Source organism: Canis lupus, chromosome 6 (assembly GCF_011100685.1).
Source record: "Canis lupus familiaris isolate Mischka breed German Shepherd chromosome 6, alternate assembly UU_Cfam_GSD_1.0, whole genome shotgun sequence".
Classification (NCBI taxonomy): domain Eukaryota; kingdom Metazoa; phylum Chordata; class Mammalia; order Carnivora; family Canidae; genus Canis; species Canis lupus.
In genome coordinates, this window is record NC_049227.1 from 6744351 (window position 1) to 6866246 (window position 121896).

Consider the following 121896-nt stretch of genomic DNA (forward strand, 5'->3'; position numbering starts at 1 on the left):
TTTTGTAAATCATGAATCTGATATGGCACTCGTTTTGGAACATATAAAGAACTCTTACAACTCAGCAATAAAAAGGCAAGTGACCCAATTACAATATGGTCAAAGGATCTAAGTAGACATTTCTTCAAAGAAGATATACAAATGGCTAATGAGCACATGAAAAGATGCTTGACTTCAGTTGTCAGGGAAATGCAAATCAAAACCACAATGAGATGTTATTTCGCACTCACTAGGATGCCTGTATTAAAAAAGATGAAAAAAAAAAAGAATAAGTGTTAGCGAGGATGTGGAAAAATCAGCACACACATACGTGGCGGATGGTTCAGTCTCTGTGGAAAACAGTAGGCTGGTTCCTCCAAAATTTATACATGGAGTTATCATATGACACAGCAATTTCATTCATAGGTGTATACCCCAAAGAAGTGAAAACAGGTGTTCAAATAAAAATATACATGAATTCTTGTAGTAGTATTATTATTTATAATAGTCAAGAAGTAGAAACAAATCAAATGTTGACCAGCTAATGAATGGATGAACCAAAAGTGGTGTGTCCATACAATGGGATACTATTCAACCAGAAAAAGGGACAAAGTCCTGATACATGCTATGACGTGGATGGATGAACATTATGTTTAGCAGAAGAAGCCAGACATGAAAAGACAAATGTTGTTTGATTGCCTTTACACGAAATCTCCAGAATACACAAGTCCATAAAAATAGAAAGTAGACTGGTGGTTGTCAGAGCCTAAGGGGAGGGGGAAATGGGAATGTTTGCAAATGGCTCTTTTTGGGGTGACCAGAATATTGTCAAATTAGAGAGGATAATGGTTGGACGACTTTTGTGATGATGCTAAAAAAACCCAAACCATGAACTGCATACTTTATTTTTTTTTAAGATTTTATTTATTTATTCATGAGAGACAGTGAGGCAGAGACATAGGTCCCAATGCGGGACTTGATCCCAGGACCCTGGGATCATGATCTGAGCCAAAGGCAGACGCTCAACCACTAAGCCACCCAGGCATCCCTGAACTGCATACTTTAAAAGAGTGAAATTCATGGTATGTGAATCATGTCTCATTTTTTCAACAAAGGAGAAATATATGGAGAGATCCTTTTGTAAAAATTGTGAACTCCCTTGGCCGAGGGGGAGAAGGGACTGGGATTGCGGTGAGGGGTGAGGATTGACTGAATGGTTGACATTTTCAAGAAGTGAGTGAGTGAAATAAAATAAAAGCAGTCTGGCTGTGGCTGAAGAGAGGTTTGGGACTGAAGGAGTGTTCTGGTAGGAAGCAGAGGCTGGGCCGCGTGCAGAGGAAGGAGAGAAGCCTAGGTGGAGTACACAGAGGATGGCTGATGACCAGCATGAGGCCAGGGCCAATCGCACAGACCACAGCCGGCCAAGGGGCATAGCCTTCCAATCCCGAGGACCTGGGGAGGGGACGGGATGGACAAAGATCCAGAAGAGGTAGGGGTGAGGAGAAAGTGGGTCCTATTTCATGCCTTATGGCCTTTACTGTCTCTGTAGGGGTTGGAGGCCAGGTCTCTGGGCCCGGAGAGTGGAGTAGGGGTGCTTGGAAGGGAAGGGGGGTTCTGAACATCAGGGCGAGGTTAGGAAGGGCCTCCTCATGGAATCGATAAAGGAACCAGTGACGCATGAAAGGCTGCTGAGTAATTCTGAGGTTGGAAATGCACCTTGGTGATTTTCACATCCGTTCCATGGAGCCTGAGTGAGGCTCTTTGTGTGCTGGGGACACTGTACTATTGATGGCTGGTAGCTATCGGCTGTGGCCATGTAGGGGTTGGCCTGCCTGGGTGTCTGCTTTACCACACCCCCCTCCACCTGTCACCAAGAGGGCCCTTTGCCCTTGCAAAGGAACATGGTTGATGGTACCCAGGCAAGTGACCCCTGGGCTGGGGAGTCGCTTTATCTCTGGGTTGGGGACTGAATGGTTAGGGCCATGAGAAGAGGTAGCTGACACTGCTGTGGTCTTCAACCTTCCTATCCAATCCCATCCAATTTCCCAGCAACTGGTTGTTGTCCACTGTGGCCCCTAGGGCTCTCCAGACACCCAAGGATGCCATCCCCTGTGGCTTTCACAAACAGCATAGAGGGAGGTAGTCCCTCATGGTGGAGAAGCAGGGCACCGGGCATGACTTCATCCATGTGCCCACAGCCCTTCTCTCGGCTGGTGACTGTCCTCAAATCTGGAGCCCACAGACCTGCCTGGGGTCTGTGCCAGCACAAACCATGGCCCCCACTTGCTTTTTGGGTGCTGTCCCCAAGCCTGCCCTCAGCAGCACCTGCCCTGCCCCTTTTAGCAGTCCTTGCACCCACCCTCCCACCCCATGAGCTCACAGTCTTAGTCACAGACAAAAAAGGGTTTTTTCCATGAAGGGTCCTTGGACCAGATTTCCTTGACATGGTAGACCAGTGCAGACCTCATTTCCAAGCACCTATTCTACATTTTCTGACTTGTCCATAAAGGTTTCATAATGAGATCTATGTATTCTTTCAACAAACTGGGGCTCGTGTCTGTCAGACGGTGCTGAGGAACAGGGAACCCAAGTCGGGGGAAATATTGTCACTGCCCTTAAGCAGCTCTCACTCCTGGGGCAGTTGGGCCAGACCACAGGATTACTGCAGTGAGGTGGGGACCCAGGCCTGGGCATTGTGGAGGTAGCGCTGTCAGGGAGGTCAGGAAAGGAGGAGGTGAGAGTTAAAGTTTTTTTCTCTCCCCTTTTAGGGTTTCTGCATGTATTTTAAACTATCTTATATGTGTGATTTTGTATAAAGAAAACAATTTCTAAAAACATGAGGAATATTTGGATAATGAAGAGTGAAGTTTCTGTGATTTTATTTGATGGTTTGGGGGCTAGAAAAATTCACTCTTATGCTGAGCGGCTCCTTTTCCAGGCTTGCTGGGACCACCGATGGTAGCTGGGGACAAATGTGTCTTCACTCCCAGTTCTGCCACTGGAGGCTTGGGAGATTTGGGGGCTTCCACGTGAAAGTCCTATCTTAAACTAAGCTTTGAAAAAGGAGTGGGAGTGCAGTCTGGTTAGAGCAAGCGCAGAGGTGTGTGGCTGGAGGGGGCCAGGCCTTTTGTGCTAAATCAGGGAGTTTGAACTTTATCTCAAAGGTTACCGGAGCTACAGGAACTTTAAGCCAGGGCGGGACAGAACTAGCAGGTGGAGGAGGGATGGTGGAACCCAGACTGGACCGGGGACCGGGGAGGCTGGCTGGGAAGGTGAAAGAGGTTGGCATCAGATTCAAGCATGGTAGAGATGAAGAGTTAGGGACGATGCTAAGGACATCAGCCCTGGAGTCACGGGATGAGGCTGAGTGGGAGGAAGAAGAACAGGAAAGGAGAAAAGGTCTGGCTCAGGAGACTGGGCAGGGGACAGGAGCAGCAGCAATTGAGGGAAATGACCATCTCACCTCTGCCAGGGTGTTGAGGCACATTCTCTCTCTGTGGGGGGGGTCTCCTGAGCTGGAGTGGGGTCCTCCTAATACAGACCACACTGGACAAGTCTGAATGCGTTAGCAAAGCCTAGTCCTCAAGTTCAGGCAATGATGCCAGAGTATCCTACTTACCTACCTCACAGTTTACTCCAAAAGGTTCTTAGAAACCAACAAGAGGTTTCCCATCCGGAATTAGGATTCAGATTCAGGTAGCGCATGAGGAACACCCATTGCTGAGTGAACACCCCTCCTGGCACAGGCCCTATAGGGCGCTACAGAGATATTTGGTGACTTGGGGTTAAGTTTGGGGTTCCTTCTGAGGTCACGTGGCCCCTTTTCCAGAATCCCTCTTTTCTAAACCAGCCATTTGTCTGCAGTCTCCCGGGCTCCTCTTGTTTCCTGGGATTTCTCCAAAAGCAGCCCAAAGCCACACTCAACCCCAAACCCAATCTCTTCTTGGATGTGGATCTTCTGGGTGTGAACGCTTCTGGGCGGTTCCACCTTGATGTGAGTAGTGATGGGAAGGTCAGTGGGAGGGAGCTGGTAAGGGAGCAGGATGAGGAGGTGGAGATCTGGCTGGAGTCCCTCCCCACTTCCAGCTGTGCTTTTGGTTTGAAGGGAATCAAGAATATCATGTTTATAAGAAAGATAAAACAGTTTTTGGTTTATTACAATATTGGTATCATATTGTATTATCTGCTGACATTTCTTTTTCTAGAATGTTTGCCTCCAAGGCCAAAATCATGAATGCATGTGTACAAATATGCATGTGCATGTGCACACCTATGCGCACGCACACACACACACACACACACACACACACACACGGGCATTTTTTTTTTTTTTTTTTTGCTTAAGCGACGCTTTGGGTTAAGTCAGACTGCTCCTATCGTTACATCATTATGACTGAATTGACCAAAAAGATTAGAGAGGTCAAGGTCAGCTTCTTAACCAGGTGAGGAAGGAAGAGAGAACAGTCTCTCCCTGCAGCCAGCCCGGCCCGTGGGTGTGAGAGAATGAGTGTGGCTAGATGCCCCCACCCCGGAAGGAGAGCCTCAGGGCTCCCACTGGTGATGGGAGGGTCTGGGTCTCTCAGCTGGACACACACACAGCCTTCCGGGGTCTGATCTGCCCACATGCTCCTCAAACCTCCTGCTGCTTTGTGCCTAGAGCAGCTCCTGGACATCAAGTGGCTGCCCGCTGCTGCAGCCCCTCCCACCTTGGTGCTTAGCATTGACTGTGTGGGCTGCCCTTTCCTCCTTAAGGCCAGAACCAGACTACTGTACACGGAAGCTGCCGGATACCCAAGCGCAGGTCCCTTGCTGTCACCTAGGTGGGCCACAGTTTCTCTGGGCCTCCCTGGCTTGCTCTGGGAAGCATACAGTGGGTTATGTCGCCACCTATTGCTGGGTGGGTTTGCTCAGCAAAAGCCAGCCAGGGCCTTCTGGCTTGGTAGAGGGGAAAGAACTCGAATCCTCTTTTTGAGGACAGCACCTGGACTTGGGTGGGTAGAGACTGAGGTGAGAGGTTCTAGACCACCTAGTGGAAGTTCACCCAGTCCTAGCTCAGCTCTAGCCACACATCCTGGGGCAAGTTCTTCCTCCCCTGGGCCTTAGCCACCTTCCCTCCAATGAGAATCTAAAAGGCATGGGTGCTGGCAGGTCAGCACAGGGAGGGTTGAAGTAAGGAAAGCAGGGCCTCCCAGAGCTGGGGCTGAGTAGGAGGCTGTATGGAGGCCAGAGGCCTTGTTCCAACCAGTTCCACAGCAGCACTGAGGCAGGAAAGGCAGCGGTTACACCCAGGCTCTGATGGGGAAGTGTTGGCAGCTCTCGGTTAGTTCCTTTTTTGCAGGGGTAGGGGGGTGGGGGGGAGGGAAGAGAGAATCTCAGGCAGGCTCCCTGCCCAGCGTGAAGCCCAATGGGGCTCCATCCCACAACCCCAGGACCATGACTTGAGGTGAAATCAAGAGTCAGACACTCAGCTGACTGAACCACCCAAACGCCCCTCTTGGTTAGTTTCTTGACCTCCCTGAGCCATTTTCTTCCTCCCTTGGTAAGTTCACCTCAGAGTCACCCCAAGAATGAGGGTCCTGGCCAGCCCCAGAGACAGCAGCTGTCATTACTGGGACCCCACACTGCCCAGGAAGCCGTGGGGAGGCTGACTCCATCACACCTCCTGATGTACACATCTTGTGAGAATGCAAGACAAAGACATACATGAAGGTCAACACGGCTGTCTATGCGAGAGGACACGGGGACGAGAGAGAGGAACAAAACATGGGGGGGGGGTCGTGCACAGATTGGTGGTGACGTGCCATGACTAGCTCTGTTCTCCACACCTCCATGCCTCCAAACCCATGTCAGTTGAAGGCTGGCTTACTGAGAGCAAACCACGTGATGTGGCTAGAGGGGGCCAGTGCCACCTGGAAGTCACCTTAGCTGCCATGTGCTGCCCACTGAGGAGCCCTTTCAGAAGTTGTTTTGGAGATTGGCAATATCCAAGCTGGTTTCCTTGTTCATCAGGGGCCATATGTCCCCTTGGCAGAAAGAGAGGATGCTGCTGTCCCACTCAGACACACAAGGTAGGTTCGGAGCAGCCGGCTGGTCTTCCTTCAAAGTCCCACCCAGTGCCACAGGCTGCCGCTGTCTCACAGTCCCAGCCCAATGCAGATGAAATGCAGCCAGTTCCCTCAGGGCTTGAGGACACTAATAACACGTGGATATGTTGTAAACTGTACAGAAGCCTCAATCTCCCAGGGTGTGCTGGCCAGAAGGGCCGCTGCTACGTGTGAAGCACACTCTTCCCGTTCTTTATTTACACACATGAATGTATTCAGACTCCATGTGTTATCCTCCAGGTTCTATCTTGGTCCTCAAAGTCACCAAGTGTCCCCGTGGGAGCGGCACTGTGATCTCTCTTACACTCCCCTTTGAAGGACTCACAGTTGCTTCCAATTTTGCCACATCCTCAACAGTGGCAGACGTGCTTTTAGCCCACAAGTACAAGTGGTTTTGAAGGACAGAGTCCTACAAGGGGGACTGCTGGGTTAAACTTTTAATACTTTCAAACGGTCTTCCCAAAAGTCTTCAAGGCAGAGTGACTATCCTCACACACCCACCTCAGGCCACCCCCCTGCTAAAGCTTTCAACAAGTCTCCTCCAAGGGAAAGCTGGGGAAAGATGGCAAGCCCGGAGTGGGGAGTGATGGGGCACCCCACACATGGGTATGCGGGCATTGTTGGGGCGCAGCCAGGCTGGGGACAGGAGAGAAGCAGTGAGAGCAAAGGCTGAGGAGGTCAGTGAAGGCTGAGGAGTCGAGACAACCCAGAGGCACTTATGAAGGCATGGCTGTGTGGCCACACCAGAGGCGAGGATGAAAGGGCAGCTGGGTGGATGCCCTTGCCAGCTGCAGAGACAGGCCGTGGCAGAGGGGCTGGGTGGGGTGCGTACATGGGGTAGGGCAGTGGTTTTGGTCTAGGCCCTCCTGGACCTGGAGGAACTAAGGAATGTCAGACCCCAGGTGATCCCAGGTCCAGATCCTGAGGCCTGGAGCAGACCTGGGAACCATCAGTAAGGTGTTTGTGGCCTCTAGAGAAAAACATGCTTCTAAGGCTACCACTCCGGTACTCTGGATTAAAGGAAACATGGCGGTGGGGTAGGGGGTGGTCAGGAGTCACCCAGGGGGACTGCTCAGCACATGGGACCCTGTAGCACCACCCTGCCCTTCCTCCGCAGGCACAGAGGCAGCACCCAGCCTGCCCCGTGAGGATTTGGTTTCTGCTCTCTGAGCTGATCCTGTCAGGAAGTTGAGGCACCAGAAGGTGTGGCACAGGCCAGGTGCCTCTTGGGTCAGGGAACATGCCCAGCCCTCTAGCCCTCTAGCCTTGTGGTCTGGTGGGGTCACTTCTGAGTGGGTGTTGATCACAGGAACTAATCTGAAATGCTCTGGGTGGTTTTTTTTTGTTTTTGTTTTTGTTTTTTTGTTTGTTAAAGATTTTATTTATTTATTCATGAGAAACAGAGAGAGAGAAATAGGCAGAGGGAGAAGCAGGCTCCATGCAGGGATCCTGACGTGGGGCTCAATTCTGGGACTCCAGGATCATGCCCTGAAACGAAGGCAGGCACCCAACTGCTGAGCCACCCAGGGATCTCCGCTCTGGGCGTTTTTGAAGGGGGAGGGGGAAGACGGTGGTAATGAGAAGGGTGAAACCAAAGGACTGCTTAAGGAAAGTCCTTGGGAGGAAATCAAGAGCTTCCAGCTAGGAAATTCAGGGAAGAGATAAAGAGGGCAAAGACCACTGGATTCGACTGCCATGAGGTTGGGGCGAGATGGCAAGATGGCAAGGAAGGCAGCATGCTGGGGAAAAACTGGGGGCCACAGTGGAGAGAGCCAGTGTCGACAATACCCTTGAAGAAAGGTGGCCAGGAACGCAGGCAAGGGTCAGGGAGGGTGAAGAGGGAGGACACAGGGTCCATAAAAGGATCCTATGGCCATGTGGATGCTGCAGGAAGGCCTGAAAAAGCTGTGGAGTAAAGACGGTAAGGGTCAGGGGTCGGGAGCAGAACCCAGGAGAGGGCACTTTCGGCCTCAGCCTGCAGGGGAGACACTGGCCTGTCTGCTGGGAGTCAGGATCCAGCCCTGGGGGAGCCAAGTGCTAGAGGATTGGTAGCTCCAAGATTTGTCCTGGATTCATCCCATAGCAGCAGCTCCCCACAGAAGGGAGGATACAAGGGAGCCCCAACCCCAATGCTCAGGCATTTCCTTATTGGGTACATTGGAAAGAACTGCTCTGGCTCTAGAAAAGAAACCCCAGTTCTGGCTCCTGCTGATCCAACTGGTCTTTTTTTTTTTTTTTTTTTTTCCAACTGGTCTTAATGAATGGCTGTCCCTCTACCCCACCTACTGACTTTACAAGTTTAGTTGAATTCACACAATTAATTTATACTGGATCTTGCAAGGACAGGAAAAGGTTTTATTTATTTACAACAGAAACATGTGTAACATAATTCTCTCTCTAAAACAGAAAACCCTATAAAATAAACAAAGTAATCTCTATTTGTATTTACCCAGGGACATTAACAGCCGGAAAGGGGGCTGGGACTGGGAGAAAAGCCAAGGACTAATTCCATTTAAAAAAAGAAAAAAAAAAAAACTGCCTTTAAAAAAATAGCATTTTTCTACTTGTCAGTAGCTACACTTTCCCCTACTCTGTGTATGAAAACGTGAAACAGAAAACAGCACCTGTGAAAACACATTTCAGCAGCGTCAGTCAGAGATGAGGCAACGGCCCAGGGCTGTGGAATTCCAGCTCCAACTTCCAGGCGTGTCCCCACAATAGCATGCACTGGGGAGTTCTTTCCAGAAAGCCCCCTAGCCCCACTGACAGAGAACTCCAGCAGCCTGGCCGCTCTTGTCTGTAGTTTAGCTGAAGAATCTAGGATCAAACACAGCAGTTAGAAACATACCAGGACACAGCTGCCCAATGTAGAGCAATCATAATCTGGATGTTCCATATGTGCCTGCAGCCACAGGTTAGAGCACCAGAGCCAGCCCTGGGTCTGCAATGATGACCCTAGGAGAGTTTGGGGGACAGATCCCATGGTTGTGCAGCCCCTACTGGGTGGGTTCTGGGTTAACATGGTGGCCCTGAAACTTCAAATCAATAATACAGGACAGTCTCAGAAGATCAGAACAGAAAGGATTCTAAGATCATCCAGCTCAACTTCATTTTTCAGAGGAGGCCTCAAAAGACTAATTTTTGAATGCAGGTAGAGCTTTACTTATTGGATTTCTCAACTGTTCCCCAAGGAGTGACACTTCCTTAGCCATTTACAGATGGGAAAAAAGCCGATAGAGAAGCAGCTGCTTTTTAACCAGCGACCACAAACACCTGTCGTACACACTGGGGTGGCACAACCCACTCGGAATGCAACCAAACCAGGAGCCGGGACAAACCTTTCACGGGCAGCTCCATGGTACACCTGGCATCACACTGCCAGACAGACAACACACACACTGATGTGGAGAAATGGTGTGGTAGTTTATCCAGCACCAGGGGACTACAGTTCAATCCTTGAGTACCACCACACCTCCACTCTGTGCTCCTTCGTTTCCTCATCTTTACAATGTGCACAACAATACCTCCCAAAACTGCTGCAAGGTGAGTGTGAAGGTCATCTGAAGGAGGGCACCTGATGGATGCTACAGTAACAACCTACTGATGGTTCTGCAGTCTCTGCCTGCCTAGCACCCCTCCTCCCTGATTCCCTGGAGCCAAACACTGGTCCTAGAGCCGCAAAATGCTGGTACACGAAGGGCTGGGAGGCTGGTGGGCATTCCCAGCAATGGAGAATGCAGATGATGTGCGAGTACAAACATTTCATTCCCTTCAGGCAGAACAGCAGTTTCTGAGAGGAGGAGAAACTTGCCTGTGCCATTCCTCTCAATGCCCAGGCTCCGCCCCCCTGCACCCCCCCCCCCCCAGCAGCAGCAGGAGGTGGGTACAGTCCAGGGCGGGAGGAGGAAGGTTAATAAGGCTTCCTCCTCAAGCTGTGTATGTTGTTTCTCATTTAAATCTACAGAATGCTTTTTGTCGCTATAAATACTATGGCACTCCAGTGGTTAAGCCTTTGTTGGCTGGCCTTTATTACAAAGTACAGAAAAATATGGTGCCAGTAAAATTCAACTTATAAATCTTAAAGTCACCACTCCGATGGAACTCATTTTTAGTGGGATAAATAAAACACAAAAATAGAAGTACTATAAAAAAATAAGCAGGCCATGGGGGTACAGAATGATACAGGTTTTTAACATGAGGTAACGCAAAGATCTCTCTGAGGGGCCAATTTAAGGAGATGGAACTCCATGAACAGGCAGGAGAAGGGCTTTCCAGGCTATAGAATACTGACACAAAGGCCAGGAGTCAGAAACATGATTAGAGCAAATGAGAAACCTCAGAAAGCCAGTGTGGCTTGGGTGGAGTGCACAAGGGGAGGAAAGGTAGACCACGACACTGGAGTGGCAGCAAGGTGCCAAGTCACTGGGGCCACAGAAGCATCAGGCAGGACTTTTAGGTTTTACTTTGAGCACATTGGGAAGCCATCAGAGGTTCTGAGCAGAGAAAACAACTTTTTAAGAAAAGAAAGGTTATTCTAGCTGTTTTGTGGGGAAGAGATGGTAGGGGCATAAGAACAGCCCTGAGGAGAAAGCAGTCCCTTCTCACCTGGGCTCTCAGCCTGCTCTGTCCAACACACCAAGGTGGCAGCTGCAAGGCAGTGCCAGGTTCCTGGTATGGGCCTTTGGAGACTGGCAGCTTCACTTTCTGTTGGGCAGCATCTCACATCCCATTTATTCCTCCATGAACCCAAGCTGCCATGCAAGTGCAACCATTCTAAGGCCATTGTACTGGACAGGCCACATGTGGGCTCCAGTCAACAGTCCATTCCTATGCCTGACTATAATGAGGCCCCCTGCCCATGGCCACCGATGTGGGAAGCATTTGCTGTACTCTCCTAGGCATCTAGACAAGGAGAGGATGGGGGAATGACCACACAGGACGCATGAGGGCAGAAACATCAAAAGCACTTTCCTGTCCAAACCCAAGCAAAGTCCTGGAGAAACAGCATGCTGGCAATAATATCTTAAGGATCTCTGATGCAATCACACTGAGAAATGTCCATTCCTGGGACCAAAGCCAATTTGATAATCCCTCTGATCACTTGCAACTTCTACCCAGCTCAGGGCCCAGCAGGCCTTGCAATGTTCAGGCCCAGAACCTACTGGTGAATCAAGACAGAGCTCAAACCCTAGAGTCAGTCAGGGGAGAGGGAAACTCATCGGAGCACCCATGGAGCATATCTAGTCATTCCACTACTAATGCTGTTAGTTATACAAACAAGCAAGAATCATTCTATCGTTAAAGTGAAGGAGTTAATTTACCCGGTATAGATGTGAGCCCTTTGTTCCAGGTATCAGAGGTGGCATTTTAAGTCCATAAACAGAAATTTTGGTACAAAATCTTATTTACTTTATTTAAAATAAAATCTTAGAAAACAAAAATCTACATCCAAGTGGAGCTCGAACCCACAACCCTGCAACCAAGAGTTGCACACTACTGACCAAGCCAGTCAGGCATTTAGTACAACTATTTAGATATTTGAATACAAAATAAAGATCTAGATCCCTACTTCAAGTTAAGGATGGAAATAAACTACCAATAGTTTTAAAACTCTAAACATAAAAAAGAACTCTAAAACTACTAGAAGGACACAGATGTTTCTTGTAAGTTGTGAGAAATGTAAATAAACAATAAGCAAATGAGGAGATACTTCCCAAGTAATCAAGGAAATACAAAATTCAAACACCAGAAAGGTTGGATGAGGCCCCTCCCACAGGTAACTGCACTCCCTGAGCTCTAGTCCACAGGAACAGGAGCACCTGTGGACCGGTGCCTGGAGCCTGGGTAAAGCTGGCCACCTTAGCCCACCTGGCTGGGGAGCCCTTCCTATCCACAAGTCCACAAGGTTGTGCTCAGGCTCATTGTACCCCTCTTCACGGGGGTCTCGGGCTCTCCGTTTGCTTTCTTCTCAAGTCCAGAAGTCCCCTGCACTCTTCCCTCTCAGGCATCAAGCTGCCTATTAACCTGGGAGGAGGAGTAAATTTAGTTCCCTTTTACTTCAAACTCTCCTCAGTTTCAAGGTCTTTCATTACACAATGTCCCGGAGATGAGCTTTCTCTGGGAAGGAACCATTCTTTGTGCACAAGAACCTCTACTGTTCTCCCAAAGCAGCCAATTAAAAATGCACAATATTTCTATCCCTGCCACATCAAAGATTCAATATTATAGAAACCATAACAGCAGGTCAAAGGGTAAAAAAAAAAAAAAAAAAAAAAAAAAGCTTATCTTTGTGACAGGAAGGCGTTTGATACCAGTTCCTCCTGATAAAAGCTTTTAATAAAAACATTTCCTTAACATGGTAAAAAGACTATCTCAACCAAAAGTCTGCATCACACTTAAGAGCTAAGAGTGGCTGGTCCAGCACAGCCATGAGAGACGTGGATGTGCAGCACTGTCACCCAGCACTAGCCTACATGCTTAGATGGGCTCTGGGTAAAATAAGAAATGTACCTGGTAGAAATATTTGGATACAATGATCATATATATACCTAGAATATCCAGGGAAGCAACTAACCAACTAATGTAACTTACTGACAGAATTATGAAAAAAACTAAAAAACTCACAAAGGTGTTTGGTTACACAGAAATAGCAATATTTATAGAAAGGACACTTGACTCTGTAAACATGTGAAAAGATGTTTAGGGACAGGCTAATACTAATAACAAGATTTCCTCTCAGATGTACCAAACTGGCAAAGATTAAACAGTATAAATGATAGAAAAGCTATGGGACATAAGCTCTCAAATGCTACCAGAGGGTCTGTAAATTGGTACAGCCACTTAGGAGATCAATTCAGCAATACCCAGTTCAGCTGAAGAAATACAGATCACAACTCAAGAACACATTTACTAAGTGTCACAGAAACTCAGGTGTGGGGGCCATAAGTACAGTACACCTCCTGTTACTATTAAGAATTTTACAATACTCTCCTAGGATGGAATGCAACTCACCATTTTTTTAAAAAATGAGATGGTAGTTGAGTGCTAACTTGGTGATCACCCAATGTATTTAAGTTTTATTTAACTCATCTCTATGCCCAATGTGGGGCTTGAACTCATGACGCCAAGATCAAGAGTCACATGCTGTTCCAACTGAGTTAGCCAGGCACTCCCCCAAAATGTACTTAAACACATTATTGTACAAAATATAGGATACTATTTGTAGGGATTCTATTTGCATATATACCCACAAATATTTACAAAAATATTCTCAAATATTCACAAAAAACCCTTTAGGAAGGATACATATAAAAACATCAACAGTGGTTATCTGTCAGTGGGGGGGTGAGCTTGGGGACTGGGAGCTTTTACTTCAACTCTCCTCCTTTTTTTTTTTTTTTAAACTGTAAGCATGTAGCATTTTAATAATTTAAATACTGACAAAAAGTTGTAGGGTAGGGTGGGTAGAGGAAACTGAACCTAGAATGCTGATAACTGTCAGGTGGATAATGCATACGTGGGCAGATCAGCACGCCATCTTTTCCTACCTTCAGGTTTGAAAACCTCCATAAGAAAAAGCTTAATAATAATCAAGTGAAAAAACAAAAACATGTTTCAAGGGATCCCTGGGTGGCGCAGTGGTTTGGCGCCTGCCTTTGGCCCAGGGCGCGATCCTGGAGACCCGGGATCGAGTCCCACGTCGGGCTCCCGGTGCATGGAGCCTGCTTCTCCCTTTGCCTGTGTCTCTGCCTCTCTCTCTCTCTCTCTGTGTGACTATCATAAATAAATAAAAATTAAAAAAAAAAACAACGTTTCAATCTAGTCCATGTTCTGTGAAATGACTTTAGACATAAATCCTATGATTAATGTTCCCTCAGGGAGTAGACATTCCCAGGAGCACTGATGGTAGAGACAATTGCCAAGATCAGACATTGGGATTTTAGGAGGTTCAGTTAGTTGAATTTTCAAATTGCAACCAATAAAAAGTAATACTTTAGTATAAATTAACAGGTATCAAAATGGAAAAGTTCACATTTTGCAAATCCAATTCCCTTAGGATCCTGAGGTGTAGACAGAGAAAAAGGTCATCAGGTCTCCACGGCTCAAGGAAAGAGAAGCCGAGACCTACAAAGACAAAAGCAGCCAGACTTAGGCAGAGAACACAGACCAAGTTCCAATAGGCAGTCTCCCACTGAATATATGAATACTGAACAAGTGGCTTCCGAGGAGAGCATACCCAGACCTGGGGAAAAGGCAGCCAATGTGAAATACAAACTCCAGCAAGGATATGATTGGTGTCCACAATAATTGCACATAATAGCGAGTAGTAATCAAAGAAGAGTGTGAAAGTGTAACAGAGAAGCCCAAGAAGTGATGTAATCCTGGAAGCCTGAGCCGGAGGCTGCAGAGCCCAGGATGTTGATGCTGGAGAGCGGAGTACAAAGCCCTGGGGCCGGGCAGGGTGAACAGCGTTCCCACGGAGTCAGATGCCAGCCCCGCCCTGTCTCCCAACCTTGTCCGTGGCACATCCCTCTAGGGCCACAACAGGGAACCAGAGTGAACAGTCAGCCTCAAGTGGCATCTGTGAGAAACGTTTGCAACAGTGGGTCTTTGAAAAATGGATGAAAGCTGTGGATCCCTCTTCAAAATCCCAGAAAATGCACAAACATTGTAAATAAAGGAGAAGATTCATAGACCCTCTCTACAGCCATTTTCTTAACTGGTTCTCTTTCTTGAAACACATTATTCAGGGATGCCTGGGTGGCTCAGCGGTTGAGTGTCTGCCTTTGGCTCAGGGTGTGATCCCAGATCCTGGGATCAAGTCCCACACCGGGCTCCCTGCATGGAGCCTGCTTCTCCCTCTGCCTGTGTCTGTCTCTCTCATGAATAAATACATAAAATCTTAAAAAAAAAACCCACATTATTCAGCCAATTGGAAGAAACTAGTCTGGCTATCTCAAGTAATTCCAGCTGAAGGAGAAGAATTTTAGAAGGAGCCCTAGCCCATTCATACTCTGCTATGTGATGTTCTGGCCTGTTTGATCCATCCCTCCTGCTCCTGTCACCCTATAGGCAGTGGTTCAAAGCAGACACTCAATGCTGGGCCCTCTTTTATCTGTCCCTCCCCAACTCGGCCCTGGTTCTCTGGCTCCACATTGATCCTATCATTGTCCAAGGTTGGCCTCCTCCAGTGGTCCTCTGGCTCAGCGACCTGCCCCTTCCCTTGGCTACATCCCTGTACTTCTTACTGCTGGCATGAGACAGGGGCCATTCAGTGGTGTTCCCTACCTGCTGGGAACCCTGTCAAGCTCTCTGAGTGGTCCCCCAAGCCTAGCTTTTCTAGGCTTAAACAGAACTAGAGAGCACCCCAGAGCCCTCCCCTCTGTGGGGGTGGCTAGGACCCAGAGCACAGCCCTGCTGTACTTCTCCAATGACAACTGTCAGAGCTTGTGACTGTCAGTTGAAGGCAGCAGGGCATATGGTCAAAGAGATAAAAAGTGCCACCCAACTGCCAGCTTCATTTCAAGACAAGATTTGTATTTAAAGATGCAATGGAAGCCCAGAGGTGTTAATGGACTTGGCTAGGGTCACAGCAAGGCAGGAAGATGGAGAAGCCACATTTTCCATTTCTTAACCCTGTTATGAATGGTAAAGGGCACTTCCATAATCATGGATTTTGAAAATTAGTAAAAGGAACCTAGTTGTCTCCTGAAATTTAATTAAGTAGCACTCAAAGATACCTTATCCACAAAAAACACAGAATCCACTGAAGTGAACCTTGGGAGGAGGCAGGTTTGGAGCCCATTACACCTGCCAAGACAGGATGTGAAGAGAAGTGAAGGGCCAAGAAGACTCTGCCAGGGGAAGTGCTTTCTCAGGAAGGGAATAATGAAAAGGTGCTAGCCTAAGTGGAGTTATTTATAGTTACACAACAAAGGGATGACTTCAATGATACCTCCTGAGCTGGGAGAAAAGGCATTTCACAGATATTCAAAAGATCAAGGGACTGTGTCTAACAGTTTGCTTGGAAAACGACATGGCCCTCATCTGACAACAAGAGAATGCCTGGCTGGCCCAGTTACCCTTGAGAAAATACAACTACATTTTGAGGGGAAAAAAAAGTAGAGATTCAGAGAAAGAAAATTTGAAGAACTAATAATATGTAAAATTACCAAAATACTTTTTTAAAAAAAGATTTTATTTATTTATTCCTGAGAGACACAGAGACACAGAGAGAGAGAGGCAAAGAGAGAGGCAGAGAGAGAAGCAGGCTCCATGCAGAGAGCCTGATGTGGGACTCCATCCTGGGACTCTGGGATCACGTCCTGGGCCAAAGGCAGATGCCAAACTGCTGAGCCACCCATGCGTCCCCCAAAATACCTTTAAACAAGTTATTGTTTGTTCAGGACTCAGAAGTGTCTTACTGGAGGCATGAAATACCTATCTACTCAAGAGTAGATTTGAGAATTTCTTCTTAATCTCTTTGGGAAGAGGGGGATCAAATAGATTCGTCATCTAGATCCAGTCACATACTGTGGGGAAAGGATGATTTGCTCCTAGGATTTTCCTGGCAACTCACCAACCTGGCCTGGACACAGGAAGACTATTTTGGAACAAGAGAACCCTTGACCCCTGAGGACACCTTCAGCTTCAGTGCTGGCACCAAGCTCTGTGGGGCCTGCTGCTTTAGTGCTCACTTCAGGCCAATTCTCTGAACCAGGACTAAATCCCAGAACTTCAGCTAATAAGAACATACTCTCTGTAGCATGGACTTTATTCCCACTGAAGCCTCCCAGGAGCTGCTCTGGCTTCCTGGAAAACATTTAAACTGTTTTCTTTTCTTCTTTCTTTCTTCCTTTCTTTCTTTGAGAGAGAGAGAGAGAGAGAGAGAGAGAGAGAGAGAGAGAGAAAACACACGCATGTACAAGTAGGGGCAGGAGCAGAGGGAGAGGGACAAGTAAACTTCACGCTATGTGTGGAGCCTGACTTGGGGCTCCATCTCCTGACTCCTAGACATCATGACCTGAGCTGAAATCAAGAGTTGGACACTTAACTGACTAAGCCACCTAGGTGCCCCAAGAAAACATTTAAAAAAAAAAAAAAGAAAAAAGCCTGTTAACTCTTTCCCTGAGGCTGCCCATGCAAAATGGCTCAATCATCTTAATTCTACAGCTCAAAGGCTTCAGCTTAAGTATGGAAAGCGGAGAAAAAGAAATTCCTAAACATCTAAGAGAGGGAGAAAAATCCAGGGGCACCCAGCGGTAACACTCCAAATGAAAAAAGCCGATGAATATACTTAAAGCTTCAGATATCATCTGAGGTTTAGATTTAGATTTCGGATCCAATGAAAATGGTCACAGTTGTTTATATGTAAGTACAAGGACCTCCATAGGGAAAGGGTCTTATTCTCTGAGCTTCATTCCTTCCCAAATCTGCGAAGTGGAAACGATAATTTCTCCCTCAGAAACACTGGGAAGATTAATTGGTTTGTGAGTATTATGAAGCACTACAGACATAGAATAATGCTCAGACCCTAGGAGAACTGTTGAAAAGCCTTTACCCTGAGCACTTCTGCTCACTCAGTTACAGACCTTGGCTTACTCTCTCAGGTCAAACATAAGCATAATATAAATTCCAAAAACCATACAGAAGCAGTGACGCACATAACTATATACATACTCAAAACAGCTGGAAGAACATATTTGAACTTATATAACATTTAATTAACATCCTTCACATAGAAAGGGATTCTTACAAATCAATAATAAAAAAGACCCAAGAGAAAAACAGGCAAAGGAGATCAACAGGCAGTTCCGCATAAAGAATATCGATGGCCGATAAAAACACAAAAAGCTGCTCAACTTCACTAGAAATTTGGGATATACAGATTAAGATGACATAGCACTTGTATCCACTATTTCAGGGGGGAAAATCCACCTGAGGAAAAATTGAAGCTGCAAAGCCCCTTCCAGTATTTAAGGATCCTAAAGCATTTGTTGGCTTCCACCCACTCAGCCTTAAGGAGAAGAAGGAGTGGGTACCCTGCCCAGGTGTAAGGACTGCCCAATTTTTCAACTGCTACCTTCTTAAATGTGAATAAGTAACCAAGAAAATACCAACTATTTGTGGAAAGTCTGCAACATGGAAAAGTGAAAAGTCAAATAGGCAGAAAAATAAACATTTCAGAGAACAAGAGAAAATGTACAAGAATGGTCCTTATCTCTTAGAGATACATAGGGAAATGGGAAATCCTGTGGATGAAATGATAGCATTACTGGGATCCATTTAAAATTAACCGTTGGGAGGAAATGTGTGGGTCAGAGATGGAAACGCTGGCTTTATGGTATAATTGTTAAAACTAACTGCTGAATACATGGGAGAATCCTATTCACTCTACTTGTCTGAGACTTTTCATAATAAAGTGATGGGGGGGGGAGTGGGATACTATGAAAAAAGGAAATTTGGAAAGATCTTCTGGTTTCAAATATTTGATTGCTGAAATGAATAAAGCCAACAAGGGAGAGTTGGAAAATGAGGTATGTTTTTCTGGAGGGTGAGAGAAGGTGGAGAGAAAATGTTAAAGAGACATAAAGGACATAGAGAATCCCTGCAGAAGGTCCAACACCCAATGAACAGGAGTCCCAGATCAAGAGGAGAGGGCAAAAAAGGGAGGAAAATGTAATTAAAGAAATCTGGGATTGCTCAGCTCTCAAGAAACTGAACCTCTAGAATTAAAGTACCTATATAAAGACTAAGCATCTGGGGGCACCTGGACACGCTGTGAAATTTTAGAGAAGGTAAAAACAAAGAAATATACTTTTGCCAACATCTGGAGTTGATGGTGAGGAGCTCTGAAAGGGGAGAGGGGTACTGTTAGAACAGCTGTTCGGGACAGGGCACCGGTAGGGGCGGGGAGCTGTGAGGGCTAGGTGTGGAAGGAGGCACAATCTGAGAGCAGAGATCTTTTAAGTGGGATCAGGCAGGCAACCTAATTAGGGGGTAAATCCTAATAGGGGGATAGTTTCTTTCTTTCTTTTTTTAAAGCTTTTATTTATTTATTAATGAGAGACACACAGAGAGAGGCAGAGACACAGGCAGAGGGAAAAGCAGGCTCCCTGCAGGGAGCCTGATGTGAGATTCGATCCCAGGACCCCAGGATCACCACCTGAGCCACCCAGGTGCCCTGGAGGGGATAATTTCTAATGAGGAAGGGAGCTTTTGACTAGGGGTAGCTCTAAGTGGGGAGGGGGTTGTTTTCATTCTAAAATATATATGCAACTATATGTAATCAAGTGTGAGTTGGACATTTATAAGGAAGTAAAAATTTTATCTCTTATATATCCAATTATTGGATGTTACTTGAGAATATCAGAACAAGGAAGTAAACCAAGAAAAGAGATCCAATAAATAATGGATTCAACCCAGGAGAAAAAAGAAATCCCAGAAGGGCAGTTATGCAGCAAGCCTATGGGATACTCTGTACAGACTGTTACATAAACGGGAGATTTCTAAGGGGGAGGTTCCTGAGAAGAAAGGAGAGTCACAGACTAAATGGTAGAACACAATTTCTGAAGAGGTAATGATAAAGGTTAATAGTTCAAGAAACAAAAACAAATGCAGTTTGAAATGGTAGAAAAAACAAAAGCTCTTAAAAAAAAGAAAGCACAGCATTGGCTTTTCAATTAGTAATATTCTCAGCATACAAGTGGATTATAGGAAATACTGTCTTTAGCTTATGAAATCAGAAACACCACTGTATTATTTTCATTACAATATTCTAACAAAGGGTAATAACAGTGACAGAACTATAAAGGAGCAAAAAAATGATATTGTATCATGTCACAACAGAAGTCGACCAATACAAGTCCAAAACTGACAAAAATCAAGAAATTGCAATGTAAACAGAACATTTAGCTCTTTGGGATGCAAAATATTTAGTTATGCAGAAGAATCCCCAAGAGAAACAGAAGTTAAAATCAGTTTCCTCTGGTAAATGCTTTTTTGTTTGTTTTTTAACTTGGTGGTTTGGGACAAAGGTCCGACTCTGCCTCTTTCACTTACTAGCTACACTACCTTGGCAAGTTAGCCTCATTTATGAATGGAGAGGACACCTATGTTATAGAGATGCTGAATTAATCCACATAAAACATGTAAGACGATGCCTGGCATGTAAAATACGTTTAATATTTTGATCAAAATTAAACTAAGAAAAAAATGAATAAATGGAAGCAACATTACCAAAAACAATCTGGAAGAAAAAGAAGACACATCAGAAGCCAACAACATTAAGATTATGCCTAGATAAGATGGCCATGAAGGGGAGTCCCCTCAGTCTATCCAACCTACCAGTTAACCTTGTAAACTAGGTTCTACCTCCTTTAGGAAGCCTTCCCCATCACTCCTGGTATGCACCAGGATCATCTTGGAACTCCCAGTTATGCGCTCCCCCAAGCTTCTCTTCTCTAGAACAGTTTTAGTCCCTTCTACCATTGCCCACAGGTCACCCTGTAGAGCATTTGGCATATGGTCCTCCTCCTCCGGCTAAATTCCCACCTAGCACTAGAATTCTCTTGACAGAAAGCACCCTCCCAGCAATTCCAGATGGGAGGCCTCATGCTCCTGCCTCCTTTCCATCCCTGCTTCTGCGTTTACCTCCAGGCTGTCTTTGCCTCTCCAATTCCTGCCACCTGCCAGACTTTGCCCTTCAAATGCTCCCTCCCCCTGCCCTCCTTTAGAGCCTGCTTAGCATGAGCTGGCTGGATCACATCTTGCCCCTCCTCTGATACCTACAGAGCACAGCCAACACTCCAAAGAAGACTGAAATGCTGGGGCAATACCTGATCCACGGCTCACCTCAGCTCTGGATTCCTTGTCTTTTCCCCACCCCTCACATCTGGGTCCAATGCTGCTGCTTCCCTCGCCTGTCTGCCTGCCAGAGCTTCTCTCTGATCAGGAGGCTCCCCCACATACCACTCCTCTTGTGTGCTCTAGGAGTCCACAGACCACCCCGGCCTCTCCAGGAGAGCATGCTCTGCAGACCAGAGCAGCAGGAGCGGGACTGGACTTCTCACATGCCACCAGCACCCACCATAGTGCTTGAGAACAGTCCATGTTCAAGAGGTCCTTGGAGCAGGAGTGAGGAATGAAAAAGGGCCGCCGGTGGCCTCTTCTTTGGCAGCTATGCCTCTCATTTGGTCCAATTTGAACCAACACCATTGCTCTGCAGCCAGGCCTCTCCCACTTCATTTCCCTCTGTGCTTTTTCTAAAGCTAAGCACAAGACTTCATAGGTCATTCCCACTAAAGTACTTTAAGGATGGCAACTACCAAAGGTAGAATGTAGCAGTTGGAAGGACCAGGAAGGTCACCTCATCACAGTCACCCACCTCAAAAAGGGCCTCTGGCGGCTCTGACTAGATAGACCCTAATGGAAACACCCCAGCTCCTAAGACTACTCATATTTCCTCAGAAGAGTGGAAAAGCCTGGCCCAGGAGCAGATGCTCACTACAAAGCATTCTTTAAAAAAAAAAAAAAAAAAATCAGTCAAAAGTAGTACCTTTTCTTTTTTTAGATTTTTTAAATTTATGAGAGAGAGAGAGAGAGAGAAAGAGAGAGAGACAGAGACACAGACAGGCAGAGGGAGAAGCAGGCTCCTTGCTGGGAGCCTGATGTGGGACTTGATCCCAGGTCTCCAGGATCAGGCCCTGGGCTGAAGGTGGCGCTAAACCGCTGAGCCACCTGGGGTGCCCAGTAGTACCTTTTCTGTGTGTGCTCTCCATATTGGAGGAACTTAATGACATGTAAGGTAAGACAATCAGTACATCTTTCATGTGAAGCCAAATTTTCTTTTCCTGTTAGAGGTCTGCTATACTGGTCCTGCCCTTTGGAAATGACAGGATAAAGTCACTTATTTTATGTCAACCATTTAAATAGCTGAAAATAGCTATAGTGCTCACTTTACATCTCTTTTCCAGACACAATAAAGTATGCAAGGGTTGCAGATGCTAGCATATTAGGACAGGAAGGGCACACTCAAACTCTAACTGAAGACCCAGAGACAGAATGAAGAAAAATGTTAGAACACCACTCCAAGTGGTGTTAGACACATACTAACAGTCTCCAGCCACGTTGGCAGTGGTTATAAAAGCTCTCTGGTGCCCTTGATGAAACCACTAGGACTGTGGATAGAGCTATGGGAGGTCTTAACCAAGTAGGTAGTTAGGAAACATTTAATAAAGTTTGAAGATAGCAAATACAAACACCGAATTACTGCCTTCACTGCACTGTGAACCACAGGGAAGACAGCTTCAAAACAGTTTATCAAACACTAGCTTGGGGTTTGCTGTGAACCTTTTAGGTCTTCCAATGTGCATGAGTCAAAAGATTGACTTCCAGCCTGACTTAGCTCATCCCAAGAATACGCCCATCCAGGAGTATGTGTGTTTGATATGCCCTCTGAAAATCCAAACTAAGGAAAAAGATGGTGCTGTGGAAGTCATAATGTGTTTGCTCCCTTGCACTGCTGAGTTGCTGGCAGAGCAGAAACCGCAAGAGATTCCTCATTTGATCTACTGGCTCTACTAGAGTGAGATGAAAGGTCCCACTCAGGAGAACAGTGAGTGTTGCAATAGCTAAATACCCTTGCTGGGCACCTTCCCTTCTGTCTGCCCATTCTCTTTATCCCCTTGATCTCTGGGACAAACAGCTTCTTACTTCACAGTCATTGCCCCCTCCCCTGCCCCCACTCTGTGGCGCTGGGAAGGGGTGCCCCTCATGGGCCTCTACATACTCCAAACAGACCAGAGTCCTGCTTTGGGATTTTTCAAACTGGAGCCCTGGCTCATGCAGGAAGAAGAGCTAGGTGTGGGGTAAGGAAGAGCTGGCTCTCAAATAGAAAGGCTGTGGAAGGGACTCCTGGGCATTCTTTATGGTGGGAGAACATGTGGCAGAGGGGAGACAAGGTCCTTGAGGCCTTCAGAACATTAGGTCTCCACCTGCCCAAGTACTGGCTGTTTGACCAGTCCAATTCTGTGAGCTCCCCAAATCCCTCCAGTGAATCTTTTCTAGCTGCTACTAGCTGAGGACAGGTTTCAGTCACTGGCAAGAATAGGCAACCTCACAGCCAATATGAGAGCCAGCCTGGAGGCTATGGTTTCAAAGAGGCTGGTCTAGCACTTCAGCTGTTTTACACTTGATCCAACCAACATTTACTGAGTGCCTGCCAATCATGTGCCGGGCATAGTTCCAGAGGCTATAAAATACAAAGACCAAAAAAGATATGGTCTCTGATCTCAAAAAATGTAGGAGAGCATGACAGAACACTAAAGACCCAGAGGCCAAAATATGTTATAATCTCAACAGTGGTGGGAAAGGGACAAGAATGGCCATTTTAGACCTAAACACCTGGGACTTAGGAATATCTGGGAAACTACCTAAAAACTCATCAGGTCCAGGGGCACCTGGGTGGCTCAGTCTGCTAAGTGTCTGCCTTGGGCTCAGGTCATGATTCCAGGTCTTGGAATCGAGTCCCACGTCAGGCTCCCCGCTCAGTGGGAAGTCTGCTTCTCCTTCTCCCTCTGCCCCTCCCCCTCAACTCACACATGTTCTTTCTCTCTCTCTCAATTAAACAAAATCTTTAAAAAACTCCCAAATAAAATCTTAAAAAAAACCCCAAACTCATCAGATCTAAAATGCCTCAGAGACAGAGAAAGCTGGGGGTGAGGGGGGTGGGGTAGAGACAACAAGAAGTAGCTGCCCTGATGGATTTTCCAAGGCCTGTTTCCAGGATGGACCCTGGAAGAACTGGGTCTTCGCTAAATGGCAGGACATGCCAGATGACTGTCAAAAATGTCTGGCAAAAAGCCGGCAAAGCTCCCTTCCTGTTGGACATGAACAACAGCCAAAGAGGAGAAGCCCTTTGGCTCATGTCTCAGTTCAGAAGACCTACAAATACTCCAATGTCCCCAAAAGACCTGAAGGCTGAGGTCACAGGGTCGGAATCCATGATAAAGGCAACACTGACTTCAGATACCGTCCGGTTGTTTTTGACAGGGCAGAGAACAGCAGTTTTTAGATCACTTGTGAAAATGGGATGAATAGGTCTTTTCACTGCCTTTCTCTCTTTTGTAGAGAGAGGTAGGTAGCAACAAAGGGGAGATTTATTACCATGAGCCCATTCGGCAGCTGTTTTCTTGTTGCTCCTTGTTTAACTTCTCTCAAGAGAGCAGAGTTAGCTACCCAGCTAAGCAGGTGTTTAAGGCAGGTGATTTTGTTTCCATTAATTTTCTTAAGTAATAGTAAACCAGACTAAAGACTCCGCTCATGAACTCCCACGGAAACCTTAACCCTGTGCCTGCTAGACCACAGGGTGTCTGCTGCAGTAGGAAGGTTAGGTTCTGATCCTGGGTAGTTCTAACTCCTTCTAGCCCCTCATACTAACAGTAAGCAGAACTTAAGAGTCCCTGACCATCCCTGCCTCTCGACATCTGGATTTTGTCTTCCTTAATGTGTTAGATGTAAAGTGCTACTGAAGCTTTTGGGAAAAACCAGATTAAGAAAAGCAATTCCGGGGATCCCTGGGTAGCTCAGTGGTTTAGCGCCTGCCTTCCGCCTAGGGCGTGATCCTGGAGTCCCAGGATCGAGTCCCACGTCAGGCTCCTTGCATGGAGCCTGCCTCTACCTCTGCCTGTGTCTCTGCCTCCCCCACCTTCTCTGTCTCTCATGAATAAATAAATGAAATCTTAAGAAAAAAGAAAAGAAAGGCAATTCCTGGGTGCCTGGCTGGCTCAGTCAGTTAAATGTGTGCCCTCGGCTCAGATCATGATTCCAGGGTCCTGGGATTAATAAGCCCTGAGCAGGAAGCCTGCTTCTCCCTCTGCCTGCCGCTCCCCATACTTGTGTTTTCTATGTCAAGTAGATAGATAAAAATCTTTAAAGAGAAAAGAAAAGGCATTCCTCTTCATTTCAAAGTCCAGATAAACTATCATATTAATGACTATACTCACAGTTCCATGTTCCAAGCTCCTATGAGGGCAAGGTTAACAAAACATAGAAAAAGTTTTTTAATTTTTAAGCTTAATACCTCCTAAACCTATAAATTTAACCTCCAGCTCCAGCTGGACTTTCCAATCTCCACGAGAAGGCCCATGGTATGTGTACTCCACACAGTCACTGTGCCATTATCTCCCACATGAACTTTCTATTCCTTCTATCTATGCTCAATTGTAGACAGCCAGTATTCACTGGTGGACTGAGAACCACCCTTCCATATATTGGACAAAATTCTGAAGCCTTTTTGCTTCAGCCTTTTGATTACCTTCAATTTTCTCCTACTGTAGAGCCGTTATCATTAGGAGTGAACATTCGGTGACACATTTCTTTTTCTTTATCTGTGTAGTCCCTGTAGTAACTGCAGAGAGAAACACACATTAGATAAGTCTATCTTTGTAGGAGGTGACATCTGGTGGCTGGAATACCACATTCAGGTCCAGAAATACAGAAAATCCAGTAGGTCTTGAACTGAATCCAGAGGGGATGGAAACCACGCTGGGGAGGTAGGAGAGCCACGTGAGGCTCCCAGAGGCCACTCAAGAAGCCCTTTGACAAAAAGCCCATAATGTGAAGAGTGCAGCTTTAAAAGTCTGGGAGCCACTGTGAGAGCTGCCAGGCTGAATCTTGTCAAGTGGCCTCATCATACTCCATGGCCTCTACTCTGAGATTTCTGTGCTAAAAAATGGTGAGATTCCAAAATTTCTATGTCTAATTTATGAGTACCCTGGGTAGGATACTTTTATTATTATTATTCTTGGTACCCTAGGTGGGACTGGAAAGGTACTTTTTAAATTTTTATTTTTTAAGATTATATTTATTTATTCATGAGAGACAGGGAGGGAGGGAGGAGGAAAGAGGGAGGGAGAGAGAGAGAGAGATGCAGAGACACAGGCAGAGTGAGAAGCAGGCTCCATGCAGGAAGCTCGATGTGGGACTCGATCCTCGGTCTCCAGGATCAGGCCCTGGGCTGAAGGCAGCACTAAACCGCTGAGCCACCTGGGCTGCCTGGAAAGGTACTTAAAAAAAAAAAGAGAGAGAGAGAGAGAGAGAGAGATTTTATTTACTTATTTGAGAGAGAGCAAGAGACAGCACACACATGTGTGCGCACAAGCAAGAGGAGAGGGAGAGGGAGCAGCAGAGAGATCCCTGCTGAGCAGGGAACCAGACATGGGGGCTAGATCCCAGGACCCTGTAATCAGATGCTTCACTGACTGAGCCACCCAGGTGTCCGACAAGATACTTTTAAAAATCAGAAAAACAGGGGCATCTGGCTGGCTCAGTTGATAGAACACGCAACTCTGATCTTGGGGTTGTTAAGTCTGAGCTCCATACTGGGTGTAAAAATTACTTAAAAATAAGATATTTTTAAAAATTTAAAAAATCGTTTCAGTTAAAAAAGAAAAACACAGAAGAAATTGCTGGACAGTTCTAAAAGGCCTAAAATGTGACAAATGGATCCGAATATAAGAGTTGCACATACCTCGGACTTTTTTTTTTTAACATCAAAAGCTTTAACTAGCAATCTAGTGTAAATGCTTAATGTCAACGAGAGCAATACAGAAGGACCAAAAAAAAAATCTAAAAAGTGGATTTTGAGGTATTGGAATTACACACTATTTATGTGTTTTTTAAAATATTTTATTTATTCATGAGAGACACACAGAGAGAGAGAGAGAGGCTGAGACGCAGGCAGAGGGAGAAGCAGGCTCCATGCAAGGACCCCGATGTGGGACTTGATCTCGGGTCCCCGGGATCACACCCTGGGCTGCAGGCGGTGCTAAACCGCTTCGCCACTGGAGCTGCCCCTATATGTTAATAATATATTCATTGTAGAAAACTTTGAAAATAATGTCCATAATCACAAAATGTTGTATTACTGAAACACTGGTATGTATGTTACGTGGGTAACAAGAATGTTACCCTATTGGCATGGGTCAGACTGGAAAGACCCCTCTCTTCAGTCTGTTAAGAACAGTGTTTTGTTTTTTTAGATTTATTTATTTATTCATGAGAGACAGAGAGAGAGAAGCAGAGACCTAGGCAGAGGGAGAAGCAGGCTCCTCGCAGGGATCCTGATGTGGGACTCGATCCTGGATCCTGTGATAACAACCTCAGCCAAAGGCAGGCATCCAACCACTGAGCCACCCAGGCATCCCAAGAACAGTGGTTTTCAACTGGTGACAAGTAGGGAGGAGTAGCTTAAGAACAAGACCCTTTTTACAAATTACATGGGCCCACCTATTTTAGGATGCTTACTTTGGGGATAGGCAGTGGGGAACAGGGAGATGGGAAATGATCCCGACTTAGTCTGGAGGTCTGCCCCACCTTCTCACTGGGAGCTGTTGGTTTAGCGCTTCATAAAGCCAGCTCTAGGGGGCGCTGCCTCCCAACACATGCTAGGCAACATTTCCAAACCATCCTTTTCCCAGATGGTCACTGGCCTCTTTTTTTGGTTTGCACTTCTGCAAACAGGTCTCACCTAGCCAGTTTCTTCAGTTCATTATTGATATCATGATTGAAGGGTTGTTCCTTCTGGGCTCGCACTAGAAAATCTCGGGCCTTCTCATACTCAGTCATGAAAAGACAGGCCTGCAAAGGACAGAGTTTTAAAAACATACTTGGTTAGGAAAGAGCATTTTTCTAGTGCCCAAGTTGAACATCACTGCTTTCTTTTCTTGGGTGCTTGTTCTCAAGTCCCTGGCCTCCAACACACCTGTCCACACCGGAAGAGGGCCTTAGCATTCTTCTGGTCAATGAGCAGAGCCTGTTCTCCATAGCGCAGAGCCGTGGTGGGTCTCTCCAGCCTCAGGTATGTAAAGGATAGGTTAAGGAGAACAAGAAGCTTAGCTGCTTCCACCAGGTGCTGCTCTTCAGGAGGAGCTGATCGTCGGTGAAGAAGCAACAAGGCCTGTGAAGAAGGAAGACAAATACTCAAGATGAAGTACATAATATTATTGAAAGCCCTAAGAATCCAGAAAAAAAATACTAGAGGTAAAAAACAAAAAACAAAAAACAAAACCAAAACCAAAACTGAGCTCAACAAGTTGCAGGACACAATTTCAATATATGAGAGTTAGTTGCATGTCTCTAATCTAGCAGTAAACAATCCAAAAATGAAGACTACAATTCCATTTACAATAGCATGAAAGGAAGCCACAATAAATTTAAATTGCAAGAATTGTATGTTAAAAACTACAAAATACTGAAGAAATTAAAGATGATCTAAATAAATGGAAATACATCCCCCCCCCAAAAAAAGAAATACATCCCATGTTCATAGATCAAAAGACTTAATATAGTTAAGAAGGCAATAGTCTCCAACTGATCTACAGATTCAAAGCAACCACTACCAAAATTTCAATAGCCTTTTTTGCAGAAATGGTCAAGCTGACCTGAAAACTTGCATGCAAAATCAAGGGATGCCAAATAGCCAAAATATTTAAGAAGAGAAAATGGAAGACTCACACTTTCAAATTTTAAAGCTTATTTACAAACCTATAGTAGCAAAGCCAGTGTGGTAACAGCATAAGGAAACACATAGGTCAATAGAACAGAACTGACAATGCAGATTGAAAATCCAAAACAAACCCATACTTCTGTAGTCAATGGATTTTCAAGAAGGGGACCAGCCCCATTCAACAGGAAAGAGTAGTATTTTCAATGAAAGGTGCTGGGACAACTGGATGTCAACCTGTGAAAGAGTGAGGTTGGATTCCCACTTCAAGCTACATAAAAAGTTAACAAAATGGATCATAGACCTAAATGTAGGAGCTAAACTGTATCACTCTTAAAACATTAGGTTTAAATCTTCATGACTTTGGATTTGATAATGGCTTCTTAGAAATTACATGAAAAGCACAAATCTCCAAAAGGAGATTAAACGGACTTCAAAAGTAAAAACTTTTGTGTTTTGAAGGATGCTATCTGAACACAAATAAAAAAATAAATTTATTATTAAAAAAATGAAGGATGTTATCAAGAAAATGAAAAAAAATGAAGAAAAGTCACTATAACCATCATTTACTGGTTTAAGCTGATAACATAATGGTTTACTACTGTCATTGTCCAAACCTACAGATAATTCTGTATTTTTTAATAAAAAGATATTCTACATTCTTGAAAAGAAAAAAAACATGAAAACACAACTCACAGAATGGGAGAAGATATTTGTAAATCATATTTTAAAAAAACCTAGTATACAGACAATATAAACGAACTTTTATAAGAATAAAAATACAGAAAACCCAATTAAAAATGGGCAAAGGATATGAATTGACATTTTTCCGAAGACACGCAAATAGCTAATCAACACATTAGTTATCAGGAAATGTAAATCAAACTTATGAGATATCGCTTCACACCCACGAGATATGGCTAGAATTTGAAAGATGGAAAATAAGTGTTGGTGAGGTTGTGGAGTAATTGGAACCATCCTACCATTGGTGGCAATGTGAAATGCTGCAGCAACTATGGAAAACGGTTTGGCAGTATTTCAAAAAATTAAACATGACAGTTACTACAGGACCTAGCACTTGTGCTCCTATGTACAAACCCAAGGAAAATGAAAACCTAGGTCTACACAAGAACTTGTACACCAATGTGAAAAGCAACATTAATCATAATAGCCAAAAAGAGGAAAAAATCCAAATGTCCAGTAACTGATGAATGAACAAAACATGGAAGGATCCACATGACATACTGCTCAATCTTAAAATGAAAAATTTGGTATATGCTACATGGATGAAACTTGAAAATGTTATGCTAAGTGAAAGAAGCCAATGACAAAAACAAATACTGTAGGACTCCATTTATATGAATACCCATGGTACACAGACAAATTCCTAGAGGCATGAAGTAGAATAAAGATTACCGGGGCTGAGCAGCCCAGGTGGCTCAGTGGTTTAGCACCGCCTTCAGCCCAGGGTGTGATCCTGGAGACCTGGGATCGAGTCCCACATCAGGCTCCCTGCATGGAGCCTGCTTCTCCCTCTGCCTGTGTCTCTGCGCCCCACTCCCACCATCTCATGAATTTTAAAAAATCTTAAAAAAAAAAAAAAAAAGATTACTGGGGCTGGAGGAAGGGGGAGAATGGGGAGTTTTGTTTAATGGCTAAACAATGTGTGGGATGAGGATAAAGTTCTAAAAAGGGTAGTGGTGATGCCTGTACAACACTGAATGCACTTAATGCCACTGGCCTGTATATCTGAAAATAATTAAAATGATAAATTTTAGGTGATGTTTTTACCAAAATTAAAAGATAAAAAATTTTAAGACAGAATGGAGTATTAATACACATTACAACATGAATGAACCTTGAGAATATTTTGCTAACTGAAAGAAGCCAGGCATGAAGCACGATACATTTGATGATTCTATTTTACATAAAATGTCCAGGAATAGGCAAATCCATAGACACAAAGTAACATAGGGGCTACCAGGGCATGCTGGGGGAATGGAGTGTAACTGCCAACACGTATAGGGTTTCTTTTTGAGGTGATGAAATGATCTGGAATTAGTGTCGATAGATGCACAACATTATGAATACACAAAAACCCACTCACTTGTACATTTTAAAAATGAATTTTATGGTATGTGAATTCTCTCAACAATAGCAAAGGAAAAAGACATGATGAAGACAAAGTGTGAGCAGCGGCAACGTGACTCACAGGGAGGATTCCTTTTGAAAGAACTGGAAAACACAGCAGGCAAGATGGTGCCATAGGTAGAAAGCCACCAGCCTCCCTTCACTTTCTCTTTCATCTCTAAGCCCTGGGGATTTGTCACATAGTTTCTGTCCATTGCCTTCACACCTTCTGAACTGCTTCAGGTCTCATATCCCCAACTTGAATCTATCCCCTAAGCTCTGGTCCCATTCTTAAACAGAATCATGGGACATTCTGCCACCTGGAAACTGTCTTCTACAGCCACCTTTATCTGGCTACTCTAATCAGTAAGCAAAACTGAAGCTGACTAGCCTCTTTCCCAGTTATTCTTGTTTAAAAAATTCTCAGATGACAAATCTTCAAGTAATGCTATTCTTTGGTTTTCGTTGTCACTTATAAAAAACTTCATCAGGGGCTCCTGGGTGGCTCAGGTGGTTAAGTGTCTGCCTTCAGGTTAGATCAAGCCCCAAGTCAGGCTCCCTACTCAGTGGGGAGCCTGCTTCTCCTTCTCCCTCTGCTCTCCCAACGCCCCGCTCATGTTCGCACTCTATCTCAAATAAAAATCTAAAAAAACAAAACAAAACAAAACAAAACAAAACCTTCATCGAGTCTAGTCATTCAGTTCTGAAAATAATTCCACCTGGATGGCTCAGCTGGTTGAGTGTGTAGCTCTCGATTATGTCTTAGATCACGATGTCAGGGTTGTCAGATGATGCCCTGAACTGGACTCTGTGCCGAGCATGGAGCCTGCTTAAGATTTTCACTCTTCCTCTACCCTCCACCCTCCTCCCATCCCCCCAAAATCACCACCAACTCCAGAACTTTTTGTTTTATCTTTATGAGTCCTACATTCTGAAACATTGCTGGATCTCCGTGACAGGTTTAGCTACAACATGCCTAGTGCAGTGCCTAACAAGGAATAAATGTGCATTAACGAAAGTCTGTCCCTTTAACATGTCCTGTATATGGTGGTGTACTGGTAAAGGTTTAACCACCAGCTCCTGGGGGAAAGGGAGCCTATTCCTGTGGTGTATTTTAACCCTGGCTGATTTCAAGCTACCAAAATAACATTAACCGGCTTGCAAAACTTCCTGAGAATTTTCCACTTGGCTCTCAGGAGCTCCTGCACACCACTACCTGCATGCTACTAACTGTTGGCTCTTCCCCAAATAACAATTTTATCACCTCACTCTCCTTTCCACCACTGGTTCCCTTCCATCCTCTTCATAAAGTCCAGATACATCCAAACACATTTTAAAGTCATCTTGAGTCTAATTACCTCACCTTTATCTTCCTGGTATCCTCCAAATATAACCTGTGTTTTAGACTAAGTATCCGCCAACTGCCCCCTGAACAGGCTCTGTTCTCTACCTTTGCTTATTCTTTTCTCCTGCCCAGAATTATGTTCTGCCTCTTTCTCTGCCATTTCATCCCTCTAGACTCAGCTGAAGGCCACTTCCTCTAAGAAGCCACTGCCAGATATTCTAGCCCACAAAAATCTTCCTCCTCTGAAAATCTACAGTACTAGATACTACAGGTATTTCTTAGTTGCTGGAATACATTTTATCTTTCTAACTACATTAAAATTTTTCGAGAGCAAGGACCTTGCCTTCTGCCTTGTGCAGAAGTCTTTCTGCACGTCCACACAAGGCTGAGCAAAAGGCTGGAAACAGTGGCACGCAAATCAATGCCAATCTGCTGCTTTAAAGAATGAGGACATTTCTAACATGAACGTAGCAAAACTTCTGGCTGAGCAAGATAGACTTCACACACGTCCTTTAGGCTCTCCTGCCCTTAGGATTAGAAAAGCAGACTCCAAAAAGAGCGAAGAATAAGAGGCTTGGTAGCAAACCCAGTATGTCAGAATGGATGGCAGAGTCGGGTCTGACGTGGCAGAAAAAGTGCTAATATATGAGGGGCTGGCCGGCAGCTCAGGGTCCTGGGAACTGACAGAACTAGCAATCAGGCTGGCACACAAGTGGCGTTGAATATGGGAGGAGGAACTCCAGTTCCCTCTCACTCCCTGGCCCTATGCATCGAGGTGGCCACGCCTCCCCACCACCTCTGGAATCAGTCTATTTTCTGGAGAAATGGAATCAAAGGAGCTCTGGATTCTGGGACAGCAGGTGATAGGAAGGAGGTAAACCGGCAATGGGCATTAAAGGACAGTTCCAACAACAGCTAGAGAAACCCTCTGTCCTGTCACCTTGCTCAGCTCCCAGGACGCTGGTAGATAGGCATTTATACAGGCAGACGATGGAGTGGGGTGGCTCCTGAGAAAACCACAGGACAGAGAGATGTGAGAGCCCAAAAGATCACACTGCAGTGTGGCCTACCAAGCGCTTGGGAGTTTCTCATCAGCTTCTGATGTCTCTCCCAAGTCCTAATGGGCAGCCAAAGATCCCAAGACATTGGGGGAAAGCCTCTGTGGGAAAGACAGCCTCCCATCTCAGACTGGCTGTCCTCCCATCTTCTACAGTAACAGGATTTTTTTTTGCTGGGCACGTATACAATCAGAACATAAGTATTTGCTAGCCTTCCTTGCAAATGGTTATAGCCAGAAGAACAGGTAATGGAAAACATACCACAGTACAAGGTTCACAGGTGCATACCCTTAGCCCTCTTCCCTCCAGCTGCTTGTAATTTAGAGTCTACCATCCTAAATCACAAGGCCCAGAACTCTCCTCTACAAATGGGAATACAGGGAAGTGGGAGAGTGCTAGGTATCTGAAAACATTGTGGATTCACAGCTACCAACCAGCTCTTGTCACCTCAAGCCTTTCACATGAGTAAGAAACAGTAACAGTGCCCTAGTGATAGCTAATGAGTCTAAGACCTACTACCAAAGAAAAAAATAAGACCTACCACCAAACCTGATGTAAGTGGACACAGTTTCCTACAGACAAGAAAAAAAACCCCAAGAATGGAGATATTTTTTAAACCTGAAAAGCAGAGAGAAACTTAATTATAACCAACAGTCTGAAAACGTCAGAGAAGGTGACATATGCGTGAAACAAGAACAAAAAGTTCTTGCTGGGGAAAGTTAAAGAAATGAACCACAAATTAGGAAACATGGCAAATAGGGATGCAAATAGGGTGCAGTCAGTTCAACACCCCACTCTTGGGGATGCCTGGGTGGCTCAGTGGTTGAGCATCTGCCTTTGGTTCAGGTTGTAGTCCTGGGATCCTGGGATGGAGTCCTGCATCCGGCTCCCTGTGGGGAGCCTGCTTCTGCCTTTCTTTGTGTCTCTCGTGAATAAATAAAATCTTTAAAACAACAACAACAGGGATCCCTGGGTGGCGCAGCGGTTTGGCGCCTGCCTTTGGCCCAGGGCGCGATCCTGGAGACCCGGGATCGAATCCCACGTCAGGCTCCCGGTGCATGGAGCCTGCTTCTCCCTCTGCCTGTGTCTCTGCCTCTCTCTCTCTCTCTCTCTCTGTGACTATCCTAAATAAATAAATAAAATATTTAAAAAAAAATAAAATAAAACAACAACAACAAAAACACCTGACTCTTGATTTCAGCTCAGGCTGTGATCCCAGGTTCATGAGATTGAGCCCTTCGTTAGGTCTGTGCTCAGCATGGAGTCTGCTTGAGACTCTTCCTCTCTCCCTCCAAAATGAATAAACAAATCTTGTGTCACCTGGGTGGCTCAGTTGGTTAAGCATCTGCCTTTGGCTCAGGTCATGATTCCAGAGTGCTGGGATCGAGCCCCACATTGGGCTCCCTGCTCAATGGGGAGTCTGCTACTCCCTCTCCCTCTGTCCCCCTCCCTCCACTTGTGCATGTGCACAGGCTCATACTCTTTAGTATTTTTTAAAAATAAAATAAATAGGGACACCTGGGTTGCTTAGTGGTTGAGCATCTATCTTCAGCTCAGGGTATGATCCTGATCAAATCTTGCATTGGGTTTCCAGTGGGGAGCCTGCTTCGCCCTCTGCCTATGTTTCTGCCTCTCTCTCCCTCTCTCTAAATAAAATCTTTAAAACAAATAAATCTTTAAGGAAAAAAAAAAGGGATAGATGGCAAAGAAAATCAAAGATAGCTCCCAGACAATGAAACAACAAGATAACACTGAAAGAAAAAAAAGGGAAAGTAGAAGCTCAATCCAGGAAGTCTAACAATTAACAGAGCCCCCCCCCCCCCACACACACACAAAAAGAAAACACAAACAAGGGCAAATTATCAAAGAAATAGCTCAAGAAAAATTTCCAAAATAGAGGACAAGTTTCCTGAATGAAAGGATACACCCAGGGCTCAAAACAACAAAATTTAGAACATACACCCATGACTGTAAAATTTAATAACACCAAAGGAAAAAAGATCCTTAATCTTTACAGAGAGAAAAGGTCACACAGAAACAGGAACCTAAATGATATCAGACCTTTTAAAAAAGATTTTACTTATTTATTCATGAAAAACATGGAGAGAGAGGCAGAGACACAGGCAGAGGGAGGAATAGGCTTCACACAGGGAGCCCGACGTGGGACTCGATCCCGGGTCTCCAGGATTATGCCCTGGGCTGAAGGCACCGCTAAACCGCTGAGCCACTGGGCTGCCTGATAGCAGACTTCTTGACAGCAATTATAAAAGCTGGAATCAAACAATAATCTTCTAAACCTGAGGAATGGTAACTGGATGCTAAAATTCCTAGAATTATATACTCAGTTATGCCAACTCCCAAGTGTGAGGTAAGTACAAGAATGTTTTTGGAAATGCAAGGATATACTTAATCAACACAAGGGGTAAGCAGAAAAAAGCAACAGTCCATAAACAGAATCACAGGAAAGCCCAGGACAAGTACTCTGAACCAGAGCACTGGAACGTAGAGCGAAAACGCTAGTGAGAACTAGAGATTCACCTTCTGAAAGAAAAAATAAAAGGTGTTAAAAAGAGCAACTAAAGCATGTCCAGTATCAACTCAAATGCCAGAAAAAGCTGCACACAGACTTAGAGGGACCAACTCTGGGGACAAGACCTGGGCAAGAGAACTAATGGTGAAAGGACTGAACTGATCTTTCTTCACTGGGAAGATTTTGCCCCTATGTGAGCAGGTTCTGTACCAAGAAACTTTACAACATTAGTAGCATCTGTGATTCGGGCCAACTGTGAGCCCAAGCCTGTACCTTGATTCTGTCAGCATTCCAAAGGACAACACACTCATGCACTCTGCCTGCCTGTCTTAAGCACACACATAGAAACCAAATTTGTGGCAGATACCATTAGCCACCTACCCAAAATCCATCTCTCTCCTTCTCTAGCATAGCCTCTATTTCATTCAAAGCAGCAGTATACAAATTAAATTGCATTTCCCACCTTCCTACACAGTTACTGGGGTCCACTGAATATGGGTTTGGCTAATGACATAGAAAAGGAAATCACTGGGTCAGGCGGTACTTCCGGAAAGCTCTTAACGTAAGTACACCAGATTCTCTTCCCCTCCCTTCTTCCTGCCTGTGTGACCATGTGATGCTACAGGTTGGAGGACCATCTGGGGATCAAAAACACAAGGATACATTTAAGGGTAGTGGAGCAGAAAGATGGAACGTGGATCCCTGATGGCTTCATGGAACTGACCTACTACCTTGGATTGCTTTCCCTCTCATTTGAAGAAAATTTATATTATGGTTTATTTTCATTAATTAATTACTACTTTAAAGTGAGCACACAAGCTTGTGAGCAGGGGAGATGCTGAGAGAGAGTGAATCCTAAGCAGGCTGCACACAGCCTGATGCAGGGCTCGATCTCATGACCTGAGCCAAAAATCAGGAGTGGGATGCTTAATCGACTGAGCCACCCCATGCCCATAAATCTGGTTTAAAGTACACTTTTTCAAGATTCTGTTGCTTGCAGCTGAATGCAAATCCTGAATGATTTAGTTCTCTTCACAAATGAGACAAAATTAGAATGCTCCTTAGGCTCTAAACTTGGTCCTGTTTGCCTCTAGAACCTAGGGCAGAGTTTGGGATACAGAAAATATTCATATTTGCTGAATGAGTTACAAAGCAAACAGTGAATTCCTGTCAGTACAACCTACGCTAGAAGTCAAACCACAATCCAAAGTCTGGTGGGAATGGAAACACCTCAGAGTTTAGAGAAATCTCTGCTATCAGAGAGACAGAAAATGAAGATGGCAAATGGGATGGAAAGTCAGTTGACAGAAGACCTAACTCTGGAACGAAAGCTTTTAAAGACTTTATACTGAAATACACATAATTACAAAAACAAGTCAACAGTTCAACAAACTTTCACAACCTGAACATACCCATGTAACCACATCCAGACACAAACACAGAACGTTACCGGGCTTCCCAAATCCCATGTCCCCTCTCCCGGTCGTTATCCCCTGGCATGAAGATTTTTTAATGAGTTTTTTCTTTTTTTTTTTTAATTTTTATTTTTATTTATGATAGTCACACAGAGAGAGAGAGAGGCAGAGACACAGGCAGAGGGAGAAGCAGGCTCCACGCACTGGGAGCCCGACGTGGGATTCGATCCCGGGTCTCCAGGATCGCGCCCTGGGCCAAAGGCAGGCGCCAAACCGCTGCGCCACCCAGGGATCCCTAATGAGTTTTTTCTTAATGACTGCATGTAAATAATAGGGACAAACAAGAACTTAAAAAAATGTTGTTAGGGTTTAAGTTTGTACTTCTAAAGCATCCTTACCCGTTTATATCTCACTTTGGCATCATAGAAACGATTTTGGCGGAAAAGGTAGTTGCCAAACTCCCGTTCAGTAGCTGCCACTTTTAGGACCTTCTGAAGTGGAAATTGATCTTGTTGCTCCTGAGGACCAAAGACAAGGACACCCAGCAAGGAAGCTGAAAGCCACACTACCATGATGCAAACGTTAATTACAAATGTGAATTTTTCTCTTTCAGATTTTTGTTTATTGCTGTGTGTGTGCATGTACTGGGCTTCGTGCTCCTGCAGAGGTCATCCCTGTGGCTCCCGGCAGAAGCTAAGGGAGACTGATATTACATGCTCTCGTTTTATGCACAAGAGCAAAAAGGTGGTCTACTCCTCTAGTCCTCCCAGAGATGCTCCCTCAAGAAACATGGTCACGTAGAATTCCAGAAACTGCTGGAACTTGCCAAGCATGGAAAATAGGTCTCACAACCACCACTTATCCAACAAGCATTTAATGGGTCTTTAGTCTGCCTGGGCACCCTACTGGTCTCCATGGCCACAAATGCTGGGTACACGTCAATCACCCACAGAACCTCTTTTCAAACACACATGTCCTAGCCTTGTCCCTGCCCAGAGATTCTCAATCAGGACACCATAGGTGGGCCCCAGGTATTTGTAACAATCTCTGTTTTGTGGAAAAGTGAGAAAAAGGTAAGGGCCCTCACTTGAGGAGGTGACAGTTTAGCTGGGGAGATGTCATAGCCAGATACAAATCTAGGTGGACCTCCAAGGGCACACATACAGACCAGACTGTGTGGGACAGCATGACTGTGAACATGTAAGGCTGCCGAAGAGATTACAAGCCCTAGTTCACGTGATGGGTTACGTGAAAGGCTACAATGAAAAGGTAACATTTAAGTTACGAAGGCAAAGGCCATGTGTCCCCATTTGCCTGGGACTTTCCTAGTCTACACCTGGTGTCCAGTTAAGAATCTTTTCTGTTCTCAAGTATTTTAGATTGGACAATAAAATCTATATTCATCTTAGTCAACCCCTACCAATGTTTGATTTGCTGGAAACCAAACAATGTTGAGAAGCAAATGGTCACGTCTTACACGAAGAACTAGGCAGAGGGTGACTAAAAGCTCACCTCTGTTGGTCTAGAACCCAAGGTCAGGGCTTGGCTTAGAACATCTGCCCACACAAGAAGCACAGCTAAGATGAACACGTACCAAGAAGTAGGAGAACTCCACCACCGCCGCCACCACACAGGAGCCTCAGGGTGGAATGTGGGGCAGAGGATCACCTTCAGGGTAGGGTAATTACCAAAACCACAAACCCATTCTCCCTATAAAATACGATGTCCGTACTCCAGAACTTACAGCTGAAAGGGCACAAAACTTGTCTGACTCAGCAGAGTCCAGGAAGTCAAGCAGCTCAATCTCGAATAGGACAGTGGTGTTTGGGGGGATCAAGGGAGGGCAGCCCAGCGTTCCATAGGCATAGGTTGGTTTGAACAGAAACCTGGCCAGCTCTCCTCTCCGCATGCTTAGAAGGCCCAACTCCATGCCCCAGAGGGTAATATCTGGAAGAAGGGACAAAGAACTTGAAATTTGCTGAGCATCCTGATCCAACATCATCAATTTCTTCCCCCTGGAAATTCAAATCCTTCCACATACGCCAAGCCTTCTGCATTATGGTCCCAACTCACTTTTCAGTTGGTTTCCCACTACACCATTCCCAAACTTCAACTTCTGTGGGCTCTGCAACAATCTGGCCTACCACTGTTCACGAAGCTCCTTCCTCCTGCGAGAAAGTTCCTCCGGCCTAGCTTTTATCCTGATTGAAATCTTACACAAACTTCAAGGCTTGTTTCAAATGCCCCATTCCTGAAGCCTTTCCTGATCTTCCCAGCTGGAATCAACTGGGCCTTCATTAAGCACTCCCAAAACACTACTTATGCCCCCAGGACCTCACTGGATTCTGTGAATGTGCTCAATCTCCTCCACCACACTAGCCCACTAGTTCTAATCATTTGAGGAGTACATCTTCTCTTTTCACCCTGCATGATAGATGCTAAACCCTCAATAAATGTTCAGTTAACAAATGAACACGCACCATAGTTCTCAGGATGCAAAGGTAACGTTGCCAGGTAAACCATCACCCGAGTGTCTAGACCTCAAGGGGAAACGTGGACAAGAAGGGCATGGTTTAGCAAAAACCCACCTCAGAAAAACCAACTCAAAGTCTTTCATGCCTTGAAGAATTCCCTCAAATATTTCCTTATTTTCCAGCTGCTCAGCTCAACTTACCCTCTCCAAGTTTCATCAGCCGGGGGGTTTTCCTAAAGCAATTAGAATCAAAAGGCTTATCCATGTGCTCCAGATATCCAGAATATTTCACTAGGACAGAAGAAACGGTACAAGAAAATAAACCAGGAATGTGCACACCTCCTTATCAACTGTTACCAAAAAACAACAAGAACAATAACAACAACAAAAAGGATGAAATTCAATGTGCTTTGCCTGCCACCCTGATAGAAAAAAACCTTTGCTCAACGTTTGGACGCCTGCCCTTTGGCTGATTCAAGAGCTTGGCTGGTGGGCCTCAGCGTCCCTTGTTCACGGTGGCCTCATGCAAAGGAGCGATGGGTTCCTTCGCTTTCCCTTAAAAACCCGAATTGTAACAAAATGAGCGAGTTTCACCCTTTTTGTTTTTATTATTATTATTTTTTAGACACAACCTTCCCCTCCCCACCTCCCAAGGTAAGGTACAGAAAACCGTTAAGGCCCAGCACTCCGCCACTGTCAGCTAGGAGGCAGGTGGTACCTAGCACGGAAGCGTCCGGGGTCACCAGCTCTCCAGCACCCTCTCGGATGACGTCCTTCAGCACGCCCCGGTCCCCCGAAATGTCCAGCATCCTCCGACTTAACCTCTCATACGGTGACTGGCAGGGAGAGACACAAGACCTCAGAGCGCCGGCTTGCACCCCGACTCCCGAGCCCCGCGCCCAAGACTCCACAGCGCGCAGCCTCTCACCTGGCCGGAAGCGTTGTCCCCTTGCAGGACCCTTGGGCTCCGCGTGCTCCCCCCCATCCCCAGGCGGCCGGGCCGCAGCGCGCACCCTCAACCCCCTCGCCTTCCCAGCAGTGGCCCAGCCACCCCTTTATAGCCGGCGCGCTCCCGCTCCCGCTCCCGCTCCCGCTCCGGCTCCCGCTCCCGCTCCCGCTCCGGCTCCCGAAGGCGGCTCAGCTCAGGGGCCCCGCGCTCAGCGTTCAGGGCCAACCGCCGCCAACCGCCTGCCCGGGGGCCTAAGGCAGCGCCCTGAGCACGCGGCGGGGACTCACGGCACGTGGCAGGGCACGTGACGGAGAGGCGCGGAGCATGATGGGGCACGTGACGAGGAGGCTGGGGCATGATGGGACTCGCGCCGGGAAGGCGGGGAGCGCGAGGGAGCTTGTGGGAGAGTCACGCAGGGCGTGATGGGGCGCGGCTTGGGGACCCACCATGTGAGATGGAGCACGCTGTGGGGACATACTGAGCGTGAGGAGGAGGCACATGAAGGGGACACCAAGTCCCCGCGGCGGCAAGTGTGTGTGTGTGTGACCGGCATGTGGAGGGGAAGCACAGACCCTGATGGGGCACGTGACACACTGAGGGACACACCGAGCGCGTTGGGGCGCGGAGCTTAGTGGGAGATTGGGCGGTGGCTCGCGGAGGCTGCTGGGCGAGCTGGAGCGCCTGGCGGCGGCTGCAGGATCCTAAGGAGGTAGGTGGGGGGGCTCGTGAGGCGCGATGGGGAACATGAAGGGTTCGCGTGTGGCAAGATGGGGCTCGTGAGGGGAACGCGGGGAATGAGAAGGGGCATGTGGCTGGGATGTGGAGGGGGCGCTGGATGGGGTGCTGGATGGGGTGCTGGGTGATCGCGGGCACCTGGCCGGGACGCGTGGGATGGCCTGGGGACTGGGGGCAGGGGCTGTGGCGGGAGCACGCTGGGGAGCACGCACTTCCAGAAACGGTCTGCTGCCAAAAGCATCAGGCCTCGCACAAGTGGGGTATGTTGTCCCTTTTCCATTTTTCCTCATCTTCCTTTTTGCGTCGGAGACGTTTAGGCACAGACAGGCCTTTAAAGCCAAAATGCCCAGTTCATGAGAAAATAAGACCACGTCCCTCACATTTCCCGTCACTAAATCTACGGATCTGGACGTTACCCCTGAGGACGTGCAAAGCACGGATGACCCCGACCGCGGCCCTGCGGCTGGTTCCCCGGATCCTTCGTTGCCTGCCTGCTCCAGGACTGAGAGGTCGCCCCCTCTTCCGCAGCAACCTTGCGTTGACTACTGGGTCAGTGCAGGTAGTTGACTTTCTGCAGTTTCGATGTGTCCTAGAAGGCCTCGCCGTAAACAAGTCCCCAGCCCCCCTTGTCCCACGTCTCACAGGTGGCTCCCTTTCCTACTCTTCACAGGAAAACTTTCCACAAGAGTTGTTTGGAAGGCTTTCTCAATGATTTTGTACCCAACTCCATTTTCTCTTCAACACCGCTTGTTCCTGCTCAGTGTCACCAACAGTGCTCTGAATGCCACAATCCACAAGACACCTCTGTCCTCAGATTACTGCAGTCTTGTCAGCGTCTGATGAAGCTGACCTCTCCTTAACATTTTTCTCTTTTGTATTTGTTTCCTACTGTTGTCATAATCAATTACCAGAAAATTAGCTGTTAAGAGCAACAGGTATATATGATCTCAGCTATTTGTCATCAGTTTTGGAGGTTAGAAATCTGACGCTAGTCTCGCTGGATTAAAATCAAGGCCTTAGCCTTAATAGAGGCTCTGGGGAAGAACCTGAAGCCCATTCATGTTGGTAAGTACAGATCCTTGCAGCAATATACTGGAGGTCCCCATGTCCTTGCCAGCTATCAGCCAGGGGCCTCACTTAGCTCTTAGTGGCCTCTCTCCGGCCCTTGCTCATGAGCTCCCTGTACATCTTAGTATTAGCAACAGCGTGCTGAATCTTCTCAGGCTTTGAATCCTCTTGCCTCTTTTTCTGCATGTCTTCCTGATTCTTGCCTGGAAAAGTTCTTTATTGTTTCTTTTTAATTTTATTTAAAAATATTTTTATACAATATCTAAAAATATTTAAAAGGATGTCTAAGATATTTATTCTTGGGGAATGAGCATGTGCACAGGGGGAGGCACAGAGGGAGAGAATCCTCAAGCAGGCCCACCACTGAGTGTGGAGCCCAATGCAGGGGTCGATCTCAATGCCCTGAGATCATGACCTGAGCTGAAATCAGGAGTTGGATGCTTAACCGACTAAGCCACCCAGGTGCCTGGAAAAGTTCTCTATTGGCAAGGGGTCATATCGATCTGCTTCCTGGTCACCGTGCTCTCCTGATTTTCCTCCTACCTTACTTGCTGTCTCTTTTCAGTCATTTTCCTCTTCCTGATCTCTACACAGTAGCAATCTCAGGGCTCTGTCCTTGGACTCTTGCCCTTCTCTGTTCATCCCAGAGAGATTCCAGCTATTCCCACAATTTAAATATATGATGTACTTAAACACGTGGTGTATTCCTGATGAGCCTAGAGTTTCCCCTGAGCGCCACAGCTCCAGCCTGCTGTACCCAATTGCCTTTTTCAGTGGCTCTCAAAGTGTAGTTACCAGACCAGCAGCAGTGTTGTCTGGAATTTCTTGAGCCCGACCCTGAGCTCCTGAACCAGAAACTCAGGCCAGAACCCAGAAATTTGTGTTTTCACAAGCGCCTCAGGTGATTCTGTTAGCTGAAGCCTGCAGACCACTTCTACTCAATTGCTCCACCTGGATGTCCTCAGGCTGTCTGCCTCTAGATTCCCCCACCTACCATTTCACCTTGAAATTTTCTTTTTTTTTTTTTTCACCTTGAAATTTTCTATATCAGGCTTCACTATCCACTGAGATGCTAAAGCTACTGTGATCCATTATCTACACAGTGGCCAGAGTGGTCTTTTCAAAATACAAGTCAGACTCTGTTCCCTTGCCTTAAAACCCTCCAATAGCTCCCATTGCCCTAGAAATTGTTATTTTAAGTAGGCTGCATGCTGGGCCCCAATGTAGGCTCTAACTAAAGACCCTAAGATCAAGACCTGAGATCAAGAGTCAGATGCTTAACTGACAGAACCATCCAGGCGCCCCTGCCTTTGAAATTAAATCTAAACCTTTGCCCTCCTCTGCAAGGCCCTCTCTGCCAACTCCTCTGACTTCCTCCTGGTGTTTCTTCTCACTATGCTCCAGCTACTCAGGTCTCCTCTCTAGTGTATCTCATAAATACTGAGCTCTTTCTAGCCTTTCTAGGTCTTTGCTGCGCATTGCCTGGTCTGCCCTCCTGTAGTCTTCTAGGTGGCTGGCGTCTTTGTGTCCTTCAAGCCTCAGCTCAACCATCCATCCTCAGAGACTCTGCCCTGCCCCTTTGTGACATGTTCCTCAAACAACTCATTACCTCTTGCCCTTTTTGTTCTTCATATCATTATTTCCTGCCAAGGATTTTATTTTTTTAAGATTTTATTTATTGATTGATGAGAGACACAGAGAAGTAGAGACACAGGCTGAGGGAGAAGCAGGCTCCATGCAGGGAGCCCGACGTGGGACTCGATCCCGGGTCTCCAGGATCAGGCCCTGGGCTGAAGGCGGCGCTAAAACGCTGAGCCACCCGGGCTGCCCCTACCAAGCATTTAATATCATGATGTTGTCTTGTTTAGATCGTACCCCACACCTACTTCTATTATATTACAAATTCTGAAAGGATGGAAACCTCATAGGTTTTGTTCTTTGATGTCTCCCTAATGCTCAGCTTACTGCTTGATACATAGCAGGTGCTCCATATGTGCAGGTGCTCAACAAATATTTGTTAAATTAACAAATCAGTTAGCTTTCCACATGCCTGTGCCAGACCTTGGTCTTGCTTGTCATGGGGTAGAGATTGCCCCAGCTGGCAGAGAGGGATGCTTAGGCCTATAAGGATTGTGTACTGCTGGTCTAGAGCCTATAAGGATTGTGTACTGCTGGTCTAGAGCTCTTGTTTGTTTCTTTATTCATTTAAACGCTTTTTTAAAAAAATATTTTATTTATTTATTCATAGAAACAGAGAGAGGCAGAGACACAGGCAGAGAGAGAAGCAGGCATCATACAGAGAGCCTGACGTGGGACTCAATCCAGGGTCTCCAGGATCACGCCCTGGCTGCAGGCGGCACTAAACCGCTGCGGCTGCGCCACCGGGGCTGCCCTAAACACTTTTTAAAAAAAAAAGTCATGAAGGGGGGGAGGGGCAGATCGCGAGGGAAAGGCAGGCTCCCTGTTGAGTGTGAGCCTAGCACAGGGCTTGATCCCATGATCCGTGAGATCATTACCTGACCCAAAACCAAGAGTTGGAGGCTTAACTTACTGAGGCACCTAGGCACTCCTAGAGCTCTTGTTAACACTCCTGGACACCCATTTTCATCTCTTTTCCAATAACTTTTTACCACACCTACATAATATGCATAGTGTGTTAAGACTAATATTTATCGACTGTATAAAAGAAATGTTTAATTCTAAAACTTTGAAAGATTTTATATAAAAAATTTCGTAATTCAAAAATACTGAGTAAAGGAAGTGAGACAGAAGAGCATGTGCTGGGTAATTGTTTATCTGAAATTCAAAACCATGGGATCCCTCGGTGGCGCAGCGGTTTGGCGCCTGCCTTTGGCCCAGGGTGCGATCCTGGAGACCCGGGATCGAATCCCACATCGGGCTCCCGGTGCATGGAGCCTGCTTCTCCCTCTGCCTGTGTCTCTGCCTCTCTCTCTTTCTCTCTCTGTGACTATCATAAATAAATAAAAATTAAAAAAAAAATGAAATTCAAAACCAGGCTACATTAATCTATGATGATAAGAGTCAGGTTAGTAGCTATCTTTGTTAAGGGGTTTTGACTGGGGAGCACATAGAGTGTCTTCTGGGTGCTGGAGATATTCTGTAGATCTTGAGAGTGAGTATACTCTCATGGAATGTGTACATTCAAGCATGTAGTTAAGATTTGTGCCCTTTATAGAACACCTATCTCAAAAACTTGAATAAATAAAAATACCTTCAAAATATAGATTCAGAAAGAATTGTGTTGAAGCATGAGTCCACACCTGATTGGGGTCTGTTAGGTGTGGCTGGGGGCCCACTTCCTCTGTCTCTCCCCCTTCCCCAAGGTGTGGCCAAGGTGAGCACCTGAATGTTGGGATTATCAATGCTGCCAGGTGAAAGGAGTCTGCCTCCCTGGTCCCGTGATGTGGCCCAGGTTCCACCTGATTCTGGGTGACCTTGACACGGGTATTGCTGGAAAAGGAGGAGGAGCTAAGGGTCAGAGACTAAGGGTGGAGCAGGCATTCAGTTGCAGTCCTCAGGTCTCTTAGCGGCTCTGTCGCATCCTGGGGAGAAGACAAGACTGAGCAGATCTGGTGGACATCCCAGTGGACTCTGAGAAAGCAGGTAGTTCATTTAGAATGACCTGGGGGTGTTTGTTGTAAATGCAGATTTCTGGGGCTCTTGGAAAATGTGATGGGTGACTCAGCAGTCTTTTATCACTGTGCTTCCAATGGTTACTCACCAGTTTGAGAACTGATCTAGAAGGTGGGAAGGACCTTTGCTTGTTTTGGCTGTCCATTTCTGAGTCAGGATGCTTGCTGCTGCTAGAGGGCACATTGTTGGTGTCACTCCAAAGACCCTGCAGAGACGGCCCTTTTTGTGTTTACCTCCAAATCGGAGTGAAATATATAGAATCCTATATCCAAGTGAGTTTCCCCCAATTAAGCCCTTTGGTTTAAAGATAGAAAACAGGGCCAAGGTCACAGGGGTTGGGATTGGAATCCAGGACTGGAGACCCCAAGGCACTCTGATTTCCAGTGGCACTTGCCAGGGTGTGGGGCCACAGGGGGTGGAGGGAGCAGGCTTGAGAAAGCTGCCCTCTGTTCTAGCCAGGCACTGTGGATGGCGTGGCAGGTGAGCGTGCCCGAGCTGGAGGACCGGCTTCAGTGCCCCATCTGCCTGGAGGTCTTCAAGGAGCCCATGATGCTGCAGTGTGGCCACTCCTACTGCAAGGGCTGCCTGGTGTCCCTGTCCCGCCACCTGGACTCAGAGCTCCGCTGCCCAGTGTGCCAACAGGAGGTGGATAGCAGCAGCTCCCCGCCCAATGTCTCCCTGGCACGGGTGATTGAAGCCCTTCAGTTTCCTGGGGATCCAGAGCCCAAGGTCTGTGAGCACCACCGGAATCCGCTCAGCCTCTTCTGTGAGAGGGACCAGGAGCTCATCTGCGGCCTCTGTGGCCTGCTGGGCTCCCACCAGCACCATCGTGTCACACCGGCTTCCACTGTCTATAGCCGCATGAAGGTGGGCAGTGAGGCTGCTGGGGGGTTGGGATCAGGGACCCACCAAGCCTAGCTCCTGCACTCTTTGGGTGCCATCACATGGCACCGAAGGATTCCCTCCAGCCCTGTCCTGGAGCAGAACTCGTAGAGCATGCATCCATCCATCATGTTCTGAACAGCTGCTCCAATCTCCAGCAGGTGTTCAGGACTACTGACTTGCATGATGGAGAGCCCCTTGCCAAGTGATAGCCCATTCCCCTGCTCTGTTTTTCTTTGTAGCTCTCATTTATATTTTGAGTGCTCCCAGAATATGCATGAGAGCAAGCACTTTTATTTCCTCAGGAATGTTCATGCCTAGAGCCATGCTTAGCATATAGTAAAAGCTTAAAAGCGTATTTGCAAAAACCGTGTATTCCTGGTCTCATGGATTTTTGCCTCAGATCTAGCAGATCATCATTTAAGGTGAATATTTTAGGTTAAAATGTTGATCTAAGATTTATGAAGGGTGGGGTTATTGTTGTACTTTACAAATGAGGAAACCGGCTCAGAGAAGGTAAGGATCTTACCCAAGGTCATACAGTTTGTCAGTGGCAGAGTGAGGACTCAGACTGTGGCCAGTTTTCTTTCTATTGCCAACAGAAGGGTGGGAAGGATTCTTGGAAGTGAATTGTTACAGGGTACCTGGCATAGTGTTTGGGAGGAAGGGAGAGTAAAGGTAAGGATTGACAAAATACAGGTGATAGGGGCAGGGAAAAGAAAGAGCATCAAGATCTGGAGGCAGAGTTGCAGGGATTTCCTGGCTGAGTGCCCTGGGCAGTGTTTCTTTGCTTCTTCAACCCTGGAAGACAAGTATGAAAATGTGCACAGGGCCAACCCAGCTATCCACCAGCCCCTCTTACCCACAGATGTGTATCGGCACCTAATGTGTGCTAGGTGTTGTACTAAAGCCAGTGTACAATAGTGAGCAAGAGGTTTGCCCCACCCTGGGGAGCTCACAGCCTGGGAGTCTGGCAGAGAGTCCCATGTGTTGGGTGCTATTGTCAGGGTTAAGTATAGGCAGTGAGGAGATCATCTTGAATGTAGCTCCTGCAGGATCTCAGATGGTCAGGGAAGGAAGGTTTCCTGGAAGAAGCAGACTGTTATACCAAGACCTAACCATAGGGAAGACTTGGTAGGAAAAGAAGGGGAGGAAAGCATTCCATGTATAAACACAGCCCTGCAAAAGATCAGGAGGGAGGGATATTTAAGGAATTATAAGTTGTTCTGTTAGGCTCAGGGGAGAGTTAGGTAAGTGGAGGCCAGGTCATGGTAAGGCTTATGTGACACATGAAGGGATTTGTAGTTTATTCTGAGGACCATTATGGTGGTAGGGGCACTGGAGGGTTCTAAGCAGAGTTGTGATATAGTCCACACACTCTGCTGGAAGGTGGACTGGAGAAAGAGGCTGGGGGTGTAGGACTGGAATAACTACATATAGGTGGTAATTGAAGCCACAGGAGTGGAGAAAACCAACAAGGATAGTCTGCAGAGTGATAGGGAAGACATAGATGATACCCCCAAGGAGACCAGGGTTTAAGATTCGGGTAGATAGAGCACCCCAAAAGGGACAGAAAGAATCAACAGAGAGTACGAACACTGGCTGAATATGGCCTCCTGGAAATCAGAGTGTTTTAATGAGAACAAGATCACATGTGTGAAATGCCTGCTGGGGATTGGAAAGAGTCTGTAGGATTTAGCAGTAAGAATTGATTATCTTGGCAGGAATAGTTTTAGTGGAGTGTGACAGGAGGAAGCCAAATTGCAGTGCAGTGAAATTGAGCCTGTGTTTTATTAGCCCAGGAAAGAGGAAACACACAGGAGCTTGCTCATCATTTCTGGCTTGGAGCCTGGGACCACTTGGGTCCTGGTTTTAGATGTGGGTGTTTGTGATCCCAAATTCTTCTCTGTGATGCAACAAAATTATGTTCTTATTGGATCCTTTTCACGCATTCCTGTTTTCCTCCTATTGATTGAGATCTTGAGATTATTTATTTGTATGATTCTGTTTCCTCTCACAGTGACCCAGTATACAGGAAAGAGGGAAAGAATAATCTCATCTCTCTGTGCCTCAGGAGAATTACCACTGGAATTCCATTCTTGGGTTGCTGGAAGATCTTCCAATGCCTCATTATCCAGAGCAAGATTCTGTGTACATATACCCCTACACTGGCTTTATTCTTTATTCAGCTCATTTTCAGAAAGGTTTTTGCAGCTGGATTCTTTTTTTTTTTTTTTTTTTACTTTTATTTATTTTTTAGTAATCTCTACACCGGCTGTGGGACTTGAACTCACAACTGAGAGATTAAGAGTCACATGCTCTTCCAGCTGAGCCAGCCAGGTGCCTCTTTTGCTGATGATTTCTTCTTTGGAACTATCTTAAGCCAAAGATCATGTATGCTCCATGTGCACAAACCAGCAGGGCTCCACTTAAGTAGTACAGCTGGATGGGGTTGTAGGTAGTCCTGGTTGAACCCTTAATAGTCAGAGGGCGCCTGGGTGGTTCAGTTGGTTAATCATTTGCCTTTGGGGATCCCTGGGTGGGTGGCGCAGCGGTTTGGCGCCTGCCTTTGGCCCAGGGCGTGATCTTGGAGACCCGGGATCGAATCCCACGTCGGGCTCCCTGCATGGAGCCTGCTTCTCCCTCTGCCTGTATCTCTGTCTCTCTCTCTCTTGTAACTATCATAAATAAATAAAATATTTTAAAAAATCATTTGCCTTTGGTTCAGGCCATGATCCCAGAGTCCTGGTATGGAGCCCTGTGTCAGGTTCCCTGCTCAGTGGGGAGTCTGATTCTCTCTTTTCCTTTCCCTCTGTGTGTGCTTGTGCTCTTTCTCTAGCTCTCACTCTCTCTGAAATAAATAAAATCTTAAAAACAACAACTCCAATTTGGGGCCAGGGAAGCCTAGGAGAAGTAAGTTTATCAGCCTGGGAAGGCCCCAAATCCCAGCTGGATCCAAGCCTGCTAGGGAAGACTTAGGTCTTTACAGGGAGTAGGGACTCCCTAGGTAAACCTGGACAACTGCATACACCATTGGTCTCTCTTGGGGCCGGGCTTTTTGTGATACCTTGATCAAATGCCTACTGATTCTAGACCTGCTGGTGACCAGAGAGTTTACTTAGTTGGTACCCAATGGCCAGCATTCCATTCAGGGAATGTTGGCTTCAGAGTGATCATCGCCCCTCTTGGATATTGTGTAGTGACTGGATATTGTGTAGTGACTTCCAAGTGGTTATAGTGTTTAGCATCCATCTCCATGTTCTGAAGAGGGATGACCTGGAGATCCTTTTCTATCTGGGTAATTCCTGCCCTCAATGTGGAATATTCTTGAATAATCTTAACCTATATTGGAGTCAAGAGTACCCAGCTAGCTCTTTCCCTGTTTCCACTGGGATGCTTGTGGCCATTGGGATGCTGCCTGGAAGGGTGAAGCTCAGGGCTTGTCCCAAAGAGCTGAAAAGGTGAAGGGGTCCAGCTACTCACAAGGCCATGGTACATTGCCTCCAGGAGGAGCTAGCGGCTCTCATCTCTGACCTGAAGCGGGAGCAGAAGAAGGTGGATGAGCATATTGCCAAACTGGTGAACAATAGGACCCGGATTGTTGTGAGTGCCCTTTTCCTCTGTACCCTTACCCTGGGCCTGGCCACCTTCCCTTTTCTTTTTTTAGTATATGTGCTGCCGAAGCGAGCACCACCTTCCCTTTTCTACAGAGCCCAGTTCTGATATGTTCTTTACAGAAATCCATGCCTTCATATAAAGCCAGAATTCAAAGTATTCTAGGGCAGAGTGGGAAAAGGGCAAATCCCCTCAGGGAAATCAACTCAGTTGTTCGGACTCTGTCCAAGTTGGCTGTGTCCCTCTTGTCCTTGGGACTGAGATAACACAGAACCCAAGTCCCAGAGGTAAACAGCTCAAAGTGTGGGCATAACTCTTCTGCCCTCTGTGCTTCACCTTGGCAGTGTATGTGGTGCCCACCTACTACCTTGGAGCAAAGGTGTAGAAAAGCTTGGCTTTCTGCTTTTCCGGAGTGACAAGCACACTGGGGCTAGGAGTATTCTGAACAAAAGATTCACAGCCATATTCTCAGTTTTGAAGGGGAGAAAACATTTTATGGATAGTATTAAAACCTAATAGAAACAAGAAAAAGGAAATGTGTGCTTAGATTAGGGAGGGCAATCAATAGTAAGCAGTAAAGGAGAATAAGACACAGTGACATCAGATCGGACACTTACAACAGCCAACCGTCCTCAGCGGGTGAAGCCTGAGGGAGAGGCCTGGGTGGAGTGTCTTTTCATCAAGTGAGACTTGCAACTGGCCATCCCCATAAGGGTTGTATTTATAGGGCAAATGACAGTCTGAAGTTAAACATTTGTTCATCTCTGCAGTTTGGAGTGAGCTGCATTCCTCTGTTACCATGTCTTTACATCTTCAAAGAGCCTGGGCTAGGTGTGCTTGCCCCTTCTCCCAGATTCCATTCTGGGGGGCCAGCCCAGCCTGGAGTTGGAGGGAGATGTAAAGCAAGATTTACAGCTCTTGGCATCTAGAGGCCAGCTCACGTCAACTAATCAGGTTCCCAAGGTCACTCATGCAGCACAAGTCTCACAAACAACATTCTTTCACCTGCCTGGTAAGTGCAGGTTGGGGTGGGGTAGTTAGTTATTCAGGACAGATAGCAGAAATCTTCATCCATATGATTCAGGAGGGTATGGAGCCCAGGCCCTGCAGGCATTTGTGAAACAGGAGCAGGAGGCCTGTGTTCTCTGAGAATCACCTTGGTTAACCCTCCTCACCCTGAGAGGTGGCATTATCCTTGTCTGATGGAGGCTGAGCTCAGAGTCACTCAGGGAATCCTGACTGTCTGAAGTCTGCTCTCCCAGGGCCTTGCAGACTTTCCATTTGTGGAATATTGTACTAAAGCTAAATCTTATGTGCACATTTAATAGTTAAGGCAGTTGAAAGCAGAGCCACTGTATTTGAAATGGGAGCTGGGAGCCCAGTCTCTCCCCTGCCTCTGTTCCCCTCCCCATGGCTGCATGTGGGATGCCCAGGCACAGCATGAACACTGAAGTCTACTAGAACCAGCTCCAGTTGGGGAGGCCCAGGAAGCTCTAGGCTGCCAGGGCAGAGGGACACTGATGTCAGCCATAGCCAGGCAGTTCTGCCTGAGGCTCCAGCTGTAACCAGCCCCTTCTTGTCCCAGAATGAATCTGATGTCTTCAGCTGGGTGATTCGCCGTGAGTTCCAGGAGCTGCACCACTTGGTGGATGAGGAGAAGGCCCGCTGCCTGGAAGGGTTGGAGGGTCATACCCGTGGCCTCGTGGCCTCCCTGGATATGCAGCTGGAGCAGGCTCAGGGCACTCAGGAGCGGCTGGTCCAGGCTGAGCGTGTGCTGGAGCAGTTCAGTAATGAGAATTACCACAAGTTCATCCAGGTGAATGGACAAGGGAGCGTCCCCCATGGCAAGGACCCCAGGGCTCCAAGAGCCTCCCCCATGCCTTAACCCTTCTGTTTTGTCTTCCAGAATTATCACTCCATGGTCTCCAGGTAATAACCTTGGAAGGAGCTCTCAGCTTGGATCTGGTGGCTCCTCTCCACCACTTCCTGCTTTCAGCTATACCAGTGCCTTGGCAGCAGCTGCCCACATCTGACTCTGTACTGAGCTCGGAGAACATGGAGATGAATGTCATGCCCCTGCCATTAACGGTCTCAAAGACTGGTGGGCAGCAGATGGTGAATTGTGGTTACATCACTGTGGGTACCTAAAACCATAAAAGTTCACACATGAGCTACAGAAATAACAGGAGATGGTTTGGGTTTGGGGGTGGGGGGATTGGACAAAGATGATGCACAGGTGGGTGAGCTTAGGATCGAGAATGGGTGTTGGCCAGGCAAGCAGAGTGGGGAATGGTCACATGAAAGGGTGAAGTAGGTCGTGGACTTGGGAGAATTATGAACTTAGTACAAGTGCTGTAAAACGTGTGATGCAGGGCAGAATGGGTGACAAATGGGAGAGGTGGGTAGGAGCCAGAATGAAGGGCCTTGAATCCTGCACCATGGTGTGGGAAGGGATTGGATCCATGTTCCAGTCCCAGCAAAAGAACAACCATGCAGTTCCTCGGCCTTCGTCAGACCATAATTGTGAGGAACTCCTTGTTTTTTTTTTTTTTGTTTGTTTTTGTTTTTGTTTTTTTTCAAATTTCCTTTAGTCTTAGGGACAATCACCTCAGGAGCATTGGTTTAAATGAATGGACAGTGAGGCTGTTGGGGAGCAGGTGTGTACTCCAGCTGTGGCTAGGGGCCAGGGTCGCACAGTATAGAGAAGCTGTACTCAAACGTTAGTGTGCATCAGGACCACCTGGAGGGCTCATTAAGTCATCACTGGGCTCTAGTAATCACTTTCTGATTCAGCAGGACTGAGGTTGGACCTGAGACATTTCTAACAATCCCCCAGGTGATGCTGCTGGTCTCATACCTGCCCTGATATAGAGTGTTTCTCCTTCCAGGAAGGGGGCAGGCCCTCAGAGCAGGGTGGAGGGGAGGGAATGACTGGCATCTTGAATGCGCAGTCTTTGGAGCTGCAAGAGGCTTGTTGAACGTGGGTGAGAATGAAGGGGTGGGGTTGGTGTGCAGCTCTGCCATCATGGTGAACCATCACCCTCAGCACAGAGCTCCAGCAGGCCCGGCCTTTGGAAGGCACCTTCAGCCCCATCTCCTTCAAGCCAGGCCTCCACCAGGCGGACATCAAGCTGACCGTGTGGAAAAGGCTCTTCCGCAAAGTTCTGCCAGGTAGGGCTCTGACCCTGCTCTCTTCCCTGAAGACTGCCCTGCAGGATGGGCAGCAGTTTGTCACTTGTGCCAGGGCTTAGGGCCCAGAAGACTGGAAATCTGTGTGCATGGGTTAGTGGTAAGAGCGTGGCTTTGGGGTTCCACTAGACACCCTGGGCTCAAGCTCAGCTCCATGTCTTATTGGCCAAGACAAGTTGTGTAACTCCTTTTTTTTTTTTTTTTAATTTATTTAAAGAGCCAGGGCTCAAGTTGAGGGAGGGGTAGAGGAGAGAGAGCATCCCAAGCAGACTCATCACTGAGGACGGGGCCCAACACAGGGCTTGATCTCACACCCTGAGACCATGACCTGAGCCAAAACTGAGAGTCCGACACTTAACGGACTGAGTTCCTTAAGCACCCCAGGTGGGTGCTCTTTCCCTTAGCCAAGAATGCCTCCTCCACAGCTGTCCATTTTTTTCCACCCTTCAGGAATTGTTCATGCATTCAGCAAACATCTTTAGGGTTCCCTCTTCTGTGTTTGGCCCCTCCTTAGACGGCCTCTCAAATACAGGGATGAGGCCACTACAGTTCCTCCCTTGAGGAGCTCAGGGTCTGCTGCCTTCTGTGTAGCTTAAAAACACTTTTTTGATCTCTCTCAGCCCCGGAGTCCCTCAAGCTAGACCCTGCCACGGCCCACCCCCTCCTGGAGCTCTCCAAGGGCAACACAGTGGTGCAGTGTGGGCTTCTGGCCCAGCGGCGTGCCAGCCAACCTGAGCGCTTTGACTACAGTACCTGTGTCCTGGCCAACCAGGGCTTCTCCTGCGGTCGTCACTACTGGGAGGTGGTGGTGGGCAACAAGAGCGACTGGCGCCTGGGAGTCATCAAGGGCACTGCCAGTCGCAAGGGCAAGCTGAGCAAGTCCCCAGAGAACGGCATGTGGCTCATCGGCCTGAAGGAGGGCCGGGTGTATGAGGCCTTCAGCTGCCCTCGGGTGCCCCTGCCTGTGGCTGGTCACCCCCACCGTATCGGTGTCTACTTGCACTATGAGCAAGGAGAGCTCACTTTCTTCGATGCTGACCGCCCCGATGACCTGCGGCTACTCTACACATTCCAGGCTGACTTCCAGGGCAAGCTCTACCCCATCCTGGACACGTGCTGGCACGAGAGGGGCAGCAACACACTGCCTATGGTGCTGTCCCCGCCCAGCGGGCCTGTCCACCTCACCCCTCCGCAGCCCACCAAGCTGTAGGGTTGCTGGTGAGTCTGCCTGCCTACAGGCTCTTCCAGCAGGGGCTCTGCTGGGTTCAGCCAGCAGAGATGATGACGTCCTTTACTCTTTGGGAAGGTCTTCATGCCTGTATATTCCTGGAAACATTTAATGATAAGAAGAAAAGGACCATAATCCCTTCCCTATCAGCCAGGCGTGTATTTATTAACCTTTTGCTGGTCATTCACCTGCTTATGAACCAGCAGAACCAGGCCTTAGTGTCCTTGGGTTAAGATAGACTTCCCTTGATCCCTCCTAACCATGCTTTCTGCTTGCTCTTTTAACAAAAGGTGGAAACATTCCCATGTATATTTTCTGTCAACGTGAACTTAAGAATAATAAATTTGACATGATCTTTCTCTTTATTAAACTGTTGTATGTATATACTGCTTTATGTAGGTGTTTAAAAGCAGCTCTAGTCTCTGGTGGGGCCAGAAATCCCCTCTACCTCGGGCCGGCTCTCTCTGGTTAAGAGTCACGTCAGTCACTCTGTTATTGCTGTTTTCAAAGACCCTGATTGCATCTGCCTCCCCATTAGTTGAGATGGAAATAACACTTCAGAGCAGAAGCAGGTAGGGTCCAGACAGGTGTGGCCTATCTCTGAAAGCTGCTGGGCATGTGGGAGTGGGTCCAGGGTCCCCATCTGTTCATGAAGAGCTGATGGTGTCCCCTCCAGACCACAGCTGTGACAGCTGAATTCTCTCCCAAGGATTGGAAAGTTGGAAGAGAATGCTTGGAGCTGGATCATCTGAGACCTGGTGCTTTAGAGAGAAGCTCCTCAGCCTGTGCTCTGTGGAACTGCCTGAGAGACTTCCCTGGGGGAACCACTTTGCCCCAGTGCCCTAGCACGCACCCACATTGACCTGACCTTCAGCCCATCTGAGTGGTCCTCCAGGGACTGGAGAGGATGGGGGGCTCATGAGGCACTAACCCAAGGCCATCTCCAGTGACTTTGTCCCATTGGAAACTGTCAGGAGATGTGGCTTCCCAGGCTTTGAAATGTGAGACTTTCTGCCCTACCACCTTCCAAGTAGAGCTGTAGACCATAAAACAGCTTAACTGCATCTAGAACTGGCTTTTTTTAAATTTAATTTATTTATGAGACACAGGCAGAGACGTAGGCAGAGGGAGAAGCAGGCTCCATGCAGGGAGCCCAATGTGGGACTCAATCCAAGGATCATGGGATCACGCCTTGAGCCAAAGGCAGGTGCTCAACTGCTGAGCCACCCAGGTGTCCCCAGAACTGGCTTCTTAGGAATAGGAGATCCTCCAACCCTTACTGTAGTCATCCTTCTGTTGTGTGCAACAAGGACCATGTGGAGCTGGCATCTTTGGCTAATCTGCCTGTGTAAGTAATAAGCTGTGTGAATCAAAAAGTGCTTGTATCTTTACTGGCTGAATTTGTCGGGTGTTGGCCTTGGTTGCCGTCTGACACCTTAGAGACCTGGTTTTGGTTCTGCAGCTCTTCCTTCAATTCCATTACTGGGCAGGAGATTGTGGCCCTCTATATCCACTTTCCTCCCCGCTTCCCTTCTCCACCCTGTCTTCCATCCTGGGAGGGTGGGAGGCTCCCCTATGGGGAGCAGAACAATCTGGCTTCCTGTTGGGTTCAGCAGATGGGAGTGACTGGCAGGAGATATAAGGGCAGGAGGCGGAGGGAGTCCAAGGTGCTTATTTTTCTGGTTTCTGCCTGCTGGGCTGTGGGTTGGCAGCTTTCCTCACCCAAAGATCCTTGGCAGGTGGCTTCTTCCTCTTTGCTATCTTGTTCTTGAGGCCTGGCAGTGAGCAGTGCTGTCACTAGCCCCGAGTACTGCATCCCCTCTAGTTTCCCTTAACTCTGAGCAAACTTTCATAAATACTCCCTTCTTTAGGTTCACCTCAAGTACCACTGCGTGCTCAGCTCTGCCCCTGCCAGATGCTGACAGACACAATGACATACTTCTGCGCTTAGTAAATCCCTTTTGTTTGGCTGGCTGGAGTTAATGTCTGTGCTTGCAACTGAAAGATCCATTCAATACGGAGAAGGCAGAGGAAAGAGTTCATTCGTTAGGTGGAGTTGGCATTTAAGCTGAACGAAGTGGAATACAGGCAGAGGAGAAGAGCTTTGGGGGTGTGGTCCATGCAGGAATGCCGCAGCTGGAGCTGGACCTGCAGAGGGAGGTGGAGGCCAGACCATGGAGGACCATCAATACCACTTCAGCGTATATTAACCTCAGTCATTAGCTGAAATGGAGTAACAAGAAACAGCACTACTATTAATATGGAAACTTTTTTAAAAAAGATTTTGTTGGGATCCCTGGGTGGCACAGCGGTTTGGCGCCTGCCTTTGGCCTGGGGCGCGATCCTGGAGACCCGGGATCGAATCCCACGTCGGGCTCCCGGTGCATGGAGCCTGCTTCTCCCTCTGCCTGTGTCTCTGCCTCTCTGTCTCTCTCTGTGTGACTATCATGAATAAATAAATAAAATCTTTAAAAAAAAAAAGATTTTGTTTATTCATGAGAGACAGAGAGGCAGAGACACTGAGAAGCAGGCTCCATGCAGGAAGCCCGATGTGGGACTCGATCCTGGGACTTCAGGATCACACTCGGAGCTAAAGACAGATGCCCAACCGCTGAGCCACCCAGGCTTCCCAATATGGAAACATTTTTTAGTGTTCCCAGACTCCCCAAATTAGCTGCTTTTAAGCTTTTCTTACCTTAGGATATATCTTGCGAATGAATGCATATGGTCAATCAAGAAAAAGCACAGCTGCTCACACAGTTCAGAGCTATGAGGCTTGATGCTGAGATGCTGCATGTGGAGATTTTGGGGAAGGAGCTTGGCAGCACCACTCTCACTGCTTGGGGCTGTGTGCTGCCTCCTGGAGCTCAGTGCAAGGCAAATACTATTTATTTTTCCTCTTTTTTCAAAGTGAAAATCCTCTTAGGATTTCTTTCAGTTGACGAAAATAGATACTAATGTAGGTCTTTTGTAAAAGTGAAGTGGTATAATGTAAACTAAACTTTCAGAAAGTGGGGACTAGGGGTACCTGAGTGGCTCAGTTGAGTGTCCAGCTCTTGATCTCAGCTCAGGTCTTGATCTCAGGGTTGTGAGATCACACTCCACACTAGGCTCCATGCTGGGTGTGGAGCATACTTAAAAAAAAAAGGCGGGGGTGGGGGGATACCTGTACTGGATTATAACTCAAGGTATAAAGTAAATATCCATGAGTCTATACTGATAGATGATTGGCTAATTAAATCCAGGAGAAGAGACAATTCTGCAGAAGAATTCCAAATAATTTATGTAGCTCCTTTGCCCTAACCCCTTACTCCTTAAAGGGTGGGGTGTGCATAGTGACGTCTTTCCAGAGGGAACAGAGGGATAAAGACTAGTTTACAGTGAAGTATGAAGAACTCTACCTTAGCCAGGTGATCAAGGGTAACATCAATGGCGAAGGTCATGTTGATACAATATGCCCTTGATGTGATCCGATGAGGATGGTACTTTACTTGTAGTCTTGCAAAACCTGTAACTCCAGTCTGATCATGAGGAAAACAAAATCCGCCAAATCCCGATTTGAGAGACATTCTACAAAATGCTTACCAGGATAGTTCTCAAAACTATCAAGGTCATAAAAAATCAGGAAAGCCTGAGAAATCATCACAGCTAAGAGTTGCCAAGGAGACATGACAACGGAATTTAATGTGTCCTAGATGAGACTGAAGGACAGAAAAAAAGACAGGTAAAAGCCAAGGAAATGTGAATCAATTATGGACCTTATTAATATTGGTGCACTTAACCACTCACCTGAAGGAGTGGGCATTAAGATTGTTTTAGGATGGGTTAACTGGCATAGCTGGCTGTCCAGCTGTCCACATCAGTTTATGCTCCATTCACTCCTTCACTCATGCAACAGATACAAGGTCCCTCACTGTGAGAAGAACACTGGTTCAGGAGGTAGGGATAGATGGGTGCCAAACAGGATTTGCCCTCCTGGATTCAGCTAGAGAATAAATCCTAACTACATATGGAATGGGTGCTATGAAGTAAATAAAATAGAGGATATTCAGCTGCAGGTGGGGGGTTTCCACTCACAGATCACAATTAACCAACCTAGGCCCACAGGACCGGGTTAAACCTTTAAACAACTCAGCAATTTTGCTAGACTATCTTGCAAAATAACTTGCTGACGTGCTGTTGGCAATACAGAGAACGTACAGGCAGGAGGACTGGTCCATGGAGGCCTGTCTACTTGAGTGCTTGGGATACACATATACTGGATTTATTTAATCAACTTAATGTGTACCAGTAACCACATGGGAGCTGGGGACAAAGGCAAACCCACAAAATCCCTGTTCTCCCAGAGGCCAGGCTGGGGAAACTTTGCTATAAATGAATCACTGCAATGCATGAAAAGCCAGCCATTTGGAAACCGAGCTCTGCGTCACATCATGTGCCCAGCTGATTTCTAAATGGGTTAAAGATTTAAGTGTGAAAAAACGAAGCCATGGTGATTGCTACCTTGTAAAGGTATAAAGAAGGGGTTTCCAGGCGTGACACCAAAGGCAGAAACTAAAAATGAAAAAGTGTCCCAAAGTATAAACCACATTAAAGGGATCCCTGGGTGGCGCAGTGGTTTGGCGCCTGCCTTTGGCCCAGGGCGCGATCCTGGAGACCCGGGATCGAATCCCACGTCGGGCTCCTGGTGCATGGAGCCTGCTTCTCCCTCTGCCTGTGTCTCTGCCTCCCTCTCTCTCTCTCTGGAACTATCATAAATAAATAAAAAAATTTTAAAAAAATTAAAAAAAAAATAAACCACATTAAAAAGCAATAGTAGGGGGCGCCTGGGTGGCTCAGTGGTTGAGTCTGCCTTCGGCTCAGGTCATGGTCCCGGTGTCCCGGGATCGAGTCCCACATCGGGCTCCCTGCAAGAAGCCTGCTTCTCCCTCTGCCTGTGTTTCTGCCTCTCTCTGTGGGTCTCTCATGAATGAATGAATAAAATCTTAAAAAAAAAAATAAAAAAATAAAAAGCAATAGTAAACTAGAAAAAATAGACCCAGGACGAGTATATACATCAATATACAAAGGGCACCAGGACATGGTAGAAGAGGGACCAAAAACCACGAACAATACAAAAGATCAATAAACAGGAAAATAGTTAACCTCGATAACAGAAATTAAAACAGCAGTAAAATTCCATTGCCTATCAGATTGGCAAAGACGGGGAGAAAAGAGAAGAGGCACGCAAAGCGAGGTTAACGCGCTCCCGGCCCTCCACCTCACACCGACCCCGGGAGCCCCGGGAGGAAGGGCCCGCGCGCCCCGTGCCCTTTGACCCCGGAAGTGCGGGCGCGCGGGGCGATGCCGAGGCAGGCGTGCTTCGCGACAGCGCCGTAAAGGCGCGTGGGATCGAAGCATGGCGCTGTACGCGACGGCGGCGTCTGTGCTGGCAAACGTGGAGAGCCGACGGGGCTCCATCAAGGGGCTGGTGTACGCCAGCAGCTTCCAGGTAGCGGGGTTCGGGGTTCGAGCCGGGCGGGGGGCCAGCCGGGTCGGGCCCCCGCCTCAGCCGAAGTTCTCTCCGCCGCGCGCAGAACGTGAAGCAGCTGTACGCGCTGGTGTGCGAGACGCAGCGCTACTCCGCCGTGCTGGACGCCGTGATCGCCAGCGCCGGCCTCCTCCGCGCCGAGAAGAAGCTGCGGCCGCACCTGGCCAAGGTAGCGGGGCTGGGCAGGGGCGGGCGGCGGGCGGCGGGGGGCGAGGCCGGGCTGCGAGTCTCTCCGGACCTGGTCTCGGCGCCTGACGTCAGCACGTCGCCCGCGTGAAAGGAGGATGAGCGGGCTGTTGCCGGGTCATTGTTTGAGGGGGGGTGGAAATGCTGTAACTTTGAGCCTACGTGTGGAAGATGAAGAACAGAAGTGCTAAGTAGGGCAGCCTGGGCGGCCCAGCAGTTTAGCGCCGCCTTCAGCCCGGGGTGTGATCCTGGAGACCCGGGATTGAGACCCACGTGGGGCTCCCTGCATGGAGCCTGCTTCTCCCCCTGCCTGTGTCTCTGCCTCTCTCTCTCTCTCTGTCTCTCATGAATAAATAAATAAAATCTAAAAAAAAAAAAAAAAAGTGCTAAGTAGCCACGGCGGGGACTCTGGCTCAAACGGAAGGATGACGTGGGCAAGGAGGAGGGGTGGGACCCGGCGCTCCGCTGGTGAGCAGCCCTGGGGAGCGGGAGCGGGAGCGGGCGCGGGACAGGAAAGGAGGGCACAGGGGTCAGGTCCCCGCTGTGTCTTTAATCGCTTGTGTGGTCTTGGGCAGAACACCTCACTTTTACGTGTCACTGCCTGGATGGCGCTTCCAGTTTCATCCAACACTGGAATTCCAGGACATTAATGCTTCGTGTGTTTTCTCTTTCTTTCCCCGTCCCCAGGTCCTAGTGTATGAGTTATTGCTGGGAAGAGGCTTTAGAGGGGGCGGGGGCCGATGGAAACCTTTGCTGGACCGGCACCAGGCAAGGCTGAAGGCGGAGTTGGCCCGGCTCAAGGTTCAGCGACGTGTGAGCCGCAACGAGGACCTGTTGCAGGTGGGATCCAGGCCTGGCGCAGGTGAGCTGTAAGGAGTTGTGGTGAGGGCGCCGGCTCTCAGGCCCTCAGAGGAGAGGGCCTTGCTCCTGTCCACTCACTGCTGATTGCTTCCTAGCCTCCCAGGTGCCTCGCTTTGTGCGTGTGAACACTCTCAAGACCAGCTCTGACGATGCAATTGATTATTTCAAGAGGCAAGGTTTCTCTTACCAGGGTCGGGCTTCTAGGTGAGCTGAGAACCCTGCCTGGCTGCCCTTCTCTGGGGGGTGGGGTGGGGGGCGTGGGCTGCGGGCTGCCTGGGCGCACTGGGGAACAGGCATGGGGGAAGAAAGAGGAGTGGCTGTGACTGCACTCTGGTTTTCTCAGATTTTCCCAGCAGTTTCTCCCTCCTCCAAAGCCTGGCTTCCTCCATCCCTTAGCACTGATTCTCCTGGGAGTTCCATCCTATGTTCTTCTAATGTATCCCTCCGTTTCTCTTGCTCTGACTGCTGTTTCTCGTCTGATTGGTGTCTCCCAGTTTAGATTTCTTCCCACCCTCAGGTTCATCTCAGTGTTCCACAGACACCAAAGCTACAGTGTGTGTCAGACTAAATTCATCTGATTTCTGCACCACCTTCTTTTTTAATTGTTAAACCATGTTTACCCAAAATTCAAGATTTAAGAGAAATCCTTCCAAAACAGTGTGCATTACTGTACAAAACATGCATTACTGGATTACTTTGCAGCATTTTTTTGTATCCTTGAGGTAAAATTGACATGTAGTGTTAGTTTCAGGTAGACAGTGTAATGATATGTGTGTATATTCCAAAATAATAGCCACAATAAGTCTAGTTAATATTTGTCACCACATATAGTTACAGAAAGTTTTTTTGTCTTGTGATGAAAACTTTTTTTTAGGGGTGGGAGGGCCAGAGGGAGAAGGAGAGAGAGAATACCTCGTGTAGGCTTCATACCCAGCTCGGAGCCTTGCTCCGGGCTCTATCTCACTGAGATCAAGATCTGAGCCTCTGTCAAGAGTTGGATGCCTAACTGACTGAGCCACCCAGGTGCCTTTCCTTGTGATGAGAACTTTTAAGATTCTTAATGTCTTTCAAGTATGCAGTACAGTATTTATTATACTTACCATGCAGTACATTAGATTCCTGGGACTTATGTATTTTATAACTGGAAATTTATACCTTTTGACCACCTTTATGCCTTTTTGCAACCCCCTCCCTCCCCTGTAATCACAGATCTGTTCTCTGTATTTATGAATTGTTTTTTGTTTTTAAAGAGTTTCCACATATGAATGAGAACATACAGTATTTTCTTTCCCTGATTTATTTCACTTAGCATACTACTCTCAAGGTCCATCCATGTGATCGCAAATGGCAGTATTTTCTTCTTTTGGCTGAATAATATTCCTGTGGGTGTATAGATGCCTGTACATACACACATACGTGTATATATAGTTACGTTTTCTCCATCTAACGGTTGACATTTAGGTTGTTTCATGTCTTGGCGATTATAAATCTGCAGTAAACAGAGTGCAGATATCTTTTTGAATTAGTGTTTTCCTCTTCCTTGCATAAATACCTAGAAATGGAATTGCTGGATCATATGGTAGTTCTATTTTTAATTTTTGATGAACCTCTATACTATTTTCTACAGTGGCTGCGCCAATTTATGTTCCCACCAGCAGTGTAAGAGGGTTCCCTTTTTCCCACATCCTCGACAACACTTGTTATTTCTTGTCTTTTTGGTAATAGCCATTCAAACAGATGTGCGGTGAGATCTCATTGAGGTTTTGATTTGCATTTCTCTGATGACTAATGGTGTTTAGCACCTTTTTGTGTAGCTGTTGGTCATCTCTCTGTCTTTGGAAAACTGTCTGTTTAGACCCTTTGCAAGTGTTTTCGATCACTTTTTTTTGGCCATTGAGTTATAGGAGTCATTATATATTTTAGATGTTAACTCCTAATTCAGATACGTGATATGTAAATATTTGCATCCATTCTGTAGGTTGCCTTTTCATTTTGTTAATGGTCTCTTGTGTTCAGAAGCTTTTTAGTTTGATACATTCTCCTGTTTACTTTCGCTTTTGCTTTTTGTTTGGAGTCGGATCCAAAAAATCATTGCTAAGACTGATGTCAGGGAGCTCACTGCCCATGTTTTCTTCCAGGAGGTTTCTGATTTTGGAGGTCATATTTAGGTCTTTAATCCATTTGGAGTTAATTTTTGTGTGTGATGTGAGAGGGGGCTCCATTTTCATTTTTCTGTGTGTGGCTTCAATCTTCCCAACACCATTTTCGAAGAGGCCGTTTTTTCCGTTGTATATTCTTGGCTCCTTTGTCATAAATTAATTGATGATATAAGTGTGGGTTTATTTCTGGGCTCTCTGTTCTGTTTCATTGATCTGTGTGTCTGTTTTTATGCCAGTACCAATACTGTTTTGATTTCTGTAGCTTTGTAATCTTGCTTGAAATTAGCAATTGTGGTACCTCTAGCTTTCTCAAGATTGCTCTGGCTATTCAGAACCTTTATGTGCCGGGGTGCAGCTCGTGCATCAACAGCTGGTCTCATCCTCCCGATGACATCCTCCAGCACTCTAACCCTGCTCTTTAAATTCCACATGACCCTGTTTTCTGCTTGTGTCTCAAGCGGTCAGCAGGGGTTTCACTAGCTTGGAGGTGGCTCCTTTGGGAGCTGTCTGGTGGCACTGGAGGCAGATGCCACAGTAGCAGTTGAGACACATGCAAGAGAAAACAGATTAAGACAGTAATTCCCTGGGGTGCCTGGGTGACTCAGTCAGCTGAGCATCTCCTTTTGGCTCAGGTCATGGTCCCAGGATCCTGGGATCAAGCGCCAAGTCCAGCTCCCTGCTCAGCGGTCTTCCTCTGCCCCTCCCCCTCTGCTGCTTGTGTTCTCTCCCTCCCTCTCTTTCTCAAATAAAATCTTAAAAAAAAAAAAAAAAAAAAAAAGACCATAATTCCTTAAACCAGTGGTAACTTCTTTCTCTAAGAACCCCAGGATCCAAACCATTGAATTATTAATATCACCTAGCCTGGAGGTGAGACCACTCAGGGCATTCACTTGTGTCCTTATGTGATTTAATAAAGATGGTACGTGAGCAGACTCATGAGGTACAAACAGACAACACTGTGTTTGGACAAAGGCACCAGGGCTTCCTTGTGAGGCAGTAATCATGTCCAAGGCCATCCTGTTTCTGAGGACAGCTTTTGTCATTAGAGACATTTCAGTGGTTGGTAAGGCAGGCTTTGTCAACTGCCATTCACGCTGTGCCAAATGAGTTTAGTAAGGGCTTCTGATGTGCTTTAATGTTCTCCAGTCCCGTGGCAGGAACAGAGGCACCAGGTGATAGGATCAGCAGAAGATAGTGTGCCCATTTGGCCTCAGGGAGGGAGGCTGGCAGCTTCAGTTTCTGGACCAGGTTGTGCAGGCTACATGTACTGGCCGGGGAGGCACCTGGTTAGGCGTGAGGAGATGGGGGCGGAATATGCCAGACTGCTCCCCTCCCCCGCAGTGGTGTGTGCCCATCCAGAGGTAGTGCAGTTCCGCAGGTGCTGCCTGTGGCAGGACAGCAGGATCCCAGACGAGCTGCAGTAGCTTCCCCCCAGTGTGGGGCCTTGCGAGCATGCGTTTCAGTAGGTGACTCCTTTTGCAGGTATGGTGGAGCCCCTGGTGTTCTCAGCAGCGCAGCACGTAGGCCTACAGGAAGAGGGCAGTGGCTCTTCCCTTCCTGGTGTGGGGCGTCTCAGCAGGGATTCCCAGGCGGGTCTGTGTGGGAGCAGCAGGCCCCACTGGTGGGTCATTCAGATGGATGAAAGCCAGGGACAGTTCTTGGTCCACCCGGCTATGGCTACGGTGCTTTTCACCTGGCAGCATCACAGTGTGCTCTCACATCCTTTCCTGTCTTCCAGCCCTGCTGCTTACAGGTTTTAGTGGTGATGGATCCTCCATATCGTGTTCTTCTGCCCCACTGCACATCAGGACCTATGAAATGTGACCCCCAAATACTGTCTGGTTGAGGAGAGTACCTGCACACAGTACTTGGGCTTTTTTTAGTCTCCTGATGGCAGCAGGGCAGAGTTCAGGTTGCGCCCAGTGCCATGACCACACACACCAGGGTGTGCTCACAACCCTTACTTGCAGGGAGGGGCCAGTCTAGTCACCTTGCCCATTTCTTACTGGTTGGGAACTCAGGAGGACAGCCCCAAACACCTTTGGTAGTTGCCTTGGGCGTGATTTAGAACACACAGGGCATGTTACAGAATTCACCAAATCGCTGTATTTCAAGGGCGGTCTGGCTTCCTTGGCAGTGTGCCCATCCACCCGGGTGCCACGGTGGGCATGCTTCCTATACACCCAGTTAGCTGTCTGCCTAAAGGTGAGGTGCTGGGGCTCGGTACCTGATACCTGAGCCAGGGCATCAGCTTCTCGGCAGCCAGGAGGAATCAGTGCCTTAGGAGCCGGGATGTGGAACACAGTGAGGACTGCCTTGGCCTCTTGCAGGTGAACCTGCACTCTTTTCATGTATCCTGACCCCACAGGGCTTATTTGTGGCCCACCCTTCAGCTTCCCACTGTCCAAGCTGCAGGGTTGATCCCCTCACAGCAGCCCACAGTGTGGAGGAGGGTTAAGGGCCAGGGCTCATGAGCCATCACTGGCCAGAATGCTCTCAGTTCAGCCATGGCTGCCACACCATGTTTCTCCCTGAGAGGCTTTGCCTGGAGGAGTGTGGTGCATACGACTAGAAACTTTTGCCCCTTAGTGGGGGGTGGGGTGGGGGTGGGGTATCTGGTTTCTGTTTCCTGGAACTGGGACAGTGTCTTGGGGCCACTCTCCCCTTCTGTCATCTCTGCCACAATGTGCAACCCACACCTTCCAGAGTCACAGAGACCTTGAATTCCAGTTGCTGCCCGACTCAGGAGACGGCCAGAGCTTTCATCTGTTCCCTAGCATTTTGCCTTCTCAAAGGCGTCTTGCTCCCTGGTCCCCACTCCAGCACGTGCCCTTTCTTTATCAACTGGTTTAAGAGGCAGAGGCACTGTGTGCTAGGTGGTGAGTATGAGTCCTCCAGACCCCAAAACTCCTACCAAGGCTTGCACACTTCTTTCACATTCTCGGGAGCTGGACACACGTGCAGCTTATCATCACAGCGTCTGGGACGAGGTGTATCTTAGCCGACGAATTGACTTCCCAAACATTATGGCAGTGCCTGGGCCTTGAGTTCTGTGGGTTCACCACCCAGCCTTCCACAGATGCTTCAGCAGGGCCTGCAGGATGGCCTGCCACAGAGACACATCTTCACACGTCCACGTTACAGTGTGAATGCAATGGGCCCATTCTCCTGTGTGAGAAGGACACGGGGGACAGGCCTCCGGCCGCCATTCTGTGACACACAGTGGGGTTGTGCAGGGAACCTCAGAGGAACACTTGAAAGGTCCGTCGTTGCTCTCATGTGAAGGCAGATTGAGCTTGTCTCTCTACTGAAAAAGACATTTGCTGAGACTAGCACAGCGTGGTTCCCTCCTAGTACCATGGCCAAAGTGTCTAGGATGGTGGCAGTGTTGGGCACAGCCACATGCACAAGGGTGGGGGCTACCTGGATTAATTTAGAGTGTCCTGCTGTCACCTGCTGGGAGCCTGCTGGCTCTTCTGTCAGCTGTATTGGGTGTTGGAAGGGCTGGGGGCAGGGCACTCCAAGCTGCTCTTAGATGGTTTCTCCTCTGACCCTGTGTGGTTTGTATCATTTGACACTCCGTCTGTGAGGGGGTGGCAGGGTCCCAGGTTCCCAGTTGGCATTTCCCCTCTGCACTGGTTTAACTCTGGCTAGAATTCACCCAGCTCTTTGACCTGGTGGGATACCAGGGCCCAGTGTGTTCCCTGGAAGTGGATAGAGACCCCACACTCTCAGGCAGGGGAGAGTCAAGGGATATCCTTGACTGGAATCATTGAGTCTTAAGGTTTTCCGCAGGTTGACCTCTGTTGTGGTGGGGGCCTTACAGCAATGAGGTCAAATCCTGTGTACTTCCAGATTACTTTCTCCAGACCCTCTACAGTCTATTGGGATAGCGTTTTGGCTTTTTGATTTCCCCTCTTGGTCCCGGGTCTTTCCCTTAGCACCCTAAATATCTTGTACGAGCGGACTCAGCGTAGATGTGAGCACCCTGTACCTGGAGCTGGGGGAAGGATGGAGAATGCTGGCTTTCCTTCCTGCCCTGATGTGGCCCTGTCATGGTCTTCAGAGACTGGAGTGCAGAGAGCTCTTCTCATTCCCAACTCCCTAAGAATCCATTGTACCTCCTCTAGATTCCCAGGGTCCCACATGGCTAGGACGGTCCCCCTTATTGGGCCAAGTCTCCCTGTGGGCTAGAATAATCCAGTATCTAAGGACATAAGTATCTTGAACTCCATGTAAGTGCCACGCAGCCCCAGCCGGAGGGCAGGCTGTGTGGCCAGGTGGCTCGTTTCCTCTGCCTCCTGTGCAGTCAGGGAGAAGCCATTGCCCTGTGGCCCACTGCTGCTGCAGCTGCACCCCAGTGTGTTCCCTGGCCTGCTGGAATTCAGCAGCTCTGCCAGTAAGCCCAGAGGGAGGGGACTCCCTCACTAGGGGCCACCCTACTGGCCAGGGTTGTTCTTGCTGCTTTTGCTTCTCCTTGTATTGGGGTCCACTGCCCTGGGGTGCATCCGCGTGGCTGCCTGTCACAAAGGCAGTCCTTCTCTTTCTCCCTCCTTACTTCTCCAGTAGTTCGCTTTGCCACCGTGTGATCTATGCAGTTTCTCAAACAAGTGTATTAAAGCAACCCATGCTTTCGGGGTATCCCCATACCCACACAGCAGTCGATGAGCATCTGATGTATGGGCCACCCCTCCCCACATGGAGAGGTCACTGTTGCTGGCCAACTAGAGACCATCCCGGTAGATGCCTCTTTCCTAAGCCCTTTTCCTGGGTCTCCAGGCTGGCCACCCGTTGGTTTGCAATCTCAGGAGCTTCCTGGGTGTGATCTGAAATTGGTCCCCGTACGTGGAATGAAGGGAGCAACCAAGAAATGCAGGCCACCCCACATGGGTAGGCAGCAGGTTTCCTAAGCAATGGGACTTACCTGTGAGGCTTGTCTTGGGTGCAGCGAGACGTCTCCACGTCCACCTGTCAGAATCTTGGGAGTTTCTAGAGAGGCCTTCATGGATTCAGGGTCATGTGCTCCAGCTGGTCTCTATACTGTATCACTTTGCCGAGGCTATGTCCTGGGGCAGCCTCCTTGGGCAGCCTCTGGGAGTGGGGAGCCAAGCAGGATGCCCCTGCCAAACAGGGGTGCGGGGCCTGATCGCCCAGGTTCTGCTCCCAGCAGTGGCTGCATCTTCTCTGTGACCTCCCCCAGTACACAGTTCATCAGGTATGGAAACAACAGATGCTTGTATATGGATTTTGTATGCTGCCACTTTACTAAATCTGTTTAAAAGTTCTAATGGTTTTCTGGTTGGAATTTTTAGGGTTTTTTACATATGTCATCTGCAGATGGTTTCACTTCTTTCCAGTTTGGATGCCTCATTTCTTTTTCTTGTGTGATTTGCTGATTAGGCTCTGTTGATGTTGAGTAAAAGGGACAAGAGGGGTGTCCTTGTCTTGTTCTTGACCCTAGAGGAAGAGCTTCTAGCTTTCAGCCCTGAGGATGTTAGCTGTGGGCTTTTCGCATATGGCCTGCATTATGTTGGGGTGTATATCCTCCACACCTGCTTTGTTGAGTTTTTATCATGGATGGGGGTTGAATCTCGTCAGATGAGACGATCAGGATCTTTGATTTTGTGAATGTGGCGCCATGTATGGATTGGTTGGCGGAAGCGGTGGCATCCCTGCACTTTGCACCTCCAGCATCCCCCGTCTTCAGCTAAGGGATGGCACTGCCATCCCGCAGCCGTGTGGCCAGGCCAGCAGCTGAGTCCTTTGCGGCATGTCCACCCTGCCCATAGTGCCTTCTCAAGCATGTCCGCTATCTTTCTGTCCTCCCGGACCCTGCCTGCTATTTTCTGTCATTGTTGGCAGATGAACCTTCTGAGCTGGTCTCCCCATTTCCAGACTTCAACCACAGTTGACTGTAGAGTGATCCCCCATGCCGAAAATCTTGCAAACCCTTCCTTGGCTGGTCCTTGTGTCCTGGCCCCTGCTTCCGTCCCAGGCCCACTGCCAGTGTTTCCCTGGCTCCGCCACCTCCTTGGTCTCTGACAGCTCTGGGGAGTCCCCTCTGCCCCCTCCCTCTCCCCATCTCTTGTGGCGTGTTGCCTGGAGGCCAGAGTGATACGGGAGTGGCTGTGGCTTCTGGCTCTGCCCCTGGCTGGCTTGGGGACCTGCTCGCCATGGGCCAGGCGCAGTGCCCCATGCTCCTTCCCCGAGTTCAGGAGTGTGGCTTGTACCCTAGCCTGTCAGGGGAGGAGCCCCTGTAAGAGGTCCAGCCTGGTGCTCAGCCTGGAGGAACTCTGTTCAGTGCTTCTCCTTCTCTGGCAGCCTCGAGGACCTACGGGCCCTCAAAGGGAAGTGCTTTCTTCTGGACCCCTTATTGCCAGAGTTGCTCGTGTTTCCGACCCAGACAGATCTTCATGACCACCCACTATACCAGGCCGGTCACCTCATTCTACAAGACAAGGTAGGGCAGGTGGACGGGAAGGGGAGAGAGTGGGGGTTGGCGCCCACTGCCCTGCCCCAGCCACTGCCCCAGCCCCTGCCCCAGCCCTGTGCTCTGCCGCCAGGCCAGCTGTCTCCCAGCCATGCTGCTGGCCCCACCCCCAGGCTCCCACGTCATTGATGCCTGTGCTGCCCCTGGCAACAAGACCAGTCACTTGGCCGCTTTTCTCAAGAACCAAGGGTGAGTGCTGTGGTCACCCAGGAGGGGGTGGGGGATCCTATACTTGGAAATCAGGAACTCTGTTCCAGTGGGGCATGAGACTGAAAAGGATGTTCCTTTAAGGAATTCCATCTGGACCTAGAGCAGTTGGTGGTGGTGCCCTCAGCTCAGCTTCCCAGTGGGTAGCAGGTGGGAGATAGGAATCCATCGGCCCTGGGCGCAGAATCTCCAGGTCAGGTCTCTAGACATTGTCCCTTCTTTTCTGGGTCCCGAGTGGACGTATTCTCGGTCAGATCTTTCGGCTCTTAGGCGCCCCAGGATTTGTTCCAGCTTTCCCCTCTTCCTCAGGAGGATCTTTGCCTTTGACCTGGATGCTGGACGACTGGCGTCCATGGCTACCCTGCTGGCCCAGGCTGGAGTCTCATGCTGTGAGCTGGCTCAGGAAGACTTCCTGGCAGTCTCACCCTCTGACCAGCGCTACCGTCAAGTCCAGTATATCTTACTGGATCCTTCTTGTAGTGGCTCAGGTGAGATGGGGACAAAGTATAGTTGAAGGACCTGCAGCTCTGGGTTGGCATTAGTTCTGACTCCTCACCTGGTGACCCCAAGCAGATGTTCTCACCTGTGAAGCAGGGATCTCGATGCAGAACGAGGCAGGCTACAGGTGACACACTTTGTCCTTAGGAATGCCAACCAGACAGCTGGAGGAGCCCGGGACAGGCACTCCTAGCAAGGCACGCCTGCAGGCCCTAGCCGGGTTCCAGCAGCGAGCACTGCGCCACGCGCTCACCTTCCCCTCCCTGCAGCGTCTGGTGTACTCCACATGTTCCCTCTGCCAAGAGGAGAATGAAGATGTGGTGCAGGATGCCCTGCAGCAGAACCCAGGGACCTTCAGGTAGCAGGGATCCACCGAGTCCTGGGGAAGGGGCCTGCTGGCTTTTACCCAGAATTCCTCTGTTCTCCATAGGCTGGCTCCCGTCCTACCCTCCTGGCCCCACCGAGGCCTCAGCAGTTTCCCAGGGGCTGAACACTGCCTCCGGGCCTCCCCCGAGACCACGCTCACTGGTGGCTTCTTTGTTGCAGTACTGGAACGGGTAGAGGTTCCAAGGTGAGTTGGGGGGGGGGGGGGGGCTGCATGGAAGGTGCCAGAGGACCAGGATGCATCTGACTTAGGTACTTTCCTTCTTAGCTCAGTCCCCCAGGCTGAAGCATCGGCACCAGAAATCTCTCTCAGCGCAGCCCCACGGAAAAAAAGGAGACCACGCCGGACTGTGGCCCCTCGCACACTGCCCCCTACAGAGCAGGTCTCCTGAGCTCTGCTGCCTTGGGTGGGAAGGAAGGAAGACCCTGGTCCTCCCCACAGCTCAGCCAGCAGTTTTTTGAAAGGTTCTATTGTTTTTATTGCCTTAGGAAGGAAAGCGGTAACCCTAGTTCTCAGCCGGAGAGTGTGGATTTCCTTGTCCTCTGGGCCCCTGTTCTTGCTGGTGAGAAAATTCTGCCCACAAAAATAAAAGGCAGGACATGGTCTACGGTAGATCACAGTTTTTTTTTTTTTATTCTTAATGACATAAGCAAGGAGAAAAATCTCACATTCATACTAAAAATTCCAACTAGACTCACAGGAATTAAGTCTTTGTCATGGAAAGTCCCAGTCTCCTGTTCCCGTCCAGTGCACGTACACGTACACACCCACACCCACACACCCACCCACACCCTCACTCAGGCTGCGCAGGGACACCCTCTCCCTGGGGCTCCCGGACCCGCGGTCCTGCCTGCGGAACTGAGGTAAACTAGCTCCAAGCACTCAAACCAAGAGGACCTACCTTCTGTCAGGTATCTGTGGAAACTTGGTTTCTAGGCCTGGGGCCTGCCCCACCCCCCCCAACAGGTACACAGGACTGGAGGTTCAGGCCGCCCCGCCCCCTCTTCCTCAGGGGTGAGGAGGGACAGTCCCCTGCCACAGCACTCAACCTCAGTCATGGGGGTGAGGGGGAACTAGTTACATCTACATCACATTATTTATAAAATAAGAATTACATTTTCTATTGTGTGTCCCGAGGGAGCTCTGGCCCCTCAGGAAAGCTGCCTAGGACAGCATCTGAGCCTCCTCTTCACACAGGCATAACTTAACTATACAGCTAATTCCTAGTCGATAGCATTTATACTTAACCACCTCAGTGAACCAAGCTTGAAGGAATTTAAAAGGCAATTTAGCTTAAATACAAAAATAAATTTTTATTTTGTTAAAAAATGTTTAAATATTTTTTTCTTTTAATTTAGACACACGCATTCATACTTCTCCCAAAGAGGATGGGCATGGCAGCAAGGCTCTTGGGCCCAGGGTTTGTGATCAGGGAACAAAGGAGAAGAGGGGAGGCTCTGTTGGGGGTTGGGGGGAACCTGAAGAATTCTGAAGTGTGGTTCCTTAATTTTGGATTTCTAACAGGTCCTGGGGTGGATCTAGCCCACGCTGGGGTCGGGTCAGGTGGGTGGGAGGGAAACAGTGGAGGGAAGAGATCTTTGCTTCCCCTTGGCCCCATCCTCTTGGGCTGCCAGCCCTTAAAGTCAAAACACCATTTGAAAATCCAGGAGTCAGCACGTGTAGCCATAAAGTGGTGCTACTTTCCACATTCAATTAGCGAGGCCCCAGAAACTTGAAACAGTTAAGTCCGGCACTACCAACATGCCGCCACTCATACAATTCAATTCTTCCTCCAAACTCGATTCAAAGAGCAATAGACATGAGCATCAGACAGGAACACAGGACAAGGCTTTAAACATACAACCCTGGGGAGGAGAGGCGGATGCGTCCCGCGGAGGCCAGCGGGGAAGGTGGGCGAGGAGGCAGCTCAACAGCAGGGGGGCAGGGGGTGTCCTGTCTGCTCCCAGAGCTCCCCACCCACCCCGCCCGAGCGAGGTATCTCCCCTGCAGCTGCCAGGCTAACAGTCTTGCGCCACCAAGCTTTTAGGGGCCAAACTGGCAGAGGGTTGGGGAAAAAACATTGACTTGGACTTGGCAGGAGGAAGTGGAACGGCAGGAGCAGCACCCACTGGGGTCTCCAAGGCAAAGCTAGATTCAAGGTCATTTAAAAAGGGGTAGATCCTGCAAGGAACCAGTGAGGGACAAAGCAGCAAGAAACGGGGAAGCCGGTCCCCTAATGGGACCCAAGGAGAAACACTTTTATAGGCAAGCCAAGCAAGGTAAAGATGCGGGGCCGACCCAGCTCCCCAACTTCTGGCAGCCAGGGCCTGGGCTGTGCCAGAGACGCCTCCCACCCCCTGGCCCCTGCCAAGCTGGCTTCAGGAGGGGCGTAGGCGGGAAGGGAGACTGCCTGACTACGCTCATAACGCCAGACAAGAGTCAGGGAAGGAGGTGGACGATATGTACAGATGTTCTTTAGTTCTCTCCAGCATCACCGGAGCTGTTCAAGTACAGGTAGCAGGCCACCGCCCCCCACCCCCACTGCCACCCCCAGGGCCTGAGGCTTCTTCCTCCAGGAGCCAGATGGCTGCCAGGGCTGCCGCTGCCTCCCACTGGCAGAAGCCAGAGAGATCTGGGGGAGGTTGCTTTATGGAACTAGAAGGTCCAGAGGCTCTTCCTAGCAGGTGCTGAGGTCCAGACTTGGGCAGGGAATCGGGGGGATGGAACAGGGGCAAAGGCAAGGGCTATTTCTTGCGGGTATGCTGCCGGCGGGCCTGCAGTCGCTGCCGAGCCCCCGGGGTCTTGGATCCTGCACCAATGGAAAAGGAAGGGGCCGCCGATCCTGGAAAGATTCAACAAGGCCTCATCAGGGAAGTGGCTGTCTGGGGCTCTTCCCCAGGGACCCCGATCTCTGCAAGGTTAGGCCAGCAAAACCCTGGGTACTTAAATTGGGCTTACTGAAAAGCAGCCCTTGCTTTGGAGGAGGGGGGCAGGGGGAGACCAGTAAAAACTCAGAATCCCAGACCATGAGTGAGGAGAAAGGCATTTTTAACTGGCTCTTCAGAGCTCGGGAAGATTCCTCCTCAACTGCGTACCTGATCTGTGGTAGCCTCCCAGCCAGGCCACATCTTTCTTGTGCTTATGAGCCTGATCCTTCCCAGGGGGCCCCAGAGCCAGGAGCCTGCAAGCCCCCCTCCCTCTCTGGAGAAAGAGGCAGGGCATGCTGGTGAGGACATGACTTGTTGCTTACCGAAAGGTCCAACTCCAACAAAGCCTTGGGTGGGTGTTGAGGATGCCCCAAAGGAGAGACCACTGCCTGACACGCCCACCCCAGGGGCAGGGGTGTTCTGACCAAAGCTGGGTGTGGAGGTACCTAGAATGAAGAGACCACAGAAAGCTAGTGACTAGGCCCCAGGATGTCTAAGCCGAGGGACTGAAGCTGGGGGGGAGGGGCATCTCCACAGTGCACCTCGGCCCAGGACCGCTGTGCTGGCTTCCTTCCTTCCACAGCTGAGCCAAAACCCCACACTGGGGTCTTCTGGCCACCTAGGGAGCAGAGTCGCTGGATTCCCAAGGCCACCAAAGCACAGGAGAGGGGGACACTCAGACCCCCATTTTCCAGCTTGACCAGGTTACTTCCCTCTGACAATGAATTGAGTTCTGCTGCCTCTCCCTGTTTATCTGTTCCCTCCCTCCAGAAACCTGACCCTTCAGCAAACATCCCCCACCCCTGCGGGTCCTCTCCCCTGACCTCACCACCAGAGCCCCACTGTCCAGTCCTGCCGCTGCCTGCCAACAGCCCTCAGGCCTCCTGGCTCCCAGCTCTGACCTGCCGCCTTCCTGTCTGCCTCCACTCCCACCCCTCCAGTCACCCCTCACCACTGCCAGGGACTGTCCTAGCCTCCAGGGGGACCCCACAGCACCTGTTGGAGCTGCAACAGTGGGGGTCACACCTGCCCTCCGTGTGCTCATATGTGAATGTTGCTGAAGGAAAACCTAGGAGTGCAGGCTAGCCTCATCTCAAATTCATAGCCCCAGTTCTCCAGCGCTCAGAACTTTCTGGCAATACTACCAGGTTCTTTACGTTCCTTTTCCCATTCTCCAAATGACTACTTCGAGAGGCCCTTGTCTGTAAACACATTTCCCCAACCCACTCCCCACAATCTTCTCTCATTTGATTTTAAAACACAAGCTATCAGGATCAGAACTCCTTGTCACCTTCCACATGGCAGGTAAGATCACTTCATTCTTCTGAAATTCTACAGGGATCACCCTTCATATTTAAAACCCAAATTTAATCCTCGCCTTTACTGACCATCAACTCTGTTCTGCCTGCCTCTACAGCACTGTGGATTTCACTTTTGAGCCACACCTCGCTTTTCTCTGTTCATGGTCAATTAAGAGTTTGCTCCTGACCCTGGGCCTTTGCACCAGCGCCCCTGTGCCCCAGATGCAGACTTGGATTAAATATTAAATATCCTCAGAAAGGCCTGCCCTCCTTGACTATCTGAAGAGCTCCTCCACATCCACTCATGACATACCGCTTTTTACCCAGACGCTTCCTCCTCACTGACCTTGTATTTAACAACTGAACGTGTATTTAACTACCAAACATCAGTCCCGTCACTGCCATACTGTGAAGCTCTGAAATGAGAGGGGACTGCACTTAAAACTGCATCTGGTCCAGCAGACCAGGTCTACTCCTGATCTTACCTCCAAACACGGGTTTGCTCTCCGGTGTGCTGGCCACATTGAAGGCAAAAGGTGTGCTCTGACTAGGTGCGCCCAACGTGCTCTGACTCAAGCCTCCTCCAAAAGGGGTCGTGCTGGCAGCAGCCCCACTTTGTCCTGTGCCGAAGCTGAACGCTCCAGAGGTGCCAGGGGTGGCCACGTTGATCCCAAAGCCCCCGCTGCTAGCTGGGCCAGCTGATCCCCCAAACGTGAAGGGTGACAGTGTTGTGCTGCCAAACATAGAGCTACCGGTCCCGCTGCTGGTGGTCTGGGTTGTAGCTCCAAAGCCAGAGGTGGAGGCCGCCCCGAAAGAGAATACAGATGTGGTGCTGCCAAAGGCTGGCTGGGTGTTAGCAGGGGTGCCGAAGGCAGGGGCAGTGGGCTTCAAACCACCAAAACTAGCCTGTGCAGGGCTGCCAAAGGTGGGCTGGGCTGGGCCAGGCGCTGGGGTTGCGGCTGGGGCCGCAGCTGCCGTGTTCCCAAAAGTGAAAGAGCTGCCGAAGCTCGGGGCTAGGCCTGGCTTAGTGGCACCCTGCTGCTGCCCGTCGGTAGCCCCAAATGTGGGCTGGGGATTGGCTCCTGGATATGAAGGGAGAGTGGGCTTGGTGCTTGAGCCAAAGGGAATGTGGAAGGCTGGGGTGGTGGTGGTGGTGAAGGTCAGCGCTGGCTGGCTGCTGGTAGCAGGGGCGGGGGTGGTGAGGCTGCCACTGAACCCACTGAAGCAGGCGCTGGCGCTGCTGCTGCTGCTGCTGCTGCTGCTGCTGCTGCTGGTGGCTGTCTGCACAGCCCCAGGGACGGATTGGCCAAACGTGGTGACTGTTGTCGACATGGGTGCCACAGGCGGCTTGCCGAACTGGAATATGGAGCCTATGGCTGGGCTAAAGCTGGCCCCGGAGGTGGGGGGGGGCCCAAAGAGGAAAGGCTGGGCAGCAGAGGTGGTGGTGCTGGTCACAGTGCTCACGCCAAAGCTGAACGTGGGCTTTGAAGCTGAGTCTATAGAAGTGCTGGCTGCGCTCACAGGAGCCACGGTTGAGGTGGCACTGGCCTGGCTGGGGAAGAGAGGGGTACTCGCAGCAGTGGCTGGGGCAGCGGTCTGGCTGAAGAAGGCAGCAGACAAGGGCGTGGATGTCGGGGGCCCCATGTTGCCGAAGATAGGCTTGAAAACGGGCTGAGGGCTGCTCGTGGGTGCAAGGAGGGCAGAGCTGGAAGGGGTCGTGGTGGTGACCTTCGAGGGGCTAGATGGCAAGGGGCCCTCATTCTCACTTTTTGGTGGGGCCATGAAGATGGGCTTGAACATGGGGGACGCGGATGACACGGTGGGGGGCGTCGACGCAGGGGGGTCAGCAGGCGGGGTGCTCAGCATTCCCAGCAGAAGACTCTGCTTGGGGGTGGGGGATGGGGTGGGCGGGGCTGTAGGTTTGGCAGATGTCTCAGCCTGAGGAGCCAGAGGTGACTTGGTGGTATCGGTGGCTGGCGTCAGGGACGCAGCAGGGGTCAGCCCCGAGAAAGTGGCTGTGGACTTGGAGTCCGAGGAGGCGCCTGGAAGGGCCCCTGACTGTGAAGAGCTGAGAGAGGGCAGCAGGCTGGGTGTCTTCGGAGGTGAAGGGGCCACAGTGGTTGCCACTCCGGCAGATTCTGGGAAGAACAAAGAAAGTGGATACTGATGGCAATGATTCTGCACCCCCATGTGCCTGGCACAGTGTAAGGGCTTCTGTGTCAGTCAACAAACATGGCTGCACCTATAGCACAGACCCTTAACATGTCTACTCCCTAAAATCAAGCTGGCATTAGCTCTACCCTTCAAGATCGTTAAGATACAAAGGGATATGATTTGGCCAAACTGGGGGATAAATTACGTGGAGATGAAGGAAAACCCAATCATCCAAACTCAAGTCCAGTTAATCACTGAGATGCACCTTACTCACCCAAGAAAGATTTACTGTATTTACCTACTGTGTGTTGAGTGCAAAACATATAACCAGAAATAGAGGTCTCTCTGTCCCCAGGCCCTGGGAGAGTCTGATGACTGACAGTTACTAAGTGATAAAGGGCAGACAGAGGGGTGTGGCACATACAGTGCCATCAAGGACCCTTGGAAACCTAGAGAGAAAAGGACCAAATGTCCTCTTGTGCCTGTGATCTGAGAGGCATGAGACAAAACCTCGTAACCACATGATCCCACTTACATTTCAGAGACACCTCACTAAACATTATTCACATGTTACAGAGGATGACAGCAAGGCTCAGAGTAGCTCACGAAGTGCGTTTCAAATCACGAGCCATGTGACTAAAACTAGACTACCGACTCCAGCTTTAAGCACAGCAGCCCCCTTCCTGATAGCTTCCCGATTAGAGAATTCTGAAGCTCTTGAGTGCACAGCACACCAGGTTGCGTCTGGTGAGCCAGTCATGGTCTCACAGATTTCTAGAGACCAGCAGGCACACTGCTTTTACTTCAACTGAAACCTAGGGGCACATCCTTCTACACTCTGCAGGGGGCTCTCCCACTCACCCGAAGAAGATGGCAGGCTAGCAGAACTCTGCATCTTCTTCAAGCTCTCGAGCAGCGGGTTGGTGTTTGGGGCTGGGAGGGTAGCTGGGGAGGTGGTGGTCCCAGCAGCAGGCGGGGTGAACGTCAGAGAAGGCTGAGTGGTAGGGGGCTTCTCAGTGACAGAATTCGAGGAAGTATCTAAGGAGAAAGATCGTGTTTGGCAGTTCTCTCCAGGGGCACATCACAGAGCACTCAGGTCTAAAAGGCATGTGACAAGATCTCATAACCATGGGATCCCAAACACAGTATCAGCTCTGGAAATGTCTCCCCTCAATTCCAATGCTCACGGTTTCCCTGATTCTACCAAGGAACCAAATGGATTTCTCAGATGAGAAGGGTCCAAATAAAACCCAAGGAAACAACTCCCCTCCGGAGCATGGAGCTGACTGGTCTTCCTTACCGGTCCCATCTGCCAAGGCCTTGTTAAACCACCGCAGTGAGGCTCTTTTTTCCAGATCCAGGTCTTCAGCAGTGATAGAATAGCCAAGCTGGGGAGGTGGGGGCTGCCAGAGGGAAAGATGAGAGGCTTGTCAGTCAGAGAAGCTGTAAGAAACCTGTACTTAGCTTTTCTAGAACTTAGGAGTGCTGCCCTGGGTGGGTGGGCAGGTATGGATGGACAGAGCCCTACCAGGGTCAGCCGGGCCCCTCGCCGGGAGGGCAGCAACTGAATCTTCCGCTTGCGCTGCCCAGAGCTGCCAGGTGTGGGCGGGGAGCTCCACGAGTTCTGTGCCTTCGACGTGGTTGTATCTGCAGCTAAAGAAACAAAAGACGGACTTGTCTACTTCCTCTTCTCTTCCAGGAATGGCTAGGTGTGTCTATCCACCTGATCTTTCCACACTGAATCTTCACGGAGTACCTCTGAAAGGTTGTATCTTCCATGGCTGGGATTTTGGATAGTTTTTGCAAGATTTCTGATAGGAGAGTATGAAGAGGTAACTGCCCCAAATGCAAACATTAAGTGCTTACTGGATAGTCGTTTCCTGGACTGCTCACAGGTTCCTCTGCCTTAGCGGATCACCAGGCCATAGGCACATTGGGCTGCACTGTAGATCCACCCGTGCCAGACTACGAATCTCTGAATAAGCCCTTTTCCTTCTGGGCCTGGTTGGCCCTCCACACAGCGATGCTCCATGCAGGTTTTCCAAGAGGCAATGGTCTACACACCCTCCAGAAACACTCCCAGCACAAAACATTCTTGCACACTTATCAACCTACCTTTTTCTCCCTGGGCCTCCTTGTCTGCTGCCAATGGAGTCGAAGAACTGGAGTGATGAGAAAGCTCATCTTCTCTGCAGGCAGAAGAGGCACAAGTGCGCTTAAAAACACCTCTTGACAGAGTACAGGTGACTTCCTATGCCCTCCTAACTACCAAGTGGCCAAAGTCTAGAACAATCAAGATTTAAGATTACAGTATGCCAGAATAAAATATTTAAGAAATCAAAAGAAAATTCCTACAAAACGAAGGGAGTCTGTTCACAGATGCCATGGGAAACCTTTGTCTCAGCAGGAACAAAAACAATAACCTTCAAAACCTTACTTACAATCCACCAAGTCTCTGAGAGCTGCAGTCACACTTCTGACCCCTAAAAGCAGTGTTCTAGTCAACTTTCGATGCCTAGAGGGTCAGTTGGGAGTCTAGAATGTGAACTCTTCTGCCCCTGACGTAACTTCCTCTGTCCCCCTACCCTCCGTGGCCTCCACGCACACCCTGGTCACTTGAGCTGCAGGATGAGAAAGGGAGGCAGAGCTTCTAGGGTCAGCACAGGAGACCATTAAGAGAGGAGAGCAGTGAAGGCAGGATTTCGTTGTCCTCAATGGCAATTTTTCAGATTCTCCAAATCATAGCTGCAGGAAGCCTAAGAGCCGAGTATATGTTCTTCTTTCCCGCCCTCTCATTCATCTACAGCATGAGTCAGGACTCATTACCTGATTTTCTTTGCTGGCCTCTCTGGTGTCTGGGAGCGAGATGAGGCTGGGCTAGAGAATGGTGATGAGCTGGGCCCACTTCTCTTCCAAAACTGAAAGGCAAACAGCAGCGACATGACCAAGCCTACAGGACAATACAACTTTGTGTTCTGTTCAGCACTGCATATCAAGTCTCCTTTTCAGTGACTTAAACATCTCTTTATGGGGTGCCTGGTTGGCTCAGGCAATAGAACATGTGACTCTTAATCTTGGGGTTGTGTTGGGTGCAGGTTATTTAAAAATAAAATCTTAGGGGTGCCTGGGTGGCTCAGTGGCTGAGCATCTGCCTTCGGCTCAGGGCATGATCCCGGATTCCTGGGATCAACTGCCAGTATTAACTATGGGGGAAAATAATCTGAACAAGTAAGGGAAAGATAACTAATAAATGTTCAAGGAGTCAATGTACTTTAAGGGGAATGTTATGTTCAGTAGTGGTTTAGAGCTATGATGCACGTTTACTCTATGTTGTCTACAGAACTGACAAAATTAAGAAACTGTTCCAACCACTCCCCCCGAATCCTACTATAACCAAAATAAGCCAGTAAACTAATTTAGTCTTCCTTTCATTAATTTAGCTTTACTACTTTTTAAAAAATGTGCATAAATGACATTTATAACTTTTGCAACATCCCCCTGACAGCAAAGATGCTCTGTTCTTAAACTCCTCTCCCGCAAAGCAGCCTCCCAACAAAGTAACACAGAGCAAGCACTCTGTCCACAGTTGCATTAAGTCTTTAGCCTAATTACAAAAATACTAAGCTATCACCGTAGACCTTTTCCTACTGAGGAGCTTCTGGTGATTTCTTAATTCAGCAACAGTTACATCATATTAGAGGCACCTTGGTGCCTCAGTCAGTTGAGCATCCCAACTCTTGGTTTTGGCTCAGGTCATGGATCTCAAGGTTGTGAGATCAAGCCCTGTGCTCATCAGTGGGGAGTCTTCATGAGATTCTTGCTTTCCCTCTGCCCCTCACCCCACTTGCACGTGTCCTCTAAAATAAGTAAATCTTAAAAACAAAACAAAACAAAAAAAAAACCTCTCTTTAATAAAAGTATTGCTATGGGAACCCTGGGTGGCGCAGCAGTTTAGCGCCTGCCTTTGGCCCAGGGCGCGATCCTGGAGACCCGGGATCGAATCCCACGCCCGGTGCATGGAGCCTGCTTCTCCCTCTGCCTGTGTCTCTGCCTCTCTCTGTGTGACTATCATAAATAAAAATAAAAATTAAAAAAAAAAAGTATTGCTATGCAGCAAGAAAACTACTGTACACGCTTTGTATCATCTGAATTTTCAACCATACATTTCCATAAAATAGAAATAAAACCTATGCAGGCAGGAAATAAAAACATCCCAAAACAAAACAAAAACCATAAAATTAAAGGCACACATTTTCAAGAAAAGCATGGGAGTCCTGGAACTCCACATAAGTATAATGACCATATCAAGTGAAAAGGTAGCAAAAGATATAACAAGTCATAAAAATAAATAGTCAATCTATGTATCTAGCAGTCGATTTAGTTCCACACTATAATTCAATTTTTATTTGCTCAGTTTCCACTTTAGAGAGGTACTATAGGTTTCTACTTGACAAAGAATGCAAAGATGAGCAAGAGCACTCCATCACCAAGAAATTTACAATGTGGAAAAGAGACAAGAGAGTACACTAATTGACTGTAACAGTCAAAAGGTAACAGAGGTCTCTGCACGGGAGCCCCAGAAGAGACAGGATGCAGAGCTGGTGAGAAGAATTGGTACAGGATGGAGGTGATGTCTGAGAGCCTTTCATGACTTCACAAAAAGCTCCTGAAGACAGACAAGCTGTACAGGATCATGACAGAATGGACACATCATCCCACAGCAGGAACAGAACAAGGAAAGGAAGGCTGCAGGGAAGTATCAAGTGCTCCAAGAAGATAATAAATATCCTGGGCTGGCTGATACAGAGAACATAGAAAGGAACAACTGGGGACAAGGCCAGAGAGGCAAGCTAGGGTTTGAAGCGCCGAAGGCAATGGTAAATGTTCCTACTTTGGAAAATAAGTCTTCTAAGACACATGGAGAGATCAATACTGTACACAAAGAGGTTAGAGGACAGCTCGTTTTTTCAATAACTGGTCCCCATCCAACATGTGTAATAATTTTACTATAAATATTATTTGAAATAATTCAAAGCTAGAATTTCTAGTTTGGATGGCTGTAGATCTGGGTATTTCCTAGCGTCCCCCTGGAAAAATACAGTTAAGTCAAAGATCTCTACTGTCATTTGCATCAAATATTAGGCCTGTAGCCTATACTGATTACTGAAGATAATCACTACCTCAGTACATTTTTTTTTTTTAAGAGAAGTTTCAACATAAAGAACTTTCATATTAAACTCCTCTTTCTAAGACCTACTTCTGAGAACTTCTACATGCAAAGACCACACGTTAACAGGGCACTGGTCACTACTTAGAACACCAAATAGCAATTAGCATCAGTGGGTGTATTTTTCCTGCAGGGGGTCACATGCTCCACAATGAGTGAGGGCACTTATAATAAACTCTGACCTTCTTTCAGGCAGTGGCTGTGTTGTTCAAGAGCCACATTCCTGCTAGGGATGACAGCAAATGCTGAAGAAGGTGTGACCTCCATCCGTGTGAAGGCATGGCAGTAAGGAAGAGCTAACTAGGGTGGTGAGACATCACAGAGATGAGAAGAGGAGCCAAGGGGTGAGCTCTCACCTTTAGGTCTCCTTTTTCTCTCATGGTGACTGCCAATTCCAAAATTAAAAGCTGCAGTTGAGAGGCTGAGAAAAGCTTTTGGCAGTCTCACATGGTTGGAAAGACAAAAATGAATTCAGGGCTTTCCAAAGTATAGGGGCCCTAACAAGACCTAAAGCTTTTCTTTTGGATTCCCAAGACTACAAGTGGGGATACAGGGGAAATCAGAAATAAACTAGCCCTCATAAGAACCGACAACCAACTCAGAATCATGTCAAGTCCACCCAGACAGAAGTAATCTGCCCCTATCCTAGCTACTGCCAGAGGTAAAATAAAAAAGCAAAATCTCTCTGGAGAAAGATACCATCATTCAGAGCTTCAAGGCACCATTTACATTTTTTTTTTCCAATGTCTGACATAAAAAAGCAACAACAAAAATCAAGTATATAAGAAAGTAGTATTTACCCAATCCCCCAGAGGAAAAAAGCAGACATCAGAAATAGACCACAGAAGATTCAAATACCGGAGTTACTGAACAAGACTTTGGAATATTATTATAATAATTTAAATGACAACATGGAAAATTCTGGCAGATAAGCCTAAGAAAGATAACAATAATGCTTTAAGAATGTGATGGATCAGCTAAAATAGCACAAAGCTAAAGAAAATCTGTAAACTGGGGATCCCTGGGTGGCGCAGCGGTTTAGCACCTGCCTTTGGCCCAGGGCGCGATCCTGGAGACCCGGGATCAAATCCCACGTCGGGCTCCCGGTGCATGGAGCCTGCTACTCCCTCTGCCTATGTCTCTGCCTCTCTCTCTCTCTCTGTGTGACTATCATAAATTAAAAAAAAAAAAAAAAAAAAAAAAAAAAAAAAAAAAATTTAAAGAAAATCTGTAAACTGAACCAGGGAAGTACTAGAGATGAGGAGACAAAAGGATGGGAAACACAGACAGACATGGGACCAACAGAAAAGGTCTAACGTGTCCTGGACACCAAGAAAATAAAGAAAATAGGGCAGAACAACATCTGAAAAGAAAATGGTTGAGGTGTTTCAAAACCATCAAAAGACATCAAACCACATGACAAATTCCAAGGAATATAAATCATAAGTGAGCACTGCATAAAATTTCTCAAGTGAAGCGGAAACATTTACCAAACTGAACATGTGCTGGGCCACAAAGCAAATCTCAAAAAATTTGAAAAAGGAACTTCCTATCTACAAAAAACCTGTATCAGGGGTGCTGGGGTGGCTCAGTCAGTTCAGTGGCCAACTCCTGGTTTTGGCTCAGGTTGTGATCTCAGGGTTGTGGGACTGAGCCCCACATTGAGCTTTGCACTCGTGCAACATCTGCTTGAGACTCTCTCCCTCCCCCATCCTGACCTTGAGCACACTCTCTCTCTGAAACCCTCAAAAAACCAAAAACCAACCCTACACCAAACAGCATATATAACAAGAAATGAGGAAAGCACTCCCTTTAAGATCAGGAAAAACCAGGATGTTTGCTATCACTTCTATTTAACATTGTACTTCGGGTCTTAACCAAATATAGTAAGTCCCCAATAATATAAGGATAGGAAAAAGAAAAAGAAAAAAAGTAGCTGTCATTGTAGACAACATGATGTACACACAAAAATCCTAAAAAATATACAAAAGAATATTATGGAATTTAGCAAATTTTCTGAATATAATAATCAGTTGTATTTGTGTACATCAGCAACAGATTTTAACATACTATTTATAGTAGCATCAAAAAAATATATATCTAGAAATAAGTTTAATATGTAGGACCACTACACGGAGCAGCTAAAGATGATATAAAGAAATAAAAGAGGGATCCCTGGGTGGTTCAGCGGTTGAGTGTCTGCCTTTGGCTCAGGGCATGGTCCTGAGGTCTAAGATTGAGTCCCATATCGGGGACTTTACTTTTATTACTTTTATTTACTTTTCTAAATATCTCCTGTGAGGAGCCTGCTTCTCTGTCAGCCTATGTCTCTGCCTCTCTCTGTCTCTCTCTTGAATGAATAAAATCTTAAAAAAAAAAAAAAAAAAAGAGAAATGAAAGATATCCCATGTTCATGGATTGGGAGATTCAACATGTAAAAAATATCATCTCTCTAAAATAATTGGTAGATTAAAGGCAATCTTAATATCTCAACAAGTGTCCTTTCTTTTGATAGAAACCGACGAGCTGATTCTAAACTGACAAGGAAATGCAAAAGGTCAAGATCCAAGACAATTCTGAAGAGGAAGGAGAGAAGGAGAAAGTTGGATGACTTATTCTACTACACATCAAAACTAAAAGACTATGTGGTACAGGGTAGAAAAAAAGATGGGGGGACACCTGGGTGGCTCAGTGGTTGAGCGTCTGCCTTTGGCTCAGGGCATGATTCCGGAGTCCAGGGGTCAAGTCCCACAGGCTTCCTGCATGGAGCCTGCTTCTCCCTCTGCCTGTGTGTGTCTCTGCCTCTCTCTCTCTCTCTCATGAATAAATAAATAAAATCTTAAAAAAAAAAAAAAAAAAGATGGGTATAGGGCACAAAAATAGACCAATGGAACAGAACAGATCTAGAAATAATCCATGTATTATGGACATTTAAATTATAACAAAGGCAGTGCTACAGAGCAATAGGAAAGGGATGGTCCATTCTTTCAATAAATGTTGCTAAGAAAAAAGAAAATGTTGCTAAGTCAAGTGGATATTTATATGGAAAAACACTAATTTTGATCGCTACCTCACACCATATACAAAAATCAACTTTAGGTGGATTACAGATCCAAATGTGAAAGAAAAAGAATAAAGCTTCTAGAAGGTAGTATAATATCATGACTTTAAGTAGACAAATAATTCCTATACAATGCACACAATACATTAACCATAAGTGTAAAGTGAAGAAAATGAAGCGATGAGACAGAGTAGAACAATGATTTCACACAATTTATAGAGAGCTTGTATATAGAATATATAAAGAATTTCTATAAATCAGAAAGAAAGTACGAATGGCCAACGAACAGTTCACACCTCTATTTCATTAGCAATCAACAATTACAATTATAACCATAAATTACAACCACAACGAAATACTTCACACCTGTTGGAATGGGTCATTAAAGAGACTGGAGACACCAAGTGTTAGTGAGGATGTATAACCACAGGAACAAAACCTCATACTGTACTGGTAAGAGTATCAACTGAAACAACTTTAAAAAATGGGGATCCCTGGGTGGCACAGCGGTTTGGCGCCTGCCTTTGGCCCAGGGCACGATCCTGGAGACCCGGGATCGAGTCCCACGTCGGGCTCCCGGTGCATGGAGCCTGCTTCTCCCTCTGCCTGTGTCTCTGCCTCTCTGTCTCTCTCTGTGACTATCATAAATCAATAAAAATTAAAAAAAAATTTAAAAAAAAAAAAAATAAAAAATAAAAAATGATTTAACATCTACTACAACTGAATATTACACATACTTTATATATATTTACCAAAAGACTTAACACAAGAATATTCATAGCAACATTATGCATATGGAAATCCAAATGTCCAACAGGAGGAAAAATTAATTATGGTATATTCACATAAAGAAAATGAACACAGAATAAGACTTGCTGCTACATGCAACAACTTGGATGCTAGATGCATCTCATAAGGAAAAACAGTGGGTGAAAGAAGCCAAACACAAAGAAAGCATATGCTGGTCTCCATTTATATAAAGTTTAAAAATAGATAAGACTATATAGTGCTAATACTCAAGAAGGAAGGAGGAGATATGAGAGGGGCTTCTGGGTGTTGAAAATGATTTATTATTTGACCTAGGTGGTGATAACATGGAACTGTATACTTATGATATTTACTTTTCTACATTACACTCTAATTTAAAATTTTTTTCAATATAGATTTGACATAGAATGCGATGTAATATGTGATCAAAAAGACAAAAAAAGCATATAATGTAATGATCCCATTTGTGTAACACAGACCAAAAAATTCTGTGTATTGGGCAGCCCCAGTGGTGCAGCGGTTTAGTGCCGCCTGCAGCCCAGGGTGTGATCCTGGAGACCCAGGATCGAGTCCCACGTCGGGCTTCCTGCATGGAGCCTGCTTCTCCCTCTGCCTGTCTCTGCCTCTCTCTCTCTCTCGCTCTCTCTGAATAAATAAATAAATAAGTCTTAAAAAAAAATTCTGTGTATTATCTGTTTGCACACATAGTACAAATGTTAACAACAGGTACCTACCTATGGGATGAAGACTGGGACAGCCAGGATAGGGAAAAAATTTTTTTTAATGATTTTATTTGAGAGAGTACACATATAGAGGGAGAGGGAGAGGAAGCAGCAGACTCCTTGATGAGCAGGGAGCCTGACTCAGGGCCTGATCCCAGGGAGGTCATGACCTGAGCTGAAGGCAGCTGCTTAACTGACTGAGCCACCCAGGCACTCCAAGAACAGGGGAATTTTATCTTTTTTTTTTTTAATCTTAACAGCTATCTACACCTAACCCCCCCCCCTTTTTTTAAAGATTTTATTTATTTATTCATGAGAGATACAGAGACATAGAGGCAGAAGCAGGCTCCTCACAGGGACCCGATACAGGACTTGATCCCCAGATCGAGGATCATGCCCTGAGCCGAAGGCAGACACTCAACCGCTGAGCCACTCAGGGTCCCTTAAAAACTTTTTGAAACCAGGAAAAGCAGTACTTGCAGCACATGTCATAAACTCCAACGAGCAGAGTACACAGTAAAAAGTTTTCCTTCTACCTCATAGTTACTCCTGGTTTCTAATAAAATGTCTCAAAATTATTCTATGCATGTTAAAAGATTAAAGAAACCAGCCACACAAATAACAGAGGACAGTATATACACAGTTCCGCACCTTGCTTTTGTTCTGTATTTTTGAATTCACACCAGTGCCTATTAAGCTACCTGATTCTTTTTGATAGTTACACAGTATTGTATGTAGCTTATAAAACTTATGGAAATACTGTTAACCAGTCCCCCCCCCAGATATATTTACATTGTTTCCAAGCTTCTGCTATTAAAATGCTACAATCAACACCCTCCTATATACTCTTGAGTATACAAAGAGAACTCCTAAAAACAAACCTACTGGATCAAAAGACACATACATCTCTAATATTGATAATTACTGCCATACTGCTCTCCAGAGAACTGTATAAATTGACACTCCCAACAGCAATGCATGAGAAGCCTGTTTTTGCAAACACTTTTATGGTTTTTATTTTACATTTAAATATTTAGTTCATTTGGAATGTTTCTCTAATACGTGAAAATCTGCCCAAACTCACTCATAAAAGACACAAATATGGGGCACCTGGGTGGTTCAGTGGTTGAGTGACTCTTGATTTTGGTTCACATCATGATCTCAGGGTTGTGGGATCCAGCCCTGTAGCAGTAGGCTCCATGCCCAGCGTGGAGCCCAAGGTGGGGCTTGAACTCATGACTCTCTGATCAAGACCTGAGCTGAGATCAAGAATCAGATGCTTAACCAATTGAACCATCCAGGCACCCCAGAACAATTTTTTTTTTAAAACAGATTTTATTTTTAAGTAATCACTATATCCAATGTGCGACTTGAACTCATGACCACAAGGATCTAAAGTTGCATAATCCACCAGAAAGGCACATTCTACTGTATAGAATTTTAATTAATACATGCAGAGAGAACAAGAGAATTAGATTACCACCATCTTGCAACCTAATAAAATCATGGACCTAGGTAAAGATGATATATGGCTGCTAAAATCAAATGAAAAACAGAGAACTTAAAATGGAAGAATTGGACTGAAAACAGCTGAGCTCAGGGGTCATTACTAACCTCCAAAATGGGAGGCAGTTAGACCTCATGCTCTCCTGGGGTGATGTAATCACAAGTACAGAGTATCACCTGTGCAATGTTCTGCCAAATAACTGAACTCGAATCTAATCAAGCCTCAGGACTCACCTTCCCGTTTACAAACATAGGGGAAACTGTACATGTTAAAATGATGCCACAATGACAGAAAATTAATCTAGAATGTGGGAAATTCCACAGAACAAAATGATCCAGTTTTTTTTTTTAAAAAGGCATGAAAAAAATAGTAATATTACAGATTCAGAGAGTCTAAGAAACATAGGAACCAAATGTAAAAGAATTGATGTTTGGTCCCTCATTCAAACAAAGGAACTGTAATAAGTTTAGGATAACATGGGCAATCTGAACATGGAGCAATACTAACTAATATTAAAAAATTATTGGGGCAACTGGGTGGCTCAGTCAGTCAATCATGAGCCTCCGGTCATGATCTCAGGGTCCTGGGATGATGCCCCGCATTGGGTTCCTTGCTCAGCAGGGAGTCTGCTCCTCCCCCTCCCTCTTCCACTGTGATCTCTTTTGCTCTCACTTTCAAATGATTAAATATAAATCTTAAAAAAAAAAAAGGGGGGGGGGGCAGCCCGGGTGGCTCAGCGGTTTAGCGCCTGCCTTCAGCCCAGGGCATGATCCTGGAGTCCCGGGATCGAGTCTCACATCAGGCTTCCTGGATGGAGCCTGCTTCTCCCTCTGCCTGTGTCTCTGCCTCTTTCTGTGTCTCTCCTGAATAAGTAAATAAAATATCAAAAAAAAAAAAAAAAAAGAACATAATTAAAAAAAAAAAGTTATTGCTATTTAGGAGGAATAATGGTGCTGTGGTCATTAATGTTTAAAAAAGTTTTAAAACACACTGAAGAGGGATTCCTGGATGGCTCAGCGGTTAAGTGCCTGCCTTCAGCCCAGGGCATGATCCTGGAGACCCAGGATCAAATCCCACGTCAGGCTCACTGCATGGAGCCTGCTTCTCCTTCTGCCTATGTCTCTGCCTCTCTCTCTCTCTCTCTCTCTCATGAATAAATAAATAAAATCTTAAAAACAATAAAAATAGAGATCCCTGGGTGGCGCAGTGGTTTGGCGCCTGCCTTTGGCCCGGGGCTCGATCCTGGAGACCCGGGATCGAGTCCCACGTCGGGCTCCCGGTGCATGGAGCCTGCTTCTCCCTCTGCCTGTGTCTCTGCCTCTCTCTCTCTCTCTCTCTGTGTGACTATCACAAATAAATTAAAAATAAATAAATAAATAAATAATAAATAAATAAATAAATAAATAATAATAAAAAACACTGAAGAAATGACAGGTTTGTAATTTACTGTAAAATGCAACTCCAGGGCAAAAACAGGGTGGGGATGGACTGATGAAATAGACAAAATGCTAGTAACTAACTAGTGAAGCATAGGGATGTCCATTAGATTCCCTTTCCTTTTGTATGCATTTGAAATTTGACATAATAAAAAAGATTTTAAGAACAGATGAGTACAGACATACTTTGTTTTATTGTACTTTGCAAATGTTGCTGTTTTGAACAAATTGAAGGTTTGTGGCAACTCTGCTTCAAGCAAGGCTTATTGGTGGCGTTTTCCTAACAGCATTCGCTCACTTCCTGTCTCTGTCTCACATTTGGTTAAGTGTTGCAATATTTCCAACTTTTTATTATTATTTCCTTTGTTAGGGTGATCTGTGATCAGTCATCCTTGATGTTACTATTGTAATTATTTTGAGGAGCCACATACCACACCTTTAAAAGGTGGCAGACTTAACTGATAAATATGTGTGCTCTGTCCCATTAACTGGCAGTTCTCCCATCTCTCTCCCTCTCTTCTGGCCTATTTGCTGAAAGACTACAATGCTGCAATTATACCAGTTGACAACCCTTATAGTAGCCTCTTAAGTGTTCAACTGAAAGGAAGAGTTGCACATCTCACACGTTAAATCAGAAGCTACAAATGAGCAAGCTTAGTGAGGAAGGCAGGTCAAAAGCCAAATCAGGCTGAAAGCTAGGCTTTTTGCACCAAACAGCCAAGTTGTGAGCCCCAAGGAAAAGTCCTTGAAGGAAATTAAAAGTACTACTGTAATGAACACATGAATATATAAATGAAAAAAAAAAAAGCAATGTATGAATGATAAGAAAGCGAAAAGGCCTTATTGTTGATCTGGAGAAAGTCTGAGTGGTCTGGGTAGAAGATCAAACCAGCCACAACATTGCCTTAAGCCAAAGCCTAAACCAGAGCAAAACCTAACCCTTTAATTCCATGAAGGCTGAGAGGTGAGAACGTTGCAGGAGAGCAGTCTGGAGCTAGTAGAGGCTGACTCAGTGAGGTAAGAAGACATCTCCCTAACAAGGGGAAGCAGCAGAGGCTGATGTAGAAGCTGCAGTAGGTCATCCACAAGATCTAGCTAAGATCATTAATTAAAGGGGCTACAGCAAACAACGGGAATTTCAAGACAGAAAGCCTATACTGGAAGAAGATGCCATCCAGGACTTTCATAAAGTTTCATAAGCTACAAAGAAGTCAGTGCCTGGCTTCAAAAGACAGGCTGATTCTCTTGTTAGGGGTCAATATGGCTGGTGACTAAGTTGAAGCCAGTACTCATTAACCATTCTGAAAATCCTAGGGCTCTTGAGAATTATCCTCAATCTGCCTGTTGTGGTGTTATTCCTAGAACTGCTCAGGCTTAGGCCTTCATCTTTCATTTACATTATTGTAAAAGCCTTCTGGATTACCTTATCTCAAAAGCATTCTTCTCTCAAACTCTTCTTCCATGCACACTTTATTTTTTTTCTAGCTACTATATATAGAGTACCCGCTTATTGACATGTACTGTAATGGATATTTTTTAAGCATTACCTACAATCTTTATTTTATCCTTGGGAGATGAGAAAAGATAAGTTGAAGTGATTTACCTGCCCAAAGTCCTATAGCTACTAAGTGTCAGAACTAAAATGTGACTCTGAATCTGGTAGCAAAGCTCGCTCAGTTCCCTAGGCCATACTATATTCTCTAAGAAAGAATAATTTTTTCTAAAAAAGAATTTTTAAAAATTACAATATTTAAAAAACTTTCACTAAATTCTCAATGACAATAAGATGAATTTCACGACTCAGTGCAATTTAGACTGAATCTACCTTTTCAATCAAATTAGTATTATTTACTGAATTATTCATCCTTTGTCCATTTATCTGTAATACTGGCTGTTTGGTATCAGGTGTCCCCACATGAACTGGTTTATTTTCTGGGATTTCTATTTTGTCCCCTGGGTCTAAGCATCCATTTGAGGATCTGCACCTTCTTTTAGCTCAGAGGTAATCCTAATATCTGAAGGATGGAATGAGGTTAGTAAACACTGGCTAATCAATTAATTAATGCTCAGAACACCTTTCTCCCATGCATCAAGATGAACATACCTGAGAGAAACCTCGAGTAGAACTGTAAGAACTAGTAATGGCATTGCGACTGGAGCTAGGGATGCCACCTGTGTACGTGCTCGTCAAGGAGCTCATGGAAGAGGTGCGAGATCTCTTATTCGAGTGGTCATCTGAGCTCTGGGAATTGAGACCTCTCTTCAGAGAGCCAGGCCTAATAAAAAAGAAAAAGACAGTGAGCTGTGCTATTTAAGGCAACATTCTTTTAAGGCTTCATCCATGGTCACAAAACATTTCTTAAATAAACTCAATAAAAAAAAATGAAGCTCTTAATACTATAGTTACCATTTCAGCTAAATATCTCAGACAAAGCCAGGAAGGGAAAGACAAATATTTAAAAAATTAAATGCATGATTTCACTTATATAATATTCTAGAAAAAAATGCACACTAATCTACAGTGACAAAAAGCAGATTAATGGATGCCTGGGGATGGGGGCAGGACTGGAGGGAGGTGTTACTAATGGGCATGGGGCAACTTTTGAAGGTGACCGTTATGTTTATTACCTTGGCTATGGCAATGGTATAACAGGTGTATACATGTCAGAACTTATCAAATTGTACACTTAATTTATTTTTTAAGGATTTAATTATTTATTTATTTATTCATCATATATATATATAGAGAGAGAGAGAGAGAGAAAGAGAGGCAGAGACACAGGAGGAGGGAGAAGTAGGCTCCATGCCGGGAGCCCGACATGGGACTCGATCCCGGGACTCCAGGATTACGCCCTGGGCAAAAGGCAGGCGCCAAACCACTGAGCTATCCAGGGATTCCCAAATTGTACACTTTTAAAAAAGCACAATCTGTCAATTATCCCTCAATAAACCTACTAAAAAAATCAGAGTTAAGAGAAACCAACCAGTTTTTCTAAGCTTCCAACTGAAACATCTTTCCTTTACAACAGTTACCTAATCTTTGTTACAATGTAGACAACTCACTTTCTCCTATAGTAATGAATGTTAACTACAGGCTAATTTATTCTTACACTCAAAATGTATTTCCTCTAACTTCCACCTATAGTTCACCTGGGCATCTGTTTGGAGCCAAATCAAACAACTATTGGCCTTTTCTTCATGCAACTGCTCTTTAGGTTTCTGGAGACCATTATCCTTCCCTCCCTCATTCCCTTAACTCCCCTTCATATTTTTTTCCCCTTGGATCCATACTTTATACTTTCAAAATCCACTCAAACACCACCACCCTGTAACATTTTACAACTGCTTCACTCACTCAGAACACAGGACAGGTTGTGTTTATCCTCTTACAGTGTAGACATCGACCCAAACACAACACTGCATGGACAATCTGAACATAATTGAGGAAAGCACAATTACCCCTCCCTTGCTCCATTCTAGTCTCTGTTCTCCTATCAGCACAGACCGGAAGCACATTAGCTCTTTTGGCAGCCTTATCATCCTCCTGACTCAATAAGGATGTAAGTTACCACAAATCTTTTCATAAGCCACTTTCCTTCTCATCCAACTCTTTTTTTTTTTTTTTTTTTTTTTTTAATTTTTATTTGTTTATGATAGTCACACAGAGAGAGAGAGGCAGAGACTTAGGCAAAGAGAGAAGCAGGCTCCATGCACCGGGAGCCCGACGTGGGATTCGATCCCGGGTCTCCAGGATCATGCCCTGGGCCAAAGGCAGGTGCCAAACCGCTGCGCCACCCAGGGATCCCTCTCATCCAACTCTTAAATGTATTTAAACTCAAACATACAGGGGCAGCTGGGTGGCTCAGTGGTTTAGTGCCACCTTCATCCCAGGGCCTGATCCTGGAGACCCAGGAACGAGTCCCACGTCAGACTCCCTGCATGGAGCCTGCTTCTCCCTCTGCCTGTGTCTCTGCCTCTTTCTCTGTGTGTCTGTCATGAATAAATAAAATCTTTAAAAAATAAATAAATAAAATAAATAAACTCAAACGTACAAACTTAACATTTATCTTAAATTTCATACTGTTGCACTTTAACCTTTGCACAAACCTGTTTATTATATAGTTATGAAATATATTTACAAACTCTTAGCTGTACCATACTTTTTATCCATATTAATGAAAAAGTACTAAAAGAAATCAGATGATAGTTATTATGGGACGTGACTTAAAATGTTGCTCTCAGATATCACAGATCTGTACCTGGACTAATAAAGCAATACAACCAACACAGAGGAAAATCTACAAGACAACAGCTCCAACCGTGCCCTTCCCCAGTCTACCTCATTCAGATGGATTCTCACATACTTAGGCACAAAAGCAGCGGGGACTCCGTTGGCCACCAGGGGCTCAAATGCTGAATGTCCACTCCCGCTGCTATCATGGCGCCTGTGACAAATAAAAAACCCTCAATTAAATGAATTGACAGTTTTTTTTTCCTTAGAGTATCTTCTCATATTCCTATAATTTTACACTATTTTTTTTCTTACACTATTTCTATAGTATATAGGTTCTATGCTAGACAAGAAAAAGGCTGCTTCAAATCCTAAAGATTCTGAAAGGTAGATTTATTCTAGGATTGTCCTCATAATGAGTGTAAAAATGCTTCAAGACCTTTTGAACTTACTCCGGTGTATTACTTGCTAACTTCTCTCCAAAGTATTATAATCACAAATTTAATACCCTACCACCCACAAACAGATGTTTTAAAAACATTTTAGGGACTAACTCACACATCCCATAATGCTCTAGAGGTTAATAAGTCTGTTAGGGAAAAATTTCACATATCTCATGTAAGAACTGCCTATGCATGGTGCCCATAATCACTGCTTATTCCAAGGATGAGAAAGATAATACAGAATCCTGTTTTAGGCTCACCAGGGTCAAGAAAACTTAGAACTTGGATAATATGAGAGACCTATTTGGACCATAAGAATGATACCCTCTCCCACTGCCACATCCCCCACTCTTTGCCACCCCTGCTTAGCCAGTTGACATTAGTTCAAATTGTTCACTTTTAAGTCATTTCTACTCATCATGAGATCTTCCTTTGTTACATAAAAACACCTCCATTTATTAGTATCTCCCTACCTAACTTTGCATTGGCAGTATCAAAGACAGCCAACTTTGCAGGATATGAACAATCTGGTCTAGGTAATGGGGAGGAGGGCAATGGTTATATTTAACAAGAGTGGGGTCCACTTGTCTTCTCAGAGTGCTTCCTTGATCAATGTATATTAAAAAAAAAACCTCCTTTATTAGTCTGTTATATGATCCTGTTGTGTTTTTTTTTTTTTTAAAACCTCTATACACTTACAATCTCTAATTCCTTATTTTATTATCCAAGCAAGGCCCATGGGGACTCTCTTGCTCACTGCCCTAATGCTGGAGCAAGCCCAGGCACAAACTTAAGGTGCTCAATCTGTTGAATTAAAAGAGGAGTGAAGTCCTTAACTGATTCTTGGAAAGCCATAAGAAGCTATGCATCATAACTAGTGACTTCAACCTCTGCTCTTTCCACAGTTAGGAGACAGACGGTTCATTTTCATTAAAATATCAGAAACCAAATAATGAAATTAGGTTTAGTCTCATTACCAATAAATCTACCATATTCCAGTCTTCACTTTGCTTCGACAAGCATTTCCTTCCGCACAAATATGACATTTGAATGGTGCTTACCCAAGTAATTAACACAAGCTGGTCAGGGAAAGATTTTTAGCATTCTCTCTCAAAAAAAAAAAAAAAAAAAAAAAAAGGCTTTGAGCACATTTGTATCAAAAGTATGAGGCTAACATTGCTAATAGCTGTCAGCTTACGGAAAAGTTAAGTTATAAAATTTAACCTGCACTGCAGGAAACTAACAGCATTAAAGCCCTTGTTACTAAGCTCTTCCATGGAAGCCAAAGAAGGGCACCCACTGAGGCTCACAAACTGTGGAGTTAGTCTCTGCTTTTTGGGAGTGATCTGTATTTCAACAAATCACAGGAGTCTGTGTGGGTGGCCTATTTAGTACTCTGCAGGGCCTGTTACCTTCTTTTATTTTCCTGGCTATCAGAAAATATTTGATCTTCCTCCTCCACTGTCCTTTTCTTCCTCTCTTTGAGGGCACTCAGTACGGTCTCCTTTGCACATGGATCTGGGGCATTACTTGATGGTGAGGACAGCGTTGAGTTGATTGTCTGCTCTGGTCTATAATGAAAAACAAGATTCTGGCATTGAGATACATTAATAGCCATGTCATATAGCACAGATTTCAGTCATTGGAAATCAGAAGCCAACCAATAAGCAAAACCATACAATGAAAGAAACTGCCCTTAGCAATGAAAGCTACAATTAAGTCCCACACAAAACAAAAAACTAGGGATTTCTGATTCAAATAAGCAGCTTCTTCCCCTTTTTCGTTTCACAGTTGTTTTGTTAGAGGAACAGATGTGGAAGAGTAAGTGGAAATAAACAGGAATTTATTCTGCCAGCAGTTTAACACTCACATTGGTGAACGAATCCATTTACTATCTGGAGGAGCAATCCTCACTGTCACTGGGCTGCACACCATTTTGGAATTACGAGCAGATAGCACAGTCTTCTTGTGATAACCATTCCAGCACACTGTAGGAAGTACCCCCAGAAGGGAATATTGGGCCTGCTGGATTGGATATCGTCTTCGAGGTGTTATTACAAACCGGTTTGATAAAGTCCCACAATCCCTATGGAGAATGGGAGACATGTTATAAAAACAAAGAAGCCTGAAAGAATGGCAGAAAATGCAAATTACTAAAGAATCATGTGGGTTATCTTCCAGAAAGCTTAAACAAGGTTTTTATTTAGAGAAAGCGAGCACACTTAAGAGAGGGGCAGAGGGAGAGGGAGAGAGAATGGCAAGCAGACTGTGCCCTGATCACACAGAGCCTGATGCAGACCCTTTCACCACCCTGAGATCAGGACCCAGGCAGAAATCAAGAGTAGGACGCTCAACCAACTGAGCCACCCAGGAGCCCCTTAAACTGCTTTTTGAGCCACACAAAACAAAGCATTTTTATGGCAATGGTTTCCCATTCCATCTAAGGATGGACAGCAGCAGCTGCTTAACAGCTGTCCCAATGGACTTCGACAATTTTGCGAGGGAAATTGAAAACCCTGCCTACACATGTAAAACTGCAATGGAAGAAAAATGCGTGTTAGGACATGCAAGGAGGAACTTTTCAAGAATTCTTAAGTCTTTTCAATCTTTTATGCTGAGTCATAAGTAATATACACCCAAATTCAAACATTTCTGACACCTAAAGTTCATCTTTCAACTAAATATAGTTATTGATAACCTAATATTTTCACCAGTTTTGTATTCCTTGGTAATGCTCAGCTATTGGAGGTAAATGGGATTGCCTCTTTGACAATCAAGTTTTATCAAAGAGGGGTCTTCCGGGAACACCTCTTTGAGCTTGACTAACTGAATTGCTCCTGTTGGTTTAAAGGAAAAATGTAACAAAATATACTATATAACTACTCTCGAAAGGCATAGATACTTTCACCAGAAGCAGGGATATTTTAGTAGTTTATCAAGTATTCTTCTAAATGCTATACTAAAATTCAGTTTTAAAAACGGTAAAAAAAAAAAAAAAAAGGAAGCAGCTCTGGCATCACATCTCATTCCAAAGGCTCAAGGAGGGCAGGCGGGACGGTTGACACACACCAAGGTGTTTCAAGAGGACAAAGCGATACAGAGTCCACTTTGGACTTAATGAAAAAGAAAATCTGATTTAAAAATCAAGCCCTTCACTCAAAGCCGGTCAACAGAGAGGAGGGTGTGGGGAAGATGGGCGTATCTTACCGGTGGGAAGGCCTCCTAGGGGGTCGGAGAAGAGGAGTGGGGAGAGAGGGGTGAGTGTGGTGCACAAGATGGGCCGAGTGCGCAGGCGGCGCAGCGCGAGCGGGTGCTCGGCGGCGGCCAGGCCTCTCCAGTAGGTCCCTGGCCTCCGGGGCGGGTGCAGGCTGCGGGGGGCCGGGCTTGCCCAGGTAACTGCCCATGAGGAGCAGTTCGGCGGGGTCCGGTCCTTCGAGCAGGGTCCGCGACTCTAGGAGGTTTCCGTTCACCGCCGACTTAGCCGGAGGCGAGGCGTGCAGGGGCCGCTGACGCCGCGCGTTCCGAACGAGAGAGGAAAGGGCGCGCGAACCGCGGGGCTCGCGGCTCAGTCCCCACCAGGCCGCGGTGGCCCCCACGGCCAGCCAGGCCAGCGCCGCCGCCGCCGGCACCAGGTACAGCACGAGGCCGAACAGCGACAGGCCGAGGACCACCGCCCCGGCCGGGCCGCCGCAGCCCCCTCCCCGGCCCCGGCCGTCCCTGACGCTCGCTATCGGCCGCCGCCGCTCGCCTCCGCCAGCCGCCGCAGCCGCCGGAGACATCGCGGCTCCGCGCCGCGGAGAAGACTTAAATATCCCAGCGTGCACCGCGCCGTGCGCCGCGTCACCGCGCGCCTGTTGCGTCACAGCGCAAGCGACTCGGACGAGCGACCGCCGCGGGCAACGCCTGCTGCTGCCTGGCAACGCGCTAGATCCGACCCCGCTCGGCAAACGCCGCCTCACAGAAACACTGCGGTCGGTGTTCCCCGGCTTCCGCGCCTCCAGCTCGCAGCACCCACCCGGGGTGAGCCGGTGAAGAGGCGCGTTAAAGATAAAAGCTCCGGAAAGCGACCGCTCACGTAATGCTTGATCCATGTTATTTTCCAGAGGGCTGAACTCCCCGGAAGAGGCTGTTACCGGGCACGTTTTTCACGATTGCTACCAGAGATGGTGAGTTTTTCAGTTGCCCTGTTTCTGCCAAAGGGGATTTACTTGCACAGCAACAGTGAAAAGCCAGACCAGCCCCCAACAACCACCCTTGTTCAGTGTGGAACTAATTCTAATAAATTCCCGATCATGCAGTCCAAGAGTCTAATGTGTTGCGGATCAAATCTGAAGCTGCAAGCTAAGTTTGACTTCCTGCCGTACAAATTGGTTGAGTGGGACAGTTACCGACCAAATTTCACATCATAGTCCAGAATCGGTTAGATTTTGAGGATTTGTGATCACTGTACCCTATGTTAAATTTGGTGGTCTGGAAAAGTGGATTAGTGGTTGGCGAGGGCTGGGGAAGGTGTATGTTGGAAAATGGGGTTCTCTTTTTAGGGGGTACAAAAATATTTTAAAATTAGATTATGATGGTGATCGTACAGCCCTGTGAACTGTACGGTATGTGAATTATATCTTAATAAAACCATTAAAAAAAACACCTTGGTGGTCTGCCAATTAAGATTTTTATCTAGCTCAGCTTCCTGGACCATTCATTCACTCCACTGACAGCCATTAAATAGATGAAAGGGACAAGCCAGGGTCTCTGATCTCCATGCCTTCAGTGTAGTGGAGAAGAGAGATGTGTAAGTAGAAAGCTACAATTCACTGTGGCCAGAGTGATAACGGAGGCACAAAAAAGAGAGGGAATGAAAAAGGGGAAGACAGGCTGGGAGGTGTTACCTGAGTGGACAAAAAGTGGCTGAAGCGGGTTCAAGCAGATGCAGGAGCACTGTGCAGAGGCACAGAGATGGAAAGGAGGATGGCTGGAGATCAGGCAGTTTGAGGGATTACAGAGGTTAAAGGATAGGCAGCACTCAGGAAAGAGGCCTGAAGCAACCTGAAGAGATGAGAAAGGCAGGCAGCTCTCCCTAACCCGCTGCAAGGGTAGTTCTGCTTCTGTCTGATTTCATGAAAGACTTAATTTGAAAAGAAAAGGGGATGGGCTGTGTTACTTAGGAACAAATCTCAGCAGTAGCAGTGGAAGAATGGGACAAGAGCCAAGCTGCAGTGAGTTAAATTATGAATGGAAAGCGAGGAAGTAGAGGTAGGGAGTGCAGACTTCCCATTCAAGGACTATGGATAATATCTAGCTCAGCAAGGGTCTGTTAAATTATCATTTATTACTGGAATTCAGAGGAGGAGCCAGACATAAAAGCCATCAGTGAACACATGCTGTGAGACTAAGATTACTTGGGAATTAACATAGAGAAGTCTGAGACCTGAGCCCCAGGGCACCCCAGTATTTAGAGGTTGAAGAAACGGACACACAAACCTGCAAATCATTTAGTAAAATGGAGATAAATAGGACTACATTAAAAGTCAACACTTCTGTAGAGGAAAAGACAGCATAGGTGCTAAAAGACAAGTCCTGATAAGTGAAATCTAAGAGAATTCATCACTGGCATAACTGCACTACAAGGAATGTTAAAGGCTGCCCTTTAGCCCAAAGGGAACTAATATCAGATGGAAATGTGGAACTATATGAAGGAATGAAGACCATCATGGTAAACAATTTGGTGAATGTAAAAGTCTGCGTTTTCATGATTTGCTTTATGACCTGATTATTTCAAGTAAAAATAAGGAGACATTATATAGGTGGATGTAACAAATATAGAATGAAAAGATGTAATAACCATTACCAAAAGCGGGGTCGTGGGCAGGGTAAGTGTAATTATACTACCATAAGGTCATTACATTTGTGATATGGAAAGCAGGAAGTGGGACATCTGAGGTGCCAAGTCAGACATGAGAAGGGGTATGGTGAAATAGGAAAGTTATGTGTAAAGGTATTTGATAGTGACTATATCTTGGATCATAAGAGAAGTCTTAATAAATATAAAATAATTGATATAAAACAAAGTACATTCTCTGAGCATAATGGAATTAAACTAGAAAATCAGTAACAAAAACAAAAGGAGAATCTCTAAACACTTGATAATTAAACAATACAATCTAATCCATGAGTCAAATAGCAAGTCTCAAGGGACTTTAGAAAATATTTTGAACTGAATCAAAATGAAAATATAATGTATCAAAATCTATAATAGGGGCTTTCCCTTCTGACAGTAATGAAACAAAGGGACCCCAGATTTATCCTCTCACCTAGAACAACAACAAAAACCAGACAATCTATGAAATTGTGTTTTTCAAGACTATAGACAACAAAGGACAATGGTCACTGAGTTGAGAACATGAGCCCCATGATCATCACAGCTTACTGTCTTGAGTTCTAGGCAGTGGTACAGAAAGGAAGGGAACTGAGGAAGAGCCCAGTGGACTTCCCGATTTGAAATATAGGGCTAAAGAGTTTGGGGAGATCAAAACAGCTAGAGTTTAAAAGACTGTACCAGAGAGAAGAGAACTGTGAAAAGAATTCCCAGAGATCCACAGAGGTTTCTCTCAAGTATGTAATCCAGTACTCAATGAGTATAAGTTTATGAGGAAATTACCCAATGCCAAAGAAAGAACCATCCAAAAGTATTGAAAAACAGGATCTGTCACTAAGAAAGGGTCAAGAATAGTGTCTGTTCCCACCAGCCAGACTGTAAAAACTTGTAATTCATAGGATAGTAGGTATACTCAGGAAGGTGTTGTCTGGGTAATGGGAAATAATCAGCCTTATACTGAACACTGCTCCAGACTTATCATATAGATCATAAAAGTAAAACCTGAAAGGATCAAACTGAATCCCAAAGCAAAGCTCAAGAAAATGTACAGGAATATGGGGGTCCCTGGTGGCTCAGTGGTTGACTGCCTGCCTTCCGCCCAGGGTGTGATCCTGGAGTCCCAGGATCGAGTCCTGCATCAGGCGCACTGTATGGAGCCTGGTTCTACCTCTGCCTGTGTCTCTGCCTCTCTCTCTGCCTCTCTCTCTCTCTCTCTCTCTCTCTGTCTCACATGAATAAATAAAATATTTTTTAAAGAAGAAAGCGTACAGGAATAAAAAAAATTGACTAGCCCTCAACAAGGTAAAATTCAGTGTCTGGCATCCAAACAAGATTACCAGGCATATAAGCAAGCAGGAAAATAGCCCATCAAGAGGACAGTAATCAATCGAAACTGACCCAGAACTGACACACGTTAAAATTATCAAAGGATAATAAAAATTATTTTACCCCCCCAAAAAATTATTTTACCCATATTCCATATATTCAAAAAGACAGCTAGAGATATGGAAAAACATAGGGAAAAATAATGGCCTCCATCTTCCCAAACATAATGAGAAATATACAATCTCATATCTGAAGCTCCATCTCAAGTAGAAGAAATAGAGTACAACAAGTCACATTGTAACTGAATTGTTCAAAACCAGTGATACAGGTAAGACTTACTTACAGAGGAACAAAGATAAGGTTAATACCAAATTTCTTCTTGGAAAAATTGCAAAGGAGAAGATAGCATAGTCATAAATTTAAAGTACCGACAGAAAAAACTGTAAATCTAGAATGATATACCTGGTGAAAATATCTTTAAAAAATGAGATAAAGAGGTCTTCAGACATACTTTAAGCTTTTAAAGAATTTATCACTACCAAACTAACAGTATAAGAAATGTTACAAGATACCCTTCAGGCAGAAGGAAAATGATCCCAGATGGAAACCTGGATCTACACAATGAATTTAGAGTACTGGAAATGTAACTGTATAGGTAGATATTTATGACCTTCCCCCCTCATTATTTAAATCTCTTTAAGACACAACTAAGTGACCTAAGCAAAACAACAGAGTAGGCAGCTTCAAGCCCCCATCTTCCAAAAGAATAATAATAATAAAAGCAGTAACTGGTAGAACCAGCTTTATCAGAACCCTGGAAAACAATCAAGGGTTTATATCAATAAAACAAATGCTGAATCAATAAAACAGCAATTTAGAAGTGGTGGAAAGCTCTGTGTTTTTTTTTTTCTTGCCGTTGTACTACCTACTACACTTTCCCCATCTTGTCAGCAATCTTAAGGATAAAAACCTACATTCCCAGTGTGGGAACCTGGTCGCTGGTTCCACAGGGAGTACACTAGACCTTATTTGCAAATTACTGTGTATATCTGCCCTATATGTGGGCTACCTGAGGGAATGATGCAGGAACTCCTCTCTATTTTGCCAAACATGTTGAATCTAATGTAATTCCATGGTAACCACAAAGAAAATACTTTAAAAATACCTACAAAAAGAAATGAAGGGATATCAAAATGGTTCACTACAAAAAAAAAAAAAAAAAAAAAAAAAAAAACCAAAACACAAAAGAAGGCAGTAATGAAAAAAAAAAAAAGAAAGACAAAAACAGTATAACACAGAAAAAGGAAAAGTAAGTACTTCCTTAGGAGTAGTTGCTTCAAATATAAATTAAAAAATTCAGGGTAGGGGCAGCCTTGATGGCTCAGCAGTTTAGCACCACCTTCAGCCCAGGGTGTGATCCCGGGGACCCGGGATCGAGTCCCACGTGGGGCTCCCTGCATGGAGCCTGCTTCTCCCTCTGCCTGTGTCTCTGCCTCTCTCTCTCTCTCCCTCTCCCTCTCTCTCTTTCATGAATAAATAAATAAAATCTTAGAAAAAATGTTTAAAAAAAAAAAGTTCAGGGTACCTGGGTAGCTCAGTGGTTGAGCATCTGCCTTTAGCTCAGGTAGTGATCCTGGGGTCCTGGGATTGAGTCCCATATCCCGCAGGGAGCCTGCTTCTCCCTCTGCCTCTCTCTGTCTCTGTCTCTCATGAATAAATAAATAAATAAAATCTTAAAAAAAAAACTTTCTAAAAAAAATTCAGTCAAAATGCAAAGATTGGCAAAATGGATTAAAAAAAAACATGATCCAACTAGGTGCTGTCTACAAAAGATACTTTATTTTTTTTTTTTGAGAGGGAGGGATGGAAGGAAGGAGGAGAAGGAATGAAGGGAGGGGAGAGGGGCAGAAAGAGAGGAAGAGAGAATCTTAAGCAGGCTCCACAGCTAGTGCTGAGCCCAATACGGGGCTTGATCTCACAACCCTGAGATCATGTCCTCAGCTGAAATCAAAAGTTGGAAGCTTAAGTGACTGAGCCACCTCAGTGCCCCATGGCTCACTTTAGACAGAAAGACACAAAGAGGTTAAAAGTGAAAATTTGGAATGGGGCACCTAGGTGGCTCTGTCAGTTAAGCATCTACCTTCAGCTCAGGTCATGATCAGCAGGGAGCCTGCTTCTTCTCCTTCCTCTCCCCTCCCCCTGGCTTGTGCTCTCTCTCTCTCTCTCTCTCTCTCTCTCTCAAATAAGATCTTTTAATAATAAACCAAAAAACAAATGGTTATGAGATAGAGACATTATCTATTTAGAAAAAGGTTGATTTTATCAATAAAATTGAACAATTATAAACATATATGCAACAAAGAAAAAAAACCAGTGCTCTAAATTAGATGAAGCAAAAAGTGAAGGAATTGAAGGGAGAAATGGACAGTCCTGTGGGTAACAGAATTCAGTATACTACTTTCAATGGCTAGACTATCTATACAGAAGTTCAGCAGGGTACCTGAACAACACTATAAACCATCTATACCTAAAAGACATACATAGACCACTGTACTCAACAATAGCAGAATACATATCCTTAAGTACACATGGGATATTTTCCAGGGTACAGCATAAGTTGGACCACAAACTAGTCTTAATAAATTTTAAAAGACTGAAATTGTACAGTGTATCTTCTTGGACCACAAAGGAAAAAAGACAGAAATCAGTAACAGAAGAGAAAGTGGAAAAATTCACAAGTATGTGTGAATTAAAAAACACTCTTAAATAAACAGTGGGTCAAAGAAGAAATCACATGGGAAATTAAAAAATAGATATATTTTTAAAAAATAGATATATTTGAATGAAAAGATAATATAATTAAATTTATGGGATGCTTTGAAGGCAATGCTTAGAAAGAAATGTATAGCTGTAAATGCCTACTTTTGAAATGAGGAAAGATCTCGAATAATAACCTAACTTTGTATCATAGGGAACTAGAAAAAAGAGTGAATTATAACAAAGCTAATAGAAGGAAATTATTAGAATGAAGATCAATGATATACAGAGTAGAAAACAATAAAAAAAACCCAAAATTTGGTTCTTTGAAAATATCAACAAAATGGGCAAACCTATAGATAGACTGACAAAAAAAAAAAGGACACAAATGACTAATATCAGAAATGAAAGTGGGGACACTACTACCAAACTTAAAAAAATAAAAAAGGATTATAAGAGAAAATTATGGAAAATTTTACACCAACAAATGAGATAATCAAAATGAAATGGACAAATTTCTAGCAATATGCACATTAAACTGAAGATGGAATAGAAATATTTTTTCAATTTTTATTTATATTCTAGTTTAACATATAATGCAGTATTGGTTTCAGGGATAGAATTCAGTGATTCCTCACAACACCCAGTGCTCACCACAATAAATGCCCTCCTTAATCCCATCACCCATCTAGTCATCCACTCTCAGTTATCTAATGTTAAGAGTTTCCTTTATTTGAAGAAGAAGAAGAAGACCAAGACTTTATTCACATACGAGGAAGGAACCAGTACAAAATATGTTTTTTAAAAAATTCACTGGGTGGTAAAAACCCGGAGGTCCCTCTGCCGATCCCACACCTGGGCGTTCTTCTCCCGATAGCCCCTGGGTGGGACTCAGCTCTTCTAGGCCTCCTGCAGGAGCTTGAGCAGGTGGTCATCAGCCCTGAGGGCAAAGGTAAGGGTGCCCTGTTGGTAGTGCTCTGGGTCACACTCCAGGTTCTCCATCATGTCTGCTAACAGATGAGCCCGCTCCACCCCTGAGCCTGGGGCGTTGAAGTCCAGGGCTGTGAAGTGCACATGCAGGTGGTAGTAGGAGGACAGGTAGTGCAGGTACACACGGAGGCAGTCTCCCCTCACCTGGTAGCACTGCAGGATGGCTTCCTGGCCCTCCCGCCAGGAAGCGGCAGGTGCTCTGGAGTAAGGTCCAGAAGCGATCTGATGCCCTGGCAATGGCAAATGGCAATCAGGTACAGGTCATTGAGCTGCCGTTGGTTCCACTTGAGATCAGGGATGAGGACAAAGCCATCAGAGGGATCTGGGTTCTCAAAAATAATCCGGTCGGCTTCTGCCTTCTTATGGAGAATGCTGAACACCCACTGGATGCTGAGGCTCTGGGACTCCAGGTAGGGTAAGGTGATGTTCTTGTAATTGCTTCCCGTCTCTTGGACCAGGCGCCAGGAAGTCCTGGCGCAGGTACTTCTGTAGATGCTCCTCTGTGGCTGGGTAAACCACGGTTGCCTTTACATCACTCAGCTGCCATGGAGGAAACAGGTGATAGGTGCTGTAGATATCATTGGAGAACTGCAACTGGAGCTCGGGGCAACCTATCAGGAGCTGGGCCACCTGCTCCACCTGAAACGGTGTCTTCTCCAGGATCACAATGGCATCCTCTCCACCGCCATCTCCAGAGGCTTCATTCACCTTCCCGTGGAGGAAAAGGATTTTGTTCCTCGCGGACTCCCTCAGCACTTTTTCCACTCTGAAGCTGGAGAATGGTAACTGCACGGGGGTGGAGGTACCATTCCTGATGCCAGCTTACTCTTCGCCTGGGTGGCTTCCACCTCCTCAGCATCCTGTTCGCGCTTCCGCTTGCTGGGTTGAGGGGCTAGGTCTGCCATGCTGCCCGGCCAGAGCTGTGCTAATGTTAAGAGTTTCTAATGGTTTGTTCCCCTCTCTCTTTTTTCCCCCTCTTCCCATGTGTTCATCTGTTTTGTTTCTTAAATTCCACATATGAGTGAAATCATATGGCATTTTTCTTTCTCTGACTGATTTATTTTGCTAGAGTAGAAATCTCAATAGACCTGAAACAAGTAAAAAGACTGGAGCACCTGAGTGGTTCAGTTGGTTAAACGTCCAACTCTTGATTTCAGATAAGGTTGTGGGATTGAGCCCCACATATAGCTCCACACTCAAGTTGGAGTCTGCTTGAGATTCTCTCTCCTTCTCCTCTGCCCCTCCCCCTGATTACACTATTTCTAAAACAAATAAATATATAAATAGTTTTAAAAAGCAAATAAAAAGACTGAATTAGTAATCAAAAACCTCTTAACAAATAAAGAGGAGAACTAGATGGCTTCACTGGTAAATTCTACCAAAAACTTAAAGAATTACCAACAACTATTCTCAAATTCTTCCAAGAAATAGAAGAGGGAACACTTTTAAGTCATTCTGTGAGAGCAGATACTAAAACCAGATAAAGACATCATAATAAAAGAAAACTATAGACCAATATCCTTTATGAAAATAAATGCAAAAATCCTAAACAAAATACAAACAAATCAAATTTGGCATATATTAAGGATTATACAGCATGACAAAGTGGTATTTATCCTAAGGCTATAAGGCTGATTCAATATATGAAAATCAATGTGATACATCACATTAATATAACAAAGGAAAAACACATAAGCATCTCAATTAATGAAAAGACATTTGACAAAATCCAACATCCTGTCATAAGAGCCCTCATAAAAGCAGAAATAGAAAATTCCTCAACGTGATAAAAGGTATTTATGAAAATTCCACATTTAATACCATATTTAGTGGTAAAAGGCTGAAAGTGTACCCATGAAATCAAGAACACGACAAGGATGCACAATTTAGCCACTGCTATTCAACACTGAACTGGAAGTTCTAGCTAGAGATACTAGACAAGAAAAAAAAAAAATCAAATTCCAAAGGAAGTAGTAACACTATCTCTATTTGTAGATGACATGATCCTATACAGAAAAATCCCAAAGAATTCACAAGAAAGGTCACTAGAGCTAAACAAAATCAACAAAGTTGTAGGATATAAGATCAACTCACAAAAATCAATTGTGTTAAATTGTGTTTGTATACATCAGCAATAAATAATCCAAAAAAGAAATTAGGAAAGCAATTCCATTTACAGAAGAATATAAAATACTAAAATACCTAGGAATAAATTTAACCAAAGATTTGTACACTGAAAACTACAAAACACTGCTAAGAGAAATTAAAGAAGACATAAACAGAAAGACATGCCCTGTTGATAAGAAGACTACTACTGTTAAGACAACACTACTACCCAAAGCAATCTACAAATTCAATGCAATCCCTATCAGAATTTCAACAACCTTTTTTTTTTACATTAATCCAAAAGCCAATCCTCAAATTCATATAGAATTGCATGGCTTCCAAATATGCAAAACAATACTGAGAAAGCATCAATTAACCTATAAAATCAATTAACCATTAACATTTCTAAAAGAAAACATAGGGATAAATCTTTATGACCTTGGGTATCATACCAAAAGCATTAATAACAAGAAAAACTAGGGGCACCTGGGTTGTTCAGTTGGCTAAGCAATCTGGTTTTGGGTCAGGTCACGATCTCAGGGTTTTAGAGATCATCCCACACTGGACTCCACACTCAGCATGGAATCTGCTTGAGATTCTCTCTCTCCCTCTGTCCCTTCCTCCACTGTCATGCACATGCCCACGTGCTCTCTCTCTCAAATTAAAAAAAAAAATCTTAGAAAGAAAAACTGAATTGGGCTTCAACAAAATAAAAAACTTCCATACATCAAAAGTGGTCATCAAGAATATGCAAAGACAATCCACAGAATGGGAGAAAATATTTGCAGATCAGATATCTGACCAGAGTTTAACATCCAGAAAATACAGCAAATCTCTATAACTCAACAATAAAAAGAGGAATAGTGCAATTAAAATATAAGCAAAGGAACTCATACAATTATTTCTCCAAACATATACAAATGGCCAAGAAGGATATGAAATCTATATCACTAGTCATTAGAGAAATATAAGTCAAAACCACTTTGGGACACCATCTCATACCCACTAAGATGACTATAACAATAATTTTAAAAAGGAAGGTAAGTGTTGGAGAGGATGTGGAGAAATTAGAACCCTTAAATACTGCTATGGAAAAAAGCTTGCCAGTTCCTCAAAAAAATTAAAAATATAACTACCAGTAATCTCACTTCTGGGTATATAGCCAAAGGCAATAAAATCACAATCTTGAAGAGAGAGCTATGTCTCCATGTTCATCACAGCATTATTCATAATAACTAAGACTAAGTGTCTATCTGTGGGTGACTGCATGGAGACAATGTGGTATATACATAGAATAGAGTATTATTCAGCCATAAAAAGAAGGAAATCCCGCTTGTTGTGATAACATGGATGGACCTTGAGGGAATTATGCTAAGTGAAAAAAGTCAAGAGACAAATACTGTTTGTTATGTTCTCACTTATGTGTAGAATCTAAGAAAATCAAACTCATAGAAATGGAGAGTAGAATGGTGGTTGCCAGGGCCTAGGGGGTGAGGGAAATGCGGATATATTGGTCAACAGGTACAGAGTACAAACTTTCAGCTATAAGACAAATAACTTCTGGGGATATAATATATATTATGATGACTATAATTAACAATACTGTATTGCATACTTGAAATTTGTTAGGAGAGCAGATCTTCAATATTATCACCACACATATACACTTAATGAGGAAAGACTGGGACATGGAAAGGACGTCCACTCTTATTAGTTCTATTCAACATTACCAGGGAAATCAAGGCAAGAAGAATGAAATAATATACAAACTGGAAAGGAAGAAGTAAAAATGCTCCTTATTTGCAGATGACAAGATTTATGTGCACAGAAAATCAGCTACAATCTATAAAAGAACTGCTAGAGCTAATGAGTGAACCAAGCAAGAGTACATGAAACAATACAAGGTCAATACATAAAAATCAATTACAGCAACAATTAAAATTTTATACTTAAAAATACAATACTGGGCAGCCCCGGTGGCGCAGAGGTTTAGCGCCGCCTGCAGCCCGGGGTGTGATCCTGGAGACCCGGGATCGAGTCCCACATCTGGCTTGTTGCATGGAGCCTGCTTCTCCCTCTGCCTGTGTCTCTGCCTCTCTCTCTCTCTCTCTCTCTCTCTCTCTCTCTGTGTCTCTATGAATAAATAAATAAAATCTTAAAAAAATACAATACCAATTAAATATCATAAAAATGTAAAATATTTGAAAATAAGTTTAACAAAATACATGCAAGATTCCTACACTAAAACATTACACAAATCTGCAAAAACATTTTTGAGAGAAAAGAAAATCTAAATAAATGGAAATACATGTTCATGGATTAGAAGATTCAATATTGTTAAGATAGCCATTATGAAAATCTCAGTAGGTTTTTCTTGTAGAAATTGACTAAATGATTTAAAATGTATATGGATATGCAAAAGAACCCAGATTAGCCAAATCCATTTTGAAAAAAGAAATAATAACAAAAAGTTGGAAGACTTACACTACTTGATCTCAAGACTACAGTAAAAGTTATAGCAATGAAGACAGTATGCTTTTGGCATAAACAGACATGCAGCTTACCGGAACAGAATAGAGAATCCAGAAAAAAGACGAATACATATGTAGTCGACTGATGTTCTATATTGGCACTATTGTAATTCAATGGGGAAGATGCTGGAACACTAGATGTATTAGTTCTCCATTACTGCAGAACAAATTATCCCACAATTTAGTGGCTTAAATCAACATTTATGTTACAGTATCTGTGAGTCAGGAATTTGAGAGTGGTTTAGCTGTGTGGTTCTGGCTCAGGAGCTCTCATGAGGTAGCAGTCAAGACATCAGTGAGGACTGCAGTCCTATGGAGGCTCAACTAGTGCTATAGGGATTTGCTTTCAAGATAACTCACTTACTTAGTATTTGGAGAAGGCCTCAGTTCTTCACATTCCACAATGTGAATATTCCATAATGACCTCTCCATAAGGCCGGTTAATTGTCTTCAACATATGACATCTGGTTTCCCAAAGGGTAATCCAAGGGGAGAGAGCAAGGGGGAAGCCAAAATGCCTTTTATGCCTTAATTTTGGGTCACACACCATCATTTCTATCACATTCTATTTATTAAAATCAACTCATTAGGTACAGCCCACACCTAAGAGGAATTAGGTTCTATCTTTTGAAGACAGGAATATCAAAGAATTTGTGAACATACTATAAGATGTCCACACTAGATATACATATAGAACAAAATTAATCTCAGCCCCTTCCTCACACAATAGTCAAAAAATTAATTCGATTTGGACCAGAGAGGGGTGCCTGGTTGATTCAGTCGGTAGAGGATGTGACTCTTGGTGTCCATGTCATTAGTTTGAGCCCCATGTTGGGTATAGAGATTACTTTAAAAAAATGGAACTAACTAAAGGGTAGAACTATAAAACTTCTAGAAGGAAACATAGGGAGATAATCTTTGTGACCTTGGGAGAGGCTAAGATTTCTTAGTGTGCAAAAAGCACTTACTTAAAAATAATTGTGTTGTATACATGGCATATGGATAAATGTCAAAAACAACGTTAAGTGGAAAAAAGCAAAGTGGCATAATGATACATGCATTAAAGGTTACTAAATGATAATATACTTAATATGGATACCTACATATATATTGAGTATAATTGCATGCATGGAAAGAAAACACACAACTTCAACATTATGTTCACCTCTGGAGAGGAAGAGATAGAAGAGAATGGCATCAGGGTGGCATATATAGAGGAATTTCAACTGTAGCTCTAACATACTGTTATTTTAAAGACTTGAAACATGGTAAAATATAAATATTTGGTATATCTGGGTGATAGATAAATGAGGTAATTATATTATCCTTTGTACATTTCTGAGGCTTGAAATACTTGATACTAAACATTTTTAAAGGATCCAGTGGATTTGGCAATGGGAGGTATTGGTGAACCTGACTAGAAAAATCTATTTTTATTATATTATTATTTATATAATGCAAGCAGGCCACCTGTTTCTGTTAGTAAAGTTTCACTGGAATAGAGATAAGTTCATTAGATTACCTATTGTTTGTAGCTGCTTTCCTACCACAACAGCAGAGTTGAGTAGTGACAGAGACCATATGGCCTCTACACCTAAGATATTAACTACCTGGCTCTGATTTATACCATCTATAGTGCTTGGATTAATGTATTTTTTTAAGGATCTATTTATTCATTTGAGAGAGAGCATGAATAGTGGGGAGGGCCAGAGGGAGAGGGAGAAGCAGACTCCCAGCTGAGCAGGGAGCCGGATGCAGGCAGCAAGAGCCAGACTTGGGGCTCAATGCAGGGCTCTATCCCATGGCCCTAGGATGATGACCTGAGTAGAAGACAGCTTTTTCTTTCTTTCTTTCTTTTTTTTTTAAGATTTTATTTATTTATTCACGACAGACACAGAGAGAAAAAGAGAGGCAGAGACACAGGCAGAGGGAGAAGCAGACTCCATGCAGGGAGCCCAACATGGGACTTGATCCCGGGTCTCCAGGATCACACCCCCGGGCTGAAGGCGGTGCTAAACCGCTGGGCCACAGGGGCTTCCCTAGAAGGCAACTTCTTAACCAACTCAGCTACCCTGCTTGGCTTAATTAATGTCTTAAACATTGTAAGCGCTTAAGAAATGTACTAGAGCTCCCAAACAGTGCATGTTGCTTACTTTGTTCACTAAATATTAGTTGAGCTCCTACTAACTGCCAGATAATGTTGTAGGCCCCGATTATAGTCCACAAGCCAGAATTGGTCCCTACACTCTAATTTCTTTGTTTCAAAATCCAGATTGCCTTGGTGTATAATATAGTTGCACTTTATTGTGCTACTTCCCACTAGAGGGCAGCCTGAAACTTTTCCATAGTGGCACAGTAATAGCTGTTAACCCCACTATCTATACTACCTGTGAATTGTCAGGAGGGACAAAATACCATACTACCTAAGGTTTGTATTTATTCTCTCCAGATTGTCATTGACAAAATTATAAAATGGGTCCAGTTTGTCTTTGGAACTCCTAGCCTCCTATTCACCTTTTCTACCCCTTGTCCCTGCAGCAGTAGGGTGAACCACTTACAGGCATCACCTATAGCTAAAAACTGTGACAGAACCAATCAAGTACATCTCATACCAATAGATCAGTCAGGGTGGGAAAGGAGGGAGGAGGGAAGATTCCTGGAGAAGGAAGGATCAACCTGACAAGCTTAGAACTGCAGGCCAGGGGTGCCTGTGTGGCTCGGTCAGTGAAGCATCTAACTTTGGCTCAGGTGTGATCCCGGGGTCCTGGGATTGAGCCCCATGTCTGTCTTCCAGCCTGGCAGGGAGTCGGCTCATCTCTCTCCCTCTGCCCCTACCCCTGCTTGTTCTGTCTTTCTCTCTCTCTCTTTCAAATAAATAAAATCTGAAAGAAAAAAAAAAAAAAGAACTGCAGGCCAGAAACTATCCTGGAAGCAGACTCAGTGTACCTGCTTGCACACATAGACACCCAACATGATTGTCTATCCACATTAAAAGAAGAGAAGAAACACATACCTCCTATTCATTAAGTCACTATTTATTGTGCACCCACTACCCTCTTTGTGTCACACAAGACACAGCAATGAGCATTACAGACATAGTACCAGCTCTCAAGCAACATACAGTTTAACAGGGACGCATACAGCATACAGGGAAGTCAGACAGTAAAGAGAAATGCACTGAAAGTACTGAATTAGAAAAGAAAAAGACTTTCAGTTACTAATAGCATAAGAAACCAATAAAATGTGTAGTGGTATAAAACAATAATTTCCTTTCTTTCTCTTTTTTTTCCTTTCTTTTAGAGAGAGAGAGCACGAGCATGAGCAGGAGGGGCAGGGGGAGAGAGAATCTCAAGCAGACTCTGCACTGAACACAGAGCCTGATTCAGGGATAGATCTCCTGATCCTAAGATAATGACCTGAGCCAAAACCAAGAGTTGAACGCTGAACTGACTGCACCACCCAGGCACCCCAAGCAATGATTTTATGATCCTCAGGGATTCTGTGATTCCAATACATTGGCTTGTTTCTGCTCTGCAATACCTGGGAACTCAACTAGGAAGACTCAAAGGCTAGGGGTGCTTGATGGTAGGGGGCTGGAATCATCTAGAGGCATCTTTGCTCACACAGCTAGTGGCTCATGCCGGCTGTCAGCTGGGACCTCTGCTGAACTGTGGGCTGGAACAGATACACATTTCTTCTGCCTGTTGTCTCTCCATATTGGTTAGTTTGAGCTCCCTCAGAATGTGGCAGGTTGGTTGACAGAGCAAGCATTCTCAGAGAAAAAGATGGATATACACGGCATTTTGATGATCTAGCCTGGGAAGTACCACAGCGTTGCTTCTGTTCTACTGTATTTGGTTAAGGCAACCTTAAAGATCTGGACAGGTTCTAGGGGAAGAGACATACTGCCACAATCACATCATGGAAACAGCAGTAAGATTATATGGTAAGAGCATGTGGGATGGGAGATATCATTGTGCCCATCTTCAGAAAACACACTCTGCCCCAGGCTGTCATGACAGCATAGGATGGAGGGCAAAACCTAGCCAAGGAAGACTGTCAGCAAAGCCCTCTGTGAGGAAGGCTTGTCTCAGGTGGAGGGGATCAGAGGCTAAGAGGAGCCTGGGGAAGACGCTCAGGTAGAGGAATGTGTAAGGCTGCAGTCCAAAGAGAGGCTGGTGTGTGGGGATGCTGTGTTTTGCTGCCTCAAAAGCAGAGGCAAGGGGAAAAAAGTGCTCGGAAGGAAGATGTGGAGGGAAGATTCCATGTGCTCTGGGTCATGCCCTCTATGATAGACCTCCTGAGAATAGCAGCTGCCTCCAGGCAGTGGGATCCTAGGAAAAGAGAAACTGGAGACGACAGGAGCAAACTGGTGACAGTAGGGGAAAATCTGCATGGTTTAGCTGCTATCCTACTCCAGAGGTTCTAGTATGTAAGGTAAAATAGAATCTGGCCAAGTCTTATCCAGACAAAGTAAGGGAAGTCTGGAGAAAATAGCTCTGCCTGTAACAGATGCCAGAGGCAGCTCAAAATAGAGGCTGCACGGGTGTATCAATAACACAGTGGAGACAGGGAGATCTAGCAAGTCTACAGTAAAAACTCAAGTTGCTATCACTCAGGCACCTGCTAACCTGTCCTTCCCTCATCCTCAAGTCAGATCAGTGACTCAGTGGGGTTCTTTCTCATCTTATACTTGGAATTGAATGTGTGTCCAGCTGCTGGTCTTAAGAGTCAGATCCAAGAGGTTTGTCTTTAAAAATGCAGGTACTGATACATTATATCAGTCCAAATTATAAATATCTGTATGCAAATGACAAGAAATAAAACCAGAATCATAACCTTAGTAAATTAGAGTCTGGCTTGTGTGCTCCTCTAAACATACAATTTCAATCCACCTACAGACATATGACGCAGATTATGTGGACACTAAATATCTTGCCACACTGAACTGTGCTTTTGCAGAAATGCCTTTACTCACTGGGGAAAACCTACTCATCTTCTGAGATTCAGCCTGAGCGTCACCACCTTTGTGAACCCTTCCTCAGCCCCAAACATATGGCCACACCCACCCTGGAGTCCCCATTCTACCTTGTACAGACTACTGTCATTGAGTCTATTTATTGTGTGTATTCACATATCTATTAATCCCCACTCAAGCCTCTGGGCTCTCTGAAGACATGGATTATATCTTATTTTCTCATTTGAGGATGTGCAAGACAGTAAGCACTCAATGTCTGCTGATTATTGCACAAGTGAAAATTTCATCTTCAAACTGAAGCTCATGAGAATCTGACTCCCCTCCTTTGGTGGGAGATCACAGTTTGGGTTGTCTTTTACTTGAAGCAGAGTCTATGCCAAAATTGAAGGGTCAACCACCAACCATTGTGTGATGATTGCATATTTGGTGCCGGCTGCTCTTATGAGTGCCTGCCATGTATTATTAGTTCACCTAATCCTCCTGATAGTCCTGCTCCTGCAAATCCAGTAGGTGGTGCCAAGACTGAGGCTGGTCACCTGGACAACAGGCCCAAATGGACAGTTGAAATGAGGAAAGAGATGTGGAGAGGTCCCATGAGCCAAAAAATACAGGCTGGGCAGAGAGTGGAGTTCTGCATGCTGTATCCTGTGGTGAGGTTCTCACTGCCTGCTTACAGTATAGGATCATGAGACATAACCCATACACAACATGGGCACGATTATTCATCGCACAGGAGCAAGCATATCATTGCTAAACTGAGTAACACTCTCACATTTATCAAGAAAACAATTTTTTTAAATGCCTGATGTTATCTCCTGTTCCATAGAAGATAGAGTAAGCACATCCATCACATTCCTATTGCTAATTACAACCTCTTGCTAATTATAACAAAACTCCTGTTCAAAATACCTAAGGCAACTAGTTAAAAAACCTTTTGAAAGGTGGAGAAAAGAAAGCAAGCTGGCTAGGGACCTGGAATAAGACCCAGTGGTAAGTTCCCCAGATGGTCTGTTTGTTTTGCCTTCTATATGTCTTGGTTGGGGTGACAGAGCAGTCTACAACCAGAAAATGCCAACAGGCCTCCACCTGACCACCCTACACAGAAAAGCCCCAAGAAAAGACCACTCTCTCTAGCCAAATGACCAGAAAGAGGGTAGTGCTGCAGTTAAGAACCCATACTGTTCCCTTCCCTATCAGGTACTGCAGAGACTGTGGGACAAAGACCTGCTGACCAATTCCCACTTTGCACTGACAAAGCAGAGGTGGCACCTCTTCCCTCCCCACTAAGCACTAAAGAGACTGGGCAGGAGCCCTACTATCCACAACCTGCACTAGTTGAATAATACTAAAAAATAAGTGGTACCCCATCCACTCTCAAATTAGAGTGAGGATCTAGAAAAAATGATTTTTTCTTTTTTTTTTAAAGTAGGCTCCACACCCAGCATGGAGGCCAACACAGGGCCCAAGCCCATGAACCTGAGATGGAGACCTGAGCTGAGATTAAGAATTGTACACCTTTGGCAGCCCGGGTGGCTCAGTGGTTTAGCGCTGCCTTCGGTCCAGGGCATGATCCTGGAGACCCGGGATCGAGTCCCACATCGGGCCCCCTGCATGGAGCCTGCTTCTCCCTCTGCCTTGTGTCTCTGCCTCTCTCTCTCTCTCTCTCTCTCTCTCTGTCTCTGTGTGTGTGTGTCTCTCATGAATGAATAAATAAAATCTTAAAAAAAAAAAAAAAGAACTGGATGTCTAACCAACCGAACCACTAGGGGCCCCACAGAAAAAAAAGATCCTTTAATATGAATATGAAGTACTGGGCACGCTTTCCCAAGCAGCCCAAGTGTGAAACCAATCAGCAACAACAGACCAAAGGCTTTACGAACTGAACTACAACATGGAAAATTCTGAGGGTTCAAACCTCTGGGTATCAACAAGTGGGGAAGGCCAAAATAGCTCTGCAGAGGTTTCAAAAACTTAATTTATCTTCAAACCAGAGCCTACAAATATGGACCCGAAGGTGCATTCTGAACATAAACATACTGACTGCTAAAACAGAAGATTTACATAGGAACCAGAACCTCAAAACATAATATTCAAAATGTCCAGCATAAAATAATCACTCTTCATACTAAGAACCAGGAAAAATAACTTAAATCCAAAAAGACAATCAATAGATGCCAACACTGAGGTGACCAGATGTTGGAATTACTGAATAAGGATTTTAGTGCAGCTATCACAAAAATGTTCCAACATGTAATTATGAACATTCTTGAAAGATACTGGAAAATAGAAAACCTCATCAAAGAAAAAGATATAAAGACCCACATGGAAATTTCAGAATGAAAAATTACAGTAAGTGGAAAACTCACACGATGTGCCTAATAACAAAATGAAGATTTACAGAGGAAAAAATCAGTGAACCTGAAGATATATCTGTAGAAATTATCCAATCTGAACAGCAGAGACAAAACAGGAAAAAGAAGAACAAGTGCCTATGGGACAATAACAAAAGATCTTATTCCTTTTACTGGAGTCCTAGGAGAGGAAAAGGAGGGCAGTGCACAGAAAATACTGGAAATATCCCAAATTTGGTAAAGGATATAAACCTATCAATTCAAGAATCTGACCAAACCCTAAAAGGATAAACCCAAATAAATCAACACCAAGACACATTATAATGAGATGTCTGAAAAATTAAAGACAAGGAGAAAGTTTTGAAAGCAGCTGGAAGGAAAACACAGGGAAAGAACAATTCGAATGACTAAAAATTTCTCATCAGAAACCATGAAGAACGAAGTGGAAACATTTTTAAAATGCTAAAAGAGGGGTGCTTGGGTGGCTCAGTGGGTGAACATCTGCCTTCGACTCAGGTCATGATCCAGGGGTCCTGGGATCAAGTCCTGCACTGGTTTCCCACAGGGAGCCTGCTTCTCCCTCTGCCTATGTCTCTGCCTCTCTCTGTGTGTCTCTCACGAATAAATAAATAAAAATCTTCCAAAAAAAATGCTAAAAGAACTTACAATCTATAATTCTATATCCAGTGAGAATATCTTCCAGGAATGAAGGAAAGACAGTATGAGATGAAGGAAAATGAAATGATCTGCCACTGTCAGAACTGCTCTAAAAGAAGTGATCAAGGAGGGGAACCTGGCTGGCTCTGTGAGAGTGCAACTCTTGATCTCAGGCTGTGAGTTCTAGCCCCATATTGGGTGTAAAGATTACCTTAAAAATAAAATCTTTAAAAAAAAAGAAGTGATCAGGAAAAGTTCTTCAAATGAAAAGGAAATAATAAACTTGAAATATCAGGAATGAAAAAAACATTTTTAGTGTAAATATCCGGGTGAATATAATCTCTTGAATTTTTAAAGTTATATTTGATGGATGAAAGCAAAATTGTAACATCATCTTATGCAGTTCTCAATGTATTTAGAGGTAATATTTAAGACTACAATCTCATAAAGGAAGGAAAAGGGACCTAAAGGTGGTAAAGTTTCTACATTCCATGGGAACTGCTCAAAGGTTAATACTCGTAAATTCATAAGTGTGTATAATATAACCTGCATAGCAATCACTAAAAATCCGTAAAATGAGAGCTACGTTGATAGTCTAGAAATATTAAAGTGGCATACTAAAAAAAGTTCATGTATCCCATAACAGGGCAAGAAAAGGGAAACAGATGTTCAAAAAATGAGAGGGAGCAAACAGACAAGTAAAATTGCAGACTTAAATCCTAACCAATTAAAATTTATATTAAATGTAAACTGTCTAAACAGACCAATTTGAAAAAAAAATTGTCAAGCTGCCTGGGTGGTTCAGTTGGTTAGGTGTTCAACTCATGATTTTGGCTCAGGTCATGATCTCAGGGTCGTGAGATCAAGCCCTGCATCGGGCTCTGTGCTGAGCATAGAGCCTGCTTAGCACTCTCTCTCCCCCCACCCCTAGTGCTCTCTAAATAAGTAGGTAAAAAAAATTAAAAAACAGACTCTTAAATTACAAAGCAAAACAAACACTACTCAGAGTGATGTCACACAAAATGGCAAAGCAGGAAGCTCTTCACCAAAACAGCCACTGAGTGGGGAAAAGTAATTAGAGTCAACTATTTTGGAACTCTGAAACACGACCAGAAACTCTTTTTTTTTTTTAAAGATTTTATTGATTTATTTATTCATGAAAGACAGAAAGAGAGAGGCAGAGACACAGGCAGAGGGAGAAGCAGGGTCCATGCAGGGAGCCCGATGTGGGACTTGATTCTGGGTCCCCAGGATCACAACCTGGGCTGAAGGCGGCGCTAAACCGCTGAGCCACCCAGGGATCCCCAACCAGAAACTTTTAACAACCAGAGGAGTCCTTATAAAATAAAGGGAGAGGCTGCTGAATTTTCACAAGTTAGCAGCATGTGAAAACCAGCCAACACCCCCCTTTCCTCAGACAGACATGCTGCAGCTGTATGGACAGCAGCCTACATTCCTGAAGAAGCTGGCTGACACCGAGGCAGGCAGTAGAAACCCTGTCCTCCATAAATTTGGGGTTATGCATTTAGGACAGTCTGATGGATCCCTGAGGACCAGCAGATGCTTGCGTTGGATTTGCCCCCTCAGCAGCAACAGCTTCCTCTGGTGGCATCTACTGGATTGAAGAGTCAGAATCCCCTTTCCCTACTCCCCAAGTTCGAGTCAGGCATGCAAGGAAATCTATGTCAGGTCACTTACTGACTGAAGATAAAATGAAACAGAAACTTCAGCAGTTAAACAGAAACAAAGTACACATTTTGTAAAAATAAATTGGAAAGGTAACGGTTCCAGGCCTCAAAAAACAAAAATTAGCAATTCCTGATGACTAAGAAAATCACATTTGGAGACATTTAGGAAGTACAGTTCTCAACAAAAAATTATGAAACAGCAAAGTACGGACCATCCACAGGGAAAAAAGAATTTGACACAAACCATCCCCAAGGAAGCCCAGACATCGCATTTACTAAACCCAAACGTTAAGCCAGCCATCTTAAATGTGCTCGGTGAGCTCGGGAAACCACAGACAGAGAACTAAAGGAGATCAGGAAAACAACAGATGAACAAGATGAAAATATCTATGAAAAGAAAGAGTTATGGGAAGGAACCAGAAAGAAATTTTGGACTGAAGAGTCGGTTAAATGAAAAGCTTACTATAGGAGCTCAGCAGCAGATTTGAGAAGTAAAAGATCAGCACACTTGAAGATGGGTCCTTTGAAATGATCTAGTCTGGAGAGAAGAAAACTAAATGTAGAAACAGAACAAAGAACAAGCGTGGGATCCCTGAGTGGCTCAGCGATTTAGCGCGGGCCTTCGGACCAGGGCGTGATCTTGGGGTCCCGGGATCGAGTCCTGCATCGGGCTCCCCGCGGGGAGCCTGCTTCTCCCTCTGCCTGTGTCTCTCGTGAATAAATAAAATATTTTAAAAAAGAAAAAGAAACCTAACAAGCCTGAAAGATCATGAAGAGTCAAACCTGAGAGTTTCGTGCCTCGGTGACTGCGGTGATTTAGCTGGTGAACACACAGGAAGTGGGGGAGATTGGGAGAGGAAGCGAACATCACCAGCTCAGATTTAGACAGTCTGAGACCCAGGGAAAGGCACATAAAGCTGCCTCACAAAGAGATGAAATGCAGCCCCAGCACTCGCAAGGGAAGTCCTGTCTGACGCGGGGATTTACGGGCCGCGTAAACAATCCTGGTAACTGGGGAGATGGGCCAGCTGACCACCGGCTGTCAAACGAGTGCCAAGAACAGAACCCAGAACACAGACAGCCGTGCTGAGTTGAGGAGCGGAAACCAGGGGAGGAGCCCCGATGTCGTCAAAGGAGTGGCATCATAGACCCCCCCGGGACCACAGGAATCAAGCTCTGCAGCCACTGCTAAGCAGCAAACCTGCGGACCTCCTTTGCACGGAACCACCCCAGGACGATGACGTGCCAGGCGGACCCAGACACACGGCGCTGTGCGTCCAGCACCCATCCAGGCGGGAAGTACAGGCGGCCGGCCCAGGACCCAGCCTCGGGGCTGCGCGAGGCCCAGGTGGCCGCAGCGCGTGGAAAGGGCGTACCTCCTGCGCACCTCCGGGTGGCGGCCCGCCCAGGCGGCTGCAGCGGCTCAGGAGGCCCAGTCGTACTCCAGCCTGGGCCAGCGAGGACTCGTTCCCTACCTCCTTGGCCAGCCAGCTCCCCCCTCCGCCCCCCCAACAGGCGGAAGCCGCGTGGTCCCGCCATGCACCGCGCGCGCTTGTCTCGCGTCACTGCGGACGGCTCCCGCGAGAGCAGGTGGTGAGGAAGCCGATTGCCAGGCAGCAGGGCTAGGCCGCTCCCTGCCCGCAGTGTGTCTCGCGAGTCTTTGGGCGGGAGGCGCGCGTAGTGAAGTTC

At 45.9% G+C, this 121896-nt stretch overlaps 4 protein-coding genes and 1 pseudogene across 22 annotated transcripts; 2 read left to right on the forward strand and 3 right to left on the reverse strand.

Moving 5' to 3' along the window:
- Positions 1 to 8417: 8417 nt before the first annotated feature.
- On the reverse strand, positions 8418 to 40620 carry FKBP6 (FKBP prolyl isomerase family member 6 (inactive)). 3 transcript variants are annotated; one of them, XM_038539124.1, is made up of 9 exons: positions 40467 to 40620; positions 40257 to 40374; positions 39740 to 39829; positions 38810 to 39012; positions 37464 to 37583; positions 27847 to 28041; positions 27613 to 27722; positions 25399 to 25491; positions 8418 to 12107 (listed from the first exon to the last, which is right to left on the reverse strand). In XM_038539124.1, exons 1-8 carry the CDS (start codon positions 40521 to 40523, stop codon positions 25401 to 25403), a joined length of 984 nt encoding a protein of 327 aa, XP_038395052.1. In that variant the 5' UTR covers positions 40524 to 40620; the 3' UTR covers positions 8418 to 12107; positions 25399 to 25400. The 3 variants fall into 3 exon arrangements, with proteins under 3 accessions (XP_038395052.1, XP_038395051.1, XP_038395053.1); XM_038539123.1 differs by having other exon boundaries at positions 8418 to 8900; positions 40467 to 40619; XM_038539125.1 differs by lacking the exon at positions 8418 to 12107 and adding an exon at positions 13417 to 14207.
- Positions 40621 to 40880: 260 nt separating this feature from the next.
- On the forward strand, positions 40881 to 55228 carry TRIM50 (tripartite motif containing 50). 14 transcript variants are annotated; one of them, XM_038539134.1, is made up of 10 exons: positions 40884 to 41196; positions 41532 to 41781; positions 41893 to 42287; positions 46400 to 46811; positions 47132 to 47251; positions 50334 to 50429; positions 52027 to 52257; positions 52348 to 52370; positions 53488 to 53612; positions 54251 to 55228. In XM_038539134.1, exons 4-10 carry the CDS (start codon positions 46413 to 46415, stop codon positions 54838 to 54840), a joined length of 1584 nt encoding a protein of 527 aa, XP_038395062.1. In that variant the 5' UTR covers positions 40884 to 41196; positions 41532 to 41781; positions 41893 to 42287; positions 46400 to 46412; the 3' UTR covers positions 54841 to 55228. The 14 variants fall into 14 exon arrangements, with proteins under 14 accessions (XP_038395066.1, XP_038395062.1, XP_038395061.1 ...); XM_038539138.1 differs by lacking the exon at positions 41893 to 42287 and having other exon boundaries at positions 40881 to 41196; positions 41540 to 41781; positions 46404 to 46811; positions 53493 to 53612; positions 54251 to 54510; XM_038539133.1 differs by lacking the exon at positions 41893 to 42287.
- Positions 55229 to 60187: 4959 nt separating this feature from the next.
- On the forward strand, positions 60188 to 72503 carry NSUN5 (NOP2/Sun RNA methyltransferase 5). 2 transcript variants are annotated; one of them, XM_038539144.1, is made up of 11 exons: positions 60188 to 60349; positions 60435 to 60557; positions 61262 to 61436; positions 61531 to 61639; positions 69916 to 70054; positions 70158 to 70273; positions 70601 to 70779; positions 70937 to 71147; positions 71220 to 71360; positions 71442 to 71556; positions 71639 to 72503. In XM_038539144.1, the coding sequence occupies exons 1-11, from the start codon at positions 60257 to 60259 to the stop codon at positions 71660 to 71662; spliced, it is 1425 nt and encodes a 474-aa protein (XP_038395072.1). In that variant the 5' UTR covers positions 60188 to 60256; the 3' UTR covers positions 71663 to 72503. The 2 variants fall into 2 exon arrangements, with proteins under 2 accessions (XP_038395072.1, XP_038395073.1); XM_038539145.1 differs by having other exon boundaries at positions 71663 to 71786.
- Positions 71780 to 121686, reverse strand: POM121C (POM121 transmembrane nucleoporin C). Of its 3 annotated transcripts, none has more exons than XM_038539143.1 (13): positions 121584 to 121686; positions 96822 to 97037; positions 96364 to 96522; positions 94642 to 94722; positions 92382 to 92553; positions 80383 to 80474; positions 79672 to 79745; positions 79085 to 79209; positions 78857 to 78959; positions 78418 to 78594; positions 75888 to 77540; positions 74425 to 74547; positions 71780 to 74016 (listed from the first exon to the last, which is right to left on the reverse strand). In XM_038539143.1, exons 2-13 carry the CDS (start codon positions 96884 to 96886, stop codon positions 73919 to 73921), a joined length of 2922 nt encoding a protein of 973 aa, XP_038395071.1. In that variant the 5' UTR covers positions 96887 to 97037; positions 121584 to 121686; the 3' UTR covers positions 71780 to 73918. The 3 variants fall into 3 exon arrangements, with proteins under 3 accessions (XP_038395071.1, XP_038395070.1, XP_038395069.1); XM_038539142.1 differs by lacking the exon at positions 121584 to 121686 and adding an exon at positions 120991 to 121136; XM_038539141.1 differs by lacking the exon at positions 121584 to 121686 and adding an exon at positions 98159 to 98730.
- LOC100686079 lies at positions 105619 to 108305 on the reverse strand (annotated as a pseudogene).
- Positions 121687 to 121896: the final 210 nt, after the last annotated feature.

Bases quoted from the DNA above. Each gene is read 5' to 3' on its own strand.
- FKBP6 (XM_038539124.1), bottom strand. From the start codon at position 40,523: ATGGGGGGGAGCACGCGGAGCCCAAGGGTCCTGCAAGGGGACAACGCT. The intron at 40,375-40,466 runs GTGAGAGGCTGC...TCTCCCTGCCAG, and splicing joins GGGACAACGCTTCCGGCCAG to TCACCGTATGAGAGGTTAAG. The intron at 28,042-37,463 runs GTAAGGATGCTT...CCTTCTTCACAG, and splicing joins CCAAAGTGAGATATAAACGG to GCCTTGTTGCTTCTTCACCG.
- TRIM50 (XM_038539127.1), top strand. From the start codon at position 41,662: ATGACCCCGACCGCGGCCCTGCGGCTGGTTCCCCGGATCCTTCGTTGC. The intron at 46,812-47,131 runs GTGGGCAGTGAG...TTATTTCCTCAG, and splicing joins CTGTCTATAGCCGCATGAAG to GAATGTTCATGCCTAGAGCC. The intron at 52,371-53,487 runs GTAATAACCTTG...CATCACCCTCAG, and splicing joins TATCACTCCATGGTCTCCAG to CACAGAGCTCCAGCAGGCCC.
- NSUN5 (XM_038539144.1), top strand. From the start codon at position 60,257: ATGGCGCTGTACGCGACGGCGGCGTCTGTGCTGGCAAACGTGGAGAGC. The intron at 60,350-60,434 runs GTAGCGGGGTTC...CGCCGCGCGCAG, and splicing joins TGTACGCCAGCAGCTTCCAG to AACGTGAAGCAGCTGTACGC. The intron at 61,640-69,915 runs GTGAGCTGAGAA...CTTCTCTGGCAG, and splicing joins TACCAGGGTCGGGCTTCTAG to CCTCGAGGACCTACGGGCCC.
- POM121C (XM_038539141.1), bottom strand. From the start codon at position 98,730: ATGTCTCCGGCGGCTGCGGCGGCTGGCGGAGGCGAGCGGCGGCGGCCG. The intron at 97,038-98,158 runs GTAAGATACGCC...CATTCTCCATAG, and splicing joins CCTAGGAGGCCTTCCCACCG to GGATTGTGGGACTTTATCAA. The intron at 79,746-80,382 runs GTAATGAGTCCT...TTCTGCCTGCAG, and splicing joins AGGCCAGCAAAGAAAATCAG to AGAAGATGAGCTTTCTCATC.